The 144179-nt window shown below is 34.1% G+C and overlaps 1 protein-coding gene across 5 annotated transcripts; it reads left to right on the plus strand.

The window, feature by feature from the left end:
• Positions 1–5664: 5664 nt before the first annotated feature.
• Positions 5665–98048, plus strand: JPH1 (junctophilin 1). Of its 5 annotated transcripts, none has more exons than XM_051970026.1 (6): positions 5665–6125; positions 14828–15584; positions 72225–72343; positions 84549–85195; positions 95332–95426; positions 95604–98048. In XM_051970026.1, the coding sequence occupies exons 1-5, from the start codon at positions 5747–5749 to the stop codon at positions 95410–95412; spliced, it is 1983 nt and encodes a 660-aa protein (XP_051825986.1). In that variant the 5' UTR covers positions 5665–5746; the 3' UTR covers positions 95413–95426; positions 95604–98048. The 5 variants fall into 5 exon arrangements, with proteins under 5 accessions (XP_051825986.1, XP_051825987.1, XP_051825983.1 ...); XM_051970027.1 differs by having other exon boundaries at positions 95637–98048; XM_051970023.1 differs by having other exon boundaries at positions 95909–98048.
• The last annotated feature ends 46131 nt before the right edge of the window (positions 98049–144179 follow it).

The raw sequence follows: 144179 nt of genomic DNA on the forward strand, positions 1-144179 counted from the left end.
GAATCACTGAAAGGAGAAGGCAAAGCTTAGGGGGAATTTGTTAATCACTGAGGACGGAATTTGGATAGGTTCCTTAAGGTGTCTGGCCTGCGTGGAGACTATCAAAGCTTTGGGCACTTCAAATAAGTGCATTGAGTTCTTGGAGGGGGAGAGCTGAAGGAATGACATTTCTAATCTTCTTTCAAAGGCAGGAGAACAGACAAAAGATCAAATGTAGCCTCTCTATCCTATTCTACTCATCCTGATGCTCCCCCATAAGTTTGCCTGAGGGGATCCATTCAACGTACTAGAGGTTTTCCTTTCTTTCTCCTTACGTTTTAGGGATACTAGAGGAGCTGTCTAATCCTCTACTATTCTTGCAGGAAGAGCAATCTACCTTTACTTTCTATCATATAATTCTTCGATGATATCTTTTATTCCTGTTCTTATTTAGTGTTCCGCTTTAGTTATATGTTGCACCATGTTCACATCTACCATGTGCCTTGCGATCATGTTCAAAAGGATAACTTACTTTTATTTCTTTGCAAGCAGTTGTAATCCGTGACTCATTGTCATAACAACAATGGTAGAATACTTAGATTAAAAAAATTGAACCTTTGTTTTCATGGGAAGCTTGAGATCCATAAAGGAGCTTCATAATTTCTCAAAAGCAATATATTCAACTCTCCTCATGCTGTTCAACACTGAACCCAACTCATTATTCTTCTGTACTTACTGTATGTTTTGCATTCTGAACTTCAAGCTCTATAGGGATTTCCTTCAAATGGACGTAGAAATTTGGGGAAATATTCTTTATAAACTTTATCTTTTCTATGGTTGTAATCTCTGATTACAGCTCTTTTCCTGAAAACTAAAATATTCTGGGGCTTGATGCATTCATTATAATATCATCCTTAAATAAGGGCACCTGGTAGACCTTATCATTCACAAAGAATCCCTCTTTATCCTAGTAGTTTCTTTAACCCATCAAAAATGAAAATGAGGCTTAATACTTTAAATTTAGTCCAGAATGATCTTTTCTTGATAAAGCTATGCTGATTATTTGTAATAAACTTTACCAGTTTGTTACTGGTAAGAAACCAGTGCTATATAAGTGCTAACTAGCTATCATTAAGAAGTAATATTTCTAGTATCCCCAAAATGTTAGGAGAAAGAAAGGAAAACCTCTAGTACGTTAAATGGATCCCTCCAGGCAAACTTATAAGGAGCATCAGAATGAGTAGAATAGGATAGAAAGGCCACCTTTGATCTTTTGTCTGTTATGCCTTTGAAGGAAGACTAGAAACAAAAGTGTAAGGTAATTAAGCCAAGTATCTAAAGCCAATTCAATAAAGGCTGGCTTGTAAATAGAACCAGATACTAAAATCAAGTTTTGTAGATTACAGATCTTCTTTATTATATCAACATCAAAAATTTCCTTCACTTTGAAAACTTCTATTTTCTTTCTTTAACCACTCCTTGGAAAAGTAACAAATAAAAATTCTAGAGTTGTGAAATATAGAGAATTTAATTACTTAACTGACAGTTTTTTATACTCACATTCAAGTTAAAAAGTTTGTAAGACTGTATGAAGTTTAACAGATGTGAACAGCTTTTGAAAAGGAATAAGAAGTCTACATCCATGAAAAGAACATATTACTGTTATTAAAAAATTAAGACCACATAATTTTTGTGTTCGGTCATTTTTATCTAATATATCAGCAAATACATTCATACTTTGAAATAGGTAAACATAAAGGTTTGAACTAGAAACAATGTGTGGGAGTTGTGGAGCCAGATTTATGTAAAAACTTTCTAATAACTAACTTTCTAATGGACTTCCTCAAGTTTATGAAGTAGAAATGGAATAACTTGGATTCAAATATTCCATCTCGGACCTTTATTACCTTAGTGATTCTGGGCACATTACTTGATTTTCCTGAGCCTCTCTTTCTTCATCTCAATCACTCAATAAACATTTATTAAGTACCTAAGTGCCAGGCTTATATGGAAACCAGGTAGATGGTCCAATGGATAGGATGCCTGAAGTATGGAAGCCTCATCTCCTGATTTCAAATCTGACCTCAAACACTCACTAGCTGGGTATCCTTGGCAAGTTATTTTACTATGTTTGCTTCAATTCCCTCATCTGTAAAATGAGCTGGAGAAGGACATGGTAAAACACTCAAGTATCTTTACCAAGAAAATATAAAATGAGGTTATGAAGAGCTGGACACAACTGAAATATACCAGGCATTGTACTTGTGTGACAAACACTGGTGATATACTGTTGTTATTATTTGTCCTTCATTCTCAAAGAGGACTACCATGACATTAGGGATTTGATGTCATGACAAGCAGATAAGTTGGATTTGAGTGAGGGTGTTCTATGCAATGTCACCACTTCACTTTCTCCTCCAGAGTCATCCGAGTCTGGTGGCAAGTTAAAAGATCAGGACTACTGGAAATGGTCCTGGATACAGTGGGAGACTTTGGCCTTTTTAAGTTAAGGTCTTTAACTGGTGTCTGGTTGAATGAGGCCACACCTATTCAATGATTAAAGCTAAGTAAGAAATGAAGCAGATTACAAAAAGAAAATTTTAATTAAAAAAAAAAAAAAGATCAATCTAGAAAGAGAAGGCCCTCAGGGTTTCTGGGAGAAACAACAGTTTCCATTTACATTCACTCTAAGTCAATCTGGACCAAAACAAAGATCAAATTGACTTGGTTTAATATCTTTTGTTGGTCAATCAATGAGAACCAGAATAATTTGAATTTGAGATTTGGACTTTAAGAAAAAAAAAAATCTAGCCCTAAAACCCAAAATATCTTGCAAAGTTTCCGCATTCAGATTCAGTCTGGCATAGAAAGAAAAAGAAAAATAGTTCTTGCCCTCAAGGAATTTACAATCTAATGAGGAAGATCACAAAAGGAAGCTAAAAGGGAGAGGGTGTGGTGAAAGGTAAGGGGGGGAAGGGAATAATGGATTATTCAGTTGTCTGAGGGTGCTGAAATGAAAGGAAAAAATGAAAAGAAATGTCTGGTCTGAACCCCCACTTCAAATGGATCTTTTGGAATTGATGATTCCAAAATCCAATCAAAGGGAAGAGGGAACTGCTGAAGTGTAAGTATCATGGCTAATTAGATCTTTCAGGATGATAAAACCTCCCAAAGTTGAGGGTTCTAAGGAGAATAATGGAGAAGTATAAAGATGTCCAATGAAAGTGAGGAAGAATAAGTTTCTTGATAAGGGCAAAAGAAGAGCTTGAAGCTTAACACCAAAAAAAAAAAAAAAAAAAAAAAAAAAAAAAAAAAAAAAAAATCTTAGTAACTGGTGTCATCATTTTCTGGCAAATGAAGGGAGAAGAAATGGAAGCAATGTCAGATAGTATATTCCTGGGCTCAAAGATCACTGCAGACAATGATTGTAGTCATGAAATTAAAAGTTTGCTTCTTAGAAGGAAAGCTATGGCAAATCCATTCAACAAACAGATTCATCACCTTGCTTACAAAAGTCCATATATTCAAAACTATGTTTTTATCACTAGAAAATAGTATGACTGATTGCCACAGAACTGATGCTTTTGAATTATGGTACTGGAGAAGACTTTTTAAAAAATATTTATTTAAAATTAAATATAAAATAAGAAAAAACAAAGTAGAAAAAAAAGACAGAAATGGAAAATTTCAAAAACAAAACACTGTCATGTGCCCGGCAGGATATCAGAAAAGTTTCCAAATATGTAACAATAAATTCTGGAGAAGACATTTGAGATTCCCTTGGACAGCAAGGATATCCAATTAGTCAATACTTAAAGAAATTAAGTCAGGACATTTATTGAAAGATCCAACATGGAAGGTGAAGCTGAAATACTTTGGCACATAATGAAAAGACAAGACTTAATGGGAAAGACTCTGATGATGAAGGACAGGGGCAGCTAGGTGGCTCAGTGGGTAGAGCACCAGCCCTGAAGTCAGGAGGACATGAGTTCAAATGTGGTCTCAGACACTTAACACTTCCTAGCTGTGTGACCTTGGGCAAGTCACTTAACCCTAATTGCCTCAGGGAAAAAAGAAAAAAAATAAGACTAAAGATTGAAGGACAGAGGATGAGAGGCAAAGGTAGTATCATGAAAACAATGAACATGAACTTGGACAGATTTCAGAAGTTAGTGAAAGATAGAAGGGCCTGGTGTGCTATGCTCCTGGCATCATCAAGAAATGTACAGGATTGAACGACTGAACAAAGAAGTTCAAAGTGTGCAGAATTTGATGAAAAAATGAAGTGATTCCTGATGTGGGATTTCTTACAGATGGGATTTGGAGAGCTCCACCTTTCAATTAAAGGTGTAGAAGATACCAATGAAGTGTGAGAACCAAGGCTAATTAGATCATCTATAAAACGAGGGAATCCGGAGATGTCTTTCTGCTCTAATCTATGATTTTCTAAGATTCTGAGAGTTTTTGAGTTTTCCTATTTGGCACAGAGCAAGTAATGGCAATTATTCAAAATTCTTTGAGGGCAAGCAATCTGTTATTTCAACTTTGAATCTTCCCCAGGTTATCTACATATTGTCATTTTCAGTCATGTCTGACTCTTCATAACCCCATTTGCGGTTTTCTTGGCAAAGATATTAAAGTGGTTTCCCATTTCCTTCCCTAACTCATTTTACAGATAAGGAAACTGAGGCAAAATGGGTTAAGTGATGCCTAGGGTTCCTAAGAGATGTCTAAGACCAAATTTGAACTCACAAAGGGAAGTCTTTAAAACCCCAGTGCCAGCACACTGTGCCACCTAGCTGTCCTGGTTACCCGATTACCCTTTATAAATATTTATTGAATGAACAAAATAATGAATTTATTGCCGTATATGCAAATGATGGCAAACTAAAATTGCAACCATAAATGAACTAGAACACCAAAACTACGTAACTAAAGACTCACACAAAAGTGTTTTCATTCAAAGACCAACACAGCAAGCTTCATACGGCGAGTATTTAATCAATGCCTGTTGAAAGATTAAACTGTCGAAAACGCCCAAACCAGTGCCCAGAAGAGCTTTCTTCACCTCTCCACCCCTTCACATAGAGGCACACGTGCACACCTACAAGCAGAAAACACCGATTCTCATTCGAGACTACATTAGATACACTCTCGATTCCACTGAGACTACAGAAGAGGTGAAGGCAAACGCTTTCAGCAAGAACCAGTTTGACCACTCCCGCCAGGGAGGCGATAGCTTCGGGAGGGGTTGGGGTTGGAAGAAGAATCGGACTAAGGGGTGGGGGCGCAGAAGGGCTTGGCCTGGGAAACTCGGGGAGGGGACGAGGGGCGGCGCCCTGGCTCACGTGGGTGGAGAGCAGCTGAAGGTCCGTGTTTGAAGCTTGGCTGTCCTCTCGGACTGAGCTCTGGCTGAGGAGGTGGCTTGGGAAGAGGAGGAAGAAGAGGAGGAGGAAAAGGAGGAGGAGGAGGAGGAAGAAGAAGAGGAGGAAGAAGAAAAGGAGGTGGCGGTGGCGGAGAGTGTGACGGTGGCTACGCCCGCGGTGCCTGAGGCAGGAGGAGGTGGTGGCGGGGGAAAGAGGGAAGACCTAGGAGGACTGGAGCAGCCTCGGACTGGGGACTGAAGAGGCGCGAGCTGCCCGCGGCGGTGCTGTCGGCTCGCCCACCCGCCAGCGGCCGCTCGCCCGGCCCCCGCGTTACACCCTGCAGCCCCCAGTGCCCACGGTGTTCGTGCCCTAGCGCGGAGCGCGCTCGGGCAGCCCCCTGAATGACGGGCGGAAGGTTCGACTTCGACGATGGCGGCACCTATTGCGGCGGATGGGAGGAGGGCAAAGCGCACGGGCACGGAATCTGCACGGGGCCCAAGGGTCAGGGCGAGTACTCTGGTTCTTGGTCTCACGGCTTCGAGGTGGTAGGTGGCTACACCTGGCCCAGCGGCAACACGTACCAGGGCTACTGGGCACAGGGCAAACGCCATGGGCTGGGCGTGGAGACGAAGGGCAAATGGATGTACCGGGGGGAGTGGTCGCACGGCTTCAAGGGGCGCTATGGGGTTCGGCAGAGCTTATGCACCCCTGCACGCTACGAGGGCACTTGGAGTAACGGGCTGCAGGACGGGTATGGCGTGGAGACCTACGGTGACGGAGGTGAGTTGCGCGCAGACAAGAGTGAACTGTGTACGTGTGTGTGTGTGTCCGTCCTCAAAAGGTATAATGGTGTAAACCCAAATGGAACTTCCCTTCTTAGTCTCGGCGCCAACTAAGGCTGCTGAAAGTGGGGAGGACTCGGCGGGCGTGCGCGCTCGCACGCGCGCACACACACACACACAGACATACACACGTGTCAGGAAGACTGCCAAAAACACCTGGAGCTCCATGTACTGCTTAAGAATAAATCTGCCACCCCCACTTCGTCCCCCAAGAAAAAAAGGAGGGAAGTTGCTTTGATTGAGATGGTTACACTTGGGGTAATGGTCTGTATACTTTTCTGTCCCTCCCTCGGTCACGGAGGAGACTGTGTGTCCATTTCTTGGGGTTACGTGGCTTGAATGTACCTGACAACGTCAGGTCCTCAATGCCAAGGGGAAGGCGTTCCTCCTTGCCTCCACCCCCACTCAGCTCTGGCCCCAGAGAGCTGATATGGAAGGGGACTGTCACTTGAGATTGTCACATTACGTTCCCGATCTGTCCCAAACCTCTCCCAAGCACTCTCCTGGAGAGAGAAAGAGCGAGCGCATTTGAAGGCTCTGGGGCTTGGCGGTTCCCAGGCCCAGAATATTGCTTTGGAGACCTGTAGTCTTCCCCAGACTAATCTTGCTTCACGCAGTATTTCACTTTCAATCCTGGGTAATACTTGGAAGTGGGAAACAGAATCTAGGAATGGGGGAGGGGAACCTCAGGTAATTATGCCTTATTGAGTACACTGTGCAGCAGGAAGGAGTAATGAATCTTAGTGCAGTTTAGTGGAGGGGGAGGGGTCCCAGATATCACTTAAACTTAGTTCTCAAATTTGTCTCTTAAAGTAGCATAGTTAATTGCTACACTGGCGCTCCAAGTAGAAATTACCTCGTAAGTTTAAAAAAAAAATCTTTATACTAGTGAAAAACAAAAACTTTCAGAAGTAGAAAAATGTATATACTCTTGTCAAACTAGATAACTCAGAGTTACAAAGAATTCAGATTAATTATTCAGAATACCAACAGTGAAATCACCAACATTTTTTGTTGTTGTTGGAACTTAAAACACCATAGAAGGCAATGAATAAACTTAACCAGTGTTAATGCATTTGTAAACAAAATAAAATTATTAACAAGACAAATTATTCCTTTTGAGTTAAGAAAATTTTAAATAATTAAAAGACACGATTCAATAACTATTAGAAAATTTAGGTAATGCTGTCTCTCAAATACTTTAGTAAAATAATAGTCTGAATGATATTACGACTGGTTTTAAACAAGTTACTGTTTTGAAGCTAAGTCCTGTCTAAAAATTTGTGCGAAGACTTAACAGCTCTTCAGAGTTGTGGGATACTTCAGTAAATGCACCTCAAATCCATCAGAGCATCATTCATTCTTGCCAAAATGAAAACTTATATAATTATCATTTGTCTTACCTAAGAAAATGACAGTAATGTTTAAACTGGAAGTTCAAATATTTTGCCTGATTACATACATAAAATTCCTAACCTTTACATTTTAGGGGATAATAATTACTTAGAGGTCCTCCAGAGTCAGTGCCCCTTTCACTGGACCAGTGCATTGGGTGGAAGAATAAGATGTCTGAAAGAAAGGTGCAATGGGTCCTGTAAATGGCATTATCATTTGGTAGGCATGTAGCTGATATAATGGAGAGAGCACTGGGCCTAGAGTGGGAACACGGGTGTTCAAATCCAGCGTCAGACAAGTATTAGCTGTGTGACCCTGGGCAAGTCACCTAACCCCTTTGCTTCAGTTTCTTCATCTGTAAATTGGGGTAATGAAGGATTTGGCAAATCACTCCAACCTCTATCTAGAGGAGTCAGAGTCACATGATTAAATAACAACAAAGCGGAATGTCATCTCCTTGAGGTCTTTTAGTTGTTTCAAGCAGTTGCACCTATCTGCAGGTATTGTTAGAATCCAATGGAACAATTGTAAAGTGCTTAGGCCTGCTCACCAAAAAGCGCTATGTAAGTGTTAGCTATTATTATTAGTTGCCTTTTTCAGAGACTTACGGTCTGAGGTGCCAGCACAGAAGCTCAAATACTAATTAAGTCATTATCCATTAGTTTCTATTCAAACCCCTGGAATAGAATGTGGAAATTTATTTGTTAAATTTAATAGGTAATTTCATTAAACCAGCATTCTCATGGATTGAGAATAGGTGGAGCTGTTTTTTTGTTTTTTCTGATTCTAAATTAAGAGGCAGTGAAAAAGTTTGGTTGAAGGAAAAAGGGGAAGTTCTCCTATAGCTTATTTTTGAAAAACAGATTTTTAAATATGAATTATTCATGTTGAATTTATACTGTTACTAAGATGCATTATATAGTAAGCTTAGGCCATTTGTGATGCCCAAGTATGTCTCATTTTCTAGTAAGCAGTACAAACAATAAAGGGAAATTTTAATATACATAATATTGAAGCTCGAGTAGTTACCAATATAGCTTTTTATAAACATCTCCTTTGTACATTGTAACTATCTACAGTTTTAATGGTAATTTTGGAATTGATATATTAAGACATTACAGTATCTTGAAACTAAACTTCCCATAGTGAATTTTCTTAAGAGAGAATTAGAATGAGAACAGGTAGATGGTCAGCAACAACATACTTGTCACAGCCACAGTTGCTCTGTACAAACACTATACTAGACAATTGATATACTTTGTAAAAAAAAATTTTCAAGATAAAAAATATATCAGGCTTGAAAATATTTTTCGAAGCCTTTCAGATCCTTTGAAATAAAATTTATAAATAGAATTAGAGGGTAGATGTATATCTGCTATCTTTTGTCTCTGTGCATCCTTATATTTGTGTTTTCAACCCTGTAAGCACACAATAAATTCCATTAAGCTCTGTGATTATTTTGATTTTCTTTTGAAGTAAAGGACAGTGGTACAACACAAAGAATACAAGTATCACCAAAATTTTCATCCTACAAATTAGAAATATAAAATGATTATGGTTATACTGGTGATAACTCACAGAACCTGGGATTCAAAGGAAGGGCTTTTTCCATTATATTTTGCTACGTGTTACAGTAATCCTATAAGAAAAAAATCAACAACATATTTCAATATTGTGATTAGGCCATTTTATCTAAATTAGAAAATGTTCTCTAAAGACTCAACATGATCATTAAAAATAGGATAGAATTTGACTTAAATAATTTTAAAGCACTCCTTTTCTTATATGTAGTACTTTCATCTATCAGCATCATAGATTACATTGAAAGGATTGCCATGATATTAAATATAGTCCAACCCCTTCATTTTACATATGAGGAAACTGATTTGCCCAATGTAAAAACAGGGAGTCAAGTCCAGAGGTGGAATTTCATATGAACAGAGGTCTTCTGACTCCAGAACCAGTGCTCCTTCTACTGTACTACATTTCCCAATTTTTTAATACTTCTTGTGCACATCTTCATTGTCTTTTCATTGGGTTTTTATTCATCATAAAACATTACTGTTGATAAAAAGTTTGAAGCTATTTCTACTACACTGTTATAAACATCTAAAATTCTTCTAAACATATTTCCACATTTATCATACTGGACAAGAAAAATCAGATGAAAAAGAGGGAAATGGGGGGGAAGGGGGAAGCAAGCCTTTGTAGCATACAAATATATAACAAAGAAGGTTAGAATCTAATTGTGATTAACAAAATGCTTAGAACCAAATACTTCCCAGAATCAAGGGAATACAATTTGGAATGCTTTAAATTAAAACATAGTTTAATGAAACAACTAAATTAACAGTATGGTATATAATTTGTGGTATTTTTTTCCTGAAAATATTTATACACCTTTTAAATTGTTTCTTAATTAGTAATAGAGAACCCTTTTCCCCCTAGTTTTATTTTATTATGAAAATATCAAATGACTCACAAAGCATTACTAAAGAATTTATTAAAAATCAGTTATGTACTGACTTTCTGTAGGATATGAAGTATTCTAGGAGTGTTATCTGATATTTCAATACAACCTAACTCTTGTAATTGTTTTTGCCTCAAAGCATTTCCACATTTAAGTTTTATCTTGTTTCTTGAAGTGTGGCCAGGTTATTTAAAAATTTTTGATAATATGTATTTACTCAAGTTCAGTTTAATTGAAAATCATAGATATTGTAGGGTTTGCCTTGAGTTTGAAAACATTATAATAAAGTATTTTGAGTATTTCTTTTTTTAAAAAAATCATTATTTGCATCTATCAGACTTTTGGAAATTCTAGTAAAAATTGGTTTTGTTATCATAATTTATAATAGGAAATATGTTTCCAATGCATCTTATTTAAGATGCATGCTTATTCAAAATGGTATATTTTATTTTTTAAAATTTTGATAATAGCTTTTTATGTTTTTAGATTTTGAAAATAGCTTTTAGTTTTGAAAATATATGCAAAGATTGTTTTCAGCATTTACCCTTGTAATCCAAATTTTTCTCCCTCCTTTCCTTCACCCTGTTCCCTAGACAGCAAGTAATCCAATATGGGTTAAACATCTTCAATTCTTTTAAACATATTCCCATATGTGTCATGCTGTACAAGAAAAATCATATCAAAAAGAGGAAAAATGAGGGGGAAAAACCAAGCAAACAGCAAAGATGAAAATACTATGTTGTGATCCACATTCAGTCCTCATAATTCTCTTTCTGGATGTAGATGTTTCTTTCCATTACAAGTCTATTGGAATTGGCCTGAATCACCTCATTGTTGAAAAGAGCCCAGTCCATCACAGTTGATCGTCACATAATTTTGTTGTTGCTCTTGGTTCTACTCATGTCACTTAGGAAGATGTTATATTTTTAATCACTAAGTAGCTCATAGACTTGTTAAACTGTGTACAGAAGCAGAGGAAAATGGAGTTAAATTTTCTATATATTTTGCCTCTCATTTCAAGAAAATTCTAACATCAAATAGTGAATTCTAAATTACTGTATCCAGTAATGAAACTCATAATACAAATGCTCATTTCAGCACATCATTTTCATGATACTATTGTCTGATGTGAAAAATGTCTGCATGAGAGATGAAAAATTTAGTTACTGAAGTAAACAGTATATGGTGTCTTAGAATGATATAGTCTAGCTATCAAGAACAGTGACAATTTTTTTTTTTATATTTAGGGTTCCAAAAAATTTTAAATATTTAAGAATGAGGATTTATAATCTTATGGTTACAAAGCTATAGAAAGATAAACTTTCTTCATATAAGACTACAAACAAAAAATATTATGAGCTATGATGAGTAATATGATTGGAATTGTCTTTTTTAAAATAGATAAAATATCCCTTAATTTTTATTTAGGAGTGAATGGGTGAGGCCCTAGAATTTGCGATAGTGTATTCCATGTATAAGATCTCTTTGTCCTATTTAGAAGAGCTGGAGTTGATTTCATCACCCTAGTTTAAAAAAAAAAAAAAGATTATGATCAACACAAAAAGATAATAGAGTAATTGCCCTGGATTTTGCATTCTCATGGGTATGCATTTCCTTCTAAGAACCAAAAAATATATGTCACAATTAGGTTATACTTCTGATCTCGTTGATTTTCATAAATAGAAGACCTTGATTATAAATTAATGACATAGAACTTGAGGTTTTTTAGATAATATCTCAATAATGAAAAAGAATTAAAAATTCATCAAAAGCATTTCAAAATTACTAAAGCCTTGAATCTCTTTAATGCCACCCTGTATTGTGTTTTGTAATGATGAAAGTAAAAATAAAAATTTGCTTTACTTTACTCCTAATGGTACACTATTTTGTGTTATCTAAGTGTTTGAAGTATGTACATATATGATTTTCTTTTATTTAAATCAGGTGAAAAAATAGAAATGAGCATTTTCAATGACTAAATATTGAACTGAATATGCATTCATTTCATAAATTGAGCATCTTGTAGGGAACTAAGGTAAATTATATGTCGAGTAATCTATTTTCTATTGATCTACAGAGGAAATTTATTTAGAAGATTGCAAAATATAAGACAAATTTTTATATATTTACCAAGTACCCATAGGTAGATATCCAGCTAAGAATTTTCAGAATTTTGTGTTACATTAAAAAGAAATTATTCCTGTCCTCAAGATGGAGAGGTAAAATGAAAGGAATAAGTCAAGTGAAAAAAAAAAAGCATATTCATAAATATATCTAAATCTGTCTAAAAATATGCCTATTTGCCTGAATGGGTGTTATTTATATAATTTGGAAAAGCCTTACAAAGAGATGGAATTGAAATGGCTATTAATCACATAGAATATAAGATTCTGCAAAGCATTATTAAATAGTATTCTATCAGAGTTATGAGGAAAAGGCAAAAAGAAAAAACTTAGGTCACAAGAAGAAAATAGGTGTAAATGTTTGAAAGACAATCACAGGCTGGAGATGAAAACTGGGGAGTAGAATAATTTAATAGTTGGTCTGAATAGGTTTGAATAAGGCTATGATTTAAGGGAATTTTTTATTTAATTACTGCTTCTGACAAAGAAATCTATGAAATTTGGAGCAGATAAGTGAATGTCATCCATTCAATAAATATTTGTTAAATGCCTTCATTGCATCAGGTACTGGGTTCTGGTAGTGGTAGATACTATACAGATACAAAAATGAAACAGTTCTTGACTATGTGGGAGGAGAATGTGTACAAATATAATTATATACAAAATACATACAAAGTAATTTCCAAGGGAGCAGGCCCTAACCATTGTGAGAATCAAGACAGCCTTATGGTACAACTTTAGCTAAGCTTTTAAAGTAAGGTGGTTGATGTGCTAGGATGCAAAGATGGAAAAGGCTTAAGAAACTGATTAAAGGCGTTGGGATTGGAGATATGTCTTGTATGGGGAACCAGCTAGAAGGTAAACTGTGTGAAGGGAAGTGGTGTACAGTAAGTCTAGAAAGGGTTAGACTTAGATTGGGGAGGACTTTAAATGCCAATCAAAAGAATTTGTATTTGTTCCTAAAGATAATAAATAGGAATTGACGTTAGGAATATCACTTTAGACTAAAGAGAAATTAGAGAGAAGGAGATCAATTATGAGGCTATTGCAGTAGTCCTGCTGAAAAAAAAAAGAAGATAAAGGCATTGTTTGTGAGTAGAGAAAGAATAGATAAGTGGATAAAAGAATAATATAACTTTGTTGATGTTTGAGTAATGGAGGAAAGTATTCTAAATATTGATACCAAAAGTGAATTATGAGCGAAAGTGTTTTATGTATTGATACTAAAGACAATCTCTTAAAATTATTATGTTAGTAATTTTCATTTGAGGATACTCTATACTTAGTAAAGGATGAGGTCAGGGCTGGAGGTATATTTCTGGAGTTGCTATATACTAGTGTATTTGAAGCTATGGGAATGAACAAATGAATTTTGAGCAAGACTGACTAGAAGAAAAAAGGAAGAATCAGCAAAGCAAATCCTAAAAGTACTAGAATTAAGATGAAATTTAGAAGTTTACTGTTTGAGATCAAACAAAAGAGTGTTTTAAAGAGAAGAGGAAATTCTTCATAATTTAAAGTAGGTTGAATCTTTAATTTTCTCATACTGGGTCAAAATTATCCCACAATTCCCCAGATACATTTTGCATAAATATTATAGCAAAAATGAAAGGGGAATCTTTTTATGCCTCGGTAGCATAATAAATATAAAGTTTCACCTTTCTAACCTGCTCTCCATCCCTCAAAAACAAACTTGAATTTGTTGTTCAGTTTAACTCTTCAGGACCCCATTTAAGGTTTTCTTGGCAAAGACACAAGAATGGGGCGGCTAAGTAGTGTAGTGGATAGAGCACTAGCCCTGGAGTTAAGAGGACCTAAGTTCAAATGTGCTTGAGATACGTAATACTAACTGTGTGACTAGTCACTTGCCTCATTGCCCCCCACCCAAATATATATATATATATATATCCCAGAGTGGTTTGACATTTCCTTCTCCAATTTTTTATAGATGAGGAAACTAAGGCAAATAGAGTTAAATATCTTTCCTGTGGTCACACAATTAATAATTGCCTGAGCCTAGATTTGAACTCGGAAAGATGAGCCTCTTGATTTGACACCCAACATTCAATCTAGGGCATCACCTTGTTGCCCCAAAATCATTGTAGATAGGGGAAATCTTAATCCACTTATCCATATTTATCTTCTAGTATGGAAACTCCATCCATCATGCCTATAATTTACAGAGTTGAGAGAAATTTGTATGGGGTAATGAGAGATTAGGTGATTTGTCAATGGTCATGCAGCTGGAATTAGAGAGAGAATGTAATCCCAAGTAGTCCTATTAGACCAGCCTTGGATCCATACTTTTATACCATCTCTCATGTTTGAAGTTATATATATGAAAAGACAATTAGTAGGTTTTTAAAAATAAAGACAAAATTAAAGCAGTAAAACTGAAGCTTGATTACAAAGTAGAACAGATAGACCAAACCAGGAGAATAGATGCTATAGTTTAATATGAAATATTTAAAAATATCTCTAGGCCTGGTTATACCCATTTGCTTTTTTCCTACCATGTATGTACTATAAATTTATATTGTCTCTTTTTATGGTTAAATCTAGCAAAATTTATTATGGTCATAGATAATTTATTATCATTTCCTTTTTAGAGACTAACTCATTCTGTACTTTATTTGCCTCAATCTTTCAAAGGTACTTATCAGGGACAGTGGACTGGAGGGATGCGGCATGGATATGGTGTGCGCCAAAGTGTGCCCTATGGCATGGCTACTGTGATCCGCTCACCCCTCCGAACATCTCTGGCTTCTCTACGCAGTGAGCAGAGCAATGGCAGTGTACTCCATGACATTACCTCTGATAGCCCAGCTGGAACGAGAGGTGGGTTTGTCTTGAATTTCCATACTGATGCCGAATTAATGACTAGTAAGAAAAAAGGAGGCTTATTTAGAAGAGGATCCCTCCTTGGTAGTATGAAACTTAGAAAATCTGAATCCAAGTCATCAATCTCAAGTAAGCGTAGCTCTGTCCGAAGTGATGCAGCTATGAGCAGAATTAGTTCCAGTGATGCCAACTCAACAATTAGTTTTGGAGATGGTGATTGTGATTATTACCCAATGGAAGATCATGTTGATGCTACAACAACAGAGGCTTACATGGGAGAATGGAAAAATGATAAACGAAATGGTTTTGGCATTAGTGAGCGCTCAAATGGAATGAAGTATGAAGGAGAATGGCTCAATAACAAGAGGCATGGATATGGATGTACAGTGTTCCCTGATGGCTCAAAAGAAGAAGGAAAATATAAAAATAATGTTCTGGTTCGTGGAATAAGGAAGCAACTCATACCAATAAGAAACACAAAAACTAGGGAGAAGGTGGACCGAGCCATAGAGGGTGCACAAAGGGCAGCTGCTATGGCAAGAACAAAAGTGGAAATAGCAACTTCAAGGTATGTAAAAGCAAAATAAATGTTTTATCAGGTTATATAAATTAGTAAAAAATCATGTGATATTTGTGCTTTTGGTAGGAACATCAAAAAAGGTTTTATAAATTCTAAGCACAGGTAGGAAATACATACAAAAAGAATTATTTTCAAGTAATGTGAAGATGAGAAATGTCCTTTCACTTTTAGGAAATTAGTATGTTATCAAAGAGATACACATTATAAAAATTCTCTCATTTTAAATTGCCAGTTTACCAATTAATGTAGCAATGAAATTTAATCAAATTCTATAGAACACTACCAAACAGAAATTTGAAACACTATATTAGGAAGCAAATATTGTATGTTCCAGGAATATAATTTTCATTTATTTAGAAAGGTACCAAATGCAAATATCTACTTTCACTTTCTTGCCCAAGGATGGAGTTTGAACAAAGAAGAGCTCTGTAAAATAATTTCTACAGACTATTCATGTAACCCTAGTGAAAAGACAGAAATTTTTCTTTCATATACAGAGAAGATGGTTGGTGATATTGAGAAGTTTTAGAAAATGGAAGTTGGAAGTTTAGGTGGGATGGCCATCTTTATAGTGAAATAAAAGGCTAAGTCATTTGCTATAAGCTTAAAACTAAAGTTGGAGAAAAGTAAAAGGGTTTGGAACATTGGCTGTGGGAAATTAGAGATGACATATGGTAAGATTAAAAGAAGGAATTTTGTTGAGTACCAGCAAGAGCCTACCTGAAGCTTTATGTCATAAATTTATGACAGATGAGATCATTTCTCTTTCTGTGATATTTTAAAGCCCCAAGAAGGAACAGAAAATTATAGTGAAAGGGATAAGGATCTGAAGACCAGAAATGTGAAACAGAGGGACTGGGAATTGTAGGGTAATAGAATCAAAGTGGAAGATCATTGAGGCACAATTGAATATAAGGATAAATGAAGCATCAGGAAGATGAAATGGGGAAATAGGGATGAGTCAAAGAAAAAGATGATAACACATAATGTTAAAGAAAATAGTGTAGATCAAGGAGTGAGAAAGATACAAGAGTAGAAGATTGTGGTAGGTATAAAGAATTTAAAAGTTCTGGATTTTAGAGATTTTGCAATTCTGAGAAATATAAAGTCTAATATTTTACTTTATATGACTGAAAGTGTGTACAGAAATCATCAGCACTCAGGAAACTTACATTCAGATTGTTAAGGGGTTATCAAAATGAATATTTAAAACTCTACAAGTTATAGTAAGAGATGAAATGGAGAGAGACTGGCACTGTTGTGAAATGGGGCAGACACTTTTAGTATTTATCTCATAGAATTGAGTCACTCAAATGAGAGAATGCAGATGAAGTACTTTAATTTTATTAATACATAATTTTTGTTATTTTTAATTAACAAAATTAATTTTATTAATACATAAATTTAATTGTTAATAGCACCACAGACTTCAGAAATGAAAAGGTTATTGAGGCTTTGGGCCAGAGGAAAAGTCTAGAAATAGCAATGGGTAGCCAATGAGTAAGTCTATCCCTTTTCCAGGAACTCTTAGTTTGGGGAAATCTAAAGAAATGGGCACCACAGGAAATGGCTGAAAAGAATGTGATAACTTAGGTGGAACAGAGATTCTTAACATTTTCCATTTGCGACTTTTTTCACCCAAAAAGGTTTTATGCAATACTGATTGTGTAGTTATATAAAATAGGTATACCAATCAAATATTTAATGATAATCATAATTTTGTGACCTCCCACCTTCAATTATGACACTCAGTATGAGGTCATGACCGACAGTTTTTAAGAAAATTTGACTTGGGAGATATCCAGGATATATTCAAAGTGAAGAATTCAAAAGAATGTGGCAAGGTGAAATAATGGAAACTTGAGCTCTGGAAAGACCTCTGACAGTTACTGGGTAAGGTGTATGAGTTTATAACAATGTCATTCATAAGAGCTTACTTTAAGAGGGATGATAAAGAAAAAGAACAAATCTGGAAAATTGTCTCATTTTCTCACATAATTATCATAAGTTTACATTTTTTTATTCCACATCAGAGAAAAAGGGACTTTAGTATAGAAGTTTTCTTAGCATTTAGCTCATGGCAGCAGGAAGAAATGAAACATTTTCGTATAGGAACCCTGGTCCTCAATGGAAATGAACTTGTTCCCTCATACCCCTTATCATAAGGGCATTTTTTTAGTTTCTCAAATTTCCCATATTTTTATTTTTATCTCAGTTTGCCATTTAATCTTCTTGCAATCATAAGATTATACTGATTTCATATGTTAAATTTCACATCTTTAGCTCACCTATGGATGTGTGTCTAGTTTTACTACATCAGTGCTTTTAGTATTAAACAATTATTAGTAATTACCAATATTAGCACCCTACCTCTTTTAAAACCTAATCTCTTGTATTACTTTTAACTTCACATGTTGAAATCTTTCATCTAATTCTCACCTCAGAGACCTAATGATATATTAGAAACAGTAAGTATTGGGCATATGGAGAAAATATATATGAATAGGAATTTAAGAATCTAATTTTTATATCCTTATTATCATTTTCTTTAAAACATTAACTTAAAATGAGGAAATTAATTTGAATGAGGAGAATAAGCTTGTATCAGACTAGATCAGTGATTCATGGTATTTAAATACCTATTTCAGCTTTCCTAAATATCATGAAATTACAGTCCATTCTCTTGGCAGTATTGCCTTTAGTGATGACCTTTAAAAAAAAATGTTGGGCACAGAACTGTATTTTGTACTATTAGATGATCTTTAGTGTCAGGTGTAAGATTTGTACCAGGTGTTCCAATACTTCTTGTGAAGCATTCCATTGGGTCAACCTCTACAAGAGAAAACTTAGAATGTTATTACCATGTAAAAGAAATTTTTATAATAGTGGAAAAATGTGATTTCATACATTTTCCATCTTATGATTAAGCTAAGTATAAAATTGACCTGAGGGGAAAGAAAAAACCCACACCTCAGCCCACACTTTATGCCTTATTTAAGACAAGGTAAAGCAAAAGTGTCAATCCAACAAAACTTCTAGGGGTTCCCTGAACTGTATTCAAATATACTTGGGAAATATTTGACAAAATTAATAAAAATTATAGTACAACATAGATAATGTTCACTTGTATTCTAAGTTGCCATGCAATCTATAGGAATCCATTTCAATTTTTTTTTTTTGACACCACTGGTATAAGGCCTTATACTTTTGTCCATTAACACATTTTAAAAGATTAAATATGTACACTTAAAAACTTTATCCTGTTATATTCAGTTCATTTTTTTTCATTTCCATTTTTAAATCCTTTGCCTTTATTGTATACTAAAGGTATAGAGGGATGGTATTTTTTATTCTTAGCTATCATGATTTCTATTCAGTTTCTCTATGCAGTGTCATAACCTTTGTATTTCTGTTTTTCCAAGGCTTTCTTAATACAAAAAGAGAAAGGGAGAAATAATCCTGCTAAGAGTTTTTGAAAATATTCCTTGGGGGGAAAAGATAATATGTACATTATTGTCATCATACATTATTATAGCATTTTGTAGAGTCAGAATTACTATTTAATTTTGTCCCTCCTCTTCTACTGCCTAATAGATTGAATCTTATCCTTGACGATACAGAAAGATTAAGGATTTCAGACAACATAGTGACTGAATCAAAGTTAGAAACTAGACTCTCTTATCACTTTCCCACTGATTAAACCACTAGGTCATTCTCTCAGTAAGAGAAAGGGAAATCAATTAGCAGTTATTGATTGATTTATATTTTACAGTTCACCTAGTGGTAATATCTAAAAGATAGTTTATCCTTAATCTCCCCTGCACTCAAAATATTTTGTAGTTCATAAATTTAGAGAAGAGCCTTTCACATTTTGCCCAGAAGTCAAGCCTAGAGTTCACTATTGAGGAAAAGTTGCTTTTCCTTGAAATATTAATGATATTTTTCAAAAAGATGTGCATAGGAGTGACATAGTATAGCAAAAGGATATTCTAAGAAGCACCTACTCTGTAAACAGCCTGTGGATTCTGAAGTAAAGAACCATCATGGAACGCTCATCTGTGTCTGTCCTGTACAAAAAGATTTTCCTCTGAGGATTTATGAAAACATGTTCCTTGATCAATAAAAGGGAATTACTTAACTCAGAAGTATCTGTGTGGTTAGAGCACTGGTTTTGCAGTCAGAAAGTTCAAATGCTGCTTCAAATGCATACTAGCACTCTGACTTATTAGCAAATAACTTAACCTCTGTTTCAGTTTCTCAACTATAAAATGCAAAGCATAATAATTATCTATTCAATAGGATTGTTGAGATAATTAAAAGAAAGTATTTACAAAAATGTCTTGCACAGTGCCCATACATAGTAGTTATTTAATAAATACTTGTTCTCTTTCTTTATTCCCTTCCCACTAAACATTTACTAGTTACCATTAATTTCTATTTGTAAGTTAAAACCATTTGCAAGTAAAACCACAAGAGTCTGGTAGTTAAAAGTACCATGTAGCATTTCCCTTTTTTGCAGGTTTCCTTGTTTATCCAAAAGGTGGCATTTATATTAATGAGACCTCAGTGCAATAACCTAATTCTCCCACAGTACTTTGCCTTGTCTCCTTAGAGTTGTCATAACCTCATAATTATCAGCCCTGGGTGGAGAAAAAAAAAATTTGAGTTTGTGATAATCTCCATTAGAAGTGATTTCAGAGGTCATGTATTCCAAGAGGGAGTAGAAAAATATCCTTGGACTGTATAAAAAAAATTGCATCCCTGGAAGTGTTACTAGGTTTACTGGCACTATGCGGTTGTTTTCTAATGTGCCAAATTTATTGAGATAGCTTAAGAAATTTTATTGATGGCTAATGTGGATTGAAAACTAGTATAATCATAGAATCTTAGAGCTACAGGGAACCTAGTTTAACCCTATCACTTTTATGATACTGTTCATACCTAGTGCTGGTTTTACCTGTTCAACTTCTTTTTCTTCTCCACTGGTTATTTATCCATAACAAGCTCACTAATCAACGTGCACTAGGTTCTATCCTTGGTCTTCTCTTTTCACTCTATCTCTCACTCAGCTGTTACTGAAGCCAAAATACCTGGATTCAAGTCTCCCATGTGACACAAAATAGTTGTGTGACTGGCCAAATCAATTAACTTTTCAATGCTTCCAAGTAATTCTTAGAAACTAATTTGGAGAGTAGGTATGCATCTTCATTATTAGAATGTTGCTTATTTAATTGGTGTTGATAAAATTATAGATCCAGCAAAAAAAAAAAAAGAAAAGAAAGGAGAATTGATGAAGTGGTAGTAGTATAATCTGAATTATAAGTGAAAAATCCATACAAAGTAAGGACTTGAGAGAAGGACCATCATTTAACCTAAGAACTTGATTTTGGCTGCAGTGTCTTAATTGCTATAAAGAAACTAATATTGAAAAATAAGCATATGGCTATATGGTGAAGGAAACGGCATTGTCCAGTTTTTTTTTTAAAAAAATGAATCTCATTTTTGTAAGCAGTAAACTTGTTATTTAAAGGGGGACAAGGAAAAATTATATTCAGTGTATCTTACTTGGACTTTGCAAACATCGATTGAAATATGACTTTTGTTTCTTCGTATGTTTATAGTTCTTTCCTTTCAATAATGAACCAATTGTGTATAGGAAGTCAAGCATCTTATGTAATGGAATGTAGAGTAGTGGCTAGAGAGCTTGGTTTCTAACTCTGATTCTGTCACTGTATCACTGGAAATTGTTAATTTCTTTTGTCTTCAAGAATACAATTAAAACTAGTAACCTTTAGAAAGACTTGAAAAGAACTTAACTAGGAACTCTTGACTATCAAATGAAATAATAGTATTAATGAAAATAATGTACAAAGAAATTTTTTCTCCATATCTTCAGAAATCCTACCTGGACTTTTTTTTCCCCTCTCATTTTCAAATTTAAAAAATTCCTCAATAAAATAGCAGAAATCTAGAGACACTGGATAGAAAAATTAAGTAAAACCACAATAGTTTATATTTTAAAAAAAAACTCTCTCTTCCATACTTGAGGTAGACAATCATGTAAAGAATGTAGAAAGAGAATTAAAGAAAATAAGTCAAATGTAAAAAGCGAAAAGGAAAGGGCTACTGAAATGTTGTAATATAAGTACAACTTGGAGGTTTCTGAGAAAAGATATTTGGATTTCTACATTTAAGTCTACATATAAAATAAAGTAGAAGGCTAAGGATTAATCATTGTATTCAAGAATCTAAATAGGAATCTGTTCAGAACTTCTTTCTCAACTGTACTACTACCTTGCCTTTCTAAACAATACTGCTATTGATTTCATTGAGGCTCTACAAATGTAGCCTAAACAAATGTCAGCAGAATTGAATAATGCTAGCATTAAAATCTGTCAATAATTATAGCAGGGCTGACCCTTTCAGTTGCTGTTAACATTGATCTATCTGTGACAATGATGGAGGGATTGATGCTATGTGCCATCAGCTGTATTTAGGAAAATAACAAAAGAATTTATATCACCACCTCTACCTTCATTCATATTGTAGTTGGTAAGTGTGTCTAAAGAGCAAAAACAAAGAATGGCAAAGGATCAGGATAAAATATTGATATTAGTGGTTTGTTTTATGACTGAACTTTTAAAATTACCAATCCATTTATAGCTTTTCTTAGAATTAATTAATTAAATTCTAATCATTGTTAACTAAAGTATAAATAGTGTAACATTTTTCTGAAGGATTTAAAAAATTCTTTCCATTTTAATTCACCTTTTAACAGAAAATGAATTAATGAGTTAATTTAAATAAACAATTATATATTGTAGCCAACAGAAAATTACAATTAAAACCAGTTAGACCAATTAAAAATTCTGTTGGACTACAAACTTTGTGCTGTCACTAGATTTAATCTTGTGGTAGGTTCTTCTAATTTGTGTTTGTCAGACATAAAAACCATGGTTTTAAGATTGATTCCTTGGTTGTAATAATTTGTTTTGCCATGAAACCTGGTATTCATCATGAATAAAAAAGATAGAAATGAATGATAAAGGTATTATTTTCCTTAATTAAGTCAACCTTGTTAACATTGATTGGCAATACACAAGAATGCCAAGGCTCAAGATTTAGGCAACTAACATATGGCTATATAATCCCTATTGGTTTACACAAATTTACACAAATGTCTCTTATAGATTTCTACATTAAAGGAATCAGTGTTTTTCCTTTAATTTCTCACTCAAGCTGTGATGACGTTAGTTCAATCAACATTCTGAATATCTAGTTAATATTAAAGAATATTCTGGAGGAAAATATGCCAAGTTAGAATTTATACAAAAGATCAAATCTTACCATCTTTTTAAAAAATCTAAACTGTAACATGATGAACAATTTTTATCTTTTTGAAAGGCTAGTTTGTGTTGTAACTCTTTCCTTCATTAAAAAAAAAATCTATGGTGATAATTATAATTTAACATGTGGAAGCAATTTGGAAATGTAAATAGAAGTCCCTGGCAAGATTAATATGCTAAATTTATTTTTTCATTTATTATTCATCATTCAGGCTTTCTAACATTCAAAGCCCTTACTGAGTCAGCATACATTATGGATCCAAATTGAACTTGTTACTACTGTGAGACAGGGGGACCAATCTTGCCAATTTATTTTGTTTTCTTTCTAAATCTTGTATTTAATGATATATTTCAATACCATCTTTATTTTCAAATATATCCTCCCTTCTTCTCTATTCAAAGAACTATCTCTTGTAATTTGTTACACATGGTCTCCCACAAGGCTTGAATTGTTCAGTCATTTTTTCAGATATGTTTGATTCTTCATAATCCCATTTGGGATTTTCTTGACAAAGATACTGCAGTGGTTTGCCTTTTCCTTCTCCAGCTCATTTTACAGGTGAGGAAATCAAGGCAAATAAGATTAAATGACTTTCTCAGGATCACTCAGCTAATAAGCATCTGAGGACATATTTTAATTCAAGAAAAGAAATCTTTCTGATCTAGGACTAGCACTCTGTCTACCTATGTGCTACCTATCTGCCCTCACCAGTGTTGATCTTGGTTATTTTGATTATACAGAATTTAGTTTTATTTTGTTGTTCATTTCATTTGCAGTGTTTAGAAATTGTTATTTTTTCTGCAGCATTTTAAATTTCGTTTTTCAAAATACATGCAAAGATAGTTTTCAACATTTACCTTTGCAAAACACCATGTTCCAAATTTTTTTTTCTCCCTCCCCATCTCTCCCACCCTGGACAACAAATAATCTAATATAGGTTAACCGTGTACACTTTTTCTAAATATGATTCCACATTTATCATTTCTGCAGAATTTTTCATATTCATCCTTTCTTATGGGATAATAATATTCCATGAAATTCATGTGCCACAAATTATTTAGCCAATTCCAGTCAATGGACATCAGTGTTATTTACTATTCTTAGGTAGCACAGTGAATATCTTGGTGTATATGATACCTCTGTTTCTGTCTCTGACCTCAGAAATATATACCTGCCAGTGTAATATCTGTAAATTGCAATAATCAAGGGAATGAATATTTTAGTCAATATTTTTGTAGTAAAATTCTAAATTACTTTCTAAAATGCTTAGGCTAATTCACAGCTCCACCAACAGTAGATTTCATGTGACTGTCTCCCTGAAGTTCTTCTAATATTAACCATTCCCTTCTTTAATTTGAGTCTTGTTTTCTAATTTGAGTGTGAAGTGAAATTTTAGAATTTTGATTTACATTTCTTTCATTAGTGATTTAGAGCTTCTTTTCACAAAGTTATTAACAGTTTCTTGCCAAGTTATTTTGTTGGAGCAGTATTTTAAAATATGTTGGTGACTATTGTTTATTGAACATTGTACTATTTCCATTTCCACCACAACCAGAAAGGGGAGCAAAACATTTTGAGCAAATTACAGGTGATTATATCAGAAGATAGAGATTTATTCAGATCGGTTCCAGTGTAGCCCTTCAGATAGATTGGGTTGTTTGCTTAATAAGATCAGGTGAAAACTCAAGTAAAGGAGAGTTGAGAAAATGAATTTGTTGATCCTTTTTTATATATTATATTCCTACATGTGGGTTTGTGTTATAAATACATTCTCTTGAGGATAGTTGATTCTGATGTGGTTGTATGTAAAAAGATATATGCAATGCTAGTTCTTCTTTAGTGAGTTAATGCAAAGTTACTCTGAAAAGACCTGAGGCTTTGGTGGACCGTAAGCCCAATATAAGGTAACAATGTGAATATGGCAATGAAAAAAGTTAATGTGACTGCTGGGAATATTAAGAGAAGCTTACTATCTGGGATTAGAGGATGGTTAGTTTGGCTGAACTCTGCGACAGTTCAGTCTATATCTTGGTCAGACCATATTTGAATTATTGTTTATTTCTGGCACCACATTTTAGGAAGGACACTGAGCCTCAGGCATGGTAGAGCATGTCTATAATACCTGCTGAGGAAGTCAAGGCTGGTGAACTGCTTGAACTCAGAAGTTTTGAGCTTGAGTAGAGCTAAAGCCAATGTGCAGAACAGCCCCTAGGAGTTGAAAGGTGAACCACTGAGTTTGCTTAGGAAGGGATGTACTGTCCAAAATCAGTAACTGAGCTTGTCAAAAAAAAAAAAAAAGCTTGTCAGCTTCAGTCCCAATCAGCAGTAGGATCAAGCCTATAAATGGCTTCTATCCATCCAGCCTGAACAAGATAGCCAGATCCATTAAAAAAAAAAAAAAACAGTTGTGAGTTTGGGGCAGATTGGAAGGGTTGGTTGAAGAGGATATTGATGAGGTAGAAAATATGCAAAAAAGGATGAGTAGGCAAGCTAAAGATTTCAAATCATACCATATAAAAACATTTTAACCAGTTAAAGTAACTCTGAGGATATTAAACCTAAACAAGAAAAGACTCAAGGAGATGATGTCAACTGTTTTGTGGAAGAGGCCTCAGAGGGCAAAACTAATAACAATAAATGAGGCAAAAGTTATAGAAATACTTCATAACAATTAGAACTATATACAGATAGCTCTAGAAATAGAGGTTCCCCTCACTGGAAGTCTTTAAGCAATGGTGGGAGGAGCTTTATTGTTTGTCATCTCTGATCTTTTCCTTAATCCTTCAAGATTCAAGTACAGAAAAGTCAAGAAATATGACTGAGAGGAAATAAAAAGTAAAGAATGAAAGGAATTGAAAAACAGAATGAGAAATAATTTCAGTGGAGGCAGTTAAGTCATCTAGACAGGGCCAAAGAATTATCTGTGAGTATGAATATATTTCAAGTATGTAGGATTTTAGCCCTACCCCATTCCACTATCAAATCTATGTGAAGTCATTTCTCAATATACTGAGTAAATCCCCAATAAAAGAAATTGAGGAAGGGAAGAAAAGCTAGGCAGGAGAATTACATATTAAATATCTATTAATTTGGACTTTAAAGCAATTGGGGGAAGAGAAACTATTTTGATCCTATTGTGGATGAAGGGATACTGTATTAAACACAGCAGATATTGTGTTAGAAAGTGATATCAGCTTTTGTGTGTCCTACAAACTGCATATAAAGATAATTTTGGGGGGCTTAATTCCCCATTTCTCACCAGAGGCAGTCCATTTCCCAAGGAAGTTAGAAAAATAAGTGTACTCTAGATCCCTCCAAGTATTTCCTGCAGTTGAAATGTAGTATTGTATTTCAAGAGAGATTAATTTTTTTATATATTTGTAATTATACTTTGTCCCATATAAAAGGCTTCACCCTTGACCATTCCCCTTAAAGGAGATTATATAATGTTTTGATCTAACAATTTGTTTATGGATTATGTGGTTTAATAGTACAGAAAAGAAGTTGGTACTATTATCCTAACCCTCATCTTTCAAGTCAAGTTGATGAATCTGGAAAAACTTTAATATTAATGAAATTTTAATAATTTGTGTGTGTGTGATCTTCTGATGCCTTGTATCATACAATTCAAGGCAGTAAAGTGGCCAATTGCCCCAGTAATTAGAAGGGAAGACCAGTATACTCTGATAGAATGCAAAGGTAGTTTTGGTTAGAGTACTTCAGAGGAATAAGCATTATCTTAGTATTAAGACATTAAAAAAATACATTTATCTTAATTATCTAGCTACATACTTGCACTTCATTTAAACAATATATACATCTCTACTGTACTATGAAAACTATAACTTGACAATAGCTAAACCAGTCTTGAATTTAGGAGTACTGTTTTAGAAGACTGAATGAAAGGATCTGATTGCAAACTGTTACATATTGAAATGATTTCCCCCCATAGAGTCAGCAAGTTTGTTTGAACAATGGATACTTTTTAAACAAAAGAATACTTCATTGCGCCTAAAGGTATGAATCATAGCCAGTATTTAATTTTTTTATTTTGATTTAAATTTTTTTCAAATTTTATGAATCTGCTGGAATTATGATTGTTAATAGTGTTTAATCAAAGATATTAAATCATAGACAATATTTCAAGGATTACAAATATAAGTAATTAAAATATATAGTGAGGTTTTGTGTATAGTCTTTATTTGTAATGTGAAAAATCTGCATGTAGTTATTTTTGTATGATACTAATAATCAAAATGCTTAGGGTCATCCATTAAAAATTCAGCTTTGGCCTATAGTAACTGTGGTTCGCCATGACTTGGAGAATTTAGTGTGCATATTCATAGAGCTTGTACTCTCCTCAAGGAGCAGCTGCTGATCAGCCAAACTATGCTGAATTATGTGCTCTGCACACAACTTTCCATTATGGATTAAGCTGACTCTACCAATCTCACTTTACTCAAGACACCAAACTGGACACTTGCAAGACTAGTGCCTTGCAAATCTTTGGGATGCTTTTCTTATTATAGATGAAATATGAACATTGTGTTTAGGAATAGGATCCAACAAATGCCAAAGGTATTTATGTAAGTCGTTCAGCTTTAGTACAAAGACTTAAGTATAAAACCAAACCAGATTTTTAATCATTTTGCTCCTTTATCTTAGTTGTCACAATGTTTTATGTACAAGTCAAATTCATAAATATTTAATTCAGGCTTTTAGTTATAAAAGAATAAAAATTATGCCAAAAAGAGCACAATTAATATTGAAACTAAATTTAATTTCCCTTATCTTTTCTGTGTATGTAATAAAAGAAGTAAATTAATCTTACCTATAAATTTAATAATTTAGTCTCTTTTTATGACACTTCAGATGATCCTAGATTTAAATAAATGTTTTATCTTTTAAAATATTATAGTTTAAACAAGAAAGTTTTCTTTATTCAAACAGTTTTTTTTTCTGATGCTAAATTTTATTCAAACTGATTTTGTTTTCTTAGTTAATTGTTTATTCTTCTACATTAGTGGTTAGCCAATTTTTTGAAGTGGCATGCCAGATCCTAATTTAATCACTTAGCTCTTGCTGTTTGTGGGGAGGGGTGCCACAAGTATTTGGGGAGCCAGAAATTGTTGGCAGAGTCAGTCAACAAGCATTTATAAAGCATTTTCTATGTATTAGGCACTGTGATAAGTGAAGAAGATGCAAAGAAAAGCAAAAATTGTACCTCCCTTCCAGAAGGATACATTCCACGGGGAGATACATGTAAAGTAACTAAACTGCAAATAAGATAGATAAAATAATATGATGGGGGATGCATTGGCAGCTAAGCTGGGGATGAAAGGGAGACAGAATCTGGAAAGACTTCTTGCAGAAGGTGGGGCTTGAATTCAGTTTTCAAGGAAGCCAGGAAAATTAAAAGGTAGAAGTGAGGAAGAGAAGCATTCCAGGTATGGGAAACAATCAATGCAAAGATATAAAAAAGGAAAATGGAATGACATATTTGAGGAATTGTAAATAAGTGGCCCAGTGGCTAGAAAATGCTGAGCCTGGACTTAGGAAAACTTCTCTTCCTGACATTAAATCTAGCCTCAAATACTTAGTGTGTGACCAAGGTCAAATAATCTAACCCTAGATTGCCTCAGTTTTCTTAACTATAAAATGAGCTGGAGGAAGAAATGGCAAACCATTCCAATATCTTTGTCAAAAAACAAACCCAAATGAGGATGTGAAGAGTCAAATATGACTGAAAATGATTGAATAACAACAATGTAATAGATTTTGTAGAGGGAAATCTAAGAAAACTGAAAAAGTAGGAAGAGGCCGTTTTGAAGTGGAGTTGGTCAGAAGAAGCTTGTAGTGGAGAAGCCAACTGAAAGACTTTTTACAGAGTTGCAACTATATGAATAGAGAGCAGGAAATTGTGAGATGTTATAAAGATTAAAAGAACAAGATTTAGAAATGGATTATATATGTGGGATAAGAAAATAAGGAGGATGATACCAAGCCTGTAAACTAGGAGGATGGTGGTATTCTCGGTAGTAACATTCCTATTACTGTTCAGAATAGGGAAAGGTTTGTGGGAAAAGGTAGAATTCTGTTTTAGACATTTTGTTTGAGATAATAAGAAGCATTTCTATATCATTTTGCAAAGTCTTTTATGCATACATTTTATCTAATTTAATCTTCATAATAATCTTGTGAGGTAGATTTTATTATCTCCATTTTGCAACATAAAGAAACTGAGACTGAAAGAAGTTGGATACTTATAACTATCTGAAGTAGGATTTGAATTTAACTCTTCCTTACTTCATGGCCATTGCTTTATTTACTGTGCTATCTAATTGCCAAAGAGATATTCAGTCCCACTTATCCAAAAGGCAGTTTTTGATGTGGAACTGGAACTCAGGAGAGTTATTAAGCTCGGACATATTTATTTAGGAATCATCTGCATAAAGATGATAATTGAATCTATAAGATTTGATAAGTTCATCAAATGAGATGGTAGAGAGGAAAAAAGAAAATGACTCGGGACAAAGCCTTGAAGTACTTTAATGGTTAGTGGGTAGGATATGATGAGATTCAGCCTTAACATGTACATGGCCACAAGACTGTACAATTTACAAAGGAGTTTATATGAGCCAATCAAAGAGTCATTATTTCTGGTTCTACTTTCAGGTCTTTACACTATCTTTAATCACTATCCCAAAGCCACAATGGAGACAGACCAGCATTTCCTTGGTTCTCCATTGTAAACTTTTCATATTGACTATTCCTGTGATGTCCAGGAATGGGGATAGCTATTTCTACCTTTATGCAGAACTGTTTATCTTTGTTCTCAACAGGAATACTAGAGAAGGAAGTAGAAGGAAACTAGACTTTGCTTTTATAGATTTACCTATAGCTTGCCCATGACTTGTACAAACCTTTCCATGAATCTGGCTACACAGCCACTAAAGGTCATCTTGGTTCAGTGGTGATATACGTGTCATGGTTTGCCAATTGTTCAGTTTTTTCTCTGCTGCACACTTTTTTCTTTATTTTTCTCCCCTTCATCCCTTCTTACCTCCCCCAAGCAGGCTATAGTTAAGCAAAGATATATTTATATGTACATATATAGATACGCACACATACACACACACACACACACCCCTCTGTTTCCTTGCCCCTCCCCCCCACATACACATACACATACACATACACATACACATATTTTTCCTATCCCTGCTAATTCTTTGCTTTAAATTTGCTCCTTGACTTGCTTGGTATTACTTAACTTCCCCCCACCTATGGATCTCTCCCTTGTCTTCCCCCATCCTTTGCTTCCCATGCCTCCCCCACTTATTTCTTCATAGATTTTAGAGGATGCTATATCCTTCATGGTTTATATGTAATGTTGGCTATTTAACCCATTCTTGATTTTGTCAGTTTTCAGAACTACAAGCCTTCTTTCCCCTATCCTAATGCCTCTGTGTTTAATCTTCCATTGCACTTCATTTGTATACATATATATAAAAAACATATTTTTACCTTAACTCTGCCCCAATCCTTCTTTTGAATTGCCCTATTGCTGATATCAATCTTAAACATATGGTATATATTTCCATGTAAAAACATAAACAATTTATCCATGTAAATTTCCTTGAAACTGATCTTTGATATTGGCTCTTATGTTAAATTTTCTATTAAATTCAGGTTTGGCTGATAGAAAGTCCTGAAAATATGCAAGTTTGTTGAATATCCATTTTTTCTCATTCATATTATAGACAATTTTGCTGACTATAAGCCAAGATCTTTTGATTGCTGGTAGATCTGATTCCAGAATCTGAGGTCTTTTATTATGACTGCTGAGTTCTGTAAAATTTTAATTGTATAGCTCCAGCTTATTTGAATTGTTTTTTTCTTGTTTCTTGGGAAATTTTCTTTTTAATCTGGGGTTTCAAAATTTGGCAATAATATTTCTATGCGCTTTCCATAAAGGATTTCTTTGAGGTGGTGATCAACAAATTTTTTTCTATTTTTACTTTCCCTTCTTGTTCTATCACTCCAGGAAAATTGTCTTGGATTATTTATTGCATTATTGCATCAAGATTCTTTTTTTTTTTTTTTTGATCACAGCTTTTGGGTAGTCTAATTATTCTTATAGCTTCTCTTCTTGATCTGCTCTCCAGATCTGTTGTTTTTCTAATAAAATGTTTCACCTTCTGTTCTATTTTGTCATTCTTTATATTCTGTTTTGTTATTTCTTGATCTCGTGTAGCTTCACTGGCTTCCCCTTGCCAATTCCAATTTTCAGAGAGTTATTTTCATTTTTGCAATTGTTTCCTTTTCTAGTTGGTTAACTTTTTTCCATAAATCTTGATTTCTTGGATTTAAAAAAAATTTTTTTCAGTGTCTCTAATTTGATTTTTAAATTTTTTTTTGAGTTCTTCTATAAATTCTCTCTGTTCAGGGAGCCATTTATTTAACATCACTCTTTAGGGTAGAAGACACTCTTTTTTACTTCAGTATACTCTGAAGATGAATCCCAATTTTTCCTTGTAGTAGGTTTCTATAATTGATTTCTTCTTTGCTGGTTCATTTGTTTTAAATGAGAAGTATTAGTGTAAACTCCTAATCTTGAGAGAGGGGATGGTGCCTCGCTTCATTTTAGCTCTCCCTTCTGACCTGGAACTCCAAACCAAGAGCTCCACCCTCTTCCAAATGTCTGCAGCTAGCAATATCCCTGCTATATTCACTGCTGCTATACTCACCAGGTGTGCTGGCTCCTTCCCCTGGGTTGCATCTGTGTGTCACAGCAGGGCCTCAGTCTTCCCTGGGAGGTGCAAGTTTCTGTGGTTCCTGCTGAGGCTCCAACCAAACCTAGCTAGTCCCAGGGTCCTCCCCACTGGGTGTTTCTATGGAGCTGCCCTGGGCTTGTTTGTACTTCATACCAATTAATTCCCAACCTGGGGTCTTGCTTCTTGTCTTCTTGGATTGTACCAGGAGGAACGTTGTAATGCCCCAAGTTTTTGTCTATGTTCTCCTTGAGGCCAAATTTGTTCCGTTTGGGTAGGAAAGCTGGAGAGCTTGAAATTTTTTTTTGACCTACTCTGCCATTTTCCCAGAAGCCTCTCCCGATCTGTCAGTTTTTAAGGCCCTATTGTATGGTAAGCACTGAGCATATATGAAAAATAGAATAATTCCTTCTCTCAAAGGAACTCATATTTATTGGGGAAGATATAATACAATTTGGATTCTGACTGAGATGGTTATGGAAAAATGGAATGTGTATGGGAATATGATTTAAGAGTGTTGGTAGAGAACCCAGAGATCGCCTAGACCAACCCATTCATGTGATATCTCCTTTAATGTTCCATAACTTTAGCTTGAAAGAATAATCTTTTTCCAAGACAAACTCATTCCATTTTTAATAGCTCTAGTTGTGAGAAAGCTTTAATCTACAACAAGCTAAAATCCTCTTCCTTATAAATTCCATGTGTTACATCTAATTCTGCCTCCTAAGCTAAATAGAACAAGTCTAATCAATTCCCTTCCACAAGGCATTCTCATGAGCTAATATACAAATCATACTATATTAAATTTTAAAAATCCTCAAAATTCTTGATGTGTATAAGTGGATTGTTCTGTAATTTTTAGGCTATTTGAAAATTTTTTGAAGATTTTGGACTAATCACTCATTAATGAATGTAGCTGTCATACTGTTTTCTGTTTGGCACATAATTTCTAGGTTAATTCTCAGTTTCTTCAATTGACCCACACGTGGTATGACCTCAGTGCTTTTCATTGTCATAGTCATACTTTCTAGCTTATCAATGTCTTTCCTAAAATATGCCCTAAACTGAACAGACTATATGTTCTAGTAGAGTTATACAGGACTATTGCTCATTCTTCCTCTTTCCACTCCAGTTCTCCATATGTTTCATTTCATATAATCTAATATTACATTCTTTTAGCATTTAGTTGGGTGTGGGTATACATGCACTTGTGTGTGTACTCTGTGAACTCCTATTAAGTTCACTTTTCACATGAATTTCTATCTAACCACGTCTCTCCAATTTCATGAAGTTGATTTTTTGAAGATGTTACAACGATCTCTGTTCAATTTTATTAAGTTGTGCCTAGAACTTAAGTCTTTTGAGGTCTTAAGGTATCCTTTACAGTTTGTCAGTAAATGAGCTATTCCCTCCTGGCCTTGTGTCATCTGCAAATTTGATAGGCATCTTTTATGCAGAATCACAGAATCTTATAGCTGAAAGAGAACTCAGCCTTCTAGTCTGTCCCATATCCAAAAGAAATGCCCCTTCTAACATTTCTGACAATTGGTCAGCCAGTCAATGATTAAAGACCTCTAATCTTTAATCCAGTCTTTAATAAACCACAGACTCCAGAAGTAGCCTGATGCAATTTTGGGTAGGTCTACTTACTAGGAAGTATGGCATTCCTTCATATCTAGACATTAATCCTGTTTCTACTTTCTGAGGCCAAACAGAATAATTCTAATCCTTTTACATGTCAATCTTCAAATATTTGAAGACTGAAATAACTTTCTGACTTCTCCATTAATTCTCTTTGGTTCTACACATTCAACTAATTCTTACTTCATCTAACTTTTCTATTACCTCGCTCTCTTTCCTCTTCCATCTTTTATCCAAAATAATATCATGTTACATTGTCAAAAACTGCTAAAAACTAGGTAAGTTTATAACTAACATAATAACTTTTTACTTCATCCTCATCTATGATATATGAACTGCATTAGATTACTCAATCTAAGCAAGAAGTATTTATTATGCATTTACTATATTGAAGGACAGGGGATTCTAACTCTTTTTTACAAATCCTGCACATCATTCAAATTAACTTTTATGCTGGAACAACTTGGGCTGCATTTAAATTAAAACCTACTGCATGTCATTTTCTTCATGATGTTTTCTTTGCTCTGTCACAAGTGTCTTAGGCCAGATTTGAAGGTGAACTTCCCCTCCTCAAATCAATCCCTCATAACATTGGATTTGTATACTGAAAATAGGTACTATTTCATATTCATCTTTGTACCCCTTAGCAGCAAGCATAGCTCATCATTACAAAGTAGGTTTATAATAAAAATTTATTTAATTCAATTGTAGGAGTTTTATCTCTTATTTGAATTTTTAACAGAGGAGCATATGTTATTTATTTCAGAAATTTCAGAAATTTATTTCATCTGTAACTGGGGGAAAATTCAGGAAAGTTAATTGATATGCCAGACCTTTGTGTATTAATCAATGGAAAGCAGAATGACACATAGTGTTAAAGAAATTTATTTTGTGTTTTATGTTAATCAGACCAGAGTTTCATTGCTTTCTGTTGTAATTCTTGACTAAAATTAACTGAAAACATGTAACAAGTATTAATTGAAGAACATGTGATACTTTCTGTATTGACCATCTTCCTTTACCACATGACTGCAAATTTAGTTTGTTCCTATCTATTAATCCTTAAAATGTCACCAAGATTGCTAGCCCCTTACTTTAAAAATGAATGCAGTCTAACTTTTTATCTTATGTCTTTGTCTTTTATTTTTATGTTTTTTTTTAATAGACACTAGCAGAATACTTTTATTCTATTTTGAAAGCCTGAGTACAATTGGGTATTTTTATAGAGTTAAAGTGAAAATTAGTCCAAAATCTTCAAAATATTTTCAAATAGCCTGCAAAAAATTATAGAACAATTCATTTATACACATTGAGAATATTGAAGGTTTTTGAAATAGTGTGATTTGCATATTAATAATAAGAACTATCACACACTATTAGCAATATGAGAATACTTGGCTTTGCAGCCATCAAAATTGCCACTTCTCTTTAAGATATTTAGGATTTTCATCAGTGCAATAAGATTGAGGACAACTAAGGAGCTTAGAGATCACCTATAGATTTTTCTTTTAAATCCCAAGGGTCTAATAGTAGTAGACCTGGAATAAATCAGTGGTCTAGCATGTATTAATCACTTATTATGTCCCACTTGGTCATTGTTTGGACTCTGATTGGCTCAAAAGTGAATGTAAACAGCAGTTGTTTCTGTTTTGGCCAAAAACCCTGAGGGTCTTCTCTTCCCAGATTGGATTTTTTTTTTTCCTGGTCAAAGAAACCTTTCTTTGTCTCAAGTCTTACCTAGTGTTAAATCACTGAATGGACATTGTCTCAGTTAGACTGAGATCTTTTAAAGACTTTAGCTTAAAAAGGTCAAAGTTTCCCACTGTATTGGGTTCATCTCCAGTCATCCTGATCTATATCTGACCACTGGACCCAGTTGGCTCTGGTAACTTTGCATAGCTCTTCCTTCACTTGCATGTCTTGGCATCATCTCCCTGATGTCATGGTAGTCTTTTGAGAAGGAAAGACAAACAACTCTGTCCAGACATTGTGCTTAATCTTAGGCATTCAAAGACAAAAGTGAATCAGTCACTCTTGTAGGTGTTTTTAAGACTCTTCAAAAGTAGCACTTGAGCTGAAACTTGAAGGAAGATAGGAGTTTCTAATAGGCAGAAGTGAGAACAGATCGCTTTCCAAGCATTAGGAACAAAGAAAAATGGCATGCATGGTGTATGAAGAATAGCTGAGTCACTATGACTTTAGTATAAAGTGTGAAGAAAAAATAATATAAAAAGACTAGAAAGGTAGAGAGGGGCTTTCAAATGCCAAAGAGAAGAGTTCTTCCGACTAGTGTTCTTTAATCTATTTCACTAAGCCAGAATGTGTAAATAGTGATAAAATAAAATTATAAGTGTAAATGAGAACATTTTATGCATTGTATCATATTGGTCATAAATATTTAAAATAGGCTTACTCCCTCTTAAAAGTAAAGATGGGGCAGTTTTTAGTTATGATATTTGATAATGATAGCTCATGTTTATATATAGAGCAAAATGTTTTACATAAACTATTTTTCTGAAGTATACAATGATCTTTGTATCATGTCATAATGTAAGAATAAAATATAAAAATATTTTAATTTATTTTATTTATTTTGCATTTTATTTATTGTAAATAGATAAATAGAAGCAACTTAGCCTCACTTTATAAAAAGTAGTTTAATGTGCACATTCCCTGCTCTTCATCTTTGAATACTTTTCTTCTCTGGTTTTTAGAAAATTATCACCGGTATTTCTTCAAGGAAGTATTTCATTAAAAAATGAAGTAAAACCTCACTAAAGCAATAATAGGAATTAAAAGGAAACATTGCCCCTCCCATCTGTTGTTCTTGTTGAGTCATTTCAATTATATCCAACTCTATGACCCCATTTGGGTTTTTCTTGGCAAAGATACTGGATGGAGTGGTTTGCCATTTCCTCCTCCAGCTCATTTTACAGATGAAAAACCTGAGGAAACAGAATTAAGTGACTTGCCAGGATCACAAGTGTCTGAGGCCAGATTTGAACTCGCCTTTTCTTGAGTCCAGTGCCAATGGTCTATACAGTGCACCACCTTCTCATTGGAATCATACAATCTAGATTGAAAGAAAAGTTAGACAAGTTGTAGTTAAATGCCAAAATGAAGGCATAGAGAATAAGGGTTACATGAGTTTAAGACATTCATGGAACTGTCTACATAGAAACTAGCTATACTTTTATTAGTTTAGTTCTGATACTTCATTAATTTAATAAAATAAAAAAGATACCTATAATTCATGGGTCTCACTAATTCAGGGCATTCTCCCCAAAATAACCAAATTTGAGAATTTGATGTATTTTAAATGAAAAATGTTGTCATTTTAAACTTAAACATATGTTCACCAACCTTATAATTTATGATTCCTTTCAATAACTTTTCAGAATTGACATTTATAGAGAGCTTTAAGGTTTACAAGGTACTTATATGTATGTTATTTCTTTTAATTCTCAGTTCTATTATACTTTCTGGGTTTTGTTAAACCTCTGCAAAGTTGTATAAAAGCTGTCCATGTTAGAGGCTGTTCAGTGTTTACTTAGTAATCTATGTACAAAGTGTTTTGAATAGTCTTGGAAGTATTATACCAAAAAAATAAATAAATAAATAAAAGAAACAATTACTACCAGAGGGGGAAAGAGTGTGTGTGTGTGTGTGTGTGTGTGTGTGTGTGTGTGTGTGTGTGTGTGTGTTTCAGAGAGAGAGAGAGAGAGATGATTTACTTTCAGCTTAGTTTCTCTTTTACTGGCATAATTATATTATCATCTTATTTACTCTTATTTCAAACTAATAGAATCCTATTGGAAAACACTTTAAAAAAAAATACCTTTCCTCAATATATCTGTGAAAATAGGTGGTGACTTTACTTTTGTTGGTGTTTTCTATTGGGCTGCAAGGAAATGCTACTCATTCATATCATATAGATAATAGAAGTGGGCAGGTAGGATAATTATAGGAGCTGGACAGTTCCTGTTACTTTTAAGTAGCATAGCTTAACTGCACAATCCAAAACCAACTTGTAAAATCTAAATGAACGAACCTGTAGTTAAAACTACAACCCCTTCAACTACTATGTGCTTCTGAAATATCACTTATAGCCACATTCAAATGAATGTTAAAAAAAAAATGCTAAGAACAAATGCACCTGACTTTTGGATTATTTGCTATTTCACGTTATCCACACCTTTCCATTGGACTGTTTACTCAGCAGCTGTGTTTTGTTTTATCACTATATTGATCAAGAACTACTTTAGAGAAAGCAATAGGTCTGATAAAGAATAATACAAATTAAAATCCTTCTTCTGGTAAGTTCAAATGACTTTTCTGGGTTTCTTCATCTGTATAATAAGGGGATTGAACCAATTTATCTTTAATATCCCTTCTACCTCAAAATCCATGATCTTATAACGGAATAATTTAGACCCTGAGAAGCTGAGTTAAAATGATTGAAATGCTATTTGAGGGCTGTCTTTCTTAATATAGCACTTTGGGTTAGTGGAAAGTGCTGGGTTTAGAAATCAGGAATCCAGATTCTGATGTTTGCTAGTTGTTTAACTATAGAAAAGTCATTAAACCTCTCTGATACTATTTCCTCATCTGTAAAATGGGGATAATAATTTCTGTAGTACTAAACCCACAAAGTTAGTAGGTCAAATGAGTAAGAAATGTGCTACAAAAATGTTAGTTACAATCAAGAGAGTACATTAAAAAAAAAAAAAAGATTCTATTTCAGACAATATGGCATAGTGTCCAGAGACCTGGCCTCTTAGATAGGATTGTTTACTTGCAGATCAATCTAAAGGTTTATATGATTTTCTAATAGTGAAGTTTAAGGCATTTGAAAATTCTGTACTTCAATTTTCTGATAAAAAAACTGAATATGATACCTAAAATAGAGAGGAATGAATATTTTAGACATTGGGCACAGTATCTTGTTCCTCAAAAAAAAAAAGAATGGAGGATCCAGGCAAAGTGATTTGTTGTGACTGTTATTTTCAGTGCTTTCTACAGTCTTTCTGCACTCTGTTCTGACACTTTTCAGATTCACATAGTCCTTTGATTTCCTCTTATTCCAGGAGTGTCTATATGAACTGATAAAACTATATTTACCAAGAAACTATAGACAGGCTTTTGGTTGCATGTCAGAAACAATTGAATTCTCTTGCTTTTCAGTGTCTCCAGCATCTGAGAATAATGAAATCTCCTTGAAAATCTCCTTTCTCTGCTAGTGAAAAACTTAAATTTTGACAGAACATTTAATGAAGTGTCATATTGGACAGACCAACTTTGTTATCTTTTCTTTCTAAAGGTGAATTTTTCATCTTTGTGTTCATTGTTTTTAAAGTTAAAGAAAATAATGCACTAGGTGTTCAATCAGATGTATCAAATCAAATAAATGCTCATTTTGTTAAACTTTGCATTATTCTACCAGCACAACTAAATCTTGTAGCTTTCATTAATCATCTTTTGTAATTATATATGTCCACATAGGCATTTAAACTTGAGAAGTAAAAGTTCCAAACATTTCACACATATGAAAATAACTTTTTAAAAGGAAACTGGACATTTGCAATTAAATGAAATTGACAATTTTTATTTTTCATTACCCTTTGTAGATTTAAAGCTTGCTATGGTTTGTTAACCTGCAAAAAGTATCAGAGAAATTTTGGAGAGGAACATTTTTTCCTGCTTTTTTTCACTCTTCCCCTGGCCTTTTCAATTCTAGTTTTAGATAGTTTTTGCTTTCTGCCAATAAAGGTCTGCAAATTGACTTTTAAAATATTGTACCTGGGGCAGCTAGATGGTACAGTAGATACAGTAGATAGCGCACTGGACCTAGAGTCAAGAAGACCTGAGTTCAAATCCAGCCTTAGACATTTAATACTTCCTAGCTGTGTGACCCTGGGCAAGTCACTTACCCCCAATTGCCTCAGTAAAATACTGTACTTCTCAACTATGAAAAGATTGAGATTCACTGAAAACACATATTAAAAAGTAGACTCATTCCTAAAATTCAGAAGACTAACAATAAAATGCTTACTTGTGAGTAACAAGTGTGTTTTGTTTTTATTTTTTTTAATTCCTTCTCACATTTATTTAGCCAGTGTTAGATACAGAATAAGTGTTCAGTAAATATTTAGACAAAGTTCTCTGGTTCTCTTTTTTTTCTTGATATAGAAAATGTAGTGCAAGAAAATTTAATGCATCTGTCATTTAAGACTTTCTAATATTATATGGTATTGACATGGTCAACAGCATTCCATCAAGGAATCCATTTAAAAATTCTGAGTCTATGAACTGCCTGTAGCAATTAATTATTTTTTGAATCTTGAGAAGACTGGAAATACCAACCCATGCTTCAAGTAGGATAGGATACAGAATTTCAGATATGTATATTTCATGAATCATATCATGAAAAAATGAACTATAATAGATAAATACTTCTGCCTGTAGTTCCCCAAATTTCTCCAGCATTCTAGTAAATTGTAAGTATAAACAAAGACAACTAAATCAGAGATAGATTTCTGGTCAGATTTTTAAAACTTATGTTATCTTCTTTTAGGTAATGAGAATAGCATGATATATGTGGTCTACTATAAAAGTTTAAATTGTTTCATACTTAAACATTTGTTGCAATCCTCCAGTTGATGAATAGAACCTGATTATACTTCCCTTTTCAACAGTTTCACACCTTTTTCCCTTTCAGACTTCCATGCCTCATTTTGCCTCAGTTAACCTGTTCCAATGAAGCAGCTAATCCACTTAAAATATTGGGGAGGGGAGGGATAAATAGAAAGGTAGGAAATTCTCATTCTGTTTTTCTTCTATTACAATATTATGAAAAACAAACCGAATATAAAAACTGAGAGATTTCTTGGTGAGTCAGAAGTGTTTATGTATCCTTTTTCTACTTTTTTTCCCCAAAAATTCACTTAGGGAAGTAACTAAAAACAAATTTCCCATTATACAATTTTGAAAAATAACATTGGAAGTCGAGGACCTAATCTAATATGAAGCATGCATGTTTGCTGTATGTTAGGATTCCTTTGATTACTCATATATACCTTTCTGAGTTTCCTTAATCTATCTTTTAAACCTTCATTTTTCCTTGTGTGGTGGCAGCAGGATTATCATTTTGTCGGCCAAGAATATAGATAGCAATTTTTGCAGAATAAGTGTCAACTACAAGTAAAATGTTTGAAAAACCAGCATAATAGAAGGAATCAAAATCATTTCCTTCATAAATTTTTGTTGCAATATACATATATTTTCATTTTATTGAAAAATGTAATTAATAGAAACAAAAAGACTAGTCTATTAGTATAGTGAAAGAAGGCCAGGATTCCAAAATCCCTACTAATTTTGGAACTAGTTCATATCCTCTCTCTCAAATACAGTGTGATTTTATGCAAGCCACCCTCCAAATAAGGCCTTATTTTCCTCACCTATAAAATGAAGAATCTACTCTAGCTGGCCTCTGAGATTCCTTCCTGCTCTGTTACTGTTTCTACTTAGCAATCATGCAGCCTTGAGCAAGTTTTTAAACTTTGTTTTTTGGATTCCTTATTTGAAAAGTGAGAAGTTAATTATTTGTCTTGCCTAATTCATGGAATTGTGAAAATCAAATAAGATGAAAAGTGCTTTTAAAACTGTGAAATGCTATACAAAAGCATGTTGTTATTTTATTAATAAACACATTAGATGTGTTCTCTCTTTCTTGAAAAGAATCATCTTATAACACTGTGCTTTTATGTAATGGATATTCTGTACATGGTGACAGAAACATAATAAGCACTTAAACGAATGCTTGTTGACTAATGTGTGAAGAACCTTTAATCTTTTGCAAAACATCGATTCTCTTTCTTTAAAAAGCTGAATGCCTTATTCACTGGATTATTGCTGTGCTGGCACAAAGAAACATTTCCCTCCTATTTTAATATTGCTTTAATATATGTATATTAAGATTTTATTAAAAATATAGGTTGCCTTTTTTTACATTTCAACCATGATTGGAATTTATACATAATAACTTCATTTTTACTCATTTATCTATTGCCTTCCTGTACAAAACTGATCAAATTTTAAAAATCTACTACCAATCTTTTTATGAAATTTTCTGGAAAACGATGAAATATTGTTAAGATGCACGTTTCCTTCCATGATAAGATTTAAGTGTCTTAAAATCAGGGGCTGACTTTCATATTTGTTTCCCAATGCCTAGCACAGTGGCAAGCAGTTGATGCTTAATAAATGTTTGTTCTTACTAGTTCTACATAAGTGATAGCATCAAGGTGGCAATTCCTAGTTCAAAATACATGTGACAAATTCACAATGTCCTTTTCTCTTTGCCAAAATATACATTTATTTATGAGAAGAAGACAAAATGAAGAGGTAAAATAGGCATTAGGAGTGATAAATATGAAATAGATTTTTGAGAGCGTATAGTTAGCAAGGAAAGGGGTTTTAACAATTAACAATGGAAAAGACAAGTTTCCCAGTGGAACTCATAATTAACCAGAAGAAAAGGAATATGTCATGAGGTATAAGTATGCCATTGACGGGCAGGTTAAATCCATACAATGTAGCAGACTAACCAAAGTCATAGTAAAGAGAAAAATGACACTAAAGGGAAGACACTATGAGGAGGGAAAAGGAGTAACCCCATGACAGACTTTGTCCTGAAAAGAACTTAGCAAAGATCTTCATCATGAACACATCTTTTATAGGGGGAATATACCAGGGAAGAGTTTGGTACCTCTGAGGGAGAGAAGGAAGATTAGTCAGGAAAAAGTTGTGTAGAGGGAACTGTGATTTAGTTGATGACACTTTTCTCAATGTTCACTTCCTTATACTTCTTTCTAGTCTTCCTTTTCTCTACTCATCTAGCATCTTCCCTGTTTCTTTACTTCCCTTCCCATGAATCTTTAGTTACATGGGATTACAATAATAGTAATAATAATAATAATAATAATAACAAAATTCTTTTCACATGTTAACTTGTTTGATTCTCACCACACTCTGTGAAGTAGAAGCTATTATTACTCCCCTTTTACAGATGAGGAAACTAAGGTAGATTGAGGTTAGATGACTTGTCCAAAGTTAAATATCAAGTAAATGTATGATGCAGAATTTGAATTCAGATCTTTCTGATTCGAGGTCCCAAATTTTATCCATTGTAAAAGGTAACATTGTAATTAGGTCACTCACTTTAATTTCTATTTGCAAAGAAAAACCTGCTTTGACAACTAAATGAGAACTCTGACAAATAGTGCAATTTTGCTTTTATAAATAAAACCTCTCTCCTTTTTACAAAATACCTGTTTTGACTGATTAAGCCATATTCTCAGCATATATTTCTGAATATACTTTGGAAAAAATCCTCCAAAATTTTCTTCAAACAAAAGTGGTAAGCTGAAATCCAGAAATAGAACACCCAATGATATATTCAGATATGATTCAGTTGTTGCTGTTGTTTAAGGATCCTTGATTTTGTCCATATTGGGCAGAAAGAAGACTCTTTAATGAGAGAGAGAGAGAGAGAGAGAGAGAGAGAATCTGACAAAGGTTTGCACTCATGGAACTTTAATGGGAAAAAAATACATACCTAAGGATTTGGAGACAGATCTGTGAATAAAAGGGCTGGTTTGTAACTGGAATTTAAGGCCTCATAGGTTTGCTTTTATCAAACTAAGTAGGAAAAAAATTTATAAATCATTGTCCAAATTAGAATTTGTTATTCAAATTGTCTGCAGTGAGAGAAAGGAATAAAACCATAACTTTCAATAACAATTTTTTATTTTTGTGATTTTCTATTTCTATTTTTAATTTCTTTTTTTGTAATTAAGTTCTGACGACTTTGCATCTTATTTAGATTATAGAGACAGTGGAAAATATGAATACACTTTGAAGAACTTTAAAAGGGAATTTAGAATTAAGAATTCAAAGATACAAGTTTAATCTTTTAAGAATGGTGCAAATTCTGTTTTATTATACACATATAAATTCATCCATGAAAACAGCTACTCAACCAAAGACAAGAAGCAATTTGTTCTAAAAAGATAGCAAATGATATCGATTGTATTTCTTTTACAATATGGTATACCTTAAGAGAGCAAGTTTTGTTTGTAAGATTTTTCTTAATTGTTGCTGTTTTAATATGTGTAGTTTTGTCAAATGTCTGTGGCTAAAGAAACTACCCAGAATCTGCTCATTTTCCCCCACATCTCCACCTCCTTTCCATTTAGGAAGTTTGAAGGTGAGTTCTTGGGTGAAATATATCTTGGAATAGTGTATCAGGAGAATAATAGAAGTGCATAAAGGAGATCTAGAGTGAAAGTAAGAGATTTGACCTGCAGAAGCTTTCAGAGTAAATCCTAGAGCCAGTGTTCACACATGAATGCCTTGCATTTGCAAAGAGCCTCAAGAGACTGCATGTGGTTTCTTAGTGTTTTTCTACAAAGCAATATTAATCTGAAGAAGCAATATTGGAAGTCTTTATCATATTCCATTCTCATTACCACCCATAGGCTATATAGAAAAAGTTGGGAATGGGGGAGGGGAGATCATGAGAAAATTTAGGGCCCAAGCTTTAAGAGTGAATCCATTGATAGCCTTCTTCTGAACACTTGGTATAATGAAACAATATATTCTGGTTCTTCTAAGAACAACTACCTTATCATAATCTCCATCTCTCTCAGTGACTTTTCTTTTTCCTGAAGGGTTTCTTCTGGGTTTTTTTATGGTTTTGTGAGGGGTTTTTGTTGCCTTTTCTCTTTCCTTCTCTAAAATCTCTTAGTAAATTCATTTGTTCCTATGACTTTAACAATCACTTTTATGTAGATGACTCCCAGATTTCTATTTCTAACCCTTACCTCTCTTATTACTTCTAATTATGCATTTTCATTCATATTTCATTTGTCTAAAGCATACCTCTAACTGGAATTTCTATAAATATTTCCAATCAGTTTTCTTTCCTGGAAGAAGCTGTTTTTTGATTTGACATTAGTGTTTCAATCATTATTCTGTGACACCATTATTCAGTTTCCAACTTTTCACCACTTAGATGTTTTCTTTCATTCTTTTTCATTTGACTCTCATGTCCCATTTAGTTTCCAAATTGGATTTACAAAGCCATTACCCCAGACTAGTTTGGCCTTTATTACTGCCTAATACTAATGAATGTTAATACTAAAATTCTTTTTTTTTGCAGCTGCCTTCTAATTGACATTCTTGCCTCTGCTATATTTTCACATTCATTCTTCATGCTACTTTTAGATATGTCAATATATATATATATATCAGATCATATACAGGGTTTGGGGGAAGATTAAGTGAAACCATTTATGTACAGCACTTAGACATCTGGATAAATGCTAGCTATTGTTATCTAGATTTCTCTTTAGTTGACATTCCAACTCTTCACCCTGTCTTTCTTGACTCCTTTTATGCTACCCAACCCATCAGCATTCAATCAAATTGAATCAGAGTTTTTAATTCTTCGCTGATGTTTTCTTACTGCCATGCCTTTTCTTATCCTGATCTATGTACTTAAGATGTCCTTCTCTATTCACCACCCTGTTCCTCATATATTCATTTGTAATCATCCCTTAAAGACTCCACCCCATTATATCCCCCACATCTGTTTTTGATCTGCACTTATATTATGGTGTTTGTTTTTGGTTTTTTATTATTATTTTTTGTTTTTGTTTTGTTTTTGTGCAGAAATAACTATTACTATATAAGCTCCAAAAGATCAGGGATGATGTTTTATTAAATTTTATTCTACTATAGTACCAGCACAATGAGCTATGGTAGATATTAAATATTTAGTGGATATGGAGAAAATGCAAACTTAGTAATAATGGTACAGCGTAAGTCATGTAATCTTTTTTTTTTTTTTTTTTGAAGTTTTATTTTATTTTTTTTAATTTATTTATTTTTTAATTTAATTTTTATTTAATAATTACTTTATATTGACACTTGTTTCTGTTCCGATTTTTTTTTCCCTCCCTCCCTTCCTCCGCCCCCTCCCCTAGATGGCAAGCAGTTCTTTATATGTTGGATATGTTGCAGTATATCCTAGATACAATATATGTTTGCAGAACTGAACAGTTCTCTTGTTGCATAGGGAGAATTGGATTGAATCTCACTTTCCTCATCTAAAAAATTTTAAACTATATGATTTTCTTCTCTGCCTAAAAATGACATCTACATAACTGAAATCAAAGGCTTTATTTTTATCCTGTCTTATCTAGATAACTTCAAATGTTGTAACATGATTGAAAAATAATTTTTGTGATGTTTAAGCTAAATGGAAGAAAATTCAACAAGTTGACAATGACAACATATGTGATGATACTAATTACAAATTTTTATTGATAAGCATCTGTTGTGTATGTGGGAATTGTGCTAGACATTGACAAAGACTCAAAAGTATGATAATCTATTAGGAAGGTTGCACTATTAATGAAAACAAAATGTGATATACTTTAACTTGCATAAATAAATACAAGGCATTTGTTGCCCTCTCTCCTCAATTTATTTTATCTATTCTCTATGTATTCTTTGTGTTTTTTCAGTGGATGGTAAACTTTTTCAAATTTTTTATTTTCAATTTTCCTTTATTTTTCCAAATACATGTAAAAATGGTTTCAACATTAATTTTTTATTCTTTCTTATTCATTTTTCTCCTTCCTTACCTCTCCCCTCCCCAAGATAGCAAACAATCTGATATAAGTTAAATTTGTGCAACCCTTTTAAACATATTTTCATGTTTGTCATGCTGCACAAGAAAAATCAGATCCAAAGGGAAAAAACACAAGAAAGAAAGAAAAAACAAGCAAACAAAAACAAAAACAAAAAGATGAAAATGCTGTGGATTTTCACATTTAGTCTCCATAGTTCTCCCTCTGGATATAGATGCCATTTTCCAACATAAGTCCACTGGAATTGCCTTGAACACTATATTGTTGAGAAGAGGCAAGTTCATCACAGTTGATTATCACCTAATCTTGTTGTTACTATGTATAATATTCTCCTGGGTCTGTTCACTTGACTCAGCATTAGTCCATGTAGGTCTTTCCAGGTTTTTCTGAAATCCATTTGCTAATCATTTCTTATAAAACAATAGTATTTGATTACATTAATATGCCATAACTTATTCATCCATTTCCCAGCTGATGAGAATCTGTTTAATTTCCATTTTCTTGCCACTACAACAAGAGCTGCTATACTTTTGTACATGTGGGTCCTTTTCCTTCGTTTGTGATCTCTTGGAAATACAGACCTAGTAATGAAACTACTGGATCAAAGGGTATGCACAATTTGTATAGCCCTTTGGGCATAATTCCAAATTGCTCTCTGGAATGGTTGGATCATTTCACAACTCTACCAACAATGCATTAGTGTCCCAGTTTTTCCATATCCCCTCCAACATTTATTATTATATTTTCCTGTCATCTTAGCCAATCTGAGAGGTATAAAGTGGCAGGATGCTAAGCTTTTTGAGGGAGTATAACTGTTTCTTTTTTGTCTTTTGATTTTCATCATCTAGCACAGTACTTTATTCATAATAATGGCTTAATAGATGCTACTTGTTGTCAATTTTCAGTGTAAGAATATATCTCCATTGACTTGTTTTCCCGCTGTATATAAAATGCACATAATTATGGGCTTCTTATCAATTAGAATGAAAAAGAAGTAAAAGACCCTATTCCAGTTCTCACTGAGTTTCAAGTCAAATGGAAGAAATGGGACAAACGACTACATGAAAACAGTAACAGAAATATGAATTTAATACATATACATATTATATATACATACATATATCCAGTTTTAAACTCTAAAATCTCTTAGAGCTAAATTTATGACCTAATTACATCTGTGTGCATCAGTTGTGAGGTAATATTGGGAGGTGGAGGTTCCCAGAATGAGATAGAGAAAATGAATTTTGTAACCAATGTCTAGGAGAAGGAAGGACAAGATTAGGATACTTAGAGACACTCAAAAGCAAAAGGCAAAGAAGGAAATAAAATTATGCTGGTAGAAAGGTAGAAAATTAATAAAAATTCAGATAAAGATAAAATATTCTTTAGTGATAGACTATGGCAGTTGTTTTTAGCTTTCTTTTAATTATTCCTTTGGAAGTAGGCATGAAATATGTTACAGCTTGAAGACATCTTTTATAAAATTCTATTTTTAAATAAATCTGACTAGTACCATATGCTTTATAAGTAGTACATTCTTTTTTAAATAAAATTGGCCCAAGTACTAGATATTGGGGCTGAAATCAGAAAGATTCTATGATTTTTATATATCCTTGTAATAGGGCTGAATTGTACTGTATATTTTTGCAGAATTTTAGAATACTAGCTCAGTGCCTCACATATATTAGGTACTCGGTATATTTGTTTTCTTTTGACTTTATCTTAACACTTCTAGTAGTCCAATCCATTTTTTTTTACCAAAGAGGAAACAGAAAGACATAAAGAAGTCGTGACTAACATTTATGATAGAATAGAGTCTAAAAATCCTGATTTCAAGTAAACCTCTAACCCAAAGTTCTTTCCATTTGATCATACTGTCTTTTGTTAGTAATCAATAGATACTTTGGCTGGATAAGAACATTTAGAAAAGATATTAGCAGGTAGAAAATACTCAGAGAAGCTGAATTGATAAACCATTAATCCAATAAATGCAAAGTAAGAGTGCATTGAAAAGGACACTGTGTCAAGGACCAAATGTCCTGGACTCAGATCTCAGTTCTACATTTGTTCTTGGACAAGTCATTCATCTTGAGTCCCAGCCTCATCTGTACAGTGAAGGTTTTAGACTAAATGACCTGAGAGGACTTCTAGCTTCTGAAATACACACACACACACACACACACACACACACACACACACACACACACACTGATTTTTTATTATCCAAGTTTTTTTAAAAAGTTACAGAAAGTGGATAGGTGTGCTCTACTTACAGAAAATAGCTAAGTAACACTGTTCAGTTACCGTGATCAGATTTTTTTAAAGATCTAGCTTCATAGAATTTGACAGTAAAACCAAGGCCATTTAAATGAAGACAGATAAATTTTAATTTAATATGTACGTGTGCTACTGAGAAAATGAGATAGGCTTAAGACAGCATATGCACATATTATTGTGGCTGGTGTTTCAGCAGAGGAGTCTGACTAAATAAGGCAACACATGAGTTGGCCTTATCAACATTTGACAGCAGTATAGTCTAACAGCTGATACACAGAAGTCCATCTTTTTTGTGTTAACATCAACTTCCTCATAGAGCGGTTTATCATTTTATATCTTGTCACTTCTTTGAACTTTTTAGATTTCTACTTTTATCAGTGTACCTCATTTATTTGTAAAATCTCAATTAAAATATAATGAATGGTAGATTCAACAAGGATGCCATAAAGAGCTTCTCTTACCACTCCTAAAGTAATATGCATGTACTTTTCAGGAGAAAGTTGGGTATTCAGTACCATGATCCTAGTATTTCTCTTCCTTTTTTTTCCACTTCAAAAATAGCTTTGCCTCAGATTGAGTGACCAAGGAACAGATTGCCAGAGGCCCCTAGTTCAAAGTCCTGATAATGAACAGATGGAGTTGCTCTCCAGTGGTTCTCTCCTTTGGTTCTATATACAGAGGGAGGGGAGAGAAAGCTGAATTCAGAATTCAGAGATCCACATGCCTAACCTTTTGTTCCTGCTAGATCTTTGGTCACTCTGTGCTTGTATTATTGTTATTCTATATGTAACAAAATAATATCACTTTCTAGGAATATCAGTTTAATCCTTTAAAAATAAATGTTTAAAAGGAAAGAAATCCAAGAGTTTGGCTTTTAAAATGGATACAGCACCAACTGTTATTGGTCAGATTAAAATTGACCTCTTTTTAAAGAGACTTCTAAAGTTTTTTCTTAAAAAAAAATCTTCACAATTTTGTTGCTACTTTGCTACTAAACTACTTTCTTGTACTAGTTAGATCAGAGAAGTTAAATGAGATTGCAGGGGGAAATCTTTCATCTGAATTTGATTTTTCAGTTCATTTTAATCTTAAAGGGTTTTAAAATACTAAGATTCATTTAATTAAAAAGCAACTAATTTTACTCACATGTGTTCTTGAGAGATTTAAATGCCATATGTGTTATATTTTCCTCAATACAGCCATTAGTTTACAATATTGATGGTTTCCATCAGACCATCTCTATTCTCTTACCCTCTGGATGGCATTAAAAAAAAAAAAAGAGGGGGAAAATGAAGACATTATTGGACAAGTTCTCTGGTAATAAGTAGTTGCCACGGCTATATTAAGTTTAGTGTATTTGGGAGGGATATGGGAGAAAGAGTAAGAAGTAAATGGGGTTAAGTGACTTGCCCAGATTCACACAATAAGTATTAAGTGTCTAAGATTATATTTGAACTCATATCCTCCTGGCTCTAGGGGCCGTACTCCATCCTCTGTGCCATCTAATTGACCCTAGTATAACATTTTAAGTATTTTAAAATGAAATTTGTCACTTTTACCTTAATAATATGTCATGTCTTTAATACCGACACAGTAGTGGAAGGAAATTCTAAGCCATTAAGTTCCTTTGGACATCTATAGCTCCTTTATATACCATTGATCCAGAAAGCATTTTAATATTGTACCATATGCATAGTATATACTCAGGATAAACTAGGAGATTGGTGTAGAATTACTGTTAATGTTCTTTTTTATTCTCTTTTTTTAAAAAGGGGAGAGAGGATAGTTTCAAAAATTGTATAACACTATCAAGAGAGAAAATAGAACATGGTGGATAGGACACTGGTCTTGGAATCAGGGAGACTTAAGTCTAAACCCTAACTGTAATATTTATGGTTCTTTGTTTCTGGGTAAGTCACTTAACCTCTGGATTTCAGTCAGATCTCTAGTCCGAAGATGAGTTATCTGTTAAAGTAAGTTCCTTGAGAACAAGAATTGTTTAATTATATCCCTCATTATCATATAATGCCATGTCTTCTACATAGTAGGAATTTATTAAATATTTGTCTAATTCAATTGAAAAACAAATTGTGAGACTGAATCAATCAGAGAATTAGAACTTATACTTTAGAATAATCAGTTTATGGGAGTTTTTGTTTTGATTTAGGGTTTTTTTTTACTTGTCTATGTATGTGTTGCTTTGATTTCATTTTTTTCTCATGAATCAGGGAGGCATAGTAGAATAGTTTGTAAGAATTGTAGACTGACTATAAAAAGGCTTAGAGGATAATACAGGCAAAAATGGAGTAGGCTGCAGGAAATATTAGGAAAAAGATAAAGAAAACACAATAAGATGATAGATACAAGGTTAGAAACAAAAGATTTTAAAATTGAAATTTGGAATATTAAAAATATCATAGTGTTATAGAACTGAAGAATTGGAGAGAAGGTAAAAACCATCTAGTCAAACACAAACATGTCCAAAGCATAACTATTCTTTGTGGTGTTCTCTTCTTTTTTATAATATATGATGATTCTCTGGGAGCAGGTTTCTTGGGGAGGTTTTCTGAAGGCAAACCTTAGTTTTGGTTCAAAGTAATAATCACCTCAAAAGCAGCCAGCTGATACAAGTTCAAATCTTTTATTGTCTCATCCAAAATAACCCAGTTGGCTTTCTTTGCTTCCCAGAGCTCTTGTTGACAGCTTCAGCCTCCAGCTCTCTCTGAATCTTGATTCTGCCTGACTGCAGATTAGCTTCTCAATCTTCTTAACTGACTGACTCTACTAACTCAGCTCCTTTTTATGCTTGTGGTGCAAACTCAAAGGTTGACTCCTCCTCTAAGAGTGGGATTATGGGAGGTGTAACTTTGTGAATCTTCCAACTTGTGAACTCTAATGTGTGAGCTAATGTGTGTAAACTCTGTTAAAAGTGTGAGCTCTAATGTGTGAACCAATTATCTAAGCATTGTTTCTATCAACTCTAGTGAGTTAACACCATGTTTCAAGTTCTGGCTCATAACAATTCTTCAGTGACAGAGGCATCAAGAATTTATTCATCCATTTTCTATTTAAATATTTCCAGTGGCAAGGATCTCTTTATCTAAGATAGTCCATTCCATTTTTGTTCACTAATAATTATTAGATAATGTTTCTTTTTGTTGAATTGGAATCTGCTTCTTTGTAAATTGGTACATCTTGGTCTTGGTTCTCTGTGATTCTATAGAAGACAAATCTAGTGACTTCTGTGTTGCATGCAGTTGAAGACAGTGTTCCATCTCCCCTAAATTTTGTCTTCAAGTGAAATATCTTTATTTCTTTCAACCTATCTTCAAATGTTATAGCTTCCAGTTTATCTCACTGTTCTAGTTATCTTCCATTGGATAAGTTCCAATTTTTCAATATCACTTTAAAATGTGTTACAGAGAACTGAGCATAGAACACCAGATGTATTCTGGCTAATGCTGAGTATAGTAGGACATTTCTTATACTCTAGGCACTTCTTCAGGACTTCAAAAGGACTGTGCTTTCATAATTACAGGTAGTACTCCCACTGATGAAACCCAAACAACCCTTCCATATCTGGTTATTGTAACTGTGACCAAAACATTTAGTTTGACGGGACAATACTATTTTTACAAGATGCTAAGTCCAGAAAGTTACCCCAAGATACTTGTTTCTCTTCCTTATACCCCCTTTCCCCTTTCTTTCCTTGACTCTCTCTTTGCCTCCCCCGCCACTCCCTTTCTTTTCTCTCCTTCCATCCCTCTCTTATTTCTGTTCTCTTAACCAAATTGGCATTCAGCTATATTGAGAAAAACTTTTGCTAAAGGATCTTCCCAATACTGTTATTAAGTCACACTTGCTTGAGTGATGACAGGATCTTGTCTTTAACCCTTCCTAATTTTGTAAAGATAAACAGTTCTGAGGATGAGAAAATTGTTCTGAACCACACAGTACAATTGTCTTGTATAGACATATCTTAGACATATGCTTCAATTGAGGGTGAAGTTTTCGTTGTATGTGTGTATATATATATATATTTATATATGTGTGTGTATATATATGTATATATATATATACACGCAAACACACACATATGTAATTTTATCTATATATATGTACATATGTATGTGTGTATATATATGTGTGTGTATATATATATATGTATATATATATATATATATATATATTTAAATATTGAGTACATTAAAACTTAAAACTAGTCAGGTCCATAAACCAATGGACAATTAAATAATCTTACTGCTTTTCTCCCCTTTCACCTCCTCCACTCCCCTCATCACTGTGTATTCAGTCACAGCCTTTCAGGGTCCCAAGCAAATCTGATTATAAATTGCAGAATGAGTGCTGATCTGTGTTGTCAGGGAGAGAGGCATGTCTATACAAATAATATCATTGGTCTGATGTCCTTCCCTGAGAAAAAGTGCTTATGTTCTTCTCTTTCATTTACTTTGAAAATGGAGTATTTCACTTAGTAGTGTGTAAGCTCCATGAACAAAGATACTGCTGCTTTGTTTTTGTATCCCCTGCACTTAGGACAGTTATAGTAGACATTTTATAAATGCCTGTTTATTTATCTTGTTTGTAATTCTCATAGTTTTACTTTTATGACATAAATTCTTTCAAGTAATGAGATTCATATGAGATTCAAATATTGACTTTTTTAGACAGTAATGATTTCAAGTTCAATAATTGACAAGCAACTAAAGCCATGAACATTATTTTCTCCTGAGACTATTTTTCTGCCTATTTTTTTTCCTTTGGTAATAAATGTGAACTTTAAATATTGCACAGAAGATGGTTTGCTGCTTTTTAAAATGCTGCCAACTTTATTATATACCTCATCCAACTTACCACAACCTGTCCCCTGATTTCATGACAGTAACACAACTGGTTCCCATTTGAGGATAGATGAGAATTTGCATACTGTAACTTTTTTTGGTTTAAGAAGAATTTTATTTTGGTGCATAATAGAAGGCATTATGCAGAAAACATGTCTAAGTTGTAGAAAATCAATTATATAAAACATGTCTATGTTGTATTGGTCCAGATGTTCTACAGACATTGGGCAGTAATGGATTCTTGTAACTGAGGTAAAGACAACTTTGTTTTTGGCACTACCAATCTGTTAAAATTTCTCCCAAAATTATTTGGTGACTTCATAATTATCGAATCCAATACCTTTTCTCCCAGTCTTCATTCTAATTGACCTTTCATAATACGTGACGTACTCATAATATTTTTGGCAACCTCACCTATAGTTGCTTTCTCCTCTGATTTCAAAGACACTACTACATTGCTAGTTCTCTAACTGCCCATTGGTTTTCTTTACTCTTCATTTTCTTTTAACTTTTTTCCCTCCTGAGACAATTGGGGTTAAGTGACTTGCCCAAGGTCATACAGCTAGGAAGTATTAAGTGTCTGAATGCAGATTTGAACTCAGGGCCAGCATTCTATCCACTGCACAATCTAGTTGTCTCTTGTAGATTCCCTCTAAGATCCATATTTGATGGTGTTTCTTTTTGTTTATTTATTTTGCTATGCTCTCTTTTCTCTTTTCCTTGTAATTAGGTTTACTCTGTGACTTGAATTACCATCTTTATGCAGAGGAATTCCAAAACTATTATCTTTTTTGAACTCCAGATATTCATTTCCACTAGACCATCCCTCAGGGATTTTAGCATTTTCAAAACTTAACTCTTTTCCTTTTTACTTAAATATGCTTGCTCCCCCTCTTTTCATGCTTCTCCCTTCTCCTCTCTCCCCCCTTTTCCTCTCAACCTCCTTCCCCTCTTTAGTCTCCTTCCCTCTCTTCCCCCTTCTCCTCTTTATCCCCTTTCCCCTCTCTATCCATTCCCCTCTTTTCCTCTCTCCCTCCCTCTCTGCCTATCTCTCTCTCTCTCTATGCTCTCTCCAAATATGATCCAACAATGACATTTCATAATGAACAATATTTTACGCCTGAAATCCTCAGTATTTCAAGATGGAGGAGGGAAGTAAGTCTCATCACCTGTAGCCCAAGACCAAGAATGGTCATTATATTTACTCTGAATTCAGGTGCTTTTTTGTATTATTGGGTATCATTCTCATGGTTCTACTTTCTTGCATTATATTCATAGAATTCATCTCACATATCACTAAATTTCTCATATTCATTGTTTCTTACATTATTCTTAGGGTACATTAATATTTCAGATGCCATAGTTTCTTCATGTTTCCAGGTTTTTGCCCCCTACACACATCCAAAATAGTGCCTTGTTAATATTGTGATAGATATGCATACTTTCTATCTTTGATCTCCTCCGGATACATATGCTGTAGTGGAACCATGTTACCAAAAGTTATGAACAGTTTAGTGACATTCCTTCCATATTTCCAGATTGTTTTCCAGATCCTCTGGACCATTTAACAGTTTTAATACTTTATCAGAGTTCCTCTTTTTTCCCATTTTAAAATATTTTTATTTAAAGTTTTGAGTTTCAAATGCTGTCCTTTTCTTCCTTTTTTCCCTTCCCCTCTCTAAAATAGTAAGCAGATGTAAGCTATACATGTGCAGTTATGTAAAATGTTTCCTTTTATTCATCATTTTGTACAGGAAGACTAGAAAAAAAGAAGTTGAAAGAAAAAAAATTGCATGCTTCAGCCTGTCTTCAAACAATATCAATTCTTTCTCTGGAGACCAAGAGTATTCTTCCTCATTAGTCCTTTAAGATTGTCTGGGATCATTGTATTGCTAAGAATTGCTAAGCCATTCACAGTTCTTCATCAAACAATATTGTTGTTACTCTATACAAGTTCTGGTTTTTTCACTTCACTCAGCTCAGTTCATGTAAATCTTTTTTTCCAGGTTTTTTTTTTCTGAAATCATCCTGTTTGTCATTTATTACAATACAATTATATTCCATTGCAATCATACAACAGCTTTTTTAGCCATTCCCCAATTGATGGTCATCCCTTCAGTTTCCAATTCATGGTTTTTGTACAAATAGGTCCTTTTCCCCTTTTTGGGATAGTCTTTGGGGATATATAGATCTAGCACTGGTATTACTGGATCAAAGGGAATGCAGTTTTACAGCCTTTGGGCATAGTCCAAATTGCTGTCTAGAATGGTTAAATCAGTTTACAAGGCCATCAACAGTGCATTTAGTGTCCTAGTTTTTCTTCATCCTTCCAACATTTTCCTTTTTTGTCATATTAGCCACTTTGATAAATGTTAGTACCTCAGAATTGTTTAATTTGCATTTCTCTAAATAGTAATTTAGAACATTTTTTCATATGATTATCGATAGCTTTGATTTCTTTTTCTGAAAACTGCCTGTTCATATCCTTTGATAATTTATCAATTGGAGCATGACTTCTACTTTTATAAATTTAACCATTTTTTAATATATTTGAGAAATAAGGCCTTTATCAGGTATATATATATATATTTAATTTTCCCAGTTTTTTGTTTTCCTTATAATTTTGGCTGCATTGGTTCTGTTTCTGCAAAAACTTTTAAATTTTATATAATCAAAATCCTCTAATTTATATTTCATAATGCTCTCTATGTCTTCTTTGGTCCTAGATTCTTCCCTTATTCATAAATCTGACAGATTAAACTGTTCCATGCTCTCTTAATTTGCTTACAGTATCATAGGGTATCTCTCTTCTTGTAGTCCTTCTAACATTGACTCTCTCCATCTTTTGTTGTCTTCTTGGTGCTCTAGTTTAAAAGGAACATTGATTAACATTGATGCATGTGTGAGGGAAATTGACTAGGATGATATAGGGTCAGAAAGCAAAATCATATAAAAAGTTGAAATGAGGAGAGGGGCATTTAGATCAGGGGGAAAAAAAGATTTAGAAGGGTTTATGATTGTCTTTAATTAAAAAAAAAAAAAAAAAAACACCATGTAGAAGAGGAATAAGATTCATACTTTGTAGCACTGGGAACCAGTTACAGTAAGGCAGACTTCAATTTGTTAGACTATTTTTTATATTAGAACTGCTTAGAAATATAACAGTGTCTTATAACATAACAAGCTCCCCATCACCGAAAGTTATCAAGCATAAGCTAAATAGCCATCTATAAGGAATTGCACAATCAATTCCATATTAGTTGATTAAGCTCCAAAATTCTTTCCAAATCGTAGATTTATGAGAATATAAACATAGAGCTGGAAGGAACCTTAGAAGCTATCTAGGCTAGCTTCTTCCTTGTCATTTTAGAGATGAGGTAACTGAAACCTGGAGAGGTGAAAATGGCATATCAAAGTTCAGGTGACTGAGATTTCAACCCAGATTTTCTGAACTTTAATGCTCATTCATTCCATTATACAATGTTCCCCTTTCCCCTAATTTCTCTAAATTCTTTCTTTCACTACATCCAAGTCTGTTTTCAGTTTCCAATATGGCCAAGCCATCCCTGAAGTTACCCACCTTCATACTGCTGCTGCTTTAACTAGATAGGGTTCTGATAAACCCATTATGTTCACTGTCATGCTTTTGTAGTAGAAACCAGTGGTCAAAGTGACTGAAAGCTCTCTACTCAACTTGTCACTATTGTTTCTTTGTTCCAATGACTATTGGTTCTGTGTCCTACCTTTGCCCCATCTTGTCCACACCCCATTTAGACTACTGCTTTTTACAAAGTAAAGAAAGACAGAAGACAATCTATTTAAATGTTATTTTCCTGATCAGTTTCTAAAGATTGGCTTTATGGCTCAATTGCTTAATAAAGGTGGAAGAATGGCATGCCCTCACCCTATCTGAGTTAAAGGGTAGATAGTTGCCATGGTGATATCTTCCTCTCATCAGCTATAATCTGGTTTTTCCCACAAGTTGTATTGTCTAAGACAAGTATAGTCTGAATTTTATTCGTATTTATTATTTCTTTGTAATACTCATAAACATTTCCCTTTTAAGCCATCTTTTTTACTTGTACTCTTTTAGAGCTTTTAGACTCTAAAAGAGCTTAATACAAGAGTGTTTAGAATAAATGTAATAACATATTAGCATAAATTTGTTACAATGAGTTTATCATTTCTCTGACAAAAAATTTAAAGGAAATCACTTTCTCTGGTTCTCCTATCATAATATATAGTGTGCCAATAAAAAGCTTTCATTAAAAGGTGATTTTAGATGACAGAAACTGTTCATATTGGGAGGTTACCCACTCTTGGAATGCATGCCAGAGTGGGGCACATTAAACTCTCCTGTTCCTTTCTGGCCAGCCAACCTAAAGTTTCAATTGACTCCCACCTAAAAGTCTCTTCTATTCTCTCCCCTTCTGGAGTCCCTTATTTTTTTCTCTATTCAATTCCCCTGACTTGTCTTCCCTGCTGCTTATTTACAAATGGCCTAATAAAGGTTAGTCCCATTGTATGCACTAATTTAGGACTTCCCTACTCTCCATCTCCAATTCTATTTAAATAAAAATTAAAAAAAAAAAATTAAAGACAACTCAGTTTGTAGTTTTTTTTTTTTTTTATTCTCTTCTCAGGAATATACTGAAGCAGTAACTAGCAGGAAAATATTTTGTTTTGGTGGGCTATGTGAAACAATGATTTGGAATCATTTTTAATTTTTTGGAGTTAAACAATAGCTAGTAATTTATAACATGTTAAAAATGTCTGGTAAAGATTAGATTTGTATATTGGGAATATCAGCTCTTTGGACATTATTTAAGCCACATTTAATTCAGAAATATAAAGATTTTTTAAAATCTTCATAGTTGAAGTATTCATAGTTGAATACATACATGTGGGCATGTATATGTATGTATGTATAACAGGTTCCTTAAAATATGAATATGTTTGTTTACCTCAATGTATTCCTATCTGGAATGTTTATTCATTGAATTTATTTAATGTTGTCCATATGTCCCAGTTTCTTTATCTCAGAACTAATTCAGGTTGTAAACACTACTAGTCTAAGGTCTGTTTGTTTTACTTATTTGCACAATAATGCTGTTATACTAGGGCAGCTGTTAAATCAGTTTAACAAATATTTATCAAGCACTTCCTGGGTGGTTCACATAAAAGCATCTTACTCAGAACCTCTCAGGTGAGATAGTTGCAGAAAAGAAATGCAACATGACCAAAAATCCATATCCAAGAAATCAAGTTGTCTTGGAACAATACCCTGTACTTCACATCTAAGGCTAGTTGTTGTAGGACTGAATTTGATTTTTGTCAATTTAGAACTAAGGGAAAACTGGTACTGGGAGCTGTCTACATCTGTAGAGGTATAAGGAAAGGGGGACAACCAGTGAAAATGCCTTGTTGGGAAAGCAAATGTGTTATGCAAGATACATCTAGAGGAACCAGATTATGAATTATTTTAAATGTCTAATGAGAGCATAAATTTGGTCCTAGAAGAAAATAGGAAGCCATTGGAGCTCATTGAGAAAGCAAGAGGGAAAAGATAGGTGAGATGGCTTATGTGATCAGAGCTATGCTTTAGAAAAATTACCTCTATTGAGGTATAAGAGAGGAATAAGACTTGAGGCAGAGAAATAAGTCAGAAGATTACTAGGGAAGTACTAGTACTTAATGGGAATATATGCCACATCTGAGGCAGGAGGGAATCATCAAAGGACCTGACATAACCAGACAGACAGAACTTTTTTTTTCCATCTTTATAGATTGCATGGAAACTTCAGTGGTATTTCAAGGCACAGCCTAGAGAGAGATTAGGTACAACAATAGTGTGGCACTACCATTAGCTTTGCATTATTATTGTGCATTGAATTCTTCACATAATAATAACAGTTTTTTGTAGTTAAGGAAAAAGTTGCAGTATCTTGATAAATTTTTGTGAGCAAATTTTATATAACCTTTTCCAACTAGTTATGAAAAATAAAAACTATTGTGCCTTATTTGAACTCTCAGAGGTCAAGTCTATATAGCAAAATAAAATAGAGATTGGGAAAGCCTAAGGTGAAATCAAACAACATTAAAAGACTAGATAATTGTCACAAAAAAAGCAAGAAATTCTAGATTTGTTTAATTCTAACTGTCTTAGTCTCCCAAATGAATAAGCAAGTCTGTCCATACTCTAATCTTCCCACAGGCAAAATGAGGAGCCTAATGCCTGTCACCAACATCACCTAAAATAATTATCTATAAGGCAATTTGAGGTCTTTATACAAATAATGCACTTTGTTAGAAGCCAAAAATTAGAGTATATTCAGTCTTCTTGATAATGTGTTAATTATTTTTACTATGCTGTGAGAGTTAATATAATTTCATCCAGAAATTAGTATTTTTAACTTCAACAATTTAGTTACATTGTTGATTTAGTCCACCTGCTCTTTCCCCCTTCCCCCATCCTTATCCTTTCTGTTCAGCCACATTACTTTTCAGTCTAAAAACTTAAGATTACTAAACAAAAAAATATTGGAATGTTAGAACCAAGAAAAAGAAAAATTTTGAAAAAGGAAGTACAAAACTTCACAATGAAAATAGCCTTAAGGAGGAAGAGGGGGGAATTGTTTCTGAAAACATTTGCTTCCAGTGTCTGAGATACTTTTTAATGCTTTAGGGGAATCTTATAAAGGAGCATAATGGTGTTTCAAAAATTGAAGAACTCGAATTGTCCCACAAGTATTATTGAACTAGAAGTCTAGTGCCCTATACATATTCCCAGAACCTTAAGTAAGAAACTGTGGGAATCTTAGCATTCTTTTCCCATAGTTCATGGCTCTCTGGCTGTTAATAGCCCACAGAGGCAAGCTCTGCTTAGATATATCTCTGCTGGCTTACTACCTCCAGAGCAATGGTAATCACTATATGATTTTTAGAGGGACAGAATTTATGAGAATGATTCTACTTTTCCCATTTTAGCAGTAAAATAAGTACAAATAAGGGAAGGGCAGCAAGGTCATTATGCCTAAATATGGTATAAATACATACAAAACTTGCTATTAGGCCAAAGCACAATTGGATTATGCAAAAAAGGTGGCACCTTGATTTGCCATGTTTCTTCACAGAGCAATCCAGTTTAAATATAGCTTACTACCACAACTTGCCCAGAATAAAAATAGCCAAGAATGAAGTTACAACAAATGGCAGTGAGAGGGATTCATTGCCAGAGGACAACTAACAGATGGGAAAAGATAGCTTTGAGGTAGATGTTAAAGGCTGGAATAAATGATAGTAGGTAGGACATTCTGGGTTCTTGCCACATAGTAAAATTTGTAAGTCAACATAAAAGATCCAGAGCACAAGAAAGGGAAGAATGGAAACATTATCGAGTCAGTAGCCAAAAGCTTGAATACACTGTTTATTTTTTGAGTTAAATTCAATAAACATTCAGCACTTACTGTGTGCCAAGCACTGAGCTTAGTTTTAGGGATACAAAGAAAGAGAAAAAAGAAAAGCAGTCAATGAGTTTATATTCTGTTGGGGGACTTTTTTTTTTTTACTGGAAACAGATAAGCAACTGCAAAATAGTTTGACTATTGAGAGAAAACAAGAGGATTAAGAAAAGTTTCATGTAGGAGATATACCTGAGTTGAGCCTGTTAAGGAAGAGAGAGAGAAAGGAAAAGAAAAAGAGAATTTCAGGCATATGGCCAGCCTATGTGAGGCAGAATTGGGTTACAAATTGGGTTATAAAATTTTCAGATGTTATCTTGGTTTAAAAAGATCAAGAATACACATTTATTAGAGACTATATTATTATATTGGAAGAAGTATTATCTATCAAGAACATATATCTTAATATGTAGAGAACATGGAAGAAATACTTGGATTAGTAAAGTACTTCATAGAATAATATAGTCCTATCATAAAAGTATTTTAAAATGAGGATAGATTTTGGACAAATTTTCCCAAAGAAACTTTGAGATTTTGGCCTAACCCATTAACCCATTAATTCTTTTTTTTTTTTTTTAATTTTTAAAGCTTTTTATTTTCAAAACATATGCACGGATAATTTGACATTGACCCTTGCATAGTCTTGTGTTTCAGATTTCCCCCTCCTTTTTCCTATCCCCTCACCTAGATGGCAATCCAGTATATGTTAAACATGTTAAAATATATGTTAAACGCATTATAGATAAACATATTTATATAATTTTCTTGCTGCACAAGAAAAATTAGATAAAAAATAAAAGTAAATGGGTAAGAAAACAAAATGCAAGTGAATAACAACAAAAAGAGTGAGAAAGTTATGTTGTGATCCATACTCAGTTCTCACAGACCTCTGTCTGGATGTCATTAAATCTCAAGATCATTAGAACTGGCATAGGTCATCTCATTGTTGGAAAGAGTCATTTTCATCAGAATTGATCTTTGTATAATATTGATGTTTCTGTGTACAATGCTCTCCTGATTGTGTTCATTTCACTTAGCATCAATTCATATATGTCTCTCCAAGCCTCTCTAAAATCATTCTACTGATCATTTCTTACAGAACAATAATATTCCATACCATTCATATACCATAACATATTCAGCCATTTTCCAACTAATGGGCATCCATTCAGTTTCTGGTTCACTACAAAAAAGGGCTGCCACAAACATTTTTGCACATGTGAGTCCCTTTCCTTCCTTTAAGATCTCTTTGAAATATAGGCCCAATAGAAATGCTGTTGGATCAAAGGGTATGAACAGTTTGATAACCTTTTAAACATAGTTCCAAATTGCTCTCCAGAAGGGCTGGGTCCATTCACAGTTCCACCAACAATGTATTGATATCTTTTTCTGTCATCTTAGCCAATCTGAGAGGTGTTGTAGTGGTATCTCAGAGTTGTCTTAATTTGCATTTTTCTGATCAATAGTGATCTAGAGCACCTTCTCATATGATTAGAAATTAACCCATTAATTCTTGAAGGAATTTTTCACTAAGGGTTTTTTAGGTTTGTTTCTCTAGTATATGTCATCTTCAATAGGACTTAGCTTTACCAAAAAGGAATAACAATTCAGTCTTTCAGACTTCAAAAATGTAAGAATTCTAATTTTCTAACTTTGGGGGGGTGGGAAAGTCCAAATCTGTAGTTTCACTTGTTCAGGGAATTCTCAGGAAGGAAATCCTTCTAAAAATGTAGATTGACAACTACTCTGCAATTTAAGAGCCTCAGAAAATTTTCTGGAACACAAAGAGGTTACCATCTAGAATAAGGAAAACCTGAACCAAGTTTCAGATACTTATTAGTTAGGTAACCCTAAGCAAGTTACTCAACCTGTCTGCCTCAGCTTTCTTACCTGTAAAATAGGGATAAGCACCTACCTCCCAAAGTATTATGAGGATCAAATGAGATACTATTTGTAAGATGCTTTATATATCTTAAAGTTCTATGTAAATGCTTGTTGTTCAGTCATTCCAGTTATGTCTGCCTCTTTATAACCTCAGTTGGAAAAAAATAAAAAATAAAAAAATAACTTCAGTTGGGGTTTTCTTGGCAGAGGTACTAAAGTGATTTGTCATTTCCTTGTACAGCTCATTTTATAGATGAGGAATCACTGAGGCAAACAGGTGAAGTGAACTTGTTCAGAGTCACACAACTAGGAAGAGATCACATCCTAACTCCAGGCCCAGTACTCTATCCATTGTGACACCTAGTTGCTCCAGTGCAAATGCTAGCTATTATTAAATGCTGAGTCTTAAGTGACTTGTAGGGTCACACAGACAATATATGTTAGACTTGGAAAATAATAAAGTCTAAATAGCAATTACAGTTTGAAAGTACATGAATATATATATAAAGTCTCATGATTATTCATCTTAAGACAAAAAACAAAAGATCCCACAATCATTTTTTTTTTTTGGAATGGAAAAGGTATTTTGTTACCTAGGATTATGTCTGTAGAAAATAACAGATAAAACTCCAAAGCAAAATTTTCAATCTTTACTCAGTCTTTGTCATTCCTGCTTTCAAAATGCCACAGGAAATGTCCATTGCAGCAATAGACTTTGAAGTGTTAAATAAAAGTATGTTGCTGTTCCCCAGAACTCTACTGAAATGAAAGGAAAAACACTGTCCAAAAATTAAGCAGTAGTTTCTAAGCTTTAGGAAGGTTTTTTGGAACAGTAATGAGAAATAACTATTATGGTACTTTCACATAAAAATTGTTTTAACTTCGAGTTTTCACACTTCATATTCAAATCCAGCAGTCAACTGTGTCATGAATCTTATGGTAATGGTGGCAGATTGCTCTCCTCTTGACTAGTGCCAAGCAAATCATTTGACTTCATTTAGCAATACCATATTAATTAATTGCCTCACTGCATTCATTTACTAGCATTTGGAATGATTTCACTGAATGAGTTTCACTTATGATAGACTTTGATTTGAACTTTGATTTTATTGGGAGGAAAGTGAATTTATGAAGATGTTGTAGTAGAAAATATTAAGTAATTTTGACTATTACTTTTCCCTTTAACTCTAGAGTTGATTATGAAAAATAGTACTTATTCTATATACCCACAACTTAAAAAATAGCTACTATATCTTTCAGCCTAAGTCCCCAGAAAATCTGTAGAAATTGTTACAAAATATTCTCATTTCTTGGGATCCAAAAATCAATCACTGGTTTATAGATGGAAAGAATCACCATAAACCATCTGTTTTAATACCCTCAAATGAGCCAACTAGGGCCCCGAAAAGCTATAATTTACCCAGAATTCCTAAGATGCTGAGTGGCAGAGTCATGATTTGAATCCAGTGCACTTTCTATTGTACTATGTTTCTCATTTGTTTCATTGACTCGTGTACCTTCTCTCTTTTAGTTAGTACCCTAAAGTACAGCCAGATCTTTTTACTTGTTCATTCATTGTTGTAGGGAAAAAAAGTCTCTTTCATCTTCACCCTTTTCATCCATGCTTTGGGATAGGCCCATTGTTGCTCTGTCTGTATTAACAAGCCTGGTTGACTACCAGAGGGCCAATAGAAACTAGACACCTTTTTCTATCTTTAGTCAACTTCCAACTATGGAGTAATGTGTTAATGTCCTTGTTTGGCTTCTCATCTAGGAATGGATCCTACAATCCGCATGTCTTCATCATAATTTATCATATCAACATATTCTCCCTTCCCCCTTTCCTCTAAAAAATGCATGCCTCCACGCAGCATCAAATATCTTTCAGTACTCTTTTGATCCTTTCTTGGCAGTACTTCTGACTTTTGTTCTTTTCCTTTCTGATTCCATAGTCACTATCCTACTTTTGGCCCTTTCACCTCCTGCCTAGAGAGACTACTTAACAGCTTCCTCTCTCCTTGCCTCCAGCAATCTGCATTGCCAATATTAATCTTTCTCAAACACTATTTTTATTCTTCTGTATTGAATAAACAATTGAATCCCACTCCCCAAACACAATGATTCCATCCTCACTTCTGGGATAAAATGCATGAAAAAGCTAAATCATTTTCAGATATTTTGCCAAGCAAGAAGAAAAACATAAAAGAGTAACTTTAGATTTACTTTTTTCATTTGTTAACCACGGCAGCTTTCCACATAGAAATTTCAAGGAAGGAAACACTTTTATTTCATCATAAGAACTGGCAAGAGGGGTGTGGCACAGAAAGGAAAAATGTGTGAGAGGGAAGCTACATAGGTAAATAATGGTCTTTATGCTCCAAATACAGTCACAAATTAGTCTTAGAGAAAATCATTAAGGAAAGTGGTATTTTGACATGTTTCCTTGTATTAATAGAGGATAAAGGGCTAGACTATGGTTAAATCAACAATCATTTTGTTAAGAATTTACTTCTTACAATGCATTGTGTTGAGACTTGAAGATACAAAGATGAAATAAGGAACAGCCTCTGCTCTGAAGTATCTTGCAATCGCAAGACATATTTAGTTTCATAGTACCATCTATTGCTTCTTTTTCTACTTCAGATTCTACAGTAGTACTTAGGCAGTAATGCCTGCTACTTTCAGGTTACATGTACCCTTTTATTTAAGGGACTGTGAACTTTAGCACAGAACACTTTTTCTCTAGCAACTCTAAGAATAATAAATAATAGCAAAATGACTAACATCATTTAGTGCAGTGCTTAAGATTTACAAAGTACTCCACTCATCTATCCTATGAGACAGGTATCATTATTATTCCCATTTTAAAGGGCAGCAAACTGAACTTATATTAAACAAATTACCTAAACTACATGCCTTTAACTATCTAAAAACTATATGCCCACAATAGAACTGTTCAGTTCTGCACACATATATTGTATCTAGGATATGCTATAATATATATATATATATATATATATATATATGTATAAAACATATAACATCTGCCATCTAGGTGAGGAGGTGGAGGGAGGAAATGGAAAAATTGGAACAGAAATGAGTGCAAGGGATAATGTTGTAAAAAATTACCCTGGCATGGGTTCTGTCAATAAAAAGTTATAATTATTAAAAATAATAATTAAAAAATCAAAACTATATGCCTTTTAACTGTTAACTATCTTAACATGTTTATGTCTTTTAACTAAATTTAAGTAAAGCACGATTTAAACCCAGATCTTTTTTACTTTAAATCCAGTGCTCTAAATTCTATGGACTTCTTGGTCAAGCTAGTTGTTATCTCAGTAGTATTTGAATCCAAAGTATCAAGTTCACTATAATTCTGAGACTGTATGTTTAATATTCATTCTCCTATTTCTATATGAATAAGCCACAAAGGAGTGACTAGAGAACTTACAATATGGATTAACAGAGATTTGCTTGTTTTTTGTCCAGGGACTATACTAACCAAGTTCACAGAAGATCGTCAGCAAATTGGCCATAGAGTCTTGAATTCTTTGGTCATAGCTAGTCATGAAAATTGCCCTCCAAGAAAGTGAAGAGAGGTTGCAAAGAAACCATAGATTTTTGAAGTACAAAAATATCTTTAAAACAAAGAAGTCCCCATAGATTAGATTTGGTGGGCATAATGTAGAGTGGGAGCCAGCATTTATTAAGCACTTATTCTATGCCAAACCCTAATCCTTACCACCTGTGAACTAGATGTTATTAATTTGTCCCTTTTTACAGTTAAAAAAAAACCAAGGCAGAGAAGAGTTTAAATGACTTGCCCAGGATGGCACGGCCAATTAGTGTCTGAAGCTGGATTTGTAGTATTGCATGGGGAACCAGTTTAGGCAGTAATAAAAAGTATCAGTCAAACTGGTCATGGTAGATTTTGGGGGGGATATTATGTATTTATAGCTCTGTCTTTATTGCTTGATGTTAATTGGGCAGAGTACTAAAACATTTTGTGTCTTTGCTTCCACTTCTACCTCATTAGAGGAGAAAAGCATGAAAAACCAATGATCATTTCATATTTTCAGTTAAAGATGGCAGAGTTAAGTTATTTCACCTCAAGGGAATATAAACAACTTGGCAATGACCACATTTTTCCATTTTGAGGAGTGATAATCTGTGACATTTCAAAGCTGCATTATACAGCCAAAAATTAATGTAAAAATGTGTAAGCAGTAGAGAAATGAAAACTGTAGAATTATAGAATAGTTCAAAAAAAAGTCCATGAAAAGAAAATTGCATGAAGTTAAGGGGATGCAAAGGAAAATAATAATTTGGAAAAAAAAGTCTTTGATATCAAAAAAGACAATTTTACTTAGCAGGGAGAAAATGCATGTAACATAAAAGTAAGAGGATAATGAGGGAATTTTACAGCATAATTGATTTTAAAATTAAGTAATTAATAGTATAAAAGCAGAATGTGAAGTCAAAAGAGTCTCCCTCTCCCATTTTTTTTTGACATATATATATATATATATATATATATGAATAAGCATGAGAGGGATGTTGGAAGGCATCTAATTCAATTCCTTCATTGTATATGTGTTTGTGTAAACAGAATTGTCTATCTACAGCTTTTGCATTTTAAGTCTAGCATGCCACACAGTCATACTGGTCAAATGATGGCACCATGTCACATCAAGATTCTGTATCAGAAAGATTTACTAAAGTAAAGTAAAACTAAAGGATACTTTAAAAAAATTAGGAAAATTTTAGTTAGGATAGAAACAAAAGGATTTGATGGCAAACTCAGTTAATTAATTGCAAACTCAACTATAGCTAGATCAACTTGATTATAACTTTAAAGGAGGGCATGATGGGGGGGGGAAATAAACATTAATATGGCATCTATGAGGTATCAGGCACTGTACTCTTAGAGCTTTACATATATTATGTAGTAGACTGTGTTTTACACTCTCCCCCAAAAAATTCCCTCCAGTGATGCAAAAAATAGGAAGACAATATTTAAGTACAAGTAAGGATTTGAAATAGCATGTTTGAAGTATCTCTGTATTGAAAGAGTATATTAAATAAAAAGATACTTAACCATAAATGGGTCTGTGTAAACAATCCAGAAAAGTTATAAGTTTGGAGAAAATGAAACTGACTTTAGTCTCAGCTTTGTCAATTTACTATCCTTGTCTTGTAGGCACCGTTACTGTGAGGGAATGATCTCTGAATTCTCTTCTACCTCTAAATCTGAGACAATGAAACTATAGTGAATTTTTGTTAGAATTTATCTCTAATTAGATGCACTTTACATTTATTAAAATGTTAGCCAGAATATTACTCATTTATGAAATGAGAAGTGCAAGAGCATACATTATTCACAATAGTTGATATCTGGCAGTTTGTTATGGAATGAGAAGGCAGCATTTCAGCCACAAAAATGATTTTTCTCACACCTAAAATTTCTGTAAATTAGTGCAAGAAACATTTAAATATTTGAATTTTAAATGTAAGAAAAACTGACTTGTTGTGGCATGGCCTTATTCAGAGAAGACTATTTGATTCATTACTGATAAGTAAGTAGGACATTGACTTTAAGAGGTTTTCTGTTAGTCATGATGGATTTGTATTGATCCACTTGTTTAATGGCCCCAGTTGTTAGGAATAGCAACATTTGAAAGTTGACTGATTATGATCCTATCACATGACCATGGATAGGAATAGAATAATACTAATTCATTCATATACAAGTTTAAAAATTTACCTTATTTCACAATGAATATACCAATCCAGAGAAAATCCAAATATTCTAAGCACCAGTCTACATTATGATTTTACTGTTTCCTTGTCCAAAGTCTTTAGTAACTGAATGTCAGTAAGTGACTAAAAGGAATTGTGTTCTCTACTCAGCTTTAAAAAATGCCACATTTGAGGCACATATTTTTGTGGTTCAACGTATCTCTTTCCCAACATCCATATAAATTTTAACACTCTATCGTCCAGTCTGTTTTGTCTACAACTTGCTGGCTTATTAGGTGCTACAATTTACTAGTAACTCTTTACCTCACAGTTTGATAAGACATGCTCCCTGAACGTGAGATCCAATCTCTAAGGCATCTGATCATTAGAGTTTTTGGTATTATTGATATCTTTGTATCTGAAGATCCAGCCAAATTGCCATCAGTAGCAGTCATGGTGATACAAGAGTTGTCTTTTTTCTCCTTCCTCCTCTGTTTTGCTATATAGGCAACAAAGAAAACTGGCTGTAGTAAAGTCTTTGGGAAAGGACAAGTATTTATGAGGAAGAAATCACTCTTGTCTGGCCTGGGTGGAGGCACTGGAATGCAAACTCTATTCTGGGAGGGGATAATATAGGTGCATGTTTTGGGTAAGTCACCAAAAAGAAATGGGAAAGCGCTGAAAAGGGGAAGAAACCCAGAAGAGACTACATCAATCAATCAATAACTGCTTCAAAAAAGTTTTGACATAAATTCATTATAATTCTCACATAAGAAATGAAAACTATGAATAGTTTCTTTCTGGATCATAGAATCAGTTTCTGAGTTAGAAGGGATTTTAGTGACCTTATATCACAAACTATATTTAAAACAGGAATCCTTCTTCCATAATACTTTTTTCATTCTTATTGCTTGACTTCCTGGTCTCTTCTTGGTTTTCATCTCACTACTCCTAGTTCTTATTTACTAACTGGGTGACTTTGGACCGATTATTTATATTCTCTGAGTTTCCATTTCCTCAGCCTCAATTGGAGTTTTGGACTATATAATTTCTAAAGTCCCATGTAACTCTAAATCAATGATTCCTTTATCTGAGTGTTTCTCTTCAGTTTTCTTTGCTGGATCATCATCCCCTTTGTATGGGTGGACACCAGGACTTTCACTTAGGTCTTCTCTTTCTTTCACTAACATTATAACACCTCTCATGGGTTCAGTTATCATCTACATTCAGATGCCTCCCAGATCTATGCATCTATCTCTCATCTGCCTTTTTGTCAGGCATCACCAACTATGATGGACATTTTGGACTTGGAGACTGGATATTTTTAACTGGATATCTCATAGGCATTTCAAAATTAACATGAGAAAATTAACATGCCTATTAAGATAGGCATAACAAAACTAACATACAAACAAACTCATTTTCCCACCAGCTTTCCCAAATCCTCCTGTTTTTCCAATTTTCTTATTTCTGTCTTTTAGGGTACCTGTCCTCTTCTACTCACATAAGCTCATAAACATAGTCTTCCTTCCACTCTTTCCTATCCCTTATATCTGTGCAATCAGTTGGCCAAGTCATATTGATCCCACCTCTATATCAATATAAAATCATTCTCATGCCTTTTCCCTTGTTTATATTCACACTGTTACCCCCACAATTAAGAAACGGGTATCTATCTCCATCTACACTTACTCCAATACATTCTTCAGATAGTTGCCAAATTGATTTTCTTTTTTCTTTTTTTTTTTTTTTAAATTTTATTTTATTTAATAATAACTTTATATTGACAGAATCCATGCCAGGTTAATTTTTTTTTTTTTTTACAACATTATCCTTTGCACTCGTTTCTGTTCCAATTTTTTCCCCTCCCTCCCTCCACCCCCTCCCCTAGATGGCAAGCAGTCCTTTATATGTTGGATATGTTGCAGTATATCCTAGATACAATATATGTTTGCAGAACCAAACAGTTCTCTTGTTGCATAGGGAGAATTGGATTCAGAAGGTATAAATAACCCGGGAAGAAAAACAAAAATGCAGATAGTTCACATTCGTTTCCCAGTGTTCTTTCTTTGGGTGTAGCTGCTTTTGTCCGTCATTTATCAATTGAAACTCAGTTATGTCTCTTTGTCAAAGAAATCCACTTCCATCAAAATATGTCCTCATACAATATCGTTGTTGAAGTGTATAATGATCTCCTGGTTCTGCTCATTTCACTTAGCATCAGTTCATGTAAGTCTTGCCAGTCCTCTCTGTATTCATCCTGCTGGTCATTTCTTACAGAACAATAATATTCCATAACATTCATATACCACAATTTACCCAGCCATTCTCCAATTGATGGGCATCCATTCATTTTCCAGTTTCTAGCCACTACAAACAGGGCTGCTACAAACATTTTGGCACATACAGGTCCCAAAATCTCTTTGGGGTATAAGCCCAATAGAAACACTGCTGGATCAAAGGGTATGCACAGTTTGATAACTTTTTGGGCATAATTCCAGATTGTTCTCCAGAATGGTTGGATTCGTCCACAACTCCACCAACAATGCATCAGTGTCCCCGTTTTCCCACATCCCTTCCAACATTCATCATTATTTTTTCCTGTCATCTTAGCCAATCTGACAGGTGTGTAGTGATATCTCAGAGTTGTCTTAATTTGCATTTCTCTGATCAATAGTGATTTGGAACACTCTTTCATGTGAGTGGTAATAGTTTCAATTTCATCATCTGAAAATTGTCTGTTCATATCCCTTGACCATTTATCAACAAATTGATTTTCTTAAAGCACAAATCTGAGTGTGTTATTTCTTCATTTAAGAAATTCAGTGGCTCCCAAGAAGCCTCTCCCAATTATTCTTAGTGCCTCCTCTCCAAAATTATCTCCAACTTCCTAAATAAGGATAAGTTTATGTATTTACATGTAGTTGTTTGCATGTTTTCTGCCCCATTAGATTGTGAAAGTAAGAAGTAGGATCAGATTTTTTGAGTTTAGTTTTGGGTTTTGTTGCTTTTCTTTTCATACATAGCACTTAATACATTGCCTAGCATATAATAAGGTTATACTTGTTAACTGACTTTAGGATAAATTTGGCATTTAAAACCATTCAGAATTTTAAAATCCTTCAAAGGACAGCCTTTCTTGACTGATTAATTATCCACAATACCCTGCTTATATAATAACCCAAAAAACCAACTTGCTGTCTTACCTCCATACCTTTTACGCAGGCTATCTTTCATATTTTGAACACTCTCTTTCCATTCTTCCCTTTGTAAAAGCCTCAGCTTTCTTCAAAGTGTAATTGAAGTATCACTTTCTATGTCAGGCCTATTCTAATACCTTAAGCTATTAGAAACCTAACTACAGAAAAATTATTTTTCGACAGAAAATTATTTTCTACATATTGACCTGTATAAATATTATTCTCCCCAAATAGAATGTAGGTACCTTGAGGCAGAGGTTGTTTCATTTTTGAATAAAAATTGTATCCCCAGTGTCTAGCACATTACTGAATAAATAGTAGATTCTTTAAAAATGGTCTTTCAAAAAGTAATGATAAGTGGTTATCTAGTCTTTGCTTAAAGAGTAAGGAGTAACCCATTACCTTCCAAGGCAGCCCCTTCCACTTGAGTCATATTCTGTCCTCTCTTGCAGAGAAATGTTGACAGCTAAAATAATCTTAAAATTTGACCCAAAAAGGACTAAGAAAACTAGCCCCACAATCTCTCTTGGCATGCTCTATTCTTTCTTTGACTTCCTTAACAGGACCAGAGAAGAAAAATGGGGAGTGATGTAAGAATAGGCTCTGTGGGTGTTTGGTCTAATGCTAGATGTTCCTTTTTATAGGATTATAAAGGATCTGGTTGTTTGAAATGCGTGAGTTAATAAGATGGCACCTTTGCTGACTCCTGATTTTTATACCCTGCTTAGGACTGCACATGCAAGAGCTAAAGCGGATGCTGCTGACCAGGCTGCCCTGTCTGCCCGCCAAGAATGTGACATTGCAAGGGCTGTCGCAAGAGAGCTTTCACCAAATTTCTATCAACCAGGTAAAAGCTATTTGTTCTCCTTTCATGAAAGAAGTGTGGGAAACAGACATTGGCCTTTCAGTTTATTTGATTTCATTTTACTTTCCATAGAGACTGTTCTTTGATAAACTAAATATTCCTGCCTTTTGAATCCTAGTAATAACACAAAACATGTGAGAGACAACAGGAACAGAATTGTCTGAGGATTGACTTTGGGGATTTGAGATTTCTTTCCATTTTAGGGGTTTGGTTTTTTGCTTTAGTTTTTGTTTTTTGTTTTGTTTTGTTTGTTTTACCTTGGGAACAACTCACCAACAAATTTTGCTATGAAACAACTCAAGCAGGTAAAGAACTGAAACCTAAAAGATATTTGGATAATTATAATAACAAATTTAAGTAAAAATTGAGAAGATGATGATGCCCCTCAGATTCTTACAAATGTCTGTCAAAATCATATGAGTAGTAGTAATAATAATAATAATAATAACAGCAGCCAGCATCTGTATAGTGTTTTAAAACTTGCAAAGTGCTTTATAAATGACATCATTTAATCTTCACAACTCTGGGAAATAGGTGTTATTATCTTTACAGGTGAAGAAACTGAGATAGTAAAAACAAATTACTTGCCCTAGACCACACAGCTATTAAGTATCTGAGGCCAAATGTAAATTCAAATCTTCCTGACTTCAAGTTTAACTCTATATCTCCTAATACTTTAGCTATGTGGGAAAAGCCAGTAAAAATATTTTATTTGATATATTTACTTATCTATTTGTAAGACTGAACTACTTCTCTTACTTTGTGGGATTAATATCATAGGTTTATCTATAGACAGCACTTCAAATGTCATGAAGCAATAAATTAAAATATGTAGCAGGATAAACAGCTTGATTCCTGATAAAGAGCTTGAAATATGTTTTCATCTCAACAGCATAGTTATCTTTACAATTTTTTCTATATTGAATAAAATAACCTCCCTAACTTTCCTCATTTGCTTATATAATGCTACTTTGTCCAGTGTCATAAACTTTCAGTCGGTGTTTAGGTGAGAGGACCCATTAAATCAGGTTCTCATAACTTTTAATATTTGAAGGGAGTTCAGAGGAAACCTTTTGAACAATGATACTTCACAAAATATTTTCTGCATTGATAGGCTTAATTTGACAGGTTATATACATTTGAGTTGTCTGATAGGATTCAATATCAACTTTTGACATTCCTAGTTAAAATCTATTGTAATCTATTTATTACAATTTCAATAATTGTGTTTGATCATGATGAATTTATTTTTATTCTGAATTTAAATACCAATAAAATAAGCTCTTCTATATATATATTATAGATATAGTAGAACAAAAAAAAAAAAAAAGCAGATTACACATGAAGCTCCTTAAGTCTCTTACATACTGCTTTTTTCTTTTTCTTTTTAAATGATAGTAAGGGTAAGGACCCCAGGGGATGGATAGGAAAGCTATATTGTTAGTATACAATCACTTTTTTTCTGGCATCTCCATTTCAGGATTCAACCAGTCATAAAGAAATATTATTTTTCACCTGTATTTCTTTTTTGCAAAGAAAACATAGATCAGTCTGTTTATAAAATCTAAAATTTCCATTTTTAATGCAGCTCCTCCTAGGTTAAGTTTATACATTTCAAATAAATCAATCTATTAATTCTTCTATAGTACAGCTCAATTGCCATGCTACCTATCCCAGCATACCAAATGTAATCTGGATCTTCTGAAGAAGTTTTACTTTTTCCCAATGAATCTTCTATTCCTTCTTTCAAGGTTGGCTCACCTGAGTAATAGGCCACCATAGAGAATCTCTTCAGCCATAAAACAATGTATTTTTGCAAAACAGCACTAGGTTTGTATCACATTTGAAAGGAAACAAACTTACTATTGTTGTCTCTTTATGGTAATTTACCATTTCTGTTTTTTCAGTCTATTAGTGCATAGTGTCCCTATAGATTTCCACTGGGTACTACTGAGCAGTAAATGATAAACAGAGTCATCTCAGTTTCCATGACTAGGGCCTTTTAAAAGGCCCTTTATGGTGCAGAAAGTGTTTGGGGAAAAAATATTGTGGGAAAATGTAATTCCACCCTTTTCTAGCTAAAACAGCTACATATAAGTAAGCTGTCTTTCTTGTAATGAATACATCAGAGAAGCATGAAATGACAACAGGGCTATTCAAAAAAAAAAAAAAAGTAAGGGTGGAGGCTACAATACCATTTGACCCTATGCCAACACTTCTTTAAAACAACTGTATAGAAGGCTTTTCGTTTGTTGAGGTATTATTGATGTCCCTGAGGGAAAGCTCATGCTTTCTACTCTTCATTTACAGGATGATCAAACAAGATAGACATTTTCTAAAGGCACTTTGAATAGTTATTTCTAAGGTACATTGCTGAGCTAATTTGCATATTTTAGATGTAAAGCTCTCAGTTATTTCAAGTGAGTATTATCTTTCTTAGGAAAGTTGTTAACTCTCAGCAGAGAAAAGGGAGAACTTAATTCCTAGCTTATTTTAACTTTCACAGCTTGAAAAATTAGAATAAGTAAATTCTTTTGTCTAAGCACATTATTTTTACCTAGATACACAATAGAATAGCTGTGTTTTGCTTTGGGAGGATAATTGTTGTGCAATTACAAAGAATACCATAAATCCCACCCAATTCTATACCATTACAGTGTGTTGATTATTTGTTGCAGAGGCTGCCAATATTTACATGATATAGTTTCAGTGATGGTGGCAGTTTAAAGGGAATAACTGAATTTATTCTGTTTCAGGAAAAGCCAAGAAAAACTATAACCTGTGTATGGGCACACATGTACATATGCACATACACATGCATGCACACACTTTCTCATCCAGTACATCAGACAGTTGACTCATACTGGCAAAGTCTGCTGATGAATTATATATTTTGACCTTGAGTCTAAAGCTGAATGTGACACAAAAAAGAATATGTTCTCAGCATTGAAAATTTTTAATTTTAATACATTTAGGACTCAAATATTCAAGTGAACCTATGAGTTTAAATGGATACCATCTCTTCAATGTAGGTCTCTCCTACAGTACAAATCACCATCCATCCTTTTTTACTTATCATGTTTTCCCAGTAATTTCATCATGGTAGGGAGAAAGGGGATCAAAGTGCTGAGGTCCTTCTCTTTCTCTTGATGTCATAAAGATTCACATATTTACTCAGCATACATTTATTAGAGACCTAAGGTGTGCGAGGCACTGTACTAGGCACTAATGATACAGAGTCAGGAATGATAGAATTAATGCCTTCAAGGAACTTATATTTTATTGGAAGATATCACTGGAATATACAGGTTATCAATCACTCACTTTCACTATATGATCAGCCCTACTTTTTCTGTCATTTATTCTTTGACAATATCCTGGGAGTATATTTGTGTTTTTATAAGCTACAAATTGAATGCATTTTATACTCTTTCTACTTCTTAAGGGATTTGGGGCTTCTTATAGGTTAAAGTGTAAGGTATTATATTTTTAAAAATTAAACGGAACAGATTGTCTGGAAGATATTAGAAATAAAGTGATATTGGACTTGTTATTAACAATTATACAGTGTATTTTGTTTTAAGTTTTTTGGCAGTTGAAGAAGTGGAGGCATCTTACTGTTACATACTTAATTCCATAAATATGGAAAGCATGAGAAAAATCCATATAATTTTTCACCCTTTGCTTATAAATTTAGGAAACCTCAAGAGCCAGTTGTCAACAAAATTGAAAAATGCATGACATGAGTTCTTAGACCAAGAGCAATTCTCTCATTTTATAGATAAAGAAATTTAACCTTCAACCTGTTCAGTGACTTACCCAAAGTATACCAATAAATAAGAGGTAAAGTTTAGGATTTGAACTCAAGTAGTATGATTCAACTTCAGCCTTCTTTTTCCAAAGGAAATGTTACATCTTAAATGAAATAAAAATATGAAATATTGTATTCTGGCTTCTGTGTCACTGGAGAGAAGTATATAAATAAAAAGTAGAAGGAAATCTTGGGAGAAACTTAGATAATTTTGAATTGTTGAAGTATATAAGAGATTGAATTTGAAAAACTTGGGGAAAGAAATTCTAGAAAGCTGGGACAACACCTTCCAGTCCTAGAGGCTAGTCCAAATTTTACTTCCATGTTGAAAACAAATAGAAGGGCAATTAAGAGGAATAGAAGAGATTTAAGGAGAATAAAAGGGGAAACCAGGAAAACTCTAGATCTTTAGGTTACAGGGATGTACCCAGGGCAGTACCCACAAAAGTTTTGGAAATAAAAAAAAAAAAAATTACTCAAATTAGAACAGTTAACCCTTCTTCTTAATACTAATTTACATAAAATTTCTCCAAAAACAGTCTTTAGTGCATTTAGACTACCCAATTTTGGAGTTTCTTTGATAAAGTACTTTCATTTACTAATTATAAAGCCTTAAGACCTAAGATCTTTGTAAAAATAAAGTTTCAATATAATTATAATTATAAGCATAATAAAACACATAGAAGACTTGAGTTCCTTTCCATGAGTGCATACATCAATTTGTCCCACCATGAGCCATTTCTTTTTAAGAACATCACAGTAATCTCTTATAAGAAAATCTTTGCTGCTGCTGAAGTTACTCCCAAATACTCATGACTATACTATACCAATAGGCTTTCCTTCTTTAAGGTCTTTTTTAACGTTAAATATACCTGAAACAAAGGTATCTTGACTTACTACTGTAAGAGCTCTTAGGAACTGTCATTCATAGTTCAATATTGGGAAAACTATTAGCTTAATTGACTGTGTCAATAACCAAACTAACAAAAATCATCTGATTATCTTAATTAGATGCAGAAAATGCATTTGACAAAATCCAACATCTATTCTGGTTAAAAACACTAGAAAGCATAGGAATAAATGGAGTTTTCCTTAAAATGATCAATAGCCTCTACTTAAAGCCATCAGCGAGCATCATATGTAATGGGAATAAACTAGAACCATTCCCAATAAAATCAGGGGTGAAATAAGTTAGCCAACTATCACCATTACTATTCAATATTGTATTAAAAATGTTAGCTTTGGCAAATAAGAGAAGAAAAAGAAGTTAAAGGAATTAGAATAGGTAATGAGGAAACCAAATTATCACTCTTTGCAGATGATATGATGGTATACTTAAAGAATCAACTAAAAAATAATTAGAAACAGCTCACAACTATAGCAGTTTCAGGATACAAAACAAATCCACATAAATCATCAGCCTTGTTATGTTACCAACAAAGTCCAGCAAGAAGAGAAACAAAGAGAAATTCCATTTAAAATAACTGTACATAATATAAAATATTTGGCAATCTACCTGCCAAAGCAAAGTCAGGAACTATATGAAAGCAATTACAAAACATTTTCCACATAAATAAAATCAGATCTAATCAGTTGGAAAAATTGGGTAGGCCGAGCTAATGTAATAAAAATGACAATACTACTTAAATTAATCTACTTATTCAGTACCATACCAGTCAAACTCCCAAGAAATTATTTTACAGAGCTAGAAAAAAATAATAACAAAATTTATCTGGAGGAACAAAAGGTCAAGGATTTAATGGGGGGGGGGGGGGGGGAGGCAAATGAAGATGGCCTAGCTCTACCAGATCTGAAACTATATTAAAAAGCAACAGTCATCAAAACCATTTGGTACTGGCTAAGAAATAGAGTAGTTGATCAGTAGAATAGGTTAGATTCACAAGACACAATAGTCAATAACTATAGTAATCTAGTGTTTAATAAACCCAAAGACCTCAGGTTCTGGGATAAGAACTCAGTATTTGACAAAAATTACTGGAAAAATTGGAAATTAGTGTGGCAGAAATTAGGCATTGACCCATATCTAGCACCCTGTACCAAGATAAGATCAAAATGGGTTCATGATTTGGACATAAAAAGTGATATTATAAGCAAGTTAGAACAGCAAGATTGTCTACCTCTCAGATCTATGGACAAAGAAGGAATTTGTGGCCAAAGAAAAACTGGAGTATATTATGGAATGCAAAATGGACAGTTTTGATTATATTAAATTAAAAAGTTTTTATACAAATAAAACAAATGCAGACAAGAGTAGAAGGGAAACAGTAAACTTGGCAAAACTTTTTACATTCAAAAGTTCTGATAAAGGCCTCATTTCTAAAATATATAAAGAATTGACACAAATTTATAAGAATTCAAGCCATTCTCCAATTGACAAGTCATCAAAAGGATATGAGCAATTTTCAGACGAAATTGAAACCATTTCTAGTCATATGAAAAGGTGCTCTACATCACTATTACCCAGAGAAAAGCAAATTAAGACAACTCTGAGGTACCACTACACACCTCTCAGATTGGCTAAGATGACAGGGAAAGAGAATGACGAATATTGGAGGGTACGTGAGAAAATTGGGACACCAATACATTGTTGGTTGAGTTGTGAACTGATTGAACCATTTTGGAGAGCAATTTAGAACTATGCCTAAAGGATTATAAAATTGTGTATACCCTTTGGGCTAGTGTCCCAAAGAGATCATAAATGAAGGAAAGCAACCCACATGTGCAAAAATGTGTCAGCTCTTTTTGTAGCGGCAAGAAACTGAAGACTGAGTGGATGCCCATCAGTTGGAGAATGGCTGACTAAGTTGTGGTATATGAATGTTATAGAATATTATTGTTCTATAAGAAATGATCAGGAGGATGATTTCAGAGAGGCCTAGAGAGACTTACATGAACTAATGCTTAAGTGAAGTGAGTAGAACCAGAAGATCATTGTACATGGTAACAGTAAGATTATATAGTGATCAATTCTGATGGACATGCCTCTTTTCAACAATGAGATGATTCAGGCCAGTTCCAGTGTTCTTGTAATAAAGAGTCATCTGCATCCAGAAAGAGGACTCTGGGGACTGAGTGTGGATCACCATAAAGAATTTTCACTTTATATGTTTCTATTTGCTTGCATTTTGTTTTCTTTCTCATTTTTTTCTTCTTTGGTCTGATTTTTCTTGTGCAGCATGATAATTGTGGAAATATGTATGGAGGAATTGCACATGTTTAACATATATTGAATTATTTGCTGCTTAAGGAGAGGAGATGGGGAAAGGTTGGGAGGAAAATGTAGGATACAAGGTTTTGCAAGGGTGAATTTTTTTTTTTTTGGTTTGGTGGGGAGTTGGTTTTGCTAAAGCTGTTGAAGTTAAGTAACTTGCCTAGGGTCACATAGCTAGGAAGTGTTAAATGTTAAGTGTCTCAGGACAGATTTGAACTCAGGTCCTCCTGACTTCAGGACTGGTGCTCTATCCACTGTGTCACCTAACTGCTCCCTCCAAGGGTGAATGTTGAAAATTATCTATGCATATGTTTTGGAAATAAAAAGCTTTAATAATAATTTTTTAAAAGGAATTGTTAATTGTTCGCCTCTGACACCAATAGATTTAGCAGCTTTAACCAGCAAATTAATGTTGTTGGACTAGCTGTGCTCTTGGTAGGACTTTAAAAAAAATAATAATAATAATAACTTCTTTATTTTTCCGAATATATGAAAAACCCTGTGTTCCAAATTTTTCTCCCTCTGTCCCCTCTTCCCCCCTTTCCTAAATAACAAGCAATCCATTATAGGTTAAATGTGCAATTCTTCTAAACATATTTCCATATTTTTCTTGTTGTACAAAAAAAATTCGGATCAAAAGGGAGGAGAAAAAACAACAAGAGAGGGGGGGAAAAAGCAAATACTATTTTAAAAAAAATGAAAAAAAAAAATATGTTGATCCACATTCAGTCTCCAGAGTTCTCTCTCTGGATACTTATGGTTCTTTCCATCACAAGTCCATTGGAATTGTCTTAATCATCTAGGTAGGACTTCTGATGCAGAAATTGTTTTACCAGAAGATAATGTTAGGTGAGACAAGTGGTATCTACCTATGTCCTTCTTTAACTTGGAACATCGAGTTAAACTACATCAGATTCTTAGACACTACTACTGGTTTTTTCTAAAAGAAAGATGAAAATGATGACTGCCACCACTAGCAGAACTTCTTTTTTTCCCATCTTTTGAAAGATTCTGAAAAGTCTAACAGGCTTCTCTTTAATGTCAATAAATCATTTTTTTCACCAGCAAAATGGTACCAGAGACTGCTAAGTAAAAAATAGACTATAATCTTTGAAATACAGAAGAAACAGAAAATGTTCCAAGAAATAGAACAATACTTCTACACTCTTTGTGCATGCATGCATGTGTATATGTATAAAACATTTAATGACATCTGTAATTCTTTAATCAAGTAACTTTAAGTATGAATACCCAATTAGTCAGCCAGTTCACATTTGAAGGCTATTTCATAATTAAATGACCTATAAGATTAAAGTCATGGCACTATATTGTTGCTATTCTCTGTTAAAAGGGATTTTTAAAAGCATTTTTCTTATTCATCATGTTTTATGCATGCTTTACTATTCAGCAGTATACTTGAAAATTAGTAGTAGGATATTCTTTAATTGCTTTGATTCCAGTTCAACAAATTAGAGATATTGTGAAGAAATATTTGAAAATAGCTATTCATTGGAAATGAATAAACAAGTTTTGTTTTTTTTTCTTTCAACTTTTGTCTTGAGACATGAGAATGTACAATAAATGAGGTGAGACTTGTCCTAACAATTAATTTAAGTATTATATCGGGTTAGTAAATATTGTATTGGGGACAGTTAGCACAGTGACATAGATTTGTGGTGAATATGAAGAAGGTTCCTGCATGCTTTACTGTCAAGTAACAAATAGTTCCCCTTGTATCCACTGAATCAACTTTTCACCATTCTCCCTCTTTGCATACCCCCTGGATAATTGCTCAAACTTTTACCCAAAATCTTATTATTATGTTAAAAGCCACACTGGCTCCTTTATTATTCCCAAGCTTATCTCTATCCATTCACTTGACCAAAAACCAGCCCCAAGGTAATCTCCTGATGTTCTTAAATAAGCTCTCTAAATTTCAGATTCTTCCCTCCTCTTGGAACCTTGGAACATTAGATAAATCTTTCTTCTCCCTTTGGCCTAATTGGTGCCATCTTCTGACATGTGCTGACAGAGGTTAGCAAGTATGTAGGACAATTTTTCCCTGTATTTTTGCTGTACTTTTCTAGTTGATGGAATTTTCTGGTTTCTTAATTTCATCTTCTCTCATTTGCTGTAACCATACTAGATCTGCTTTAAGTATCTTGTACCATTGTTTTTTATCTGCACTTCCCTAAAATATCAAAAACCTTTTATTTTCTGTATAAGTCTTAGCCAATAAGTAAAACACAGCCTAAGAGTCTTCATATGTCTTTTACAAGTAGAGTGTCTGGGCTTTGTAATAGGTTTTCTCCTCTTTTTATTTCCACTTGGTTCTTTTCAGGATGTTTGAAATGGTCAGAAATCTAGTTGGTAAATTTAATTAAACATGATTCTTTTAAAAAATTGTTTCTGTGGCGAAAAAGTGTTAAAATGTTAAAGCCAGGTTTTACCTAATCCAACTTGGGAGAACCTTTTTTTTTTCCCCCAAGACTTCCTCACAGTTATTGGCCACTTTTACATAGCAGCATCTTGTATAGACTCTTTGTGCACAGTGTAATGTATATATTTGAAGCCAGTGATACTGGGCTGGAGTTGGTGGGGAAGAGCATTGTAATAGGAAAGAAATTTGCATATATATGTGAATATGCAAGTTTTCCCTCTATATACCTCACTTCCATTCCTGATGATGTGACCCAGGTGATAGCTGGCTGGACTTGAATCAAGACCTAGACTCAATTCCTGACTATGCCCCATATTATTTGTATAACCTTGATCAAGGCACCTGCTTTTAGCCTCAGTTTCTTCATCTGCAGTATGAAACTCAAAAGAGAGAATACATTTTAGAGCTCTTTGTAAACCTTCTCATGATATAGAAAGAACTACTTGAGGATAGGGACAATTTTATTTTTAACTTGGTCTGCCAATGCCTCACATTCTGCCTTCAATGCAGTAAGAGCTTAATAAGTGTGAAAATAAAGGTACACATTAATTAACTAGCCTCTAGATCCAAGATGATATCATGCTTCTCAATAAAGAATAAGAAATAAGATTTATCCATGAATTAAATTATATTAGAAGACTATTTATGGAGAAATATTATACTCTAATATTCTTTATTGAGGCAGTCTTCAACTCCTAAATGTTTATTTGTTCTGTGCTTTGAATCACTTCTATATGATGCAATCCTATAATGATAATTTAGAAATAGAAATGCTAGATGTCTTCTGATTTCTACTGCCTTGTTAAATTTCCATATTGATGTGCCCCCACTCTTGTCTCATGAATATTTATACTTATTCCATGCAGAATGATCTCAGACACAAATATCAGGGTGTTTTTTTAACCATTGCTCATCAAGTTTTGACAATTATTCCAGTTCATAATACAATTTAAATGGTAAAATAAGTTCCTAGCATGTTGTGAAAACTGCTGAGCCATCTGGTCCTGAAATCAGAAGAATTGAGAGTGGGATAGTCTACTGATACTAATTCAACAAATCCAAGGAAAAGATTCTTTGACAAGTTTTAAAGATATGTAATCTCTGAAAGAATATTGTCCTAAAATGTATAGGGCCTACATGGTTGTTTTGGATTGCATATGTGCCTAGCTCCAACACCACATTCCTCTGAACATACTGGGATAGCATATGGCAAGCATGTGATTCTATGAGATGGAAACAATCATTGTAAAGCCTCTGTGCAGAACCTTTAGTGTACATATTTGTAGGTGAGTGGTGCCAGTGGGTACACCTATAGAGGAGACAAAAGTAACTTGGAAAGAAATTGGAGAAAAATAATCAACTTTTTGTGCCCAGGAGAAGAAATCATCACCTCCTACCCAAATGTTTGACAACTAGATCCAGTTTATCCATTGTACCACTAGATGCCTTGGTATTTCTTAGTGCTGGAAGCAGTTCACTAAGATTTTAAATTACTCACAAGTTGCAGACCAATATTAGTGGAAGAAGTTTCTGTACTCATTTCTGTCTTTATGACAATAGTTTTAGAACCCCTTCTTTAATACTCTCCCCACTCTTACCCTGCATGTCAGCGTAAATACAGAAATTAAAAGCATGAAAAGACTCAGAGACTTGATCTCATATTAAGAAAAAAGCACCAAAAATCATGCCAAAGAGACACTGGTAACAAAATTGTAATTCATACTAATTATGATCTACATGATACAATCCAAACCTTATAAGGTATGGAATTCTTTTTTTGAACATGGGGCTATGCAAGGTACTCATTGTGTGATTTTAAATAATAATGTCAGAGAATCACAAGGTTGGAAAAAAAAATTAGAGATAGTTTTTAAAGATACTTGGACATTAAATTGAATTAGAAAGTTGGTAACACCATTACAAACTACCTGTGGCACAATGTTTCAAGTTTTTGATTTCTGTATGAGGAGAGTATTAAGATGGGGTTCTAGAACTATTGTCATGAAGATAAGGAGTTTGGAATGTGAGTACAGAAACTTCTTCCATTGGTATTGGTCTGCAACTTGTGAGTAACTTAAAATCTTAGCAAGCTGGTTCTAGTGCTAAGAGATACCCAGGCACCTAGTGATATAATGTATCCATTGTATCAATAAATCCTGAGAGTGGAATTAGGAAAAAGTTCAAATCTAGGTTCATATATATTAGCTACATGACTCTGGGCGAGTCACTTAACTACTGTTTACCTGAGTTTCTTCAATTGTAACACAGAGATAATAGTAACTCACAGAATCAAATGAGTATCAAATGTGATAATACTTGTAAAGCTCTTGTAAAGCTCACAGTACCTGATACACAGTAGGTGCTTAATGATAGTTGTTTCTTTTCTTCTGCACAAAGATAGAAAACACAGGATTTGAACCTGGGTCTTTTCCAGTTCTAAATCAAGCTTTCATATACTATAATATATATATATGTATATATATATATGTGTATATATATATATATATATATATATATATATATATATATTTGATACCAAATATACAGCCACCTACAGATTAAAATGTGTAACTTGTCTAAATATATCTCTGCTTCACATTTAAAGATAGAATAAGTAAATTTAATCCAGAAGAAACTGTCATCATAATTAATAAGACACTATATTCTATTTTAGTCACATCTTTTCTATTGTCATCTCTTGCAGGCCCTGATTATATCAAACAGAGATTTCAGGAAGGCATAGAAACTAAAGAAAACCCAGAAGAAAAAGTCCCAGAAAAGCCACCTTCACCAAAGGAATCTCCTCACTTTTATCGGAAAGGCACAACTCCCCCCAGATCCCCTGAGCCAAGCCCAAAATCAAGCCACTCCCCTCAGCCTTCCTCCCCAGTGAAAAAGCAAAACCCCACCTCAGGGGCAAGACTCAATCAGGAAAACAAAGGTATAGCTGATGAGCATATAACAGCAGTTGTCAACAAGCCCCTACTTTCAAAGGTACCCCCAAAGGAGGAGGTAATAGCATTGCCTCAGTCCAAGTACTCTGGTCGCCACAATACCTCCTTCCACCCTGGTAATGGGGAGTTGCATTCACAGTATCATGGCTATTATGTGAAACTGAATGCACCACAGCAACCACCAGAAGACAAGGAGGAAGATGGAGGTGTGAATCAGTCTTCTTTGGCACTGGTGCCCAAGCAATCACATCAGAAGACAAGTCCCTCTAAGTCCATGACAAAACTAGCTGCCAAAGAAAACAAATCTGAGCCAAAAATGAAGAAATCTGAACTTGCCACACCAAAGAATCCAGCAAACAATGATTCATATTCTTCTTTGGGTAAAGAAGATAATTCGGTGAGTTTTTTAAGAAATTTATCTTTCCTAATATATAGTCAGAAGATTTTTCTTTCTCCTAGCAATGTAGAATTATTATTAGCCAAGAAGTTATTGAATTACATAAGTCGAGGTATAAAAGTCCATAAAATTGTTTCTAAAGTTTAGCATGTAAGTTTGAAACCAAGGACTTTCAACTCTAGAGATCTAATATTCATTTTCCAGTCAAGTTTTAATAACCGAGGGTCATTTGCCCCCTTGTCTAATCTTTATTGTTTTTCAGCACTAGGAGCAACTTTTTAAGTGCTAGGGAGGAATTATAGCTCTTGCTTCCTGACTGTTTGCAAATACTGTGATAAATACAGAAGCTACTTTCAAGAGGCTTAAAATCTAGTAGAAAGTAAAAGGGCATGTGTACAAGAGTGATACTAAAGAGAGCTCTGATAAGTACAAAAAAGCAATGTGTTTTGAGAAAAAGATGACAATGTCAGATAGTGAAGAAGGTATTCATACAGAGATTAGCAAGGATACTCTTCTAAGAGACTGAGGAAAGAGAAAGAAAGATAGGAATTAGTGTCTGTGACTTGGCTGGTTTTCCTGGAAAGTATACCAAAAAAAGTTTTTATTGAAAAGGCAGATTGGAAGTTAGTTGATTCCAGAATCAGCAGTCTCTCTCTATATAAAGAGAATGTACTTTATTTTATAGGCAATAGCAAACCATTTGTTTGTTTGTTTTTTCAACTAGAGAACTGATGTGATCAGTCATGAGGAAGATTAAACAGTGAATGTTATGAAAGGTAATTTAGAAATTAATTAGGGGATTCATACAGTGGAAAAAGAGATGAAGCTGCCTGAACTAGGATCATTTCTGTGGTAGTGGGAAGAAAGATGATTATAAGAGAGATGGGGAAGGTAGAACAGAGCGAGTTCAGTTTGGCCAATACTGAGTTTTCAGTCCCATTATTTCATGTAGGTAGAAATATCCAGCAGGCAGTTGAAAAGACAGGTCTCAATCTCTGGAAAAACCTTGTCAGGGATGGTAAAGATTTAGGGTCATGTACATAAATATGATCATTTAAACCAAGGGTCCTCAAACTACGGCTCATGGGCCAGATGTGGCAGCTGAGGATGATTATCCCCCTTACCCAGGACCATGAAGTTTCTTTATTTAAAGACCCACAAAACAAAGTTTTTGTTTTTACTATAATCCAGTCCTCCAATAGTCTGAGGGACAGTGAACTGGCCCCCTATTTAAAAAGTTTGAGGACTCCTAAAATCTTTGGGAGCTAATGAGCTCAGCTAAGATGGAACATCCTTCTCTTCCCACCTCCCCGCTTCTATGTTGAAGAATGGTAGGAAGGAATGTATGGGATTATCAAATCACAAAGTCAGTTAAGGGGGGAATGTATCTAGGAGAGGATGATCAGCAGTGTCCATATATTAGATCAGTCAAGAATAATGAAAACAGAAAGCCTTAGATTTGACATTACAGAGACCATTACCTTGAAGAGAGCACTCATAAAATTATGGGAAAGAGAGAAGCCACATTGTTAAGAGGTAAGTAATAGGTCTGATACAAAGCGTCTACATTTTCCTTTGGTATCAAAGCTAATAAGCATCTTTACACAAATAGGCATACGTAATAATCCTTAGTTTCATCATCTTTAAAATGAATGTTATCCTAGCCTCTTGCATAGAAGGCAAACTGTATAGTCAGGAAAATATAACATTAGCTGTGTGAGTACTGGCAGATCACTTAATTTCTCAGTACCTGAGACAAAATTCTGAGTCTCTTAAGTTACACATGGACTCCATCAGAGTGTGGAATCACAAATAGAAATCCTCCACCCCTGCTCCCTAAAACCAAAATGTGAGTAAGACAAGGGATTACTTGCTTCAATGTTATGTGATTTTTAGAACCAGGCATATAACTGAAGACATTTTATATGATCCAATATTATCCTATATATAAAGTTGCCTTCATGTTTACTTCTTTGAATTTAACTTGATGAACAAAGCTTTACAGCCAGAACATCCTGTTTCTTCACTATGTAGTGATATCTGGTACACAGTGACAATGAAGAAAGTGTGTTCTCAGACTCAGCGGTGCTTATAAAATCAGTAGCTTCAATTAGTGATTGGTGAAAATCTATCTAACAATTACAAAGCAGCCCAAATGTCTTGTGGGTAGAATAAAGGAATTTCAGTCTTAGCTTAAGAAAGACTAACCACTTCCAAATGACACTTTTTTATTCATATTTGGAACAGTCTGAGTGACAGAAGACAATCTGATGATCTTGATATGGATGATAAAATAGTTGAAGTTCATTATTTGAAATCTATCCCCTTGAGTCTTTTTTCTAAGAGTGTTACAAATATTTATGACATTATTTACCATTGTTATAAATCTAGTTTGTTTTCTTCTAGTTTGTTTTTTTTAATTACTCAAAATAAATGAACAAATCAAACTAATTAAATAAGTCATCTTTCAATAGAGTAAAAAATGATTTTCTAGAACAATGTTTAATGAGTAACCAATAGGATGATATACATTGACAATGCCATTGAATTTGTCAATATAATTTATCTATCATTTATTTTTCAGCATTTATATTCATATATTGATTATTCCTCAAGGACTCATGAGTAATAAATAATGTATATTTTATTTTATTTTGCTGAGATTGGGGTTAAGTGACTTGCCCAGGGTTACCCAGCTAGGAAGTGTTAAGTGTCTGAGGCCAGATTTAAACTCAGGTCCTCTGACTTCAGGGCTAGTGCTCTATCCACTGTGCTACCTTAACATTATAGTTGCCTTAAAATGAAACAGGTTATAAGAGTTGCACTCCTTAAATGATGAGTTCCCTGTTATTGGCCACAATCAAGTAGAAGTTGAATAAACATGTTTTGAGTACAGGAGGGTTTTATATCTATATCTATATATCATTGAATCAAATGGGGGACTAGAATAAATGATTATATGTATAGGTTGTATATTTTAGTCAATGTAATGTAGGGGATGGAGTACTAGACTTAAAGTGAGAAAATATGGGTTCAGATTTCATTGACTATGACACTATGGTCAAATCCTTTGACTTCTTAAAGCCTCAGATGATCTGTGAAATATGAATCATAGCTAAAGTACTTATATCACAGAGTAAATGTTAGGCTTTATGATATATGATGTGTATACAATACCTGGCTCACAGTAGGCACATAATAAATATTTATTGACTGACAGTCCTTTGTAAACTTAAAAATCTTACATACTGTTGATTATTAGTAGTGTATGAGGCAAGAGAGTATCATAATTTACTGTGAGTTGAGCAAATTATATTCCTGCCAGTCCATATTATTCTTTTTGTAAAATGACTTTGTTGTAGAAAGTAAGAAGGTTTGTAAGAAGGCACACCCATCTTAGATGAAGAAAAGGTCTGACTTCAAAAGATTATCTCTGTGTTGTATTACATTTCTTGCTCTTCTTATTTATTGTATTACTCAATGAGTAAATTTTAGGGTTGTGTTTTGAATTCTTGATGCCACACCCATAATTACAGGATTCTTCTCATCGTTAGGCTCTCTGATTCCAATAGCAATTGGTAATAATTCTTGATGAGGTATATGATTTTTTTGTAAGTGCTGTATGTTGTCATCTTTGAAAATTGGAGGTTCTATTTACATCCTTACTAGTATTTTTTGCTTTTGAATAGTCATTCAATACCAGGATCCACTACTTGGTGTGTTTTAATACCAACATGTACAGTTGCCACAATTAATATGCTAATAATCTGTCCCTCAGATTTTCTGTGTCTGAGATATGAGAATTACCTAGCATAATTAGAGAGGACTTCGGATAGCATAGCATAGAGCAATATTCCCCATAAATTTGAGAAGGAACTATATAGCTTTGTTACAATTTCTTCTACAAATTCAAATTCATAGCAACTAAGTTCAGTGATGTTTGTATCTCAAGACAATAGGAAAATATACAGAATAAAAACTAAAACTTTTAAACCAAGAAATTACTGGGTTTTGGTGAAGCCTGCAAGAAAGACTAAAGCAACCCGAAGTAGAACTTGGCAGTAATTTTTGGTAATTGTACTGATTCTGTAGATAAAGCCTAAAGAATGCCTGAGTTCTATAGTAATACTTGATCCATCTGATGAATGATCCTAGGGTCCTCTCTAAAAATCCTAAATAATTCTCATATCTTAGACATAAGATTGTTATTATTAAGAGAATGTGTGTGCTAGAAATGGGGAGATACTGAGAATTCCCATGAGAATTATGTATGAATGTGTGATTATGCATGTGTAACCTTCTTCCATAAGTGTACATTACCTTTTGATACACAAATTCATGATTTTCGTGATTCATATATTGATTTATGATAACTTTGGTATGGGCCAGTAGAAACACATTAAGATACTATTTCAGAACAAGCTAAGACATTTTTCAGTAGAGAATCCTAACCAGTTATCTTTGAAAATTACTCTTGATTTTTCCTGATTTCTTCTAGCCATTACTCTGCTCTTCTTCCAGAGCACTTTTGAGCAATACCTGAATGAAATTTTTTTCTTAGGTCATACATAGTTTCTTTTGAATTGAAATAAGCCCTAAATAATCCCCAAATCAAATCAGGCTTGAACTTGAAATAATCTGTTAATAATTATTTTTAGAGAGGCATTTCAGGTTTATTTCAGGTAACAAAGAAATCTGTTTTATACATTTGATTTTTACTTCAAAATAATTACTTTTTAGTTGAAGGATACTTGTCCTGCTCACTTAACTAACACCAAATTGTCAAAGAGGAATTTAGATATGTTTTGTCCGCGTATAGTTCTAATTATCTTTGATTCACTTATTTTTACTTGTCATATCAGATTCAGAATTTCCTTCCAAAAGAAAATTCTTTCTAATTGAATATAAGAGCAACAAATTCAGAAATAGAACCATACATCCTTAAAGTTAAAATTTAATTCCATATTTTAACTGGCCCACATTTTGTTATATAAGATATTATGTTAGTTCTAATCTAGATTGAATCTTCATGCTGTTGTCACTTCTTTTATTGCACCTGCCCTGATCAGTCTTGAAAAGCAAAAACTGATTTTTCATTTTGCTATGTTAAGCTCCTACTGGGAACGGTAGTCATTTCTGGGACTTTGCCTTTCCCTGCATATAACATAGATATTTGAAGAATGAAAGAGTCACCCACTGGCACCTGTCTATAAAACATTGGGGCCTAGAGCTAAAAGTGACAAAATAGTTTTTTTCTCCCTTCATATTGCTGCTACTTGAGCTTAACAGCATAAGTTTACTGAGACTTTTTAAAAAAGAGTTTCAGAGAGTAATTCAAAAAGTAGTTTAATTAATATTTTATTTTATAACTTAAGGAAAGATTTATAAGATGGTTTGCAAACTGGCTCACTAAATCTGGAAATCAGAACAATGGGATGCTGCTGTAATGTATCCCAAAAGTAATATTACCTTACTGTTTTTGTAAGGACTTTACAATTTTGTTAAGAGCCTATGTATATTTATAACATTGAAACTTAGGACAGCCCTGTGGAGCAGTCAAAATAAATGATTATTATTCCCATTTTACAGAGGAAAAGTTGTGGCTCAGTGAGTTTTAAAAGATATGTCCAACATTATATCATCACAATCCAGATCTCTCACATTAAATTTTCTTTGATCTTCCCTGTATACCATAGTGCCTCAACTAGCAAGTAAGCATAATTTATACTCTACAGATTACATAAATGAAAACTTTATTTATTTTTTTTTTTTACAAATTCATGGGTAATTTCTCATTGTTATTAAAAGAAAAGACAAAAGATTTGGGGTTTTGACATAGATGTCATAGTATGGTAAAGTGGGAAACATGGTGAACTTCATTAAGGAGGGACCTGTCTTGAAATTCTACTTCTGTCACTGAATTAAACTCAGTTTCCTTATCTTATAAAATAGGGATGGTATCTATACTCCCTCACTAGGTGATTGTGTGAAGTGCTTTGCAAGCCTTAAAGGGCTATAGAAATGTCACCACTTCTTATACAGAAGATACTTACTGTACTCTCATAGCGCAACTTAGTGCCATCATGATGCATGGAATGTGGTATATTTTACCTACTTTTCTTGGCATAGGCTGAAGTATTATGTATTTCACTTCAGAAGTAATATATGAATTTTAATGTCCTGAAAAATTTGAAATGCTTTGCAACATAACACACTCATTGTCAGACTGCTAATTGGAGTAAACTGAAATACAGCATCTAATTAGTCTCCATGGTGAATGATGGAGTCCAAACTAAGATCACCCGAAGATTTCATTTGTTCATTTACTAATAACATGGAACATAGAATTAGCATTAATATTAGTCAGACCTCTTTTTTGTACTCGTTAGAAACCACCTTTGAAATTCTATGTGAGAAGAGTTATTTAGTTATTATCAACACATCTTATTTTTCCCATGGTCCTAAGGAGACTACATTATGCAGCTAGACTGTGATTTTAAAGAAGTTGGCAGCCTGTTAAAATTGCTTTGTTGCAGTCTAATTTTATGTAAATTAAAATCTATCCTTACAGTATTATCATCCATAAGTATCTTTGTTCTTACAACTAGATGCCATCTCAAGCCTTGCCCCCTTTCCATTTGTTCTTCCTGTTTTTTGCCAAGCCCATTCTCTATCTTATAATTGCCTGTTCTCCTTACCCTGAGAGAATTTCTTTTTATCAACACTGCCTTGTGGGTGGGAACACCTTCGAAAAATTCTCCTGATGAGAAACAAGTTGTATAGTTAGTGTTGATTTACATTCTATTCAAATACAGTTCTTCTATAACTAGTTTCCACAGCTGGAAAATAAAGAAGATGATTTGTACCCTGTTGTGAGGATCAAATTTAGATAAAGGGGTGTGAAGTATCCTTGAAAAAAAGCATTAAAAATTTATATGAACTGATAAATATCAGAGATTCAAGCTGATGACTATGTAGAATTGCAGATCATGAAGGAAGGAAAGTAAAATCAGAGCAAGGTTGGTCATGGCCTAAGAAAGTACTGGAATAGGAGTAGCAGTCACAGTGAACTCAAAGAAAAAGTTTGGATGGTAGAGATAGAATGCTAGTCACATGATTATAAAAAAGGGATGTGAGAGTTTTAAATTTAAAAAGTGGAATAATTGTGAGTAATGATGAATCCAAGGTATGATTCCCTATGTATGGCTAATGTAGAGTTAGGGAATGGGCTAGAGTTTGAAATTGAGATTAGGAGGTTAGGACATTTGAGGGAGCATCAGCACAGATATTGAAGTCTCTAAGTTAGTGTAGAGAAGAAAGATATAATGAACCAAGTAATAATATCTTCAAGAAAGGAGAGAGAAATGACCTGAGGCCAGTAGACAACTTATATCATGATTTGAATATTGTAGAAAATTTTAATTCAGTGAATTGCAAAGATTGCTGAGTAATAGAGTTTAGAAATAACCTGGGAGGAGCAATTATTCCAACTGGTTTTTATAAGATGCCAGTGAGGATCAGGGGGGAAGAAGGAGGGCATATATACAGGAATGGGGATGAAAATATAGCCAGTACAAAAAGTTGATTCTTAAATAAACTAGGTCTAGTGAAGAATTTATGTGAGACTTTATTAAATAGAACTTGTAATCAAATCAATAGGACAGATAAGTGGCACAGTAATACAATACGAGGGCTTGGAATCAGAAAGAATCCTCTTCATTAGTTCAAAACAAGACCCAGATACTTACAGACTGTGTGATCCTGAACAAGTCATTTAACCTTGATTAGTTCAGTTTGCTCATCTGTAAATTGGACTGGAGAAGGAAATGACAAACCACTCCAGCATCTTTGCCAGCAAAATCCCAAATGGTGTCATGAGAATAAGCTACGATTATAAAACAACAAAAATCACATTGGCAAAATGTTTCTGGCAGGCCATGTAAATAGTTTTCTTAGGTGAGAACAGAACTTAATAAGGGTATATATTAAAAAGGAAACCCACCTTGAAAAACATCATTCAGCATGAATGGTTTTAGTGGTTTTAGATAAGAGTATAGAAAATGAAAATTTTATCTCTAAAGTTAATAATTCTGAAGATTAAATCTTATTCACTGTTACAAAATTGTCAGTAATTTTTTAAAATTTAATTTTATTTATTTTGTTACATTTTAAGTTCTGAACTATATCACTCCTTTCCTTCCCACCCTGCACTAGAGGAGCTTCCATTTAATGGTATATTCATAAACATGAGTAAAATTTTACTATGTATTACTATTTATCTCTTTTCTCTTCGTAGGTTTTTTATAGTTGATTTGCATAGTTATAGTACTCAGAATACCTTGGTTGTTCATAGTTATTCTTTGAATAATACTGTTACTGTATAAGATATTCTTTTGGTTCTGCTCATTTCACTATTCATCATTTGATACAATTCATATTTTTCTAAAGTCAACTTGTTCGTTATTTCTTACCACACAATAGTATTCCAGTCACGATTATATACCAGAACTTTTTGAGCCATTCCCTAACTGATGAGCATCCAGTTCTTTGTCATAAAAAGAGCTGCTATAGGTATTTTAGAATACCTTGGGAAACAGACCTATCAGTAATGTTTCTGAGTCAGAAGGCATAGATAATTTAATAATTCTTTGGGTATAATTCCAAGTTGTTCTCCAAAATGATTGGATAAGTTCACAGTCACCAAGAGTCACCAAGTCAAAGTCACCAACATTTTGTTAGTATTTCAGTTTTTCCACATCCCCTCCAACATTTGTATTTTCCCCCTTCAATCATCTTAGGCAAACTGATAAGATATCTCATAATTGTTTTGATTTGCATTTTTCTCCAATTAATAATGAATTAGAATATTTTTTGGTATGATTATATAATAATTTTGATGGCATCATTGAAAAACTGCCTGTTCATATCCTTTTGACCATTTGGGGAATGACTCATGGTCTTATAAATTTGACAAAGTTCTATATGTATTTGAGATCTTTATTTTAGAAACTTTCCATAAAAAATTTCCTCCAATTTTCCTGCTTTCCTTCTAATCTTGGCTACAATTATTTAATTTTTTAAATTTAATTTAATTTTTAATATAATCAAAATTACCCATCTCACAATGTTCTCTGTCTCTTGTTTATTTATAAATTCTTCTATCCATAAGTCTGACAAGTAATGTATTCCATATTCTTCTAGTTTTGTGTCATATTTTTTAAGTGTATCTCTTATTAAACTAGTACAGAGAATATGGACTTGAGAAAATTCATGTATAAAATCTTTCCTGTGTTCATGGTGTATACATATATACATATATATGGAAAAGGAAATGATATCCAAAAAGGTTACCAGGAAAAGATAAAAGGAACAAAATTTCATTTTAGTTTTCTCTAAATTCTTGTAATTGTTTTGGTGTACAGCAGGTGGATCTTAATTTTTTTGTGTCGTGGTTTCTTTTGCAGAATGAGAAAGTCTATTCACAACCTCTCATAATAATGTTTTAAATGCATAGCATTAATTTAAATTAAATTTTAAAATGAACTTAAATTCATAGGATTACAAAGAAGACCAATAATATTGAAATGATTATAAAAATATTTTAAAAGTGTATGAACCTCATAATAAAAACCTTTGTTGTAAAAGGTTTTATTTAACCAAACTACATTCGTGAGAAAACAGATCTTCCTAAACTGAATTCCCAGTGACTGAAATCCACAAGGATGGTGAATGCCATCACAGGTAAAGATTATCTTTTTTTAAGGACTGATAATTCAATTTTTAGGAGTCCGCTAAGTAAAATTGCATTAAGAACTAATGAATATTAAACTGTAATTTATTGTTATATATTTGTTCTGTTTTGTCTTGTTTTCCTTTTCTGTTTTTTTCTGCTTTTTATAAATAAAATAAATTTTAAAAACATGAATACTGTTGTGTTATCACTTGTAGAACAGTCTCTAACATTACAGTGTGTTAAATTGAGATACATCATTTTCACTTTTAGCTTTTTATACTTTTGGCAACTGGTTGCATTTTAAGTTATAGAATTGGGTTAATCGGTAACTCACTTAATGGGTTAATTTTAAAATGGAGTTTTTTTAACATTAAAAATAATATTTATTTTGTTTTATTTTCAGGGTCCTAATTCAGTCATGATTGTCCTGGTCATGCTGTTGAATATTGGGTTAGCCATTCTTTTTGTTCACTTTCTAACTTGATTGGAATAGGAAAGGTAAGACTAGTATCATTTTCATGTAACTCACAGACATAATAGTTTCAATTCCCTTATTCAAATTTATAATCACAATTTTTTGTGTTTTTTTTTGTTTTCGTTTTTGTTTTTGTTTTTAATATCTCTGTAATGTCCTTTATTTTAATTTTGGCTATGCCTGAATGTGATTCAACGTAGTTTCTTACTGATATCACTGTTTTGACCCTTCAGTGAAGTCATGGCAACTAGTGGAATTAGCCCACAGTTCTCTGCAGTAGTGTCATCAGCCTTTTAAATGGCAACACACCAGAAATGCTCAGACACAGGGAAGGAGGCTTGGAATTAGAATGGGATCGCAAGAGAGATATCTGAGACTTGGAAAATTCAGCCAGAGGACCTGTTCAGTTCCCTTGGGGATGGTTGTGGCTTTGGGGTCCTCTGAAGGCTGAAGCAAGCAGTTATGTTGGAAAGCAAAACTTAACAATTTCTTTTTATTTAAAAAGCAAAAGCCAAACAAAACACAAAATCTACTGCTGCAGCCCCCAACCGGTGAAGTGCATTGGCTACTCCATCTGTCCTAGCAGAGTGTGACTAAACTGGAAATGTATGGAGCTGCACTTTTTGTTGATGGAAGCTAACAGCTGCCTTACTGTTTTACCATCTGACGTTTTTAGTAGGGAGCTGGGGAAACGACTGCCAGAGGAATGCGGTCAGAGGATACTGTTGCTGTGGAAGTGACTCCAACATTCACTCCTTTCTCATTAGAAGAAATAGTTAGCAGCATCACTCACCAGTCTTATGCCATTACCTGCTGCTTTTAACTTCTCCTGTGGTGTCCTGGGAGATTACATTTTCTTTTGCTTGTGCATGACTGTTCATTTTGCTGTTGATTTAAATTTGATGTATAGCCACGATAATTAATGGTGTGAAGTCCTGGCTAGTGAAAATGTAATTGTTGCATCTTGAGGGAAACTGCAAAACAGAAATCTAGTATACATGTGTATTTTGATAGAAAGGCAGAGCTCTTCATGGCATTCATTTTCCTTAACTGGTAAAACTGTTTCTCTTTCATTTTGATTGGGCAGAGTCGGGAGATGCTATGATTTCCTGAGCAGTCACTAGGCTTGACGTGCTTGTGTCAATACCACACTGAATTGCTTACAGAACATGGAGGCTCTTTGGGTTTATAGTTTTAAATGAAAGCTAGACTACAAAAGGATTCTGAGAAATAGAATCAAGGCTTTGCATGGTTTGGGAATTTGTTTTTTCTTTTTTTTTTAATGCCTTCATATTAATAGAAATAATTATTCAAAGAATAAAATTTCATCACTGATGTACCCTATAAGAGAATAATCTTGTTAGAGGCCAGTTCCAATGAAAATGAAGCTAAGATACTATTAGTAATTATTGTTATTCAGCAGGGATAGATTAATTTTGTGTTGAATACATTCAGGTAGAGCATAAAAATTTATTTTTAAAATCACTGCTTATCAAATTTATGCCTTTTGTGTTTTTTAAAGACCATATGTAATTTTGTTTCAAGTTTAAAAGCTTTATAAATTTTCATTTGGGGTATTTGTTTTTGTGGTATTTATTACTATATGAGCTGCATTTATTTTGTGATGTCAAATTGAAATTACTATATTCTTTATTACTTAAAAGCATGCATATTTACTTGCAGAAACTGTATGTAGGATGCTTGTCCTCAAAGTAAACATTGTGGTTATTTAAAAAATAAATTGGAGGAAGGGACTTCTTTGTCTCTTTATTTCAAAATTTTCATCCTTTGCAGTTTGGGAAACTTTTTGTAAACTCTTTTCATTTTGTGCACAATATAACAAGAATTATTTCCAACTTGTTTGTTTGCTGTCTTTTCAGAGCAGCATTTACAGTAACATAGGTGAGGACTTATTGTTTTGTCTCCTGAGCCAGCTTACTGCAGGGTAGTAACCCAGTGGTGTTTTTTGCAGAAGTACAGTATGTTGAGAATCCTGTGTGTGACCAGTATGGAATCAAGAAGAAAGCAGAAAGAGAGCAAATGAAAATTGCACCATGTGTATTTATTTTTTTAAAAAATCATACTTTTACTTTGATATTTAGAAAGCAACATTTTTAAATAAAACAAAGTGTGTCTCTATATAAATCTTGGTACTTGAGGTCACTGCTCCTTCCTGTCCCACTCCATGTCTCCTTACTGGAAAGCTGATTTTTTTAACTGAAATATTTAATTCTTAATGTTTATTTAAAGTACTTAATGCTTTGGAAGTAATGAGTAACAGATAACTTCAGAAAATGTTTATAAAGTAAGCATGGTGGTTCCATTTATAAATATATGTATGATTTCTAAGCTTTTTTAAAAACAAAGCTCAAACAGAAATTGTTGGTATTTTTCTAAAATGTGCACAAGCTGTATTTTACATGAAAGGCTATTTATAATGGGTTGTTATACTGTACACTACATTTTGGACAGCACATGAAGTCTGCCAATGTACTTAATATGTCACTTTGTTTATTTAAAGTTTCTTGCTGTGAAAGAACTCTTTATCTATGAGTTCCTTTATTTATAGTCCTTGACCCCAAAATGTATAATGTACAGTTTTCACAACTGTATTTGCTCTAATAAAAAAGTTGGTTATTAATAAAGTTGTAGGTGGATTTCCTTTGTGTTTAAATTAGTCTTGTACAGTGTGTACTTTTTTGTTGTTGACATTGCCAATGGAAATTTAACAGTAGAAATTAAAAATGGATCAAAGCAGACCAGTGTCAGAAGTTTCCCATCATGTTATTTATTTCCTCATTTCTGTCACATTCCCCCTTTAAAAAAAAAAAAAAAAAACAACCAATCACTTTTAAATGTTAAATATAAATATAAAGTTTCATTTAACACTTTGAAAAATTGGATTACTGCCTCATCAAGGGAATTTACTTTTACATTTAAAGAACCCTCTAAGTTAGTATAAACTTCTCCCCTACATAATAACCTTTCAGTTAATTAAAGTTGATTCAGCTATTTTTCTCCTTTTCTTAATGCCCAGAATAAATTAGTATGTTACCATAGTCTCCTAGTACCTAAGCTCATAAGTGGCAATTTAGACACCTTTGGAAGCCTAATTAACTCTCAGGTTACTGAGTCTCCTTGAGTTTTAAACTCCCTATTGAGCCCAGAATGTTGTTGGTTTAATATTAATCTGACTTGTAAGCATACTAGTCAGCTAAAAGATCCCTCTGCCACCAAATTGCTCCTCATTTTCTTTTTCAAAATAGCTACCTACAATTGCCACATGATTTATGAGATAATTGAAGGTTCCTATTAAAGTGTTTGAGTCTTTATCACAACTAAGTAATTCATCATCTTTAGGTATTTAGCAGTCTAAATAAATAAAAAAGGAAAAGATTTGACTCTTCATGGAAGCAGGCAAAGATCTATAGTATGGAAAGGTAAACTTATAGACATATCATTGTGGAGAATGTAAGTTGAAGAAACTGAAGACAACATAAAGACCTATGAAAGCTTGGGCCGAAAGTATAGGGAAAACAGCTTTATCTTAGGTCATAATTTGGCCCCCGCTGAGTCAAGTGCCAGAATATCCAAGCAGACATGATTTTGGAGAATCTTCCAGATTCCTCACTTCATTTCTAATAAATTATTTCTGATGATGTGAAGCAAATTGAAGTACTGACTTGACCTTGGTCACACAATTAGTCAAGTGTCCCAGGCAAGGTTTGAGCCTAGGAGATAGCAAGATGGTACAGTGGATATAGAGTACTGGACCTGAAGTTTAGATGATATGAGTTCAAATACTGATTCACATACCTCATCTAAAAAATGGTAATAATAGTACCTACCTCCCAAAGTTGTTGTAAAGATAAAATGAGGTCAATTTTATAAAGTGCTTTGCAAAATTTAAAGCACTAAATGCAAGCTATTATTACCTGACTTCATATTGAATACTCCTTAACCACTATGCCATGCTGTCAAATAAAGTATCTTACTGTTTTTCTGGCATGCTTCCTTATCTTAAAAATTTATTAAATACTACTTCTGCATCCATGCCTCTCCTCTCATTCCATGAACACAATGAAGAATAATTCTCTTTTTACTATAATAAAGTAAATCTCTTACACTGGCAATTCACCATGAATCAAAAAATGTGACATCTCCATCCAAACCTGACCTGATTATGATTATCTAATATGTGAAAAGCACTCTGAACTTGAAATGAGAAAGCCTGCTTTACAGTCCCAGACTGTTAGTGTATAAAGTTCTCCCTCTCCAACCTTTTAAATCAATCATATTTCAATAATGTCAAGTTGAATTAGTAATCCATCCAAATGGTTATATAAGAAGAAATACAAGCAGGCATATCAACACAGTATCACTTTAAAAAAAAATCTTGTCGTCTCTGCTCTAAGTTAAAGAACATACTGATTTAGGAAAGAGGAAAGAGTGAATAAAGGGTATGTAATAAAGAAAAAGTATGCATTAAAAGTATTTAAGATAATTGTCATTCTTAGTCCTCTCCATTGATCCAGGTCAAAGCCTTTCTTATGACTTACTGAATTGTTTTGCAAATTTCTATGGGTACTGTACATACATACACATACATATTCACATACATACTATCTATAATATACATATACATACATGTATAATGCAGCATGGTATGTATACAGAGAAAGAAAAAATTATATTATGAAATCACTCACTGTCCAAACTTCTGATGAAGAGCCTCTCAGCACTTAACTAGGTAGCTGGTTCTCAGATGACAGGTACACAAGCTTTTCCAGCAAGGTAAGACTGTCAGAATTTGCACTTCCCTGTAATATATTGCTTTTGAAAATCCAAAGATACTTCCATGTCATGATGAAGCACTGGATTTTAGTAGAATTTCAGTACAGGGTAGTTTGCCCCCCACACACACCAAAAAAATAAATATTAAATAGACAAACAAATAAATAAATAAAGCAAGCAAACCACAAAGAACTTTTATTGAAATTTCCTTAAGAGTATATTTAAAAAAAAAAAATACATGTATTCACTGGTGTATCTGTCATAATTGGTTCAGAAATATTCAAAAATCTAGGCCATTCATTATATTTATATTAGATATAACTGTTAATGTCTGTTAACACATGATAGATATGATTAGGGAATATGAGAAGTGATTCTGACAAAGGTCTGCCACATTGTTTGTACCCTTAGCGACAAGAACTGGATTACCAATGAGTGTACAACCTAGAAAGATAATCACTAGTACAGAGAAATATATTAATAGGCTTATTCAGCCATTGTGTTTAATCGGGGATTATGAAACAGTTAACATGACTCTCACTTTAGATAAATGAAAACCTGTCTAATGAGAAGATGAAGGCACACCAGGGTAGGACAGTGTCTAAAGATGTTCCAAGAACTGAAGATACAGTCTCACTAAGGATGACTAGACAGTCTATGGTTTATGCAGGAATGATGAAAAATAGGGTTATTTCCTGAGGTGCCATACAAACAGCTGAATGATTCTTTTCAATTCTGCATTATTCTACATTTGTGGGCTTAACAAGAAACAGAAGAAACTTTCAATTTAACCATTCTGTAGTATTCTGTAATGAAAAAAGAACTGGACTTGGAATCAGCAATATCTGGAGTCTAGTCTAACACTGGCTGTGTGATCCCAAGCAATCTAACCTTATTCAATGCCTGGCCAACTCTCTATGACTAACTTGCAAAGCAGGTATCATCTATCTACCTTGGCAAAGGGACTTCCTCATCTGGATTTCCCCACTAATGAAATCACAGGTCTGAAAAAAAAAAATCAGTAAGAAAAAATCAAAACCATAACATGTACCCATTAGAGATGGAATCATTGTGACTGCCATGAATTAGGTAAGCTAAAAACGAATATTGCCTCCCAGGTGTCAATAAGACAGTCATGTGAAGGAAAACTATGTATTTTGTGATATTATTGGGCCCAAGTTACTAACTTGAGATAGCTTGTCTAACAGACCTTTCCTCTCGAGCCTGACCATATTCTTCTTTAAGTATGCACCCTTTAATAATGCTCTTATTTTTATCAGGCTGTTCTCAAATTCCCACATTTGCAAGCCTACACAGAACTCCCTCTGTCCATCTGTGTAGACTGCTAGTATGTGCAGTGTTTTTTTCTGGTTAACAGAAGAAAAACCATAGAAAAAAATGGAGGGATATGTTATCAGTCTGCATGTATAGCTTTCATCCCATCCTGCCTAATTCCCCATGAGAATAAGGAGTGAAGGAAGCTTTATTATCAGGAGAGACTTAATGATTGGCAGGAAGTAAGGGGGCTTTTAGGAAAACATCCTGCTGTAGCTCCTTACTTGTGCCATTGGCTACAGAACAGATGAAAGAAATCAACTCTCTTGAGGAGGCTTTGGGTAAGTTCTGCATTTAACTTACAAATATCACCTTATCATTATCATTTTACTATCACTTTAACATTAAAGCCTATATAAGAAATAAATGAAAAATGCTATTCAAAATTTCACTGCAAATTGGCATCATTAGATATCATTGAGGATATCATTAGAACTAGGTTATTCCTCATTTACCTTTTAAGTACTAAGGTCCCCCCAAAATATGAACCCTGCAGATAAACGTCCAACTTATTTTTTTTTAATAATTTTTTATTGATAGAACGCATGCCAGGGTAATTTTTTACAGCATTATCCCTTGCATTCATTTCTGTTCCGATTTTTCCCCTCCCTCCCTCCACCCCTTCCCCCAAATGGCAAGAGTCCTTTACATGTTGAATGGGTTGCAGTATATCCTAGATACAATATATGTGTGCAGAACCAAACAGTTTTCTTGTTGCACAGGGAGAATCGAATTCAGGAGGTATAAATAACCCGGGAGGAAAAACATAAATGCAAGCAGTTTATATTCATTTCCAGTTAAACGTCCAACTTATAAGGAAGTGGTCAGTATCAAATTGGACAAATGTTGATCATCCTAAAGCACTCTAATAGTCACATAAGGGTTCTCTGAGAAAGAGAAAGTTTGGGAATTATTAAGGGAGAAGCACAAAGATTTGTGGCATTTTTTAGTCTGGACTTTGACCTACTCTTCCTACCTCTGAGGCCTGTTGTATTCACAACAATACCTCTCAAAGCATTCTCATTTCTCTTTAAAGTAGATCTCCCTACTTAAAGACTCTTAGTAGTTTTGCTAGTTACTATATATAACCATATACAAATTCAATTTTACCAAAAGCATTAAAATTACATTGCTTTAAAACATTCCATAACTGTCATTTTCCTACAAAGACTATTCTGACAGTTTGAAGTTTGACTATCTATAGGGGAATTTTCCATTTATATCACAAAGTCACCTTGGATAAAGGGGACTTGTCAGGTCACTTGAAACTTTTGAATCAGTTTTCTCATCTGCAAAAGGGAAAGTGTTTTTTACTCGATTCCCTTGTTTATTGACATCTTTTGTTTTTCTGTCATCTTTATTTGCAAATATATACCATCTTCCTCTACTAGAATGGTATATATACTACTAGAGAGCCTCTAGGAACTAGAGAGTCATCCCTTGTAATAAAGAATAGCAAAATGAAAAAAAGCAAAAAAGTTCCATAAAACTAAACAAAAGAGCAACTGATCTGACTGTATATTTAATGTTCCATACCTATATTCCCCACCAGTCCTCCCACCACCAACTCTTCAAAGAAAGTGGGAAGGTATATTTACTCATAACTTTCTTTGGAGACAAACTTAATTATTATAATGTTTCACTTTTTATGGAGTCATTTGAAGAGTTTTTTTTATTGGGGGGGAAGGAGGGAGAAGGTAGCTAGTGTTTCCATTTACATTGTTGTTAATTATGTACTCTTTAAAGATTTTTAGTACTAAATGAGGGATATTATAGGACAGTAAATAGTGCTAGACCTGAAGTTAGGAAAATATACATTTAAATTACATCTCTGACTCTAACTGTATGACATGGATGGGCTAATCACTTAACTCTCTGTCCCTCAATTTCCTTATCTAAAAAATGGGGCTAAAAATAACAGCAAAATACTTTTATCACTGGATTGTTGTGAAACTTCATTGAGAAGGTATGTGACGTGAAATCTACATCTGCATGTATATGTAAATACAATGTTATATAATATTATGATATGTCATCTGTTATTAATCAATAGAATGATTGCAATACCCAAAAAAGTGGGTGAAGATCAAGCTATTGCTAATGCCTGTGAATGCTGAGCTTTCAGAAGGAAAACTAGGTCAACTGATAAACATTTATTAAGTTCCTATTATGTATCCGGTACTATACTAAACTTTGGGGATACAAAAAGAAAGAAAAGACAGTCTCTGCCCTCAAAGAGCTCACAATCTAATAAGAAATAACAAGCAAATAAATATGTACAGATAAGCTATATATAAGATAAATAGGGAAGGCACTAAAATGAAGAGGGTTTGGGGAAGGCTTCTTGTAAAACATGGTATTTTAGTTGATATTTGAAGGCACCATGGAAATAAAGGAAACCAGGTCCGGAAGGGCTTCCTAAAAATTTTTAAGGAAAATAAAAGGGTAGCTTGCCAGATGGTGCTCTGGGGGAAGGGCCAAAGAAGTCAATTGCTCATCCTCTCTTCATACACCACCCATTTCTCTTCCTGCTTTTAGGGGGACACGGGATTTCTTTTGTGTTCTTTCTTGATTTATTTCCTGTGCACTTGGAACAGAAGATCTTCAGTGGAACTCACAGACCAAGTCTGAACTTCTGGAAAAGTTTGGCTTTAAGTTCTAGATAGAGTGAGAGGGAAACAGAAATAAGGCAGAATCAATGATTTCATGGCAAGCCATGTCTTTGATTTGTTGCTTTGCTTTTTCTGCTCTTTCTCACTGAGGAAGGGATTTACTGGCACCCCAAAGCTATTGTGACTCCCGGTATTCCATTACTCCTGACCCAACTCTTGACTAGGTTACAGGAATATTCCTTTTCCCCTTGGTTTTACTCTAAATAAAGGTTAGAATTTTCTCCAAAAGGCATTAGTGGCATATAAATTGGAAAAGATTAAAGTACAAATGACACCTAACGAAGACAAAACTGTCGAGTTATAAAACAAAAAAAAAACTTAGCCTGAACTAGCCAAAGTAACTCAGCAGATACACCAGAAAGCTGAGTTCAGTAAGAAAGAATCTGAATTTGAATCCTGCTTCAGCCACTTATAATTGGATCACCCTGAGCAGGTCCCTTTATCTTTCTGTGTTGCTTATCTAGAGAATGAAAAGGTTGAACTAGATGGCCCTTAAGGTCCCCTGGAACCCTGGAATTATCATCTGGTCATTGCCAATTGTGTCTGAAGGAGAGAGTGGGCAGATGACTTTATGCAATTCTGTCTCTCTTAATTCTAATTCGCTCTCAAATCAAGATAGCAACCTTGTGATGCTCATCAAGAACAAATAATAAAAAAACTATTATCTTATGACTAACAAGCCCATTCCCATTTGCCAGCATCTGTTCCAGTTGCCATGTGGCTTCTTTATCTTGCTTTTTGAGAAACCCAGAATCTAAGAAAGGGAATTGACCTTAGAGGTCATAGGGTTCAACTCTTTTCTTCTCCAACTTCTCCAGCAATTGATTGCTGAATGTTTTCATCAATCCTGGAGAGAACTTAACTACCTTCTGAGGTGGAGGCAGTCAGGCAGCCCATTCCATTTCTGAATAGCTTTGATGATTAAGTAGTATGTCCTAACATAACCTACCTAAATTTTCTCTCGGCCACTTCTGTTCATTTCCCCTCATTCTGTCAAGACTTAAGCAGAACAGTCATACCCTATATTACAACTTAAAAGTATTTCATGAAACAAGTGTAAATATGAAAAAATGAGATGAGGGAGAACTGCACCAGTAGCCATAGTTTTTCTTCTATTACTGTTATACAGCTAGGTGGTGAAGAAGGTAGAGTCAGGCCTATTCTTAGGAATCTCATCTTCCCTGAGTTCAAATCTGGCTTCTCAAACATTTTCTGGTTATTTGACCCTGGGCAAGTCATTTAACCCTGTTTGCCTCAGTTTTCTCATTTATAAAATTAACTGGAAAAAAAGATGGCAAATCACTCCAGTATCTTTGCCAAGAGTACGAAGAGTGAAGATAATCAAATAAACATGCCTTTTTATCCAAATATCCAGATTTTTAGCAGAAAGCTTGATTAAGGTAACTTAGGAACATTTTTGTGCCTAAAAATCTTTAAATGGGAGTTGAAAGATATTCTGGACCCAATTTTTGTCCCTTATATGATTTATTAATTTAACATGCTGCTTTACATATGAATTTGTTTCCTCATTTGTAAAACAAACCAAAAAATACCTACATTTCTTACTTCCCAGGAATGTTGCCAAGATAATAGGGGAAGATAGAATGTTACCATGGAGCGATACTAGCTCTCTAATCAAAGAATTTGAATTCAAATTCCATCTGAGGCTTTCAATCTGTGTGACTTTTGACCAATTACTTAATCCCTCTAGGCCTCAGTTTCCTTATCTGTAAAATTGAGCTAGATAGTCTCTAAGTCCCTTCCCACGCTAGATAGATGATCTTATGAGAAATACCCAGTGATTTACAAAGATAGAACACATCACTCCCTTATTCCTCACAAAGCTTCTGGACTACAAAACCATCAAGCCCTGTATGTGCCAGCTGCAGTCTGCTCCCAGGATACAGCAGCTCCTTCCTCTTATCAAGAAATATGTCATCTCTTGTTCATATCTGATGCAAGGTGGATTTCCCGATATCTCTTTGGACAAAGAAACACAACTGCCTGGCAATTAAGAGTCATGCAAAATCTATTAAGCCAACCTTAGCCCTTTTAATTACTGGCCTTCCTTATCAGACTTTACAGATATTCTATCAAGACTCATTCCCCAATTATTAGCATAAGCCCCACCCCCACTTCCTCTACCTCTGCTTTCTGTTACTTTGCCCATTCTTGTAATATTAAGCATGAGCATATCAAAGAATTCAAATATCACCTGTTGGCTTTCTCATTTCTATACAAATAAACTTTCCTCCAGTGTCTCATTTCAGATCATCCCACTCCTTCCATAGTGCCCTTCAGAAATCAAATTCCTTAATTAGCTTTTTTTTTTCATAGTTTACCATTTCTCTAAGATTCCTTCCATCTTCTGATACTAAAACCAAGGCTTTCCAGCTAATGCTGAATCTCTAGCCATTCTTTCTGGTAATAACTATCTGTTTTGCTTCAAACCATTAGTTCCTTTAGTCTACTCTCCCTTTTATTACTTCCCTCATTTCACTTATCCTCTTCTCCTCCTACTTCTTTATTGAGAAAACAGATTTCTTTTATTCATTTTAATGTGTATTTATATATTCTTCCCTCTTTGAACCAATTGCAGTGAGAGATTCAAGTGTTGCCCACCACCCACACTTCATTTTCCCCACCATTGTAAAATACTCTTCTTTTTTTTAATGTGAGATAATTTTCCCAATTCTTCCTCTCCCTTCCCTCTTCTTCCAGTACATCCCTCTTTCTCAAATTTTTATTTTTTTGAGATTATTCCAACATAATTGACTCACACTCATGTCCCTTGTGTATATAGACTCCTAACTGCCTTAATAATTATAAAGTTCTTAGAAGTTACATGTATCATTTTCACATATGAGAATATAAACAATATGTTTTGTGATTTCTCTTTCATGTTTATCTTTTTATGTTTCTCTTAAGTCTTGCATTTGAATGTCAAATGTCCTATTTAGCTGTGGTCTCTTCATCAAGAATATCTGAAAGTCCTATATTTTGTTAAATGTCCATTTTTCTCCCTGAAAGATTATGCTTAGTTTTACTAGATAGGTTATCCTTGATTGTAATCTTAGCTTCTTTGCCCTGTGGAATATCATATTCCAAGTCCTCTGATCCTTAAACATGAAAACTGTTCAATCTTTTGTGATCTGGACAGTGTTTCCACAATACTTGAATGGTTTCGTTCTAGTTATATTTTCTCCTTGCAATATTTTCTCCTTGACCTGATAGCTCTGGAATTTGGCTAAACTATTCATGGAAGTTTTCACTGGAAGATCTTTTTTAGGAGATGACCAGTGAATTCTTTCAATTTCTAATTTACTTTCTGCATCTAAGGTATTGGGACATTTTTTATTTATAATTTCTTGAAATGTGATGCCTTGGGTCTTTCTTTAATCATGGCTTTCAGACAGTCCAATAATTATTAAATTATCTTTCTTTGATTCATTTTCCAATTCAATTGTTTTTCTGGTGAGATGATAGTTCACATTTTCTTCTATTTATTTTTTCTTTTAATTTTGTTTGATTGTTTCTTGGTGTCCTATAGAATCTTTAGCTTCCATTTACTCACTTTCATTTGTAAGAAATTTTCTTTGATGAGCTTTTGTATCTCTTTTTTCCTTTTGGAAAATTCTGCTTTTTAAGGAGTTCTTTTCTTCAATGAATTTTTATGCCTCTTTTACTATTAGGTCAATTCTGTATTTTAAGTTATTGTTTTCTTTAGCTTTTTTGTGCTTTTATCAAAATGTTCTCTTTTCATAATTTTCTTTCATCACCCATTTCTTTTCCCAAATTCCACATCACCACCACCACCACCACCACCACCATTATCAATAGAAAGACAAAAACAAAACAATTCCTGATCTCAAAAAACTTGCTTTCTACTGAGGGTATACAACTAAATAGGAAGTAATTTGAGAAAGGAGAGAGCAATACATCAAAGAGGGAATCAGGGAAGGCTTCCTGGAGGAGGTAGCACCTGAACTGAACTTCAGAAGAAGATAATGATTCTGAAAGGTGAAGATAAGGAAGGATTGTAACTCAGGTGTGAAGAATGGCTGTACAAATTTGTGGAAGTTGGAAATGGAATATTGAATCTGGGGAGCATGAAGAATACATGAAAGTGAATTATAAAATAAGGCTTAAAAGTACCAGCTGTGTGATTCTGAATACATCATTTAATCCTGATGCCCCTCCCCCCAAAAAAAGTTGACTCAAGAGGAAAGTTGGAAGCAAATTGTGGAAAACTAAGGGGTCTATATGTTTTTTAAGAGACAACAGGACATACTGAGTTTTTGAACAAGTGAGTGATACCGTCAGACCTGAAGATGAAGAGCCATGAACCCATTGGAATCAAGATACCTTGAGCCTCTGCCTCTTCCTTGATGAATGAACATATAAAAGTCACTTTATTTATATGATCCTATGTTTCCTCGTTTGTAAAGTGGGAGTAGCCAAATTAACATTACTTCATAGGATTATTCAAATGATGTGTTTTTAAACTGTAAACCACTATAATGACATGAATTATCCACCATGTTAACATGTTGGCTGCATTATGTCAAATTCAAAAGAAGTTCCTAAAGACAGTTTTGAACCCACATTCTGTGTTAATAAATCCTAAAATTCATTTTTATTCAGAACTGTAAATTAGCCTTGTAGGAGTAACATTCCTATCTCAGTGCTCTCCACATTGTATTTTGTATTGGTGCAAGATATACATTCAGAAGCATAGAGATCGTGTTACTCCTTTCTCACAAACTTCAAATAGCTTCCTATTGCCTGTTTCTCTGCCATCTAAGACAAAGCTAAAGTCAGACTACTCAACTTCACATTCTAGTCCCTCCATTGACCCAACTTCCAGCTTTATTTCACACTATTTCCTTTACATATTCCAACCAAATTGTACTACTAATCACTACTCAAGCATGTCCTCAAACATATCTTATGCTTCCCTACTTCCATGCCAATGTTTCTTGTCAATTCCTAGGCCTGGAGGGCTTTTACTTGACTGTTGAAATCCTATCTAATCTTCAAATGATACTTCCACCATGATCCATTCCCAGAGTCTTCCATTCAAAAGAAATCTCTTAAGCCTTTGTGTTAGATTAAAGTTTTATCTGCATGTATAAAATGAGTTAGAGAATTAAATCAAGTATCTGGATCATTCAGGTCCCAAATTAACACTTTCAAAGTATTTCCAGGCAAAGAGAATCAATGCAGAAAAGCATTGCACTGAGAATTTTAAGCACCAGTCCTTTTCCTGATTCTACTACTAATTAATAGTGTGATCATGGATAAATCTTTTAATTCATTTGGACCTCTGTTTCTCAATCTATAAAATGAGTGTGTGAAGGGGACTAAAGTGATTCACCCTGTGAATCTGCTTCACTTTAACATTTCAGTAGATACAGGACATTCTGCATCAGAGATTATTGTATGTAAACACTGGAAATGACGTCTCTACTTCACCATAAAATAAAACTATTTGATGACTCCATCAATAATTGCACTCCTCATTTTAGTATCTTATTTACTCTTTTGCACTTCAAACCCATATTAAGTTTTTTTTTAAAAAGGGTTACAAACAAATTAGTGAGGTCTAGAGATCTACAGAGGAAATAGTAGACTAGTACATCAACACATAATGGACATTTGAAATATATCTGTTGAGTTCAACAGTGGTTCAGTCACTTACAAAGACAGAAATTATTTCATTCAGTAATAAAAATTGAGAGATACCCAGAATTTACTTCCCATTCCAGTCCTAATTAACTGAATAATTCAAACTGATGAGACTTCAGTTTGGTCATTTATAAAATGAAGCAAAATATTTGTCATGTCCTTCATATGGTGTTTATGAGGCATAATATAAACATGTTTTATGAAATAAAGTTTAATGTTGTTCAGTAATATGTACATAGTAATAAAGACACATATAGAAAAACATTTATATAGATATGTGTGTGTATATACACATACATATATGAAAGGCAAAAAGTTATAGTGAAAAGAGTATTAGACCTGAAATGAGGAGATAACAGAAGTTTAAAATCTCTTTCTTATACTTTAAAGTCGTGCAATCTTTGTCATGTCATTCAACCTATATGAACATTAATTTTCTTATCTAAAAAATATGAGCAATTACTACTATCACATTATCCAAAGACATGTCGCCAACAATGAAACATATCTAGATCATGAATGGCATAATGAAAAATATTAAATAGCCCTTTCACTTGTAATAAAAAACTACCTTTGTTGCTATGTTTAATGTGAGGTTAAGATAGACTGAATGCTTGCCAACATCACTGAGAAGTTTTAAACTCAATAGTGCCATTGTTTTTTTAAATGCACTGGGAATATTGGTACTTTCAGAATGAGTACAAAGATAAAATTGTTATCTATTGTCAGATCTGGTATTAAAAGATTTCTTAGTTTCCTTACATAATTCCATATCAATACAGAACTGTATCAGTTTATTGTATGTTTCAGAAACTTTTATCAAACATTGGAATACACTATTTTTAAGGCTATCATAAATAAAAATCTATTCATGACATAAATCCTATATTCTATTCCTGTTGGTCTAGAAAGCTGCAATTCAGTTGTAATGAGCTTGGATTAGATTCCTGAGTATGGAATAATATAGTTCCATTGTCCTATTTGCCCATATTCAAATTTGGGATATGCTTTATATTCAATTAGTAAACCTCCATTTTCTTCAGGACTTCTATATATTATAACATATTTTTCATGGATATATTATTGGTGAATTTTTTATCTATCCCCTTTCAAGATCATTTTGACATCTCCTTTGACTACAATTACTCTCAATGAATTGATGTTCAATACTTTTTGAATCTGTAAAATTCTTGGTTTAAGAGAGATGGTAAAAGACAAACTATTATGAATATAAATTTAATAGTTTTATCTCAGTTCTCATCCCTTTGGATCCCTATGTAACTATCAACACTGTGACCTACCCTCCCTCTTCTCTTGAATATTCTTTCATCCCTTAGATTCTCTCATATTAATGTCTGCTGGTTCTCCTGCCTTCTCATTTTCCTTTGTCAGATAATTATGCATCTTCTACCAACTATGATTGTGTCCTAAGATTCTGTCATGGGTCCCCTTCTTTTTTTTTTTTTTAACTACCTCCCTTAATGATCTCAGCAGCTGCATAGGTTCAACAATCATTTCTGATTACACACAAACTAGGTGTCCATGTTAATCTCTCTCTTAATTTCCTCTCTAGCATCACCAGAGGTCTCTACCTTGAAATTTTTTTGGACATTTCAAATTCAACACATTTATATAAGAACACATCAGTTTCCCCTCATTGAACTCTACATCATTCAAGGCTCACCTCTTCTAAGCTTTATTCTTTGAAAAGCTGAATCGTGATTTTCACAGTTATCTGCTCAAAATTTTCCATTTCTCTCTACTTGCTCTAGATTCTACTGATGCATAAGTTTCTTCTCTGCTATGAAGTTAACCTCTATCATTCTTGACTCATTTTCCCTCCTATCTGATCAGTTGCCTCATTCAATAGATACAATCTTCACACTCTCATTTACTGTCCTCTTCTGTCCACTTGGATGACCACTATTCTCAGTTCAGATCATGGATATGTTTAATCACCAGCCCACATTGTTACTCCAGGGCAAAAAAAAAAGTGTATTTAGGATTCATTTGAGGCTTAATCTGTATTAATAACACTTTATTAAGTCTAGACAATCCACAAATAACAAACCTTGGTTTGTTCAATTTATAGATTTCTGAGGTATTAATACACTGAAAACTTTAACAATTGGCTCTCGTGAGCTAGTTAGAGCTTATTCCAATATACTTTGATTCAGCACCTTATGATCTGTTTGGATTATTGTACCAATTTGATATCTCTATGTCTAGTCTTAACCCTCTTCAATTTATACTCCACAGAGCTGCTAAAATAATCTTCCTAAGGCACTGGTTGTACTTCATCCCTCCCCTATTAAAAATATATTGATCCCTATTGCCCCCAGACTCTTCTGTCATTTAAGGCTTATCTCTACATTCTGGTTCCAACCAACTTTCTGGCCTTAGTTCATGGTTCCTTCTCTTCACACAATTTATGGTGCATCTAAATTAGACTATTAGTTGTTCTTTGAATTCAATATGTCATCTCCTACCTACCTATTTACATGAACCATCCTACATACCTAGAATGTAATCTTTCCTCATCTCTACATCTCAAATCCTTCTCTTCAATCAAGACTCATTTCAAGAATCACCTCGTCCACAAAATCTGTGATCCTCTCAGTTATGTGCTCCCTCCAAAACTTATCCTGTATTATATTTATTTGTGCACAGATTGTATCCCTTTGAGAGAATACGAGCTTATTGAGGGCAGAGGCTCATTTTTTTTTTTTTTTTTTGACACTGTGTTGCTGACAACAAGCCCGGTTTCTTGTCCATAGTAGCTTCTTTTGTTCTAATCTATACAGTCAAAATATCATTCTGTCTGGCACAAGAAACAATCAAAATATGAATGAAGCAGCTCTGCTTTTTTTTCTTTTGTTGTTTATCCCATCTTTCTGAACAGAGATCCTTTTGTTTTTTCATTCACTTCTCTTCCCCAATGTAGCTAAAAACAAATAATTATTTTAAAAAACAACTCTTTATTGTCTTTAACTTTCCCACCAGTCACAACTCGCTGTGAACTTTCATCCTTCTGACATTATTCATATAGTACAGTGCTACATTTATGTTATTTATCCTGTGTTTTCTGCCCTTACTTCTATCTTGTGTGCATATCCTTTGTAAATCTAAGTTGGCAAGTTCCCAATGCATCCACGTCAGTCTTTTCAGACAACTTCCTCTCTCCCTTTTCAAAAGAATTGTTTGTATTCTTCAAAATTGCATTCTCAGACTTTCCCATCACCCTGGACTGATTTCTGTAGTGGAATATTAGTCCTGTGATCCTATTTACCTTTTCTATGAAAATCTAGATTACATGTCAGACTATATATACCTTTGTTTTCCTTCCTTCTCTCAAATTCTAAGTAGGAATGATCACTTCTCCAAGAGAGGGCAGATACTCAGTGCACAAAGAGACACTGAAGTTCCTATTGTGCCCTGGTGTAATTATGAATATCCCAAGCACAGATTTATTTTGTATTTAAGATAACTAAATTCTCACTTCTATCTACACATTTTTCAACCTTTGGCATTAGGCATCCTTTCTTTAGAGGGGAAACATAATGCAAAGGAAAGAGTGCTGACTTTAATGGCAAAGGACCTAGGTTCAAATCTTACCACTTCAACTTATTATCTTTGTGACCTTGAGCAAAGGAAGTATCATAGTACAGTAGATAAAGAGACTTTGGAAGCTTTGGAAGGAAAGGATCTAAGTTCTAGACACAGTTTTACCTTTTACTATCCATATAGTTTATACCAAAAGAAATCCCTTCACTTCTATGGCCCCTATCTTTTCATGCATAAAATGAAGGATTTAGAGTAAGTAACCTCTAAGGTACTTTCCGGCTCTTAAATCTGTGCCCAAAGTGAGGCTCTCCTCCAGATGACACCTTTCAAATATCAAAAACAGCTCTCATGTTTCCTTTCCCCAAGACTTCTATTCTTAGCTAAACATTCCCACTTCGTTCAACTGGGCCTCATAAAGCATGCTTTCAGGAACCCTTATCATCTTTTTTCCCTTCCAACTCTAGATTGGTGATTCTCTACAAAACTACTTTGTAGGTGATTCAGGCCAACTCCAATAGACTTGCAATGGAAAGAGTCATCTGAATCCATAGGGAGGACTGTGGAGACTGAATGTGGATCATAATATAGTATTTTCATCTTTTTTGTTGTTGTTTGCTTGCTTTTTGTTTTCTTTCTCATTTTCTTTTTCTTTTGATCTGATTTTTTTGTGTGTGTGCAACATGATATTTGTGGAAACATGTATAGATGAATTGCACATTTGATATATTGGATTGCTTGCTGTCTAAGGGAGAGGAGAGGGTAAGGAAGGGAGAAAAAATTTGGAGGGCAGAGTTTTCAGGGGTGAATATTGAAAACTATCTATGCACATATTTTGAAATTTAAAAACTAAAAAAAAAACTACTCTGTATTTCCTTCAAGGATACTAAAGAATCCTAACTATTCAAAATATATCAAGTGACTTTGTGTTTCTTAGCAGAAATCAATATACCCTAACCTTTAATATCATCCCTCCCAAATCAGATTAGGGGAACCTAGATTATGTTATAGAGATTATATGAGAAGCAATCTGGTGTAACAGACAGAAGAAGTGCCTTGGATTCATGAATACCTAAGTTTAATTCTTATCCCTCAAGAAAACTGTCGATAGCAATAGCAAGCTGCTTGCCCTCTCAATCCTGAAGGCAACTTTCTATAATTCTGAGCTGCAAATGAATTATTGATCAATGGGATGTTTTTAGTCCTTATTCCAGAAATCAAAACTCTACCAAATAATTCCAAAAGGGGTGGAGCTAAGATAGCAAAGTGAATTTAGGAAGCTGCTTGAGGTTTCCCAGTTTCTCTTGAAAACCATATGAAACCAAGACAGAATATAATGGAATGAAACTACTCTCCAGCTGAAGATAGATTGGGAGGATTTCAAGAAAAGTCATCTCACTGGGGTGAAGGGGGTGCTCAGCCCAAGTCAGATGATGCACAGGAAAGCCAGTGAGAGGGTCTTAATAATAGCAGGTCAGCAACTGAGACCTTCAATCCTGGTTCAATAGCAGAGCAGACAATGGGACAGCCCCTAGTCCCAGCAAAAAAAAGGCAAATTATCAGCCCAGACCAAACTATTACTGGAAAGAGCAGGTAGGGCTACCTCTGCTATGAGCAAGATACCAAATACAAGGGGTCCCTGTACTCAAAGCCTCAGAGCATCACAAGAAGCTTGAGGCAGTGCCCCTAACTCCCGGGAATAGAGTTCAAACTCAAAAGTCACAAAATTGAAAAAAGTAATAAAGAAAGAAAATGATCAAGAAACAGAAAAGACTCAATCATAGAAAATTACTATGGTGACAGGGAAGACCAAAAAACACCAATTCAGAAGAAGACAAAATGCCCATATGGAAAATCTCAAAGAGTGATATGAATTGGTCTCAGGCCCAAAAAGGAATCTTTTAAGTACTCATAAATGATTTTAAAAGACAAAATAAGAGAAATAGAAGAAAAATTGGGAAAAGAAACAAGAGATATGCAAGACAAAGTCAACAACTTGGAAAAGGAAGGACAAAAATTGATTGAAGAAAAGGTAGAGAAGTCTTAAATTTAATAACCAAATTATTCAGCCTTACAATTATTATAACTTAGTTTGTCTCAAATGACTATAGATTTCAGCTGATGATTTGTAATTTTTATAAAGTTTGTTATAATACCAATTTTACTAGAAAGTGGGATGCAAAAGAAAAATAACATTTAAAATCAAAGAAGAGAGAAGTGTTTTTCCCTGCTGAATAAAATGCATGGGGCCACTTTTCTGAGATATTCCCCACAGTGGGAAAAAAAAAAATACAACTGATCAAATGCAAAAAAAAAAAAAAAATCTACTGAAGAAAAGTAGAATTAATTAAATGGAAAAAGGAAAACAAAAGCTAACTGAAGAAAATCATATATTAAAAACTAGAACTGGGCAAATGGAAGTTAATGACTCTGAGATATCAAGAGGCAGTCCAATAAACTAAAAAGAATGAAAAAATAAAAGAAAATATAAAATAACTCATTGAAAAAATAGCTAAAACAAGATAACTGTATAAATACGTATACATATATTGGATTTAACATATATTTTAACATATTTAACATGTATTAGACTATGTGCTATTTAGGGGAGGGGGTGAGGGGAAGGAGGGGAAAAGTTGGAGCATAAGGTTTTGCAGGATCAATTTTGAAAAATTACCCATGCATATGCTTTGTAAATAAAAAGCTATTTTAAAAAATTAGCCAACCTAGAAAATAGATCCAAATCTATCTACAAATCCAAATAATTCCAAAATTATTTTGTTTCTAGAGCTATAGTGAATGCAAATTATATTTGCATCCTCCAATTATCCATCAGTTCTGTATAAACTGTGTCCTGGTTGGGGGGGGAGAGAGAAAGACTTAAATTTAATCCTTAATTTATATATATTATGGAATTTGAGAAGAACAGGTTCTAAAGACTCTTTACCTCCTCCCAACAGATCCCTTCCCACTAATAGACAGATCTCAAAGTATTTATCTTGATTAGAAAACATTTAAAAGGTCTATCTACTTTCCTTCCAAAGTTTCCGTGCTTTTTCAACTATTCTAAGTACAAGGAAAAACCCTTATTGTACTAAAAAAAAAAAAAAAAATGTGTGCAGTGCAGTGCAATGGATAAAGCCCCAATCTTAGAATCAGGAAGTCCTGAGCTCAAATTTAGTCTAAAACACTTACTAGTTTTCTTATCCTGGATAAGTTATTTAACCATGTTTGCCTCAGTTTCCTCATATATAAAATGACCTGAGAAAGGAAATGGCAGACTACTCCAATAACTCTGCCAAGAAAACCCCAAATGGGACCATGGAAAATAGGACACAACTGAAATGACTCAACAATAGTTATTGAAAGCAATTTGGCACTCTCTTTAACACCTACCTAATCCCCCCTTCTAATTTGATCTAATTCAACAAAATTGTATGATTACTGGGTGGAAGTCATCATACTGGACAATGAAGAAAAACAAAATAAAATCAAAACAATTCTTTAACTCAAGGAACTTACATTATAGTGGGAGAAGTTACATAGAAAAAGTACAATAAATATATGCAAAACAACGAAGTGATTTCACAAGAGAGTGCTATAACCAGGAGTAATCAGAAAAGACTTTTTGTAGGGGGGAGTTGTACTTTGACAGAAGTTAAGAATTCTAAGCTAAGAGTGAGAAAAAATTTTCCATACATGGGAGAACCATAAAAGTGGGTGATAGAGTGTTAAGGAGAAGGGACATCTTAGAGACCAATTTTAATTAGAATGGAAAAAGCCTAAATGGAAGTAATATGAAATAAAATTAGAAAAGTAGGTGGGAGCCAGATTGTGAGGGACTAACTCCAAATGCCAGACTGAGAAAGTTGCACTTTATCCTAAAGGCAATAGGCAGCCTTTGAATACTTTTGAATAGGCAAGAGTTTATCCCTGTGAAGATCAGAAAGCATGAAATAACTAAATCTGAGAATCAGTAGGTTTTCCTATATTTTTTAAATAGTACTTTTAGGAACAAGAGTATATTGGACACAGGCAACTGAAAGATCTTCCTTCTGAATGACCTGCTCATCCATTAGTTTTCTATCTTTAGACAAGTGATGGGTACTAACTCACATTTTTATAATGCTTTAAGATTTACAAAGCGCTTTCCTCACTGCAACACTGTGTAATGTAAATAATGGGAGCATTGATGTCTTCAATGTTATCAATGAGGCAATTGATCACAAAGTGAAGGGCAAAGCTGGAATTTGAACCCAGGTTTCCAGAAAGGCAGTGTAACATGTTATCCAGCATATGGAAATACTTGCATTACCTACTTCGTTCAGTTGTTGTTATGAATTTCAAATAAGGTAATTTGGAATCTTTCTGGGGGAAAGGATTATCAGACCTTATCATCTTCCCTACCATCATGCCTTCTTGATCCCCTGGACACTATCATCTGACCTATTGATGTACCTTAGGGTCTTCTAAGCCATGATACTGTGATCTCGGGAGGCCACAACTAGACTTTTATATGTGTTACCTCATCCAATTAAAGCATGAGCTCCTTAAGATGAAGGATTGTTTCATCTTTTTATTTGTTTCTATTACAGCACTTGGCACCTAGTAAACACTTAATAAATGCTTTTTCATTTATTCATTCTCTTAATCTTCTCAGCAGGAGGACAATGTTGAAGATGAGAGAAGCTACAATTTTCAAATCAATTCTTGAATCTTAGAGGAATCCTCCAGAGCTTTACAATCATCGTTTCTTATAAACATACAACTGGAGCCTAGAGCTATTAATTATATAGGCCACAAAAATTCCAGACCATGGGACATTCCTTCCATTTCCTCTGCCTCTAAATGCACTTAACTGGAAGGTTCCTTGCACTCATCATCTTTCAATACCCAAGTTACCCAAAATTGTGTCCTTGAGATTATTTGGTCTGCAGTTCTCTTTAAAACAAGTTACTACAATTCTCAGTCTATCCTTTATCAGGACTGATGTTCCCAATTAATATATTTCCTTGGGAAAGGTCAGGAATAGGAACTGACCTGAGGTGAGTCATAAAAACTGTTTCTTACACATTCTTACATTCTCCATATTTATGGTTTACTTCAAGTCATTTCCTTTTCTCAGATTTTTCCAAAAAAAAAAAAAAAGTCATTAATTCTCAGCAACAGTAGCCTTGATGAGGAAGACTAAGGTTTGCAGAATTTTTTTTTCTGTAGTGAGTAGTGAGTAGACAAAAGGAAATGTGTCAATTGTCTACATTTCCTACTCTTACAAATAACTTTTCCTCCTCCTGAGGCATCTGGGAGTCCCAAGCAGTGTCCTTTCTGAACAAAGGAACCCACAGAACATAGAATGCCTTTACATTTTCTGGACTCTGGGGAATAATCAACAGGCCCTTCATTTCGAGATGAAGCCTGGAGAGTTCTGAGGGGCCATAGCAGAAAAAGATCAAGTAATCCAAAGCAAAACCCCACATGAGTCAGCAAAGCATCATCACTGCTGAAAACAAATAAAAGATCAAACATGTTACTGGAGAAATAGAAATAAACACTGCAAAAAATAAACAATTTCAAGATGCAAAATCTTTGTTGTTCGCTGCGGACCCTGACAATACACAATAGCTTTGCTCCCAAGTACAACTGAAGCCCTGATCTCCTGCTCCTACTCCTTATCCTTAGTTATTCCTGCTGATTGTATGACTGCTCAGAGACGGGGAAGAGCGGGGAGACTACAGGTCTATAGTGGTATGCTGGTTGTATGTTGCTCAGAGACTGAGGGAGGGAGATCAGTGGATGTTAGAAATTTTATGTACCTAATTGAGACTTTTTCTCAGATATAGTTAAAAGACTTGAAAGAACATTGAAAAAAGAACTTGAGAGAAAAATTGCACAGTTTTCTAACGCATTTTGTGTCAGGTAAAAAATGTTTGCAGATTTCTCCATTGTTGGACACACTTGGAAATTTTATCATATTTTAAGTTCTTTGAACTTACAAAGTATATTAATGAACACCATCTTTTATTTAATCTTTACAAGAATTCTAAAAGAGAAAGCCATCTTTGGTGGTGGTGATGATTCCTACCAGCAGATCAAAAATAGTCTATAAACTTATAATTTTGAAGAATTGAAATTCAGATCTTGTTTCCCAAGATGAGGAGGAAAAAAGGAAAAGATCCCAAAGGTACTAAAATATTTATAGCAGCTCTTTTTGTGGTGGCAAAGAAGTGGATATTGAGGGAATGACCATTAGTTGGAGAATGATTAAACAAATTATGGCATATGATTGTAGCAGAATACTATTGTGCTGTAAGAACTAATGGGCAGGTTGATGTTAGAAAACCATGGAAAGAACTGCATTAAATAATGAAGAATAATTGAGCAGAATCAAGAGAATGTTGTATATAGTAATAGCAATATTTTTTGAAGAATAACTGAACAAGTAAGTTATTCTAAAAATTTTAAATATTCAGATCAATTACAAAGGACCTATGAAGGAAGATGCTATCCACCTCCAGAGAAAGAGCTAATAAATAGAATAAATAGCATGATATAGATATATATCTATTTATCTATATTTATTTATGTATCTCTATCAAATGGTGGCTTTCTCTAATGTAGGGTTGGGAGGAAGAGAGGGATACAATTTGGAAGTTAAAGTATAATAAAAAAAAAATTTTAAACAAATTGAGAGTGCCTTTGCCCTTCTCTAGTTCTGGGATACCTCTCCCATTCTCCATGATCTTTCAAAGATGGTGATAGTAGCTTACTTGTATACTCATACTGTCCAGTTCTTCCAGGACCGTGGATTAAATTTCATCCATAACTAGAGATGTAAATTCAGCAAGGTCAGCTAGCTAGTTGTTCTCTTCTGATCTCACTTCCTTGCTTTGGATTTAAACTTTCCATGAGCTACTTTTGTTTTTTCCATTCCAATCCCAAGATAACTTTCATCTGATCTTCACAATAATTCTGTACAAGAGTCATGACAGATAGTCTTTTTTTTTCTTTTGCTGAGGCAATTGGAATTAAGTGACTTGCTCAGGGTCACACAGCTAGGAAATGTTAAGTGTCTGAGGTCAGATTTGAATTCAGGTCCTCCTGACTTCAGGGCTGGTGCTCTATCCACTGCTTCCCCCATGATAGTTATTCTTATCCCCTTTTTACAGCTGAGAAGACTGAGACTCAGAAAGAATAAATGACTTCCTTGGGATCATGAAGCTAGTGGCAGTGGCAGGATATGAGCCAGTTTTTGTAGAACTCCAAATCCAGAATTCTTTCATTTCACCAGGATGTTTAGAGAATATATACTTATTTGTGTCTGATCAATCTAGAGTGAGGGAAAAGAGGGAGGGAAGGAAATAAAAGAAATTTACATGATAACTTTACTATATGTTTAAAAGGGCTAACAGGTTGTACATTTGCAATTTCATATGCAATCATCTTTTTTATTATACTATGTTGTGGAAATGTTTGTTTTATAAATTAATTTGTAAATTAAAATAAATAATAATGACATTTTTATAAAAGAATCAGTCAACCTTGATGCGTTAATCTCTATTGTGTGCCAAATACTGTGAAAATGAAAAAAAATAAATAAATAGCAAAAATAAAAATGAAAAAGTGAAATAGTTTCTGCCCTCAAGGAGCTTATATCCTACTAAAGAAGAGAGATATTGGATATCTTAATAACCATCATATTCAAAACACATCAATTATTAACCAGCTTATTAGCATTTCATCTGATAATCTCAGAATCTTTTTCAAAGTTTTTTTTCCTAACATAATAAACCCACACTTCTCTGATTATACCACACATAAGCATTTGAAATCTTGTTATCTAGTTAAAAAAAAAAAAAAAAAAACAGGGACACAGGATAAGAGGGGAGAAAATGAGGAAGAACAGAAAACTCAATCCACAGGGAAGAAGAGAATGTCACATTCTATTGAATGTGGCCCAGAGAAACAAAATCAAAGTTGAGAACATATAGTAACAAGTGCTCGCACTGTCCTGAGTTGACACGGACACAAACCAAAAGACGATCCAAATCCGACCATCCTAGAATCTTACATTACAGTGTGTGATATCAACATAAGGGACTCGGGAGCTATGCAGTGACTTGTATGTTAACACCAGTTCTAAAATTTACTGGCAGCAGCAGGAACATTGTAGCCTGGGGAGTCGTGTGTTTGCAGTTACATTGACCTAAGTGAGAATCCTTGATCCTGCATTTCTCAGAAGTTGGAGTAACCACGACATTCCTTAGGCATTCTTCTGTAGTAACGGGCCTTCAAAATCATCAGCTTCTGCCCCTACAAATCACTGACAGCCAACAGAAAGGCACACGAGGATCATCAGCCAAACACATACAGTTCTTACAGTAGGGGAGAACAGAAGCTATGACTTTTCTCTCCCAAACTCCAGTAAATTAAGGAGCATCCTTCCTGCCATGCAGTGTGAGAAGATGAGGTTTGACATATAATATCCAGAAGACAGGGAGGTATTCAATTAAACTATACACAGCACAAGCACACATACACAGAGACTGGTCCCTCTCCGTTTTCCAAGTTCTCCCCTGCAAAGCAAGGGGACGGCAGCATGTCACTCTCCTTGCCCAGGCCATGCCAGGGACCAGTTGTTATGTCTAGGCACTAAAGAGGCATTTTCAATATTCCAAACATGCTTTCATCAGAAACTCTGCTGACGTGCTCTCGCGTGCCCCACAGGGACCGAGAGATACCAAGATGAGAATGCCAAAGATATGGTCAAAAAGTTGGCATTTGGAGTACCAGACCAAGAAAGGATATCATTTGCTGTGTCTAAGTGGTTCCAGTTGGCAATAATCCATCTGTTCACTTGTTTGTTTAAACAGATATTTACTGAGTATTTATTATATGTGAAAGTCCTGAATTTGGAGGCAGAAGACCTGGATTTGAATCCTAACTTTGACAGCTCAACTCTGAACAGGTCATTTTTTAAAATTTTATTTTTTATTATAGCTTTTTTATTTACAAAACATATGCATGGGTAATTTTTCAACACTGACCCTTACAAAACCTTCTGTTCCAACTTTTCCCCTCCTTCCCCCCACCCCCTTCCCTAGATAACAGGTAGTCCCATACATACTAAATATGTTAAAGTATATGTTAAATACAATATATGTATGCATATTTTTACAGTTATCTTGTTGCACAGGAAAGATCAGATTTAGAAAGAAGATAAAGATAACCTGAGAAGAAAAAAAAATGCAAGCAAACATTAACAGAAAGAGTAGAAATGTTATGCTGTGATCCATACTCATTTCCCAGTTAAACAGGTCATTTAATCTCTGTAGCCTTCAATTTTCTGATCTATGTTAGTGGTTCTCAAACTGTGGTCCAGAGAACACTTGGGATCTCTGAAATACTTTCAGAGAATCTATAAATATAAAATTAGTTTTACTCTGAATTTGGTAAATATCTATAAATATTACCCACATAAACAAAAACTCTTAGGACAGATCCTCAATAATTTTTAGTAGTATAAAAATACTAAGGACAAAAGTTTGAGAATCACTGATATGGAATGAAGAAGTTGTACTAAATGCCTTACAAAACTATTATTGAAAAATCTGGAGTGTAGCATTGGCAATAGCAGGTATTGATGATACTAGAACTCTAGTGTAAAGACTCCCAATTATAGATTCCCCAATCTCCAGCCTTGTCTTCTTTCTGGGAAAAGTAGGAGAAAGATGTGAAGGCAGCACTTCCCTCTGTTTTGCCTGATGCTATTATACTATAGTATTGGGGATTAATCTATTGGGATGTCTTTTAAAACATATTCTCTGAAATAACTGAAAGCCTGCATAACAATAATGAATCACATTTATACATAATTCTTAATTTTCCTCCTTTTTTATTGCTGTCCCCTTTATGACATTACCTTCAATTCTGAATATCCACTGTGACAAAAAAAAAAAAAAAATTAAAAAGAAAGACAAGAAAAAGTAGCTCAGTAAAACTAACCAACACATTAACTGATAGTACTATGGGACATTTTAAGGTTATTTAGAGCTTTCCTCACGATCCCTCTTTGAAGAATGGAATGGAAGGATTATAATCCTCATTTTATTTTATTTTTTTAATAAATTTTTATTGACAGAACCCATGCCAGGGTAATTTTTTACAACATAATCCCTTGCACTCACTTCTGTTCCAATTTTTCCCCTCCCTCCTTCTACCCCCTCCCCCCAGATGGCAAGCAGTCCTATACATGTTAAATAGGTTACAGTATATCCTCGATACAATATATGTGTGCAGAACCAAACAGTTCTCTTGTTGCACAGGGAGAATTGGATTCAGAAGGTATGAATAACCCGGGAAGAAAAACAAAAATGCAAGCAGTTTATATTCATTTCCCAGTGTTCTTTCTTTGGGTGTAGCTGCTTCTGTCCATCCTTGACCAATTGAAACTGAGTTAGGTCTCTTTGTCAAAAAAATCCACTTCCATCAGAATACATCCTCATACAGTATCGTTGTTGAGGTATATAATGATCTCTTGGTTCTGCTCATTTCACTTAGCATCAGTTCATGTAAGTCTCGCCAGTCCTCTCTGTATTCATCCTGCTGGTCATTTCTTACAGAACAATAATATTCCATAACATTCAAATACCACAATTTACTCAACTATTCTCCAATTGATGGGCATCCATTCATTTTCCAGCTTCTAGCCACTGTAAACAGGGCTGCCACAAACATTTTGGCACATACAGGTCCCTTTCCTTCTTTAGTATCTCTTTGGGTATAAGCCTAGTAGTAGCATTGCTGGATCAAGGGTATGCACAGTTTGATAACTTTTTGAGCATAGTTCCAAATTGCTCTCCAGAATGGCTGGATGTGTTTCACAATTCCACCAACAATGTATCAGTGTCCCTGTTTTCCCACATCCCCTCCAACATTTCGCATATAATCCTCATTTTATAGATTTAGAAACAATGTCAGAGGTGAGATTCAAACCCTAGTGCCCTGGAGTCCAGAATTCTTTTCACTAACTTAATATGCCTTATTTACAATATTGGGAATTTTTGTTGAGGGGAAGAGGAAGCCAGAGATATTCTGAAATGGGGGGAGGGACTTAGGAGGTATGGTTCTTTGAACCATATAACAGTAAATCTGGATGGAAGGAGGGAAAGGGGCCCCAAATGAAGGAAAAGAGAAGAGAGGTGAAACAATATCCAAGTCAAATTTATTTGGCATTTTACCAGCTATCATTTAACAACCAGAGCCTTCATTCATTCTTTTTAATTAATAGGACAACTTGCTTCCCATGAAGGATGAAAGGTGATTAAAAACCACCAATGTTACAGCATCCCTGGAAGGCTTTAGGTAGATCAGCTATGGGCTGTCATCAACTCATACTTTTAGGAAGTAGGAGAGCAATCTAAATTAATCTGCACTAATTTAGTTCAACAGACATTTACGCCATGATAATAGGCATACTGATTGGGGCTTACCTGACCTTCCAATTAGTACATTCTAATTTAATCCTTATACCAGCATGTGAAAGAGGTACCGGCATCAAGGAGAACAAGAATATGTGAGTGTGAATATCCTCTGATGAAGAAGCAAGGTGACTTGATTCTTCCTTTTTTAAGGATTCAGGAGTCTTGAGAAAGTCTTGAACAGCTTCCAAAATTATTTAATTTCTCCTCTTGGTTTCTGCTATCTAACTCAGAAATTCCTTGTTTGATTGCGCAAATGCAAAGTTATATATGTATATTGTGTTTTATTGTTTCCTATTTAGCGTAATAACTATTTTGCTAAGTGTTTATTATAAGTTTATTGTATTACAACCCTAAATTTTGTTCTCTTAGGATCAGCATTCATATGAAAGATTATTTATGAATTTAAAGAATATTATAAGGAATATTGAATGGTTAAAGACATAAATCTAAGAGATATCATCAGGCAATACAAGCTGACCTCAACTTAACAAAACCAACTTGGGTTCTGGTCCAAAATATCATTTGCATCAATCATTAGTTATGGGCCATAGGAATAATGCTATATACTAAGACCAGTGCAGAGAAACAAATTGAAAAACCTAAACATCATGAATAGGTTTTATTCCATTGATAATGAGAGCCTTTTGAAAGTCCAGATCTGGTTCATTATTCCTATCTAGTATTGAAAAGAAAGAGGAAATAGGATTATCTCATGACATTTATCAAGAATTGGGGTAATGATAGTAAGGTTATAGTATAGTGGATAGAACATAGGATCTGTGTAGTAAGAGAAGTGTGATGAGGGAGGAAAAAAACTGGAATAATGTATTTAGGAAATTATATTGGGAAACAATGGATCAGCTAGATGACAATAGATGGAGCACCTGGCCTGGGGTTGGGAAGATTCTTCATCTTCCTTGTTTAAATCTGACCTCAGACACTAACTGACCTTAGCCAAGTCACTTAACCTTGTTTGCCTCAGTTTTCTCATCTGTAAAATAAGTTGGAAAAGGAAACAGCACTTCCCTGATATCATGGTTCTCTTAGAGAATGAAGGACAAACAACAAAAAGCCAGGTCAAAAATTAAAGGGGGTGATGGGAAGAGTGATAGTGATCTGACGATTAGACAGTAGCAAAAGAATGAATTTATCTTCCCCCTGCAATCCATTAATAACAACTACCATTTATATAATGCTCAAAAGTTTGCAAAGTCTACACATAGTTTCTTCACTCTAGCCCCAGAAGAAGGTATTAACAGAAGTAATCATTCTGATTTTAAAGATGAGGAAGCACAGACCAAAGGTTTTAAAGGGTTTTAATGAATCAGTGTCAGAGGCAGAAAGACTAAAACCCAGAACTTCCTGACTTCTAGTTTGAGCACACAGTGACCTATCAGGATCTGGGTCAGGGTGAGATCATCAAAGAAGACTGATGTGGAAGAGAAAGCTAGAAAATTTCATGGCTATGTCAGGAACAGAAGATTTTTCCTTCCCTCACTGCAAGCCTGTAGAACTGAGGAAGATGGACAGGACACTAAGAAACAAAAGAGGAAAGTCCCAGAAACAGAATACCTTCCTGTTCCTCCTCCTCTGCTTTCTTTCTTCCTTACTGCAGCCATCCCCATTCAGGGCATGGCTGCCAACAGTAAGGAAATGGAGCAAAGAGGAGTAGGGTCAACATTAGATAGAGTATTGTGTTCTATAAGTGAAAGTGGATAGGAAGGAGTGATGGGAGAACAGAAAAGGGGAAGAGAAGGAAAAGCAAATTCCCCCATCCCTGGGTGGAGAGAATTCCTTCTATTTAGGGCTTGACTGGGACATCTATGAAAAAGAATGTTTAAATTCAAGGGCTGTCTGCAAATGATTAAATGGTGAATGGACAATGTAGACAAGATCTACAGAGTCACAAAAAAGGGGGAGATTGGGAGGGTGGTGTTCCTGAAGGAAGTGGGACTTGATTCACAATCTTGAAAAATGAGGAAATTTTAGGAAAGGGGCTGGCTGCCTTACAGAGACAGGCATAAATAAAGGAAAACACATAGAGTGGTCAGAAGTGAGTGAGAAGTGAGTGACCAGTCTAGAGGGGTCCATAAGGTAGTAGTGGGAAATAAGGTAGAAACAAAACAGTTTGAGTTCCAGTGTGAAAAGCTTTTCAAACTCAGTTAAAGAGATTAAGCTTTGTCCCATGGGGAATAAGGGCCTTTTGAAGGCTAACCCAGATCTGGGTCATCATTCCTATCTAGTATTAAATGTAAGAAGAAAAGAGAATTGTCTCACAATATTTATCAAGAATTGCAGTTGATAGTACAGAAAGGCAATATGGTCATAGAATGCTAGCTCTGGAGTAGGGAAGACTTCCCATTCCATTCGTGCCAGATACTTAATATTGTATAAGGGGGCAACTAGGTGGATAATGAGTAGGTGCAGTGGACCTGGAGTCAGGAAAACTCATCTGGACTCAGACACTTCCCAACTGTATGACTCTGAGGATGTCACTTAACATCTGGGGATGTTTACCTCAGTTTTTCATCTATAAAATGAGTTAGAGAAGGAAATGGCAAACCACTCCAGAATCTTTGCCAAGAAAACCTCAAATGGGGTTACAGCGAATCAGATAGAACTGAAAAAATGACTGGGCAATGAATTAAAAAGAGATAATTGATGGAATAAAATATAGGAGGAAGCAAGGGGTGGTGTCTAAAGCATAGGCAGAAGGATTGTTTTACAGAAACCTTTTTCCTCTGAGACTGTAGGGAAAGAAGAGAGAATAGAAATGAGATTTTAGAGCATTCTTATTAGATAGCCTCAACTTTCTCATTGAAGTAGAAGGTTATGTAATCTGTGATAATTATGTGGGTAGAGAGGAGCTTAATGAAGGAGGGAAAGATTTGGCATAGTCAATTTGGGAAATTATATAAAGGAGAACAGTCAGCTAAGTGGCATTGTGGCTAAGGAAGCTGCTAGTCTTGGGGAAGGAAAACAGGTTCAAATCCTGCCTTACACATTCACAAATTGTTCAACCTTGAGGAAATCACTTAACCATTTCTCAGACTCAGATTTTTCACCTATTAAATGAGAGGATTAGATATGATGGCCTCTGTTACCCCTCCTAACTCTAAATATATGATCCCATGAATAGAAGGATGGCCAAGCAGCTGGGAAGGCCCAACTGAGGTTATTATATACCAAAAAATCATAGTGGGCAGAATTAGCTGTATCATAACTTTCTCCAGCCCCATTTCAGTAGCCCAGAATCAAATTGGGAGAAATCACATGAAGAGAGTTGTTTAAAGTTGAGAGTTAGCAGACCAAGAACACACAAAGATATGTAGGGATGACATTCTAAGTAGCAAGTGAATCCTTTTCTGATCCTTTCCAACAACCCTACCAGGTTTGTGAGACATGATTCATCTTTATTGATACCATCTTGCCTCTCTTTCTGAAACTTCTGCATTTTCTTGCTGTGATGAGGCACATCAATCATTGGATAGTAGTCTGCAGTCATATGGTTTACACATAGTACTTAATCATTATCAATTATTCTACCATAGTTAATCCATGTGATTCAAAACAGTTTTTCTGGATAAATTCTCTGCATAAAATCATGAAATAAGTGAAGTTTGTTTTCAGTTGTTCCCACCTTCCCTTCCTGTCTTTCTTCTTTTACACATGCATTACCTACCAAATGCCCTCTGGATGCCCACAGACTCTCCCTTTAAGTACTCACTTGGATTTGCCTCATAGAATTCCACTTTTCTGGACCTCTGCCTACCCAGTCTTCTCTTGTGAAAGCTCTTATTCTTCAGGGATCCGCTCTGGATTAGCTCTCCCTTGAAAGGACCCGATAAACTCCTTCACACTACAGTGTTCATAGCTGATAAAACTAATGTATTGCTCTTCCTAGAGGTGTTTGAATTTTAACTGGAGAAGACAATATCTTAACAACAACAACAAAAGATTAATAATGGAATGTCAAATATTTCAGCTACCAGCAGTCTGATGGGAAGGTATTTTTAATCAAAAAGCTCCCTCAAATTATTCCACATAAATGGCAATGTACTTCTATCTTAAATTCTTGCTGGATTAATGAATTATTGAGTTCAAAGAAGGACAAGCAAGGGAGACCTGAACTCCCTGCCCCTGGAGAGTTTCATTTCAATGCAAAATTTTCTGGTTTCAAAAAGAATCACAAACTTCAGTTTTTTTCAATGCCCCCAGTTATTTAGGGATTGTACATTATTTCCCCATTACTTCACAGACAATATTTGCTTCAACTTTCCCAGGTCTTTCCCATAGTAGTGTTGGTTGCCTCTTTACTCCCTCAGCAATCACCAAAAGGGAAAGGGAAAGGGGATAGTTGACAGGGGGTTAGGGAAGCCAGGCATCCCTGAGCAAGGGTAGAAATCTACCTTGTGTTTATGTCTATAACACCAACCATCTACTCCAGCCTCATTCTAAGTCCTAATAGTGATCAGGAGAAAGGGAGGATAGAGGAGGTGATCCTTGACTGTATTTGCCTCGAACCTACTTCTTCCCCAAACTTATGTCAATCCTTTCCTCTTAGGTACCCCTTTTCAATCTATTCTTCATATTTGTTTTCCTAGACTTCCTCCTACCTTCATAGACAATTCTACTGGACTTAGGCATTCTTTCTCTTACCATTATTAGGCAGCTTCAGTAACTCTGTTTGGAATAATCCTTGGAAAGAAGGGAGAGAGGTAAGGGGATTCTCAAATGTCAGATTTAACATAGTAATATTTGTATTAAAAATGCCAATGCTCTCACTCCCTCCCCCAAAATTAACTTAAAAAAATTATATTATACATAAAATATATTAAAATATATATGTTATATATAATTTTAAATATAAAATATTTTTAAATTATATAAATAATTTTTTAAATTAAAAAATAAATTTAAATGTTTTTTTAATTTAAATTATTTTTTAAAATATTTTTAAATATTATTTTTCAATCATGTCCAAATCTTAAAGTTATTAAATCATGTTAGTGACAAAATTGGGACCAGAAGACCTCCCAACACTTAGTTTAGGGCTTTTAAACACAAAATTGTTTCTAAGTTGCCTTAATCAAGCTTTCCACTGTCTGGATAAAATAGAGTATTTGATGTTTCATTATTTTCGGTCAAGTTCCAGTTTTTGTAAACCTATTTGGGGTTTCTTGGCAAAGATGCTGAAGTTGTTTGCCATTTTCTTCTTCAGCTCATTTTATAGATGAGGAAACTGAAAAAAACAGGGTTAAGCAACTTGCCCAGGGTCACCCAGCTAGTAAATATCTGAGGTTAGGTTTGAACTCAAAAAGATGATTCTTCATGACTTAGTTGCTCCTTTGTTTTTTGAATACACACACACACGTACATTTTGATTTCCCCCATATATAATGTAAAGGGACAGCTAATTGGTACATTCTCTTTGCTTACAAAACAAAACAAACAAACAAACCTCCAAATGGGATCACAAAGAGTCAGACATGACTAAACAACAACAACAATATATAATATAATCCTTGAACTCAGAGTCTTGATTCATTTCATACTCAGTAGTCCTTTTAAAAGTGCTTGTTGACAGTCTTTGTAAAATTGGGATGGAAAAATCATCTGTAACCAGAGAGAGAGAACTATAAAGACTGAATGGTGATTGAAGCATAATATTTTCACTTTTTGTATTTGTTTGCTTTTTCTTTCTCATGGGATTTTTCCCCTTTTGGTTTTATTTCTCTTGAACAACATGACAAATATGAAAATATGTTTAAAAGGATTGCACATATTTATCCTATATCAGATTGCTTGCTGTCTTGGAGAAGTAGATAAAGGAAGGAAAAAAATTTGGAATATAAAGTCCTACAAAAATGAATGTTGAAAACTATCTTTACATATATTTGAAAAAAGATAATACAATTGAGGCAGGAGGGGAGAAGTGCTTGTTGACTGATTCTAGTGTATTTAAGTTCTCTAAGAAAATACACACCCTCAGGATGCTTCAAGGAATACTTAGATTCCTGCTATAATTGTGTAACACAGACCTCAAAAAAGATAAGCAACAAGGCCCCAAATATAACTTTCACACCTTTACCTTAGATAATTTCATTTCATCTTTTCCAGATTTAAAACAATAGCTGTAATCTTTCCCTTATTACTGCTTCTTTAAGAGAGCTTTCTGATATGTTCTCAATGACAAAGGTTATTTAAGGACTGTGCATTATTTCCTGATGACTTCACCAACAATATTTGTTGCTGCTCCACCTGATTTAAAATAGCAGACCCAGGCAATCATTTGGCATTTTCCCCTTGCTTGTTTCATAATAGTATAGAAAACTGAAGAGCAGAGCAGAATATAGCAGAATGAATATATTGCCATAAGTTTCAAAATTGGAAAAGTATCTATAGTCCACTTCACCCCATCTTATATGTAGATAAGATTAAGTAAAGTTAAATAAAACTTTTTGAGAATCACAAACCTATGAAATAGTAGAATTCACATTTGAACCCAGATCCTCTGACTCCAAGTCAGTAAATTTTTCAATACACCATGTTGTGTGATTTGACAGATTGATTCAAGGTGGGAGAATATTTCCTAACACTTGGAAATGTCAATGAAAATGGGTAACAGAGTTGAAATCCAGGAAAAGTGAGAAGATAGTATGCTGAAATAATGAAAGCTATTCTCAAGGAGTTAAAGTCAGCAGCTTCTTAATAACTACATCAAAGGGTGTTAAATAAAATGGAAGATGTAATTGCTAAGCCATCATCAGTGATCTTTGAAATATAACAGTTATTTGCAGAAACAGGGGACAAAGGTGTAGGTATTATACAGACTATTAGACACAATTGATGTATTAAATTCATTGATGTGTTGCTGAAATGTTTTTTTGTTCTTACTTTTGAAATTTTGGTTACAAGGGATAGCTCATTAGGAGAGAAATTATGACAATATAAATAAAAATAAAAATGAGGGCTTTTTTAAAGGTGATAAAAGGGAATAGGAAGATGGACATAATTAAAAGAAGATTAGATATTAATTTCTGACAAAATTCTAGAACATATATTTTTAAAATAATATTTTATTTCTCCTTCCAACTGATGTAAAAGCAGTTTTTAATATTGGGGTTTTCTTGCAGTTTGAATTCCAAATTCTAGCTCCCCTTGCTATTTCTCTCCCTCCCTGATATGGTAAGCAATCTAACATAAGTTTTACATGTGTAATCATGTAAAACATTTCCATATTAGTCATTTTGCACAAGGTGAACTTTAAAAAGAGAGAGAAAGTGAAAAATAGTAGGCTTCAGTCTATATTCAGACATCAATTCTTTCTCTGGAGGCAGATAGCATGTTTTTATTAGAAGTCCTTTGGGACTGATTTGGATCATTGTATTGCTGAGAATAGCTAAGTCATTCACAATTCTTCATCATACAATAATTCTGTTCTCCTAAATCTGTACACTTCATTTTGCATCAATTTGCATAAGTCTTTACAGGTTTTTTTAAATCATCCTGCTTGCCATTTCTTGTATCCCAATAATATAGAACATAAGTTTTTAAGGATTGATAAAGTTAATGAAGATCTAAAAAAGTTGATCTTAAAAGAGCCAGCAAGGTGTGATCAAAGACAAGATAAGTCAGATGAACCTTACTTTAAAAAAAAAAAAATAGTGTTATTAGGCAAAAATGCTAGATACCTAGATTTCAACAAAGCATTTACAAAGTATCTCATGTTATTTATTGTGGGGATACATGATTCAAACATTCTCAAAGTGTAACCTGGAAAATCCAGAGGGTTCCCAAGTCTTTTTCACAAGTCCATGTGGTATGGCTCTCTTCAACAATGAGATGATTCAAACCAGTTCCAATTGTTCAGTGATGAAGAGAGCCATATACACCGAGAGAGAGGACTCTGGGAACTGAGTGTGGTTCACAACATAATATTTTCACTCTTTTTGTTATTGTTTGCTTGCATTGTATTTTGCTTCTCTTTCTTGTGTAGTATGATCATTATATAAATATGTATGCATATATTGGATTTAACATATATTTCTACCACATTTAATATATATAGGACTACTTGCCATCTAGGAGAGGGCATGAGGGAAGAGGAAGAAATTGAAACACAAGATTTTGCAAGGGCTAATGTTGAAGAATTGTCCATGCATATGTTTTGAAAAATAAAAAGCTTTAATAAAAAACAAAAACAAAAAATCCAACGAGTCCATGTGGTTAAAAAAAAACCAAAACCAAAAACAAAAACAAACAAAAAAATTATTCTCATAATACTAAGCTATTTTAATCTCTAATATAGTAAGAATCAATTAACATAATAAAAATAAGGCTCAGGAAAAGAAGGCTTCTCAATAATTTTCAAGAGTATAAAGGCATTTAGGGAGGGGAAAAGGAAAGGAGGGAGGCAGAGAATTTGGAATTCAAATTTTTTTTTAAAGAATGTTTAAAAAATCTTACATGTAATTGGGGAAAATAAAATATCATTCAAAAATATTTTAATTCTACAAAGAATTAATTTAAAGGTATTGTGAGACAAAAAAATGTGAGCAACATTGATCCAAATGATAGTTGGTAGAACACACTGCAGATGCAGCCACCTAATCAGTATTTATGGTTCTTGAACCCTGGTGGGGCCTGCTGGTATTTATCATAAGAACAACCACATATAACTCATAATATGTTTCAAATCTTATCTTAAGCATATGCCACGAGAAAAACAGAGCCATAAAGAAAAGAGAACTTCTTTTGCTTTTACTTTTTATTTTATTTTTGATATTTTAAATTTTTTTATTTTTATTTTTTGTTACATTTGAATTCCAAACTGTTTCTCTCCCTTCCTCCCAACCTCACACTAGAGACAGTCAGTAGATACATACATGTGGAACAATACAATACGTAATACCATAAATCAGTTCTTTAGCAAATAGAACTTTTCAACAACGAATGTTATGTCCTAATTTGGTTGAAGGAATTAGAAACCAATTCTCTTCTCAGAAACTAGAAATTACTAGAGGAGGATAACCTACCTGCCTCAGTTAGCTTCTGATGATGAGAGTTAATTATAACTGAGGGAAAATTAGCATATTCCAGAATAAAGGGATTCCAAATAACATCCTGATTACATTTGGGCCTCTCCTATATTCCATGAATATTCTATCTGGGGTAGCAGCAGACTAGTGTAACTCAGATAGGATATTCTAGTCCCAACAAAATGCTTTTGAATCAATTGTCCAACAAAATCCAAATTAACCAATTATCCCATTAGCATGTGAATTCCTTGAGGGCAGAGACCATATTTTTGCTTTCTGTATCCCTGTCCTTTAGTACAGAATCTGGCCCATATTAAGTTTTCAGTAAATAGTTATTTAAATTGTTTAATTTAATAAAATGCTTATAGTAACCTGCAATATAGAAAGAACACTAAATTGGAAGTCAGAGATCCTGAGTTATGAAAAACAAATGAAGCAATGTGTGTGAAAGTGATTTGTAACTTGTAAAGCTCTGAATTAATGTAAGGTATTGTTATTACTTTGAATTGGTAACCTTAGAGCCTAAGTTAATTAACTCTATTCAGAAGCATTTCCTCCAACAAGGAAATGGGATTTGTAAATCCTAAAAGATTTTCAAATTCTAAATCTTAGATCCTATGGTCTTTTAAATGCAATTATGTTGCATTTGTCCATGTATATATTAGATAAAAGAATTAGAAAACATGATTGATTATTAAGAAGAAAAGCAGAGAAACAGACAGATGAACAGAGATTTTTTTTTTTTTCATTTTAACCTTATATAAGAGGTTCCTTAAGGTCAGGGACTATTTAATTTTATTTTTATGTATATACCCAGCACCTAGACTAATTTTCAGAACTTGGTGTTCAATTATGTCTGATTCTCAATGATCTTATTTGGGATTTTCTTGGCAAAGATATTGGATTGGTTTGTCATTTCCTTCCCCAATTCATTTTCTAGATGAGGAAACTGAGGCAAATAGAATTAAATGATTTGTCCAGTCACACAGTTAGTTGACTATCAGAGATCAAATTTGATCTCAGGAAGTTGAGTCATCCTGACTCCAAGTCCAGCATTCCATTCAGTGTATCATTTAGCTAACCTGAACTTAGTGGTCACTTAATAAATCACTAAAAGAAATGATTGTTCTTAAAATATAAAAGGAATGGCTTGTGGTCATCATTCTTTGGTGTGTCTAACTGAGTTCAATCCATAATTATACTTCCTAAAACCTTTCTATCTTCTTTGGGAATACAGAATATATATTGTGTTAACATAATTTTACTTTCTTTATTTCTAAATTGTAAATTGCTGGAGCCACACAAAGCAGGCCTATGAACAGGACTCAGAGTTCAAATAGCAGTTTAATTAATCACTTTCAGAATAAGGAATAAAGTCTACAAACAGTTTCCTGTTGCAGGAAAGGGAGAGATTTTATACACAAATTATAAATGGGAAGGGAAGAGGAAGGTAGATTACAGTATAATCATTTTCATGGGGGGTTCTCACAACAATCCCACAAATACAGGACAATAAGGGTGTTCTCCACTTTTATGGGAATAGTTCTTAAGTTATTGCTTTATATTACACAGGTTGTTACTCGATGGGGGACAAGACTAGAATTCTGTAATGGGAACAGGTTCTTCAACTTTGATTCACTTCACTTAACATACATAGGAGAACATTGTCAGGAAGTGATTGATTATTTCAAGCTGCATAGTAAGCTCTGATTCCCAGGCCAGAAAAGGCAGCTCTGAGAATTCTACATTATTAGTATATTCATTATATATATCAAATTGACAATTATGAAAAACATAGTTAAAATTTTTTCACAACCAGATGCCTGATTTGAGGCCTTGAATCCTGCCTCAGATGCTGAAGATCTTTGTGGTGTCTGGCCAAATAATTTAACTTCTATGAGCCTCAGGTTTTTTTCATCTGTATAAAAGGGAATAATAATAACATCTATTTCATAAGATTGGTATGAGGATCAAATGAAAAACATGCATGTAAGCTGATCTGCATACCTTAAATGGACATGCTATGAAAATATTATCTATTTTTATTATGGTTTTCATTGGAAAAAATTTTTAAAGAAGTCAATGAATCAACAATTATTAAGTGTCTACTATGTGCCAGGCATTCTGCTATGTGATAAGAAATACAAAAACAAAAGTCATTTTTCCTCTATGAGCTTTTATTCTAATAGGGGATGTTACATGTATACAAAAAAGAAAATACACAATAATTCCCAGTTAGGAAGCATTAATTTCATGGGGATTGAAAAGAAAAGCTTCATATAATTGATCTAGACATTCTGGAAAGCAATTTGGAACTATGCCCAGGGTCTGTATGCCAAAGAGATCATAAAACAAGGGAAAGGACCAATGTGTGTAAAAATGTTTGTACAGTTTTTGTGTGTGTGTGTGTGGTAGTAAGGAACTGGAAATTGAGTGAATGCCCATCAACTGAGGAATGCCTGAATAATTTGTGGAATATGAATGTAATAGAATGTTATTATTCTGTAAGAAATGATGAGTAGGATGGTTTCAGAAAAGCCTGGAAAGACTTACATGAACTAATATTGAGTTAAGTGAGCAGAACCAGGACAATAACAGCAATATTATGCGATGACCAGTTATGACAAACTTAGCTTTTCTTAGTAATGCAGTAATCTAAGACAATTTCAATAAAGGATATTTCATCCATATACAAAGAAAGAATTATGGACACTGAATGTGAACTGAAGCATACTATTCTCATCTTTTTTATTGTTTCTTTTTAGTGGATTTTTCCTTTTTGTTTTGATTTTTCTTTCACAATATAATTTAAAGATTGTACATGCAATTGTGAGCTGTCTTGGGGAGGGGGAAGGGAAAGATAGGAAAAAGAAAAAAATTAGGAACTCACAGTCTTACAAAAGTGAATGCTGAAAACTACCTTTACATGTAATTGGAAAAAATAAAATGTTATTAAATGAAGAAAAGAAACACTTCATATAGGAAAGTGTCACTTGAGATGATATTTAAAGGAAACCTGGGATTATATGAGGCAGAGATGAGGGGGCAGTGCATTCTAAGTTTGGGGAGCCAACCTTTGCAAAGTCATGGAAGAAAAAAATAAAATGTCCTCTATAAGGAAGAATAAGGAGGTCAAGTTGGCTGGAAGAGAATGAGTGTGAAGAGTAATGTGTAATCATCTTGGAAAGATAGGCTGTAACCAGATTGTGAAAGGCTTTAAATGCCATATAGAGAAGACAGAAGACAGAAGAAGCTATGAAAGTTTCTTGAGTAATGAAGTAGTATGGTCAGGCCTGTGCTTTAGCAACCTTAATTTGGAGAATAGCAGCAAGAGAAGCAGTTCAGAAGTCGATTACAGCAAAGTTTCTTAAACTATGGGGTCATGATTATATATGGGGTTGCCTAATTGAATGTAGGGATAGCAAAATTATGATTTATCATCAGCAAATGTTTGATTTGTATACCTATTTAATATACCTATATATCCAGGATAGTGTAAAATTTTCTCAGGTGAAAAAGTGACCACAAATGGGAAAAGTTTAAGAAGTTCTGTCTTATAGTATTATATGTGAAAGATGATACATGTGAAAGATACTAGGGCCTAGTAGTGACTATGTCAGTAGACAAAAGAGGATGGATGCAAGAAATGGAAAGGTAGAAACAAGATTTGGCAATGAATTAATTATGAAGAGATAGAGAAGAAGGGAGTGAAAGAGAAGAATTGAAATTTCCTCTAAAATTTCAAACCAGGGTATGCTTAACAGAAATAAGGAAGTTTGAAAGGAGTTGAGATTAGGAAGAAAGATAAGATACCTTCTTTGAGATATATTGCATTAGAGATAATCTATAGGACATCTGATTGGAAATATCCAATAGACAATGGATGACAGAAACTGAAGCTCAGAAGAGTAGGCCTGATATATATGCTGTAGAATAGAAAACATAGTGAGACTATACCTTGTGCTTGCCAATATCTGGGAACCATGTGAATGAGATGATTGTTAAACTCATTAGAAATTATGAAATTATACAAGATAAGAGTATATAGAAGCAATTATAGTCCCTCACAATTCCAGATCCAGAACTTAAAGAAGGAGGCAGATATAAAACTATTCTGAGCATCTTGGTATATATTTCACATACCTCTTGTTAACAGTAATACTTTATATTTCATAAACCATTATAGAAATATAAGTTATTCAGAGTTGTAGAATGATCAGTTATGAATGCCTTTGCTATTCTCAGCAATATAATGATCCACAAATACTCTGAAGGAATTATAATGAAAATGCTATCCATATCCAGAGAAAGAACTAATCATGTCTGGACAGAGACTGAAGCATATTTTTATTTTCTTTTTTTCTTGAAGTTTTTTTTTTTTTTTTTTTCCTGGAGGGAGAAGAAAGATCTATATTTTCTTTTGCCATATGATTTTTCCTGGAAATGTTTTGCACAACTTCACATGGATGTTCTTAATAGAAGTGTGTGGGGAGGAAGGGGAAGAATCTGGAACTCAAAAATTCTAAAACAAATATAAAAACAATTGTTTTATATGTAATGTAAAAAAAATTTTTTAAATGCCAGAGTGGCACTTGGGAGATAAAAAATATGTGCTATTATTGATATAAGGATAAGGATTTCATTTGTGATTTCACTGACAGAATTAAAAGATGAGGAAAATCTCCACCAATGCATATGGCTATCTTTTAGTCTTAGAAAGCTATCTAGACCTCCATGGTCTAAAAAGTGAGATCTAGGACCTAGTTTGACTCAGCCTTTCTGTCATTAACCAATCATATTCCAACACTTGCTGTGTTAGCCAATTAAAGGGCTGTCATTCATATAATACCATCTATTTACCCTCAATAATATTTCCTTTGTTGTTGTAGTTGTTGTTGTTTTTAGGGCAATCTAACAACCTAAACTAATCTCAACCCATAGCAACTGAGAGACCACCTTCATCTCCTGCACTAGTTTACCTCATGACTTTAGTAGGGATTTTGCAGAAGATGAGGTCTATGATATAAGGCAGTGATAGGAGAGTAAGAGCCCTGCCCCACTCTGTAGAGGGTTGAAACTCTTGAGTCCATGCACTGAGGTAGGTTCGAGCCCTTAAGGCTAATTACCAATTGGACAATACTCTATGGGCATGTTCTTTGGGAATGGTCCTTCCCACTATCCTGTGCTGGATCGTTAACTGATGTATACAGAGAACTGTAGGAGGGACTAGGGGGTAGAGTAAGACTAGTCAGAGTCACTTTGGCGGTAAACGAGGGAGAAAGAAGGTCACAGAAATTCTGCTTCCATCCAATTCAATCCTACCTCTAAAGACCAAGAATAAAGACTAAGGACTTTTGCTTATCCTGACTCGGGCATTCTAAGGTATCCAGGATGTTAATGTGGTCATCACACCATTCCATCTTGGGTGGAGCAGGATAAATAATCACCACTGGCTGGTGATCTGAATGGCAGATACCACTACAATATCTCCCCCACTAGTTATCCTTCCAGTAAATGACGTTTTCACAACCTTTTTCATCTTTGACTCCTACCTTTCCCCCATCCCACATATTCAATCAGTTGCCTTAGTCTTTTACCTGTACCTCTCACCTTTGTCCTCTTATCTCTACTCACACAGATATCATGAATGTTCAGGCTTTCTTCACCTCTTGTCTAAACTATTGCAAGGACTTTATGGTTTTCAATGCCAAAAGCCTTTCTCTCCCCACTCCAATAATGCCCAAAGCTGCAGAAATGGGTTTTTTTGGACTGGCCATGTCAGTTCACTCTTCAGTAAACTCTAGCAATTCCCTATTGACTCTAGGATCATCATATTTCATTTTTTACTTCTAAGTACAGTGATGCATTATGAAATTTATAAATAAGTAAATGTACACAATTTACAATTTTGCAAGTTTATAATTTATAAATAATAAATATTACACAGATTGAGGGGGTATGCTTAAACAGTTTACTGATGATACTGATGGTGCAAAAAGGTGGAAGCCACTGGTGTAGAGTACAAAAAGACTAGTTGATCTTGACCAATAATTGCCAGAGGTGAGACTTTAACCGGGGTGTTCCTTACTCTGAGGCTAGTTCTCTAGCCACTATATCATGGCATCCCTCACTATTACTATTATTATTATAATTATTACACTCCAATTTTACCTCAATTGTTTTCAATCTATGTGACTTTAGTTGTCATTTAGCCTTAAAGGTCCTAGATGATCTATAAATCTAGGCTAGAATAGAGGACAGTTAAATGCATGATTTAATGCTTCTGATTCTGTTTACAACTGGGTGAGATATGTACAAAGTGTTTTCCTCATTTTACAGAAAAATAAACTGAGGCTCAGAAAGCTGAATCCTCTAACCAAAATCACATAAACAGTGGCATATGTAGAAATAAAGTTATGGTCTCCTGACTCTAAGTCAAGTATTCTTTCCACAACATTCACATTATATTCACTAGAACTCCACAGCTATACCTAAGAAAGAGGCAATGTCTTCAGAGCCCTCTCTGACATCCCTTTTTGGTGATCTTAAGACAACCAAAGGCAGCTAGATAGCACATTAAAGTGAGCCTGGAGTCAAAAAGACTCATCTTCCTGTGTTCAAATTTGGACTCAGACACTGAGAAACTGTGCAAGTCACTTAACCCTGTTTGCCTCAGTTTGCCTGTCTGTAAAATGAGTTAGAGAAGAAAATAGCAAACCACTTCAGGATGTTTGGCAAAAAAATTCCAAACTGGATCACAAATTGTCCAACATGACTGATATGACTGCACAACAACAAAAAGACACCCGATGTTTTACAATTGTCCTAAACTACCCAGGAGATTCCAAAATTCTGAATCTTTCTTGACATTGTACTCTTCTCAGAATCAGAAGATATGAATTCAAATCCAAATTTCAATATAATCTTAGGCAAGTTACTTAAACTTTCTTTAGACCCTGGTTTCCTCATCTATAAAATAGAGATAATACTTATTCTAGTCACTTCACAAAATTATGAGGAAATAACTTTATAAAATCTATAGCTCTCTGGAAATATTATTTATTTCTTTTGTTGTTGTTGTTGTTGTTGTTGAGTTATGCCCTATTCTTCATGATCCTCATGAAGTTTTCTTGCCAAAGGTACTGAAGGGGCCATTTCTTTCTTCAGCTCATGTTACAGATGAGGAAACTGAGGCAAAAGGGTTAAGTGACTTGCCTGGTTAATATCTGAGGTAAGATTTGAGTTTATAAAGCTGGGTCTTCCTAACTCCAAGTCCAACACTATATCTACTATACCTCACTACCTCTTTGTACCCCCTATCAGTATTGACTTTTGTTTAGTTTTAAAGTCCTTACAATCTGACTTTTTCCTACCTTTCTAGTCTTATTATGCTGGAAGTTACTTCCAAATATTCTGCAATCTAGTGATTGTAGTCTCCTTAATATTCTGTGCATATGACTCTCCATCTCTCAATTCCATGCCTTTTCACTAGCTGTCCCTATCCTTGGAATATATACACATACTTTGCAAGAGCTCACAAAGGACTCCATCCTCACCTCTGTTTCTTAGCTTCTCTGGCTTCCTTCAAGATTTCTATCTGAATTCAAGCTTTCCTCAATTGATAAGTCATTATATAAGGACATGAATGGACAATTTTCAGATGAAGAAATTGAAACTATTTCTAGTCATATTAAAAAAAAGTGCTCTAAATCACTATTGATCAGAGAAATTATGACAACTCTGAGATGGCACTACACACTTGTCAAATTGGCTAAGATGACAGGAAAAGATAATGAAGAATGTTGGAGGGGATGTGGGAAAAACTGGGATACTGATACATTATTGGTGGAACTGTGAACAGATCCAGACATTCTGGAGAGCAATCTGGAACTATGCCCAAAACACTATCAAACTGTCATATTCTTTGATCCAACAGTGTTTCTATTAGGATTATATCTCAGGGAGATCTTAAAGGAGGGAAAAGGACCCACATGTGCAAAAATGTTTGTGGCAATCCTCTTTGTAGTGGCAAGAAACTGGAAACTGAATGGATGCCCATCAGTTGGAGAATGGCTGTATGAGTTATGGTATATGAATGTTATGGAATATTATTGTTCTATAAGAAACGACCAGCAGGACAATTTCAGAAAGTCCTGGAGAGACTTACATGAAATGATGCTAAGTGAAGTGAGCAGAACCAGGAGATCATTGCACACAGCAACAACAAGATTATAAAATGATCAATTCTAATGGACATGGCTTTTTTCAACAATGAGATGATTCAGACCAGTTCCAATGAGCCATCTACAGCCAGAGAGAAGACTGTGGGAACTGAGGATAGATCACAATATAGCATTTTCCACTCTTTTTATTGTTGTTTGCTTGCATTTTGTTTTCTTTTTCTTTTTTTTCTTTTTTGATTTGATTTTTTGTGCAGTAAGATAATTGTATAAATATATATGCATATATTGGATTTAACATATATTTTACCATGTTTAACATATAATGGATTACTTGCTATCTAAAGGAGGGGGAGGGAGGAAAGCAAGGAAAAATTGGAACACAAGGTTTTGCAAGGATTGATGTTGAAAAATTAGCCATACATATCTTTTGAAAATTAAAAAGCTTTAATAAAAAGAAAAGATTTCTATCTGATTCCAACTTCTGCAAGAACTCTTTCCTGGTTTACAAGACTGCTAGCATCTTCACTTTTAGATTATCTCCCATTATAGGTATGTGTTAGTAAATGTTTAACAACTGGCTCTCCAGGGAGAAATATACATGATATATTTTCTTTTTAAAAAAAATACTTTATTTTTCCTAGCTACATGTAAAACTTTTTTTTACCTTTGTCTTTAAAACTTTTGAGTTCTAGATTTTCTCCCTTTCTCCCTTTTCCTCCCCCCCCCATCAAGAAGGCACATGTGAAGTTAAACAAAACATCTCTATAAGTCACATTGCAAAAAAAAAAAAAAATTCTTCCCCAAAAAAAGCCCTCAAAAAAAAAAAATAGAGCAAAAAAGTATGCTTCAACAAAAAAAGTATTCTGACACTATCAGTTCTTTCTCTGGGTATGGGACAACATTTTTCATCAGAGGTCCTTCTAAGTAGTCTTGGATCATTGTATTGCTGAGAATAGCCAAGTCATTCACAGCTCATCATCTCACAACATTGATATTACTTTGTACACAGTACATTTTATTTTGAATGAGCTCATGGAGAACTTTCCAGGTTTTCCTAAGAGCATCCTGCTCAGCATTTCTTATGGAGCAACAGTATTCCATCATAATCACATACCACAATTTATTCAGTTATTTCCCAATTAATGGGCATCCTCTCAATTTCCAACATGATACACTTTCAAGTTTAATCTTTTTAAACATTTTTTCCATCCCTTTCTTGTCTATTCAATCAACAAAATAATACATCAAACTCTCATCTGTGGTATTTCCTGCTTTTTGAGCCATAAAAGCTCACAGTGAAAACTGAACAATTAGCTCTCCCTACCAATTCAACCTTTCACATTCCTGGCTGTATATACCATATGCATATCTATATATATACATATACATGTATATGTACAGGCACATTTGTATATGTGTGTATATGTTTTTTTTTTCTCTCCCCTATTCCTCCATTCTATCTTCTTCCCTCTCTTCCTCAAACTTGTGATTTCCCCAGTTTCCTTCAAGACTCATCTCAAATCTCACCTTCTAGAGATGACCTTTCCCAGTCTACCACCTGAAACTCTCAATCATCCCTCACTACTAGTGCCTTCCCTCTGAGATTATCTGCAGTTACCCTAGATATGTCTTGTATGCATAACAGTTTGCATTGTGTCATTCCCATTAGACTTTGAGCTTCTTAAGAGAATAGATCAGGTGTTTGAGATTTGGTTTGATTTGGTTTTTTTTTTTTTTTTTTTTTTTTTTTTTTTTTGAATCTTCAGCACTTAGCACAATGTCTGGTTTATAGTTGCAATTTCTTAACACATGTTTATTAATTAAACAACTATTTGGAAACCTATTCTCACAGTCTGCTCTCTGTTAATGAAATGATAGATGCTAATTGGTTAATGTGTTACCACTCCGAGAAATATACTTGCATAGCAATAGGGATTTTCTGGGAAGAGAGATTTCACTTGAAGGAGTGACCCTAATGGGGATTTCAGGTATTACAACAGTGGCTAAAGACCTAACTTCAGA

This window comes from Antechinus flavipes, chromosome 1 (genome assembly GCF_016432865.1).
Source record: "Antechinus flavipes isolate AdamAnt ecotype Samford, QLD, Australia chromosome 1, AdamAnt_v2, whole genome shotgun sequence".
NCBI classification, from domain to species: Eukaryota; Metazoa; Chordata; class Mammalia; order Dasyuromorphia; family Dasyuridae; genus Antechinus; species Antechinus flavipes.

Excerpts from the sequence above, each read along its gene's own strand:
- JPH1 (XM_051970026.1), top strand. The coding sequence starts at position 5,747 with ATGACGGGCGGAAGGTTCGACTTCGACGATGGCGGCACCTATTGCGGC. Across the intron at positions 15,585-72,224 it reads GTGGAAATAGCAACTTCAAG|GACTGCACATGCAAGAGCTA; the intron begins GTATGTAAAAGC and ends TACCCTGCTTAG. Across the intron at positions 85,196-95,331 it reads TGGGTAAAGAAGATAATTCG|GGTCCTAATTCAGTCATGAT; the intron begins GTGAGTTTTTTA and ends TTTTATTTTCAG.